The 106951-nt window shown below is 33.2% G+C and overlaps 5 protein-coding genes and 1 long non-coding RNA gene across 7 annotated transcripts; 1 reads left to right on the forward strand and 5 right to left on the reverse strand.

Moving 5' to 3' along the window:
- Window positions 1–23024: 23024 nt before the first annotated feature.
- On the reverse strand, window positions 23025–24624 carry LOC132739872 (uncharacterized). The gene is made up of 3 exons (XR_009627066.1): window positions 24160–24624; window positions 23743–23906; window positions 23025–23585 (listed from the first exon to the last, which is right to left on the reverse strand). It is a non-coding gene; the product is annotated as an uncharacterized LOC132739872 (long non-coding RNA).
- A 109-nt stretch (window positions 24625–24733) lies between these two features.
- On the forward strand, window positions 24734–39029 carry LOC132739871 (DNA damage-regulated autophagy modulator protein 2-like). Of its 2 annotated transcripts, none has more exons than XM_060727686.1 (7): window positions 24734–24868; window positions 26098–26242; window positions 26656–26723; window positions 27996–28141; window positions 29364–29541; window positions 32361–32437; window positions 32951–39029. In XM_060727686.1, exons 2-7 carry the CDS (start codon window positions 26118–26120, stop codon window positions 33134–33136), a joined length of 780 nt encoding a protein of 259 aa, XP_060583669.1. In that variant the 5' UTR covers window positions 24734–24868; window positions 26098–26117; the 3' UTR covers window positions 33137–39029. The 2 variants fall into 2 exon arrangements, with proteins under 2 accessions (XP_060583669.1, XP_060583668.1); XM_060727685.1 differs by lacking the exon at window positions 24734–24868 and adding an exon at window positions 25039–25262.
- A 1220-nt stretch (window positions 39030–40249) lies between these two features.
- LOC132739874 (uncharacterized) lies at window positions 40250–43860 on the reverse strand. Its single transcript, XM_060727689.1, has 2 exons — window positions 43722–43860; window positions 40250–42849 (listed from the first exon to the last, which is right to left on the reverse strand). Exon 2 carries the CDS (start codon window positions 42743–42745, stop codon window positions 40907–40909), a length of 1839 nt encoding a protein of 612 aa, XP_060583672.1. The 5' UTR covers window positions 42746–42849; window positions 43722–43860; the 3' UTR covers window positions 40250–40906.
- A 1192-nt stretch (window positions 43861–45052) lies between these two features.
- LOC132739873 (mucin-2-like) lies at window positions 45053–69516 on the reverse strand. The gene is made up of 17 exons (XM_060727688.1): window positions 69205–69516; window positions 63317–63334; window positions 61776–61790; window positions 59563–59580; window positions 58954–59007; window positions 58462–58533; window positions 56821–56925; window positions 56477–56551; window positions 55976–56242; window positions 55430–55660; window positions 55092–55301; window positions 54572–54801; window positions 53976–54072; window positions 53676–53771; window positions 51699–52550; window positions 49742–49876; window positions 45053–48803 (listed from the first exon to the last, which is right to left on the reverse strand). The coding sequence occupies exons 1-17, from the start codon at window positions 69260–69262 to the stop codon at window positions 46816–46818; spliced, it is 4521 nt and encodes a 1506-aa protein (XP_060583671.1). The 5' UTR covers window positions 69263–69516; the 3' UTR covers window positions 45053–46815.
- Window positions 69517–80041: 10525 nt separating this feature from the next.
- LOC132739875 (zinc finger CCHC domain-containing protein 17-like) lies at window positions 80042–89570 on the reverse strand. Its single transcript, XM_060727690.1, has 10 exons — window positions 89469–89570; window positions 87672–87779; window positions 86875–86932; window positions 86213–86313; window positions 84795–84880; window positions 83820–83923; window positions 82981–83105; window positions 82447–82557; window positions 81815–81892; window positions 80042–80546 (listed from the first exon to the last, which is right to left on the reverse strand). The coding sequence occupies exons 2-10, from the start codon at window positions 87768–87770 to the stop codon at window positions 80490–80492; spliced, it is 819 nt and encodes a 272-aa protein (XP_060583673.1). The 5' UTR covers window positions 87771–87779; window positions 89469–89570; the 3' UTR covers window positions 80042–80489.
- Window positions 89571–95388: 5818 nt separating this feature from the next.
- Window positions 95389–101501, reverse strand: LOC132739876 (perlucin-like protein). The gene is made up of 5 exons (XM_060727691.1): window positions 101346–101501; window positions 100779–100859; window positions 98607–98692; window positions 97166–97256; window positions 95389–96588 (listed from the first exon to the last, which is right to left on the reverse strand). The coding sequence occupies exons 2-5, from the start codon at window positions 100834–100836 to the stop codon at window positions 96368–96370; spliced, it is 456 nt and encodes a 151-aa protein (XP_060583674.1). The 5' UTR covers window positions 100837–100859; window positions 101346–101501; the 3' UTR covers window positions 95389–96367.
- Between the last annotated feature and the right edge of the window lie 5450 nt (window positions 101502–106951).

Genomic DNA, 106951 nt, shown 5'->3' on the forward strand with positions numbered 1-106951 from the left:
ATTCCACTTGGGGCCGCCTTGTATTTGGGGTTGGCCAGAGATTTAGGGCTGTGTAGGGGCCCCCTTACTTTTCCCAAAAATGCAAATTGCAAACGAACGGACCTACGGTGACCCCACAGTTGGGCCCTTGTCGCCCTTTTTTTTAGAAACTTGAGCGCAAACGTATATAAAAAAAATGAAGCGAAAAAGGCCTAATGCATTCCGACTTGGTGCCGGCCTTGTATTTGGGCTACGGCCATGAGACTTGAGGGCTGTGTAGGGCTTCCTCTAACCTTTCCAACAAAAAAGGCCTAATGCATTCCGACTTGGTGCCGGCCTTGTATTTGGGCTACGGCCATGAGACTTGAGGGCTGTGTAGGGCTTCCTCTAACCTTTCCAACAGTGCAAATTGCAAGCGAATCGGACCTACGGTGACCACACAGTGGCCATTGTCGCACCCGTTTTTTTTTAGAAACTTTGAGCGCAAACGTATATAAAAAAAATGAAGCGAAAAAGGCCTAATGCATTCCGACTTGGTGCCGGCCTTGTATTTGGGCTACGGCCATGAGACTTGAGGGCTGTGTAGGGCTTCCTCTAACCTTTCCAACAGTGCAAATTGCAAGCGAATCGGACCTACGGTGACCACACAGTGGCCATTGTCGCACCCGTTTTTTTTAGAAACTTTGAGCGCAAACGTATATATAAAAAAAAAATGAAGCGAAAAAGGCCTAATGCATTCCGACTTGGTGCCGGCCTTGTATTTGGGCTACGGCCATGAGACTTGAGGGCTGTGTAGGGCTTCCTCTAACCTTTCCAACAGTCCAAATTGCAAGCGAATCGGACCTACGGTGTCCACACAGTGGCCATTGTCGCACCCGTTTTTTTTAGAAACTTTGAGCGCAACACTTAACGTATATAAAAAAAAATGAAGCGAAAAAGGCCTAATGCATTCCGACTTGGTGCCGGCCTTGTATTTGGGCTACGGCCATGAGACTTGAGGGCTGTGTAGGGCTTCCTCTAACCTTTCCAACAGTGCAAATTGCAAGCGAATCGGACCTACGGTGACCACACAGTGGCCATTGTCGCACCCGTTTTTTTTAGAAACTTTGAGCGCAAACGTATATAAAAAAAAAATAAAGCGAAAAAGGCCTAATGCATTCCGACTTGGTGCCGGCCTTGTATTTGGGCTACGGCCATGAGACTTGGGGGCTGTGTAGGGCTTCCTCTAACCTTTACAACAGTGCAAATTGCAAGCGAATCGGACCTACGGTGACCACACAGTGGCCATTGTCGCACCCGTTTTTTTAGAAACTTTGAGCTTAAACGTATATAAAAAAAACATGAAGCGAAAAAGGCCTAATGCATTCCGACTTGGTGCCGGCCTTGTATTTGGGCTACGGCCATGAGACTTAAGGGCTGTGTAGGGCTTCCTCTAACCTTTCCAACAGTGCAAATTGCAAGCGAATCGGACCTACGGTGACCACACAGTGGCCATTGTCGCACCCGTTTTTTTAGAAACTTTGAGCGCAAACGTATATAAAAAAAATGAAGCGAAAAAGGCCTAATGCATTCCGACTTGGTGCCGGCCTTGTATTTGGGCTACGGCCATGAGACTTGAGGGCTGTGTAGGGCTTCCTCTAACCTTTCCAACAGTGCAAATTGCAAGCGAATCGGACCTACGGTGACCACACAGTGGCCATTGTCGCACCCGTTTTTTTTAGAAACTTTGAGCGCAAACGTATATAAAAAAAAATGAAGCAAAAAAGGCCTAATGCATTCCGACTTGGTGCCGGCCTTGTATTTGGGCTACGGCCATGAGACTTGAGGGCTGTGTAGGGCTTCCTCTAACCTTTCCAACAGTGCAAATTGCAAGCGAATCGGACCTACGGTGACCACACAGTGGCCATTGTCGCACCCGTTTTTTTAGAAACTTTGAGCGCAAACGTATATAAAAAAAATGAAGCGAAAAAGGCCTAATGCATTCCGACTTGGTGCCGGCCTTGTATTTGGGCTACGGCCATGAGACTTGAGGGCTGTGTAGGGCTTCCTCTAACCTTTCCAACAGTGCAAATTGCAAGCGAATCGGACATACGGTGACCACACAGGGCCATTGTCGCACCCGTTTTTTTTTTTAGAAACTTTGAGCGCAAACGTATATAAAAAAATGAAGCGAAAAAGGCCTAATGCACTTCCTCTAACCTTTCCAACAGTGCAAATTGCAAGCGAATCGGACCTTCGGTGACCACACAGTGGCATTGTCGCACCCGTTTTTTTTTTAGAAACTTTGAGCGCAAACGTATATAAAAAAAATGAAGCTAAAAAGGCCTAATGCATTCCGACTTGGTGCCGGCCTTGTATTTGGGCTATGGCCATGAGACTTGAGGGCTGTGTAGGGCTTCCTCTTACCTTTCCAACAGTGCAAATTGCAAGCGAATCGGACCTACGGTGACCACACAGTGGCCATTGTCGCACCCGTTTTGTTTTAGAAACTTTGAGCGCAAACGTATATAAAAAAAATAAAGCGAAAAAAGGCCTAATGCATTCCGACTTGGTGCCGGCCTTGTATTTGGGCTACGGCCATGAGACTTGAGGGCTGTGTAGGGCTTCCTCTAACCTTTACAACAGTGCAAATTGCAAGCGAATCGGACCTACGGTGACCACACAGTGGCCATTGTCGCACCCGTTTTTTTTTAGAAACTTTGAGCTTAAACGTATATAAAAAAACATGAAGCGAAAAAGGCCTAATGCATTCCGACTTGGTGCCGGCCTTGTATTTGGGCTACGGCCATGAGACTTAAGGGCTGTGTAGGGCTTCCTCTAACCTTTCCAACAGTGCAAATTGCAAGCGAATCGGACCTACGGTGACCACACAGTGGCCATTGTCGCACCCGTTTTTTTTTAGAAACTTTGAGCGCAAACGTATATAAAAAAAAAAAAAATGAAGCGAAAAAGGCCTAATGCATTCCGACTTGGTGCCGGCCTTGTATTTGGGCTACGGCCATGAGACTTGAGGGCTGTGTAGGGCTTCCTCTAACCTTTCCAACAGTGCAAATTGCAAGCGAATCGGACCTACGGTGACCACACAGTGGCCATTGTCGCACCCGTTTTTTTTTAGAAACTTTGAGCGCAAACGTATATAAAAAAAAATGAAGCGAAAAAAGGCCTAATGCATTCCGACTTGGTGCCGGCCTTGTATTTGGGCTACGGCCATGAGACTTGAGGGCTGTGTAGGGCTTCCTCTAACCTTTCCAACAGTGCAAATTGCAAGCGAATCGGACCTACGGTGACCACACAGTGGCCATTGTCGCACCCGGTTTTTTTTCAGAAACTTTGAGCGCAAACGTATATAAAAAAAAATGAAGCGAAAAAGGCCTAATGCATTCCGACTTGGTGCCGGCCTTGTATTTGGGCTACGGCCATGAGACTTGAGGGCTGTGTAGGACTTCCTCTAAAGTTTCCAACAGTGCAAATTGCAAGCGAATCGGACCTACGGTGGTCCACACAGTGGCCATTGTCGCACCCGTTTTTTTTTCAGAAACTTTGAGCGCAAACGTATATAAAAAAATGAAGCGAAAAAGGCCTTATGCATTCCGACTTGGTGCCGGCCTTGTATTTGGGCTACGGCCATGAGACTTGAGGGCTGTGTAGGGCTTCCTCTAACCTTTCCAACAGTGCAAATTGCAAGCGAATCGGACCTACGGTGACCACACAGTGGCCATTGTCGCACCCGTTTTTTTTTAGAAACTTTGAGCGCAAACGTATATAAAAAAAATGAAGCGAAAAAGGCCTAATGCATTCCGACTTGGTGCCGGCCTTGTATTTGGGCTACGGCCATAAGACTTGAGGGCTGTGTAGGGCTTCCTCTAACCTTTCCAACAGTGCAAATTGCAAGCGAATCAGACCTACGGTGACCACACAGTGGCCATTGTCGCACCCGTTTTTTTTTTAGAAACTTTGAGCGCAAGCGTATATAAAAGAAAATAAATGAAGCGAAAAAGGCCTAATGCATTCCGACTTGGTGCCAGCCTTGTATTTGGGCTACGGTGCAAATGAAGTATATAGAGGATATTCAAATTTTTTTATACACAATTTATTTCATTGGGGGTTTTGAAAAAAATAAATTTTATGAGTGGCTTTCCCCCACAGTGAAATATATAAATTTTTTACCCAAAAAATGAAAAAATTTTTCCTATTTTAAAAAAGACTTGAATTTTCTGTTTATTATATACATTTTTTTATATTAAAATTTGAAAGATTACTTCTTAAATTTTGTTCATTGGCTGAATTTAGAAGAAAGTAATCCGGCAAGACACAAGTAAAAATATGTAAAATATCTTTAACTGCAGTGAAAAATATATCTTTTACAGTGAAAAATACGGAAAATGAAAATACAAATTTTATTTCATATTTCATTTATCAGTATATAATAAACACCATTATTATGTGATATATCTATTTTTTATAATTATTTTAGAGTTTCAGGCGGTTACTATCTATCGCATATTTTACACATTTGAGCCGCGTCATGACAGAAACAACATAGTGGGTTTGCGACCAGCATGGATCCAGACCAGCCTGCGCATCCGCGCAGTCTGATCAGGATCCATACTGTTCGCTTACAAACCCTATAACAAGTAGAGAAACTGATAGCGAACAGCATGGATCCTGATCAGACTGCGCGGATGCGCAGGCTGGTCTGGATCCATGCTGGTCGCAAACTCATTATGTTGGTTTTGTCGTGACGCGGCTCATTTATTTGTTGATGTTGTGTTAGAATTGAAATAAGATATCCAAATCAGTGATTTTATAGCTTGATAAAATAATTGATTGTCATTTAGATGTGCTCATTATATCACTCGGGCTATGACCTTGTGATATTATCACATCCAAACTCCAAACAGTGTTGTTTAGCTATAAAATCACCGTTTGAGATATATTATTTTTAATTATTTTCTAACAATGAAATAATTGTTTTATTTCACTTTAATCCCAAAAAGGCCTAAAACATACAGATTGTTACATTATTACACAACATTTAGGTGAATTCGCGATAGCTATGCACAGAAAGTACCGGAAATGGTGTTTAGCTAGTTTTTTCAAATTATTAACCTTTGATTGAAGCTCTGAAGAATGGTAAGTCTGTCACTGTACAGTCTATAGTTTATAAAGTCGTGCGTTTTGGTTTTGCTACACATCCCCACCATTCCATGATCAGAGCTTCAATATCCAATATCCATGTCTGACCAATAACCGGAGAAAGTTTTGGTCAATGATTGGGCTTTTAAAGTTAATCATGCCAAGTAGTTAAAGAAGTTGATTGGTCAACTAGGGAAAGCCATGGCTTATGGACATCAAATGAGGTGGTCATGTTGGTAATGACTGGTAGATTTATCATTGATTAAGTTCAAGTCAAGGTAAATAGCATCATAAAGGTGTTCAGATCAATAATTCAGGAACACTTTGACCCATTAAGATTAGATGTACAAGTTTGTCATGACTAGTAGATGTCTGGTCAATAAGTGTAGAACACTGTAAAAAATAAGTAAAATAGATGAGTAAAGATAAATAAAAGTCAAAACAGTTTATTAAAGAAATAACATTAAAAACCGCATGGTCTGCACTTCCCCTTCATGGTAGAACTGGTCAAAAGTGTAGAACAGTTGTTAAAGATAAAAACACTATATAAAATTGAGCTGAAATAGAAAAAAAATAAAGTAGATAAACTGCATGGTCTGCACTTCCCCTTCATGATGGACCTGGGCAAAAAGTGTAGAACAGTTGTTAAAGATAAAAACACTATATAAAATTGAGCTGAAAAAGAAAAAAAGAATTCAAGCAGATAAACTGCATGGTCTGCACTTCCCCTCATGGTAGAACGGGCCAAAAGTGTAGAACAGTTGTAAAGATAAGTTATACAATAGAAATGTGTGTGAAACAGTCCAGAATGAAAAAGTGGAAGCCGAGCTGATTGTCAGGGCTGTCCAGGGGATATGATGGTGTTGTATATTAACGAATGTGAGTGAATAAACAGTCCAGAATGAAAAAGTGGAAGTCAAGCTGATTGTCAGGGCTGTCCAGGGGATACGTTTGTGTTGTGTTTTGATGAATATGAGTGGGAAAAAAACAGTCCAGAATGAAAAAATGGAAGTCAAGCTGATAGTCAGGGCTGTCCAGGGGATATGTTTGTGTTGTGTAATGATAAATGTGAGTGAATAAACAGTCCAGAATGAAAAAGTGGAAGTCAAGGTGATTGTCAGGGCTGTCCAGGGGATATGTTAATGTTGTGTTTTTATAAATGTGAGTGAAAAAACAGTCAAGAAAACAAAAAGTTGAAGTCAAGCTGATTGTCAGGGCTGTCCAGGGGATATCTTTGTGTTGTATATTAATGAATGTGAGTGAATAAACAGTCCAGAATAAAAATGTGGAAGTCACGCTGATTGTCAGGGCTGTCCAGAGGATATGTTTGTGTTGTGTTGTGATGAATGTAAGTGAATAAACAGTCCAGAATGAAAAAGTGGAAGTCAACCTGATTGTCAGGGCTGTCCTGGGGTATGTTTGTGTTGTATATTAATATATGTGAGAGTGAATAAACAGTCCAGAATGAAAAAGTGGAAGTCAAGCTGATTGTCAGGGCTGGCAGGAGATATGTTTGTGTTGTATTTTTATGAATGTGGGTGAATAAACAGTCCAGAATGAAAAAGTGAAAGTCAAGCTGATTGTCAGGGCTGTCCAGGGGATATGTTTGTGTTGTGTTTTGATGAATATGAGTCAAAAAAACAGTCCAGAATGAAAAAGTGGAAGTCAGGCTGATTGTCAGGGCTGTCCAGGGGATATGTTTGTGTTGTGGTTTGATGAATATGAGTGAAAAAACAGTCCAGAATGAAAAAGTGGAAGTCAGGCTGATTGTCAGGGCTGTCCAAGGGATATATTTGTGTTGTGTTTTGATGAATATGAGTGGAAAAAAACAGTCCAGAATTAAAAAGTGAAAGTCAAGTTGATTGGCAGGGCTGATTGTCAGGGATGTCCAGGGGATATGTTTGTGTTGTATATTAATAAATGTGAGTGAATAAACAGTCCAGAACAAAAAAGTGGAAGTCAGGCTGATTGTCAAGGCTGTCCAGGGGAAATGTTTGTGTTGTGTTTTGATGAATTTGAGTGAAACAAAACTAGTCCAGAATGAAAAAGTGGAAGTCAAGCTGATTGGCAGGGCTGTCCAGGAGATATGTTTGTGTTGTATATTAATGAATGTGAGTGAATAAACAGTCCAGAATGAAAAAGTGGAAGTCAAGCTGATTGTCAGGGCTGTCCAGGAGATATCTTTGTGTTGTATATTAATGAATGTGAGTGAATAAACAGTCCAGAATGAAAAAGTGGAAGTCAAGGTGATTGTCAGGGCTGTCCAGGGGATATCTTTGTGTTGCATATTAATGAATGTGAGTGAATAAACAGTCCAGAATGAAAAAGTTGAAGTCAAGCTGATTGGCAGGGCTGTCCAGGAGATATGTTTGTGTTGTATATTAATGAATGTGAGTGAATTAACAGTCCAGAATGAAAGAGTGGAAGTCAGGCTGATTGTCAGGGCTGTCCAGGGGATATGTTTGTGTTGTTTTTTGATGAATATGAGTGGAAAAAACAGTCCAGAATGAAAAAATGGAAGTCGAGTTGATTGTCAGGGCTGTCTAGGGGATGTGTATATGAGTGAATAAACAGTCCAGAATGAAGAAGTGGAAGTCAGGCTGATTGTCAGGGCTGTCCAGGGGATATGTTTGTGTTGTATATTGATGAATATGTGTGGAAAATAACAGTCCAGAATGAAAAAATGAAAGTCGAGAGCCGATTGTCAAACAAGGGCATTATTTCTGATTTATTATTATAAATTCATTATATTTATAGAGATTTACCTGGGGTTAACAAAACAACATTCCAATCTCATTTCTCAACATATATCATATGTTGAACAAAGTTTTTTTAACTAAACAAATCACATTTGTTTTGTTGGTTCTTAAGTCATTTGACGACTCTCCATCTTTATTGGCCCAAAATGGACAGACAAGGGCAGGTTAAAGGGAAGAACCACAGATATTCTAGTCTATCTAGTAATAGACTAGCTAAAAAAGATCATTCCTATCAAATTGCATACTGACTGTGTCCATCTCTCTCCATACTGATGTACAAATCTACCAGCACAGAGATGTACCAAGTAACGCTCCCACGTTTACAATTTTTTGTAAACGTTTACACGATTGCTAAGAACCGAAACGATACCGTTTAAATGGTGGTACCTCTATGTACTATATATACCATGCATTTAAGTTGCCAAATGATGACTTACTTTCTATTTTTAATACACGTACAAATAAAGCATGGTCACGATTGAGTCAGCACGCATTTTCTGCATTATATCCCCTTTTTTACTAAAAAATGTATTATGTCAGGAGCAATTTTGCACGGTAACACCCATTTTCCGTTTTTTACTTTGGAATAAACCACTAGAATTGATAAAATCCATGATAAAAGGCAATGATTAAGAAATTTTGTAGGCAATATGGTCATTTCGATTAAACGGTAAAAGTTATCGTAAACGTTTATGAATGGAAATCGATACGAATCCGTTTAAACGTGTAATCGTGGGGGCCTTAGTACCAAGCTATATTTGTTTTTTTGGTTCTCAAGTCATATGGCGACTCTCCACCTTTATTGGCAGAGAAAATATGCCCCAAAATGGACAGACAAGGGCATACTTATTTCTAAATTATTATCATAAATTCATTATATTCATAGGGATTTACCAATGAAATCAAAGAGCAAGGTTTACCGTACAATACACCGTGTCCGTCTCTCTTCACACTGAAACAACTTCCAAATGTACAAATCTACCAGCAAAGAGGTGTACCAAGCTATTCCATACCATATCCTTCTTGCGAGTATATAGGCACTGGTACTTTTGAAGAATTGATAGTCTCGACCAACTTTCACAATGCATGTCAAGTACTCCAATACTCTGTCACAGAGTGGCTTTGACCATCCACACATCCATCCATCATCACCATGTTTCATGTCATTCTTGCAAATTTGCCTCCTTGGTCTTAAGATTAACTGAAAGTTCAATGGTGTTAACAAAACAACATTCCAATCTCATTTCTCATCATATACCATATGTTGAACAAAGTCTTTTTAACTAAACAACTCACATTTGGTTTATTGGTTCTTAAGTCATTTGACGACTCTCCACCTTTATTGGCAGAAAAAAATATGCCTCAAAACGGACAGACAAGGGCAGGTAAAAAGGTAAAAGGGTAGAACCACAGATATTCTAGTCTACTAGCTAAAGTAGATCATTCCTATCAAATTGCATATTGACTGTGTCCATCTCTCTCCACACTGAAATAACTTTCAAATGTACAAATCTACCAGCACAGAGATGTACCAAGCTATATTTGTTTTGTTGGTTCTCAAGTCATATGTCGATTCCCCACCTTTATTGGCAGAGAAAATATGCTCCACTGCACCGTGTCCATCTCTCTCCACACTGAAACAACTTCCAAACGTACAAATCTACCAGCAAAGTGGTGTACCAAGCTATTCCATACCATATCCTTCTTGCGAGTATATAAGCACTGGGACTCTCGAAGAATTGATAGTCTCGATCAACTTTCACAATGCACGTCAAGTACTTCAATACTCTGTCACTGAGTGGCTTTGACCATCCACACATCCATCCATCATCACCATGTTTCATGTCATTCTTACAAATTTGCCTCCTTGGTCTTAAGATTAACTGAAAGTTCACTGGGGTTAACAAAACAACATTCCAATCTCATTTCTAAACTATACCATATGTTGAACAAAGTCTTTTTAACTAAACAAATCACATTTGTTTTGTTGTTTCTTAAGTCATTTGACGACTCTCCACCTGTATTGGCAGAAACATTCCTATCAAATTGCATACTGACCGTGTCCATCTCTCTCCACACTGAAACAACTTCCAAATGTACAAATATACCAGCACGGAAATGTACCAAGCTATTCCATACCATATCCTTCTCGTGAGTATATAGGCACTGGGACTCTCGAAGAATTGATAGTCTCGATCAACAAACACTTCACCACTGTTACACAACAATCCATTTTCTGAAAAAATATTTAATTCCATGTGAAAGTTATTTAGAGGTCGGCGGCGTACTATACAGATTTTTCCAAAAATCTTTTTATAGTAACCCAATTTTCTGAAAATGGAAAATACCTTGCCAATATTTTGTGTTTACAATATCATTCTTCCTGTGTCATTTATATGAATAATTAAATGGAAATTTGTGTTTAATTTGACGGCGTTGAAAGGCATGCTCAGGGAAATCAACAGAGTGTATATATGAAGCTACCCACAACGGCGAGAAAAGGTGTTTATATTGATCGCGAAACTGTACTGTATGGGTTAAAGAAAGTTTGTGGATAGAAAAGGAAATGGATTAATGCCATCATTTTGACAGTTTTGATTTTATATAAGTGCAAATAAATTAACCAATAAAATCCAGGAGAACGGTATATCACACTGTGCAATGGAATTTATGCAAATTAGCGAGGGGCCATTTGATTAGTTGACTTGGTGGTACATTGTTTATCTGGCATTACACAGCTGTCAAAACATAGCATTGATCAAGGTTGATCGTCAGCATTATTTTAAGATGGTTAATGTTTTTTTATGAGATTATTTTGTTTATAACTCTTGAAATAAAGATGCTATAGTAATGGAACTTGTCATGCATGATGTGAGTATTGACAAAGGAAAATTATCCTAAGTCTAGAGTAGACATCATTTATAATACAAAAAAATAATACAAGTACATGTACTTAAAAATATAACAATTTTCAAATAAATTCCAAGTTCAACAAGAGCTGTCGGAGGACAGCAATGCTCGACTTTTCGATATAGTTGTCACAAGGATGTTTCAATGAGTACAAAAAGGGGCATAAATATGTAAATATGTAAATCAGAGTTATGGGACCTGTGCCAATCATGTTATAAAATCACAGTGTTATTTACTAAATAATATTACCAATATGTTATTACCAAACAATACTGTAAATACAATTAAACAACAATGTTATGAATTTATATGGAGCTCAAAAAGGGATAAAGTCAAACGGGATGTGATAATACAGGAGTACAAAAACGGAGGTCTAAATATGATTGACATTCCTATATTTTTGAACTCAATAAAATCGAACTGGATAAAAAGAATAATAAACGATTCAAATAATGGGTTGTGGAAAGAAATAATAAAGAAAAATATTAATCATTTAGGTGGAATATCTTTATTTAAATGCAATATAAACACAAAAGATATATTGAAATTTAAAATCAAAAATAAATTTATACACGAAGTATTAGTAGCTTGGAGTGAAATCAATTTTAATGAAAACCCGAAAAATATTTCAGAACAAATTATTTGGCAAAATTCAAACATAAAAAATAACAATAGCCTTCTCTATTTCAGACAGTGGAAAAACAAAAATATATACCATGTAAAAGATATCTATGATACAAACGCAAAAAAAAAATTAAAACTTTTAATCAATTAAAAACTGAATATAACATCCCATATACTGAGTTTTTAAATTACCATAGACTTATCTCTTCAATTCCAACATGTTGGAAAAGAAAATTAGATAATATCATTCTTTCTGTAACAACTGAGGAAATAAATATTTATGAGCTTTTAGAAAAAACAGAAACACATCTCTTAAATAGAAAATTGACACATGTTCAAAAAGAAAAAGGCTAAAATACCAGAATGAAAAAATAAAATCCCAGTTAAAATGGGAGGCAGAATTTCCAGATAAAAATTTCAATTGGCAACAAATATATTTAAATGCGTTTGATATTTGTAAGGATAATATTTTGCAAAATTTTTATTTTGATTTCCTACATAGAAATATTGCAACTAACAAATTTCTCTTTAGATGTAAATTAGTGGAATCTAGCCTTTGTGATTTTTGTAATATGGAAATAGATAGCATAGAACATATATTTTGGACCTGTCAACAAACACAAATTTTCTGGAATGAATTGTTTAAATGGTTGGTAGAAATTGGTATACATGCAACCCAAGACAAATTTTTGTCCTTTTTCCATTCACAAAATAAAATTTTATCATATATTCTCTTATTTGCCAAATATTATATATATAGTTGTAAAACAAAAAAGAAATTACCAAATAATCTTGTGTTTAAAAGAAAATTGATTGATAGAATATCTTTAGAAAAATACATAGCATTTCAAAATGATTCTCTCAATGATTTCAACAGGAAATGGAATAACTTTCTAATAATGTTATAAGAACTGATTGATGATATGTCAGAAGTATATTACCAAAGCAGCCTTTCTTTCTTAATATTACCTTTTTTTTTATCTTATTGTAGTTTGTTGGAAAAATATGTTTTTGTTTACTACAGTTTTTTTTTCTCTTGCAAATTATCCTTTTATATTTTAGCAACTCCCCAAATTTTTCAGCATTTTTCAAACTGACTCAAGGAAATATTTAAAATTGATTTAACAAAACTTCATCTTGTTTAAAATATAATATCCTTTTTCTTAACTTTTTCTTAAAGAGATTCACGTTTATAAGCTCTTTGAAATTATTTTAAAATGTCTACAACAACATAATATTAGTTTGTAACGTATGTTATGTAAAATAATTAATTGAAATATGTAAAATGAACGTATTATGTAAAAAGGTAAATGTAAATAAACGGGCCTTAAACGTGGTTCCAAAAAAAAATTAAAAAAAAAAATAATAAAATCACAGTGATTGAAAATGTATGTTAAGTTTCATTCCATTCCCTTCAATAGTTAGGGAGATACCAGCTAACAAGCAAAAAAAATAACCATGAGTTTCATCGAGTAAAAAATATTTAACTGCAACCAAACTTTAATCTGAAATCTGGAAGGGGACTCCGGGGCGAGTAGGACAGCTCTCTATATACTTCGTATAGTCGAGCTAAAAATTAAAATAATTGAAGGGCCATTTCTCTGACAAATATGATTGAACCCTAAAATGTTGACGATATGCACAACTAGACTTGTAACTGATCTTTCTTGTAAAGTTTAGATGAAATTGCACCAGTAGTTTTTGAGTAGTCCGGACAGGCAGGCGGAAGTACTTGCGTGACTTTCCTTTGATCTTTTTATCCATTTTCAGTCACACAAGGCTTAAAAGAAGACACACAAGTAAAACAAAAAGAATCGAAGAAAATGTACCAATAACTATTGTTTTCCTAGTCACCCATTTGTTTTGCACGGACAGACAAACCACGGAGAAGTGATCCCTATATGACACCACTACTCTGTAGAGGCAACACAAAAAGTTACAGACCCACCAACCTACCAAAAGTTACTTTATTCATAAGTAATATAATAAAATTGTATTTTGTAAGTAAACATAGACAGGGAATGGAACCCTAGTCTCCAAAATGTCCGACAGGATACTCACCTGTATATTTATTTGGCTCAAATTGCACAGGATTTCAACCAAACTTGTATTTGATTTTATTATGATTCAGTATCTTTTTTATGATTTACTATAGCATCAAAGAACAAGGTTTACCTTATGATACGCATCTTTCTTCACACTGGAACAACTTATTGTTGTACAAATCTGCCAGCACATAGATGTACTAAGCTATTCTATACCATATCCTTCTTGCGAGTATATAGGCACTGGTACTCTCGAAGAACTGATAGTCTTATCCACTTCCGCTTCATCACTCCTCCATGGTCTGAAATATCACCAGGGTTTACAAAATAACATTCTAATCTTATAATGTTAATATTTATCATGTCTTTACAAATTACTTTTCAAGTAAGCAGGTAATTATCAATGTTTCATTGGTTTTATATTATATGAATGCCCATTCTTTATTATATGGCAGATAAAAGCCGTCAAATGAGTTTCAGGGTCGGGCAAGTTAATGCCTAGTAGAACCACTTACCTTCCAGTCAAGCTAGCTAAAAGACTATCTCCAATAGACAATTCCTATCAACTGTATACCTTATTCATAAGTAATATAATAAAATTGTATTTTGTAAGTAAACATAGACAGGGAATGGAACCCTAGTCTCCAAAATGGCCGACAGGATTTTCACCTCTATATTCATTTGGCTCAAATTGCACAGGATTTCAACCAAACTTGTATTTTGATTTTATTATGATTCATTATCTTTTTTATGATTTACTATATAGCATCAAAGAACAAGGTTTACCTTATGACACGTATCTTTCTTCACACTGGAACAACTTATTGTTGTACAAATCTGCCAGCACATAAATGTACTAAGCTATTCCATACCAAATCCTTTTTGCGAGTATATAGGCACTGGGACTCTCGAAGAACTGATAGTCTTCATCACTCCTCCATGGTCTGACATATCACCAGGGTTTACAAAATAACATTCTAATCTTATAATGTTAATATATATCATGTCTTTACAAATTACTTTTCAAGTAAGCAGGTAATTATCAATGTTTCATTGGTTTTATATTATATGAATGCCCATTCTTTATTATATGGCAGATAAAGGCCGTCAAATGAGTTTCAGGGTAGGGCAAGTTCATGCCTAGTAGAACCACTTACCTTCCAGTCTAGCTAGCTAAAAGACTATCTCCAATAGACAATTCCTATCAACTGTTTGTTGAACTAGCTGATTTTTTTATCTCTTAAATAGATGATACTATGCATACAAAAAAATCCTTAAAGTATAATATTGTAAAATACCTAATTGCTCCATCATGCCAGTTTCCAACCAATAATACACATGCAGCTATCCACATCATCACGTCTCCGCCACAATGTAGAACTAGAACACCAACATCTTCTTTCCAGGGGGTTTCCAAAAACACAAAAAATACCCACAAAACATAAGAATAGGGGGAAAAACAGTTAAAGAACATGGCAAGTAGATCTGTAAAACAAAAATATAGGTATTAGAGCAAACAAATTACATAATTAAACATATCAAACATAATCATAGTACACAAATTCTAAATACACAAGTCATAGCATAAAAAGAGTAGGTTAAACATGAAGCAAGAGGTCTAAAGGAGATAGGAAGCATAAAACAAAAATAAAAAAAAACATATGATTATTTTATTGGTGAAAAAGATACAAATACATATCAAATACAATACTCGAGTATGAGTATATCAAAAAACCGCGGGCGCATCACGTAGCCTGGCCAGAATCACATTTTATAACAACAACCATCAACAATAACTTCAACTCAACACATTACTAACTACAGGGGGTACAGGGATAACGTACATAAAGATTTTTTTTATAAATCGCGAGTATATCAACAAAACCGCGGGCGCATCACGTAGTCTGACCAAATCACATTTTATAACAAGCATAAAACAATAACTTCAACTCAACACATAACTAAGTACTTGAATAATTATATAAAGATTTTTATAAATCGTGAGTATATCAAAAAACCGCGGGCGCATCACGTAGCCTGGCCAGAATCACATTTTACAACAAGAACTTCTACTCACACATTTCTAACTAAAGGGATAATATACATAAAGGTTTTTATAAATCGTGAGTATATACAAAAAACAAACGCGGGCGCATCACGTAACTTGGCCAGAATCACATTTTATAACAACAACCATCAACAATAACTTCAACTCTACACATTACTAACTACAGGGATAACATACATAAAGATTTTTTATAAATCACGAGTATATCAACAAAACCGCGGGCACATCAAGTAGTCTGGCCAGAATCACATTTTATAACAACCACCATCAACAATAACTTTAACTCAACACATAACTAACTACAGGGGGTACAGGGATAACTTACATAAAGATTTTTTTTATAAATCGCGAGTATATCAACAAAACCGCGGGCGCATCACGTTGTCTGGCCAAATCACATTTCGTAACAACAACCATCAACAATAACTTTAACTCAATACATCACTTACTACAGGGGGTACAGGGATAACTTACATAAAAAAAATTATAAATCGCGAGTAAATCAACAAAACCGCGGGCGCATCACGTAGTCTGGCCAAATCACATTTTATTACAACAACCATCAACAATAACTTCAACTCAACACATCACTTACTACAGGGGGTACAGGGATAACTTACATAAAGATTTTTTTTATAAATCGCGAGTATATCAACAAAACCGCGGGCGCATCACGTAGTCTGGCCAAATCACATTTTATAACAACAACCATCAACAATAACTTTAACTCAATACATCACTTACTACAGGGGGTACAGGGATAACTTACATAAAAAAAAGTTATAAATCGCGAGTAAATCAACAAAACTGCGGGCGCATCACGTAGTCTGGCCAAATCACATTTTATTACAACAACCATCAACAATAACTTCAACTCTACACATTACTTACTATAGGGGGTACAGGGATAACTTACATAAAGATATTTTATAAATCGCGAGTATATCAACAAAACCGCGGGCGCATCACGTAGTCTGGCCAAATCACATTTTATAACAACAACCATCAACAATAACTTTAACTCAATACATCACTTACTACAGGGGGTACAGGGATAACTTACATAAAGATTTTTTTATAAATCGCGAGTAAATCAACAAAACCGCGGGCGCATCACGTAGTCTGGCCAAATCACATTTTATTACAACAACCATCAACAATAACTTCAACTCAACACATCACTTACTACAGGGGGTACAGGGATAACTTACATAGATTATTTTATAAATCGCGAGTAAATCAACAAAACCGCGGGCGCATCACGTAGTCTGGCCAAATCACATTTTATTACAACAACCATCAACAATAACTTCAACTCTACACATTACTTACTATAGGGGGTACAGGGATAACTTACATAAAGATATTTTATAAATCGCGAGTATATCAACAAAACCGCGGGCGCATCACGTAGTCTGGCCAAATCACATTTTATAAGAACCATCAACAATAACTTCAACTCAACTCATAACTAACTACAGGGATAACATACATATTTAAAGATATTATATAAAGCGCGAGTACATAAAAAATAGAATACATCAAGAACAATATAAACGATCAAATACAAAAGTTGTAAAATATCATCACACTTACTCTATTCACAAAGAACGTTTTCTCGGCGCGAGTTTCCCACCAAAAATGACCTGTTAGCTCAAATGATTACGTGGTCTGTAATCTGTGAAGCGGGAAAATTCGGCATATTCCGCCGTGCTTCTCAACTCTGACCTTTTCATTATTGAAATATTGTTGGGCAATATTGGCCCGAGACATTCGAATATTCAATGACCTTTTTATCGGCAATCATCGGAATCCGGCATAACGGTATCGATTCAAATATGATCGAGAATGGGAAATCTTAATTTATAAGTACACAGGGGTGGCAGGATAAAGCCATATACGAAAACGATCCAACAGGAAAAACATTTGAAAGATAATATATGGCCTGTTAGAGTAGTGGTTAAGGTCCTTGTTTCGCATGCGGAAGGTCGTAAGCTCAAATCCCACAACGGGTGAAACTTTTATTAGGCCTTTGAATTAAATTATTCTATTTTTGTTTTACTTTGTAATTTATTTATTTTTGTATATTTTTTTAATTTATTAATAATCATTATTTTATATATTTTTCCATGTATTTCATTTACGAGAATGATATAGCTTATAATGTATTGTGGCTGATTTGGAACACTTTGCGCGTTGCGTTGTCGATAGCGACAACACAACCTATATCGTTATCGCCTTTTCGTCGCACTGACGTCTTGTCGCTTGGCTTATAAGCCAATCCTTTGATTTAAGCGACATCGCGACAACACGCCACACGACAACGCGACGTGCTTCGCTAGCTACAAGACGGCGCACAGAAACGTTCCAAATCAGCCACCATAGAAATCAACTTTATTTCTCAACGGGAATGATTTGGAGTGCGGGTAACTGATGCCTGCACTCAAGTTAACTTACTGTGCATGTATATGTATACGATTTAACTGTGACACTTTTTCAAACTGGCAGATGGCGCAAGTCTTTTGTAGAACATGGTCAAAGGAAATGCACTTTATGTAATCAAAATGATATTGCCGATGAATTCCACTATATGTTAAAATGCCCTTTCTTTTGTTTTAGTAGGAGAAGCCTAATTCCAAGTAAATATTTCAATCGACCGAACACACTAAAATTCAAAGAACTGATGCAGTCAATGTGGCGCCGTTAAATGTCGCAACGCCGTTAAATGTCGCACTTGCCGCTAAATGTCGCACCAATGCCGCTAAATGTCACAACCGCCGCTAAATATCGCAAAATCATTTGCCGTTAAATGTCGCAATGTCAACGCTAAATGTCGCACGAATTTCCCTTACCGTTAAATGTCGCAACACTACCGTTAAATTTCGCAAGATTGAACTCAAGTTTTATTGTTGTATCAAATTAATTAAATCTGCCTTCTCAAGACGAATTTTGTCTGTTTGACGCGAGTGAATTTATTATATATGGAACTGCTTTTCAATTTTGGCTCATAATACTCATCTTGTTAATAATGTATATTGTTTTGCGTTGGATTTTAGCTGAACTTATGCAAGTAAATATTGATAATTATACAATTGTATACTTTTTGTATGAAACTGCAAAATTGGCATTGTTCTGTAAATAGTTTTGTATGATCATGTCTGTAAAATTGGCAGAAGAGACAGCCTAACGGTCTTGCTGCCTGAGGTGGCAGTTTGATGGCCTTGTTGACGGAGGAGGCAAATTGTCTCGCAGTCGGAAGAGGAAGCCTAAATAGCTGACGACCTGGGCCTTAGGAGTTTGCCTAACGCCCTGGAAGCTTAACGTTGGCAGCCTAGTATCATGAGGAGGCCGCCTAACATCTTAACAGCCTATCGATGTCAGCTTTGCAACCTGAAGTTGGCAATCTAACAGCCTCAAGTCGGCAGCCTAGTAGCTAAAAGTTAGTGACTTATATTATAAATATTGAAACAATTTAAAATACAGTAAAATCACTATGAAAGGTCTTGCAAAGCACATACAAATGCATGATTATGGAAAAAAACGCCTTTACCTTAAGGGCACTGAACTTTTCAGTGTAATAGCCTAAAGCTGGCAGTCTAGGAGCCTGGCCGCCTAAAATTGGTGTCATGTTATAAAAAATGGAACGATCAAAATAATAAAATGGCATGTTGGATTTTTCCTAAAATCTACTCGTACAAATGGCTTCATAATTTACACATTTATTAATCAATACAGTATACTTGATCCTGGCAAGTTATATGATTATTGCATAAATCTTTATCAAATTATTGCCATTTTCAGCAGTTTGACAATGAATATCGTCAACCTAAACCGGCAAGATGGACTTTTTTAAGTACTGGCTATACTTATGGCTTCATAATTTCCACACTTACTTATTTAGAGAAAGTTCATGATATTGCCAAGTTATATAACTCTGACATTCATTTTCCCAAGTTATATTCCTTTTTTTTCACTTTGAAAATAGGACCTTGTATGGTTAACCTAATACTTTTAATGGCCGTGTATTTTTTGTGGAGTAAGGGGTCTCTAGTGTCAAGGTCACTGGTGTGAATGTTTTTATATCATTTTCGCTCATTTAGCCTTTATTGTTAAGTTGTATCATAGTTTGGGAACCTTGCTGTTGAAAATGTGTCAGAGTTAAATCGTATACATATACATGCACAGTGCGTTAACTGGAGTGCAGGTATTAGTTACCCGTACTCCAGAGCATGCCCATTGATTGGTTCATTTTGTCCGGGGTTTACATATTGTGACGACAGAGAAAGGGATAGCGATGGAAATATCATATTCAGATGCTCGTTCATTTGTTACTTTTTGTAGGGTTTCAATATGTGGTATCAGGGAACGTGTTTTTATGTTTGACTATGATACAAAAGAGAAAGAACATCAAAAAACTCGGCAATCTGATTTATACTCGGGGGCTACGCCCCCTCGTACAATCAGATAGCCTCGTGTGTCGATGCTCTTTCTATTACTTAATGTATTTCATGTTTAATACAAACATGCCAAGGGAGGTCCTCGTCCTTTGGGTTTAGTTAGGGGTCCTGTGGGTCAAGGCCAAAGTCACCAATGCCAAAAATAGATTTTCACATTTTTACAGGTGCATTAACATTATTCTTTTGAGAGATGACTTTTATATTTGTAGGAACATAAAATTGAAGTATTCTCCTTTGAATGGAGTAAGGGTTCAGTTGGGTCAAGGTCGCCAGTTCTAAAAATAGATTTCTACACTTTTACAGCCTTTATTTATTGACAAATGTATTTCATATTTGGAAGGTAGATAACTTGCATGGTATTCTTCCTTTTGATTGAGGTAGGGATCAATGGGGCATGGTCACAAAAGTTAAAATAGATTTTAATTTGCAGAGTGAAGTTCACACAAACAGATAACGCTTTTATCAAATTTGCTTCTCGTATGCGTGTTTTTATTTCCATTTTAACGCCAGAAAGGCAGTGGTTATTCATATTATTGTTGAAATGAATTAAAAAGATGTTTTCTTTACACATCTGTCTTATGTTTTTGTTTTGAAAAATAAAGTTCTTAAAATTATCTTAAAATAGATACTCTATTGTGCATATGTTTTGTATTTATGGTCATTTGATCTTCACTATGACGTACTCGACATGCGCATTCGGACATGATAAGAAAAAAAGTTCAAATCAAACTCGTGAATAAAAATACGAGCATAAAAGTGGTTACAAATATCTAACTAATATCTTCATTACATATGTATTATTCATGTCTTGTGTTTTTCGAAAGATGTCAGATTTAATTTCATTGAAATATTTAAAATGAAGCTTACAGATAAAGATTTTCATTACAGCAAAGCAATGATATAAAAAGCCTAAATTCTTTGGCCAATACGGCTAGCTGTCTTCAGCCAAATAGCAAGGCCAATATGAGCTTAACCCATTATTTGTATTCTTATTATATGGTATTTACTGAGAATCTTTCATAGGATAAAGCGACTTGGCGAGTAAAATATCACTTGCCACAATGTCAAAGCGTAAATAGTGTTTGACAAATAGTAAAATGTACTAAATCTTGTGAACTCATTCTAACTTCTGCTTACTGTGTGTGTATTTATACTCGCCACCGTTTGCCCATATTGGCGAGTCCTCCAGAAGTGTATTAGTCATTTTAGATTTTGGAGATAGTGCAATTACAGGTACAGAAAGATGCCCCAATTCCAGAAGCTTCCCCTGGTTCTTTAACGTGCCAAGTTGTTTAAGCACCCATACATGGGACCTCGATTAAAAGTGTTATCCGAAAGACTGATTAGTAATTTTAGTTGACCAGTCCGGGAATCGAACCCACAAGGTCGAGATTACAAGTCTCGCGCTCTAACCGATTGAGCTATGCGGGCTGGCTGCTAACAAAAATTCCGGTGCATATTATGTGTTAATCGTAAAATTCGGTCACATCTAACGCCCTACTGCGGATCGAATACTAAATAATCAAGGAGTACTACATGATAATTTTTGTTTTCGATTTTCGTATTGACCGTGCATGTCTTACTTTGTTTTTCACGTATTTGGCGTTTCTGACAAAAATAAAAAAATTTGCCTTCACGTTCGAAGTGAATATTTAATATGTATTTTGGGGGGAAATATAAATAGGGAGATAATTTAGCAAAAATATCTGTCAGGATCATCTGTCCTTTAGAAATGCATTAGTACTTTTATATGAAATAAGTATTTAAGTTTAAAGTGAATATGTTTGAAATTAGCCGTAACCAAAAGGTTAATCAGAGCGAAAACATCTTAGTGAAATAAGGGGAATAACTTTGCAAACTATATATTCTCTAGAAAGTCCAAGTAAAAGTTTCAATACGACCCTTCTTAATGTAACCTCATACATATTCATAGATTTCTCAGAACGAGGCTAACAGGGCAAGCTTTAATATCTGCTCTATGTAAACGTATGACGAATATATGGCCGAAAGATTTTCCTACAGTGGCAGAGATCTTCATATTGTACCATTTACTACATACTTGTTGAGAACTTTATTTAACATTACAAAAATCTCTTCTGGAGATAAATAAATCAACAACAGGGTTTAATTTATGCTATATACAGTGAAGGATATACATGTATTCAAGACCTGAAAAGTGAATTAATGTTTATGATAATTCCAAGTAATTTCTAATATTCCGTGTCAGAATAAATATCATGTTAACTCTTTGCAACTTATACAAACATTATCTGTGTTATCAGTATTTTATTGCTAACCTAAAAACATGTTGGTCAAGAATGTATAAAGCAATTAACTGATAATAGATGTTAACAGCTGGATGCTGAATTCTGTACCATACTTCTCCTAAATTTAGCTATTGAAATAAAAAACAAGTTTTATTCACTTTGCATTTAAAAGTAAAAAAATCTGGATGACTGTTTAGTACATAACTGGTTAATTTTACAGACAGCCTTATCAAATCAAAATAATATTTTGTTTAGATATGACATCACATCCCCGTTTTATACATTTCAATGGATTTTCAGTATCTTAACACATGATGTTGTTTACAGCAATGTAAAAATACATTTTAAGCTAAGTAAAGAACGTAAAACTTATATGTTATCAACTATTTAAATTAATTACAGTATGAAATACTTAGTATATAACGAATTACAATCATTTAATTGCAAAAATCAGTCAAATCTTAAGACGAAGCTGAGGTGTCATTAGCTTATTGCACTTGTCAAGTTGGACCGACTTGATTATGTGGTCATATTGTTGGAAGCCTGTACTAGCTGGTATATAACAAATCATAAGGATACACGGCACTTCTAGAAGATTATGCCTGGACTAACCAACCCCATACATTCCATGTACTTAGGGGATTGAACATTTGCGGAAAACTTAAGCAGGACCTTGCAGTCGGAGGGTATTAGGAAAGGAAGCATCGAGTTTCAGCACTTCTTTTAACATTCCAAGACAAATTCACTCAACAGTATATAATGCAATAAGAGGACAAAATATGTAATTAACATGTTGACATATTCCCTGCAGCTGGACCATATATGCAACAAAGCACAATGTTAAAAACAAAGTAATGCGATGATTTAGAACTTTTTAATTATTTATTTTAATGTAAGACGCAAAAGACTAAACAAATGGTCCTTTAAAATATGCTAAAAAACATTTCGTCAGCTTGCAACATCCCTCTCTTTCTACCAGTCAAGCTGATTGTTTTGCTTGCTTCATTATAAACACTTTTAATGTTTTTGCTGATGTTTTATAACATTGAAAACTGTAATGAATATATATATATATATGTTGGAAATCCTGTATAACAAGGTATACAACTGTCATCATTTGAAAATTTGTTCGTATCAAACGTTCAATATCACATTGACGTTTGTATCAAATGTTCAATATCACTGTTTGTTTTCTTCCTAAGTTTTCTGTAATTCTTCTTTGAACTGTTTGATAGTTTCTTTTTCATCTGTTATGCATTTGCCATGAAGAGATATTACAACTTAAGGCGATTCAAATACCAGTTGTCAATTTGTGTTCATGACTGTTATCAAACGAATTCCTGAAAAATATATATATATATACATTTTATTTAGAAATGGAAACAAGGATTATGACATTTCTAGAATATATCAATTAATATTTTAATTGCACATACATTTTGACAATGGCTGAACTTTATTTATGTTTAAAAATAAAAATTAAGTCTTGTGTTGTACCTTTCATCTGGCAAAATCTTCTCTAGTGGACATCATACTGTTGTGTTCATAACTTCTCTAGTCAAACATCTATTATCTTCAGATTTTTTTCGAAATGGTGTCCATGATCGTTAATCTTATTGTGTGAAATGCTTCAAAACGAGCAACTGTTGTCATGTATTGATCTGAAATAGTACATAAAATAACTGTTATTGCTTTTTAGTATAAAAACGGTATTGATTTAGATTCTGAAGCAATTATGTTTTAAATGTCATAATTATAAGTGTGATATTTAAATGAAATTCATGAACAAAACATATTTTTATGTTAATAATTAAATAAAACATTAAAAATAATGAGAAATCAGATTAATTAAGATAAGTAGTAATACATCTAAAGTAGCTTGGTTTAAAAAAGAATAGAACAATGGAATTTTACCTTGAAATGTTCTCATTCATTCCTTTTTATTTTCACAATCCCTGCACTTATTAAACTCACATCCTCAGGTATTTTATAAAAAAAATAACCGTATAATCATATCCAGAATTGGAATCACATAGTGGAACACAACAACAAAAATGAGGTTTAACACGCTAGGGCTTATCAGGTCAGACATTATTTGTTTACATTCATGCCCTGTTAGCCTCTCTCTGGTGATGGAATGTAAAGCATGCATATAATTTGAGAAAGGCCAAAGTAAAGGCACATAATCTAATGATTACATATAACATGTACAAAAATTTGCAGTACATATTCTTCCATGTTTTAAAATTGTTTTAGAAGCATAATTATATAGATCTGTACATATATAAAATTTCACAACCTTAATAACAACAAACAAGATCTTTATTCTCCTAATTTAACCACCAAAACACAAAGTTATCATTTAAAACATATGCCCTGTAAAAACATCAAACAATTCTTACAAAAAAATATAATATATGAAGTAATCCAAAGGTCCTATTTAAAAAAATAGTGGTGTTTGATCCAGAAGTTTTTGTTTGTAATGGCGATTATATTTCACATCTCACCGTTTGTTGACAATCATCATGAATTTTCACAATAATTTTATTGTAGGTTAAAAACCATCATGAAGATACGTTTATATATTTCAGAATTTTTTATGTTATAAAAGCAGAGTGTTGTAGTAAGTAATGTTTTAATTGACTTCGCATATCATGGATATTATTTAGTTAAAAACACTTATACAGTAAACCGAAAGTAGAACAGTTCATTTTCAATAAATGACACATTCGGTCACCTGCAATCATGTGACTTATGTACAGTATCTCAACTCGGAAGTATATTAATAGAAACTCGGACTAGTTGCATATTATTAAAATTTTAAATTTAGCATTAATTAATGATCATGTGAGAATGACAAAATAAACAATAAGTTGAATAACTAGCTTGAACATAAAATCATAAAATGCTGAAATGGCTTTAGACAGTGTAAGACTATTTAGATGTGACTGCACAGGGTGTATAAATTTATCATTGTTTATGAGACCTTATTGAAGGAACTGATCCAATAATTCTGGGTAAGTCTAGGTTTCCCAAAAGAATGCTTTAAAAAATGGTTAGGGATGTTTTGATTTTTTGTCTTCAAAATTCTAAGGAAACTGTAATTAAGATTCATGATTATAGATTTAATTCCTACTTGGACAAAATAACACTTATTGCAAATCTGATATGTTGAATTATCGAAGTTTGACATTGACTGTCATTGTCATTTTAGTGTATGTTGTGTTATTAATAAACATATATTATTGATTCATACTTTGAGAAAACAACACATAAATGTTACTAAGAGCTGTCATATATAGAAACAATCATAGATCTATGCTATGTTGTTATTTTTCTGTCAATAGATGATTAATACAGATTTGAAAAATCAATAATTTTGTCTACATGTAATTAATAAAATGTCTAGAAATTATGAAAATTCACCTAAATTTTGTACATAAGCAGGTGCCCAGTTGTAAAGAACTGTCTTCCAATGTTTTGTTACATATTGACCATATTTCTTTACAGTGATGACAAAAAAAACGGTCGGAAATAACCATTCAGTAGGCTTAAACAAGTCACATTATACATTTTACTGTATGCATAGAAAATGCATTTTACTGAAATAATAAAAGTACCGGTAGCTATGAAAGTGAAATATAGATAAGTAATACTCAATGTATCAGTAATACATTGTATTTGTCATCCGATATTTATTTTACATCCATATGCTTTGGCCTGAATAAATGACAGCTCTACTATTGTCAAAGACTACTTTTAAGTGTTTTATTTATGAGACTCTAGTTATTTGTATGTCTTTGTAAGAATGAAATTATTTTATTTGTTTCTCTGTGTATATTTTTCATATAGCCTAACTCGAGAGTCTAACAATGTGGTGCCGTGGTATGAGTTATCTGCCCTTGTTATTGGTTGTTTTATCTGTAGCAACTTTTGTGGTGACATACATTATAGCAATTTTGAATGATGACATCTCTCCAGAATTCCCGTATATTAGGTATATCTCAAAAACTTTATGTTTTACCTTTTGTTTGTATAGTTTATATACTAACTTACGTTTTCATGTACACTGTAGCACTTTTCTATCATAGTAGCGTATGAATTTACAACTTCGTTCATAACAGAAAAAATGAGTACATTCTATGAATGGAATTCATTCATAAAAGGAGCGCGGGAATGACATTATTTAAAACACTCGGGCTGTCTTACATGGGGGTTGTAAGACAGGTTTTTCTAGCACCGATGAAACAGTAGATAATCCTGTCTGATATGCAAGAAATTTCCTTTTAACATATAAACTGAGCATCTGCACTCCATACTGTGCAATATTAAATGTTAAAGGAGGTGGGGATGCATGAGTGTGGGTTTACACATATTACTGTTTTGATGAGAGATTCTGTTAATTTTCAGTGACACAGGGACCAAGCCCCCAGAAAGTTGCATATTCAGTCAGTTTTTGAATATTTGTGCAGCGCTTTGTAAGTATAATTCTTGCATATTTCTGTTTTTATCTGGTTCTTTTCTGTTTTGTTTATTTGTTAGCTTAACTATTTATAGAATAGGGAGAACTTTTGTACTCTCCCAGGTATCAGCATCATGCTTTGGTTAAGGTTTTCATTTCTGAAAATTCTGGAAATAAGATTTGTGTATGAGGGGAGAGTGTACATTTGTATAGTCAGGTGTCCAGGTTTGTGTCAGACAGGTGGTTTCCGGACAATAACTTGAGTTAGAAATTCAAATTTGATGTAAATAGCATGCTTATATGGAGATCTTGAGCCAGCCTGCATAGCTTAATTGGTAAGAGCACAAGACTTGTAATCTCAACATTTGATTCCCGGGCTGGCCATCTAAAATTACCAATCATCCCCATATGGGCAACTGGTGGCGAGTATAAATAAATTCAGATACACTCACACAATGGAGACCTTGCTTGATATTTCTTTTGGCCATCTAGACTCAAAGTCACTGTTACAAGAAATAGTAAAATATGGTGTCTGGTCAATAACTAGAGTTAGAATTGAGATATTATGTTCAAGTTAAAAGTATAATGTAAGCTTATATGAAGATATGCTTGGGGTGGCTTTTGGGTTTCTTAGGGTTAAGGTCACTGTTACTTAAAATAGAAAAATGGTTCCCAAAGTTGATTTTCCATTTTGCCAAATTTTGCATCATAAGGATTTATTTTATATTTAAGACTCGAATAGGTAGGGAAAAGTACACATAGTACACTACATGTATTTATGTTTTCAGGTTTGTGTACTATTTTTGTTTTCTGGTTTGTGTACTATTTATATTTTCAGGTTTGTGTACTATTTATGTTTTCTGGTTTGTGTACTATTTATATTTTCAGGTTTGTGTACTATTTATGTTTTCTGGTTTGTGTACTATTTATGTTTTCAGGTTTGTGTACTATTTATGTTTTCAGGTTTGTGTACTATTTTTATTTTCAGGTTTGTGTACTATTTATGTTTTCAGGTTTGTGTACTATCTATGTTTTCAGGTTTGTGTACTATTTATGTTTTCAGGTTTGTGTACTTTTTATGCTTTCAGGGTTGTGTACTATCTATGTTTTCAGGTTTGTGTACTATTTATGTTTTCAGGTTTGTGTACTTTTTATGTTTTCAGGTTTGTGTACTTTTTATGTTTTCAGGTTTGTGTACTATCTATGTTTTCAGGTTTGTGTGCTATTTATGTTTTCAGGTTTGTGTACTTTTTATGCTTTCAGGTTTGTGTACTATCTATGTTTTCAGGTTTGTGTACTATTTATGTTCGTTACAAGCTAGTAGAAGTGCTGGGTGATACTGTGGAAGATGCAAAGTTAAGAAGATTGAATAAAGTGAGACTTTTTCTAGGGGTACTGACAGCCTTTGGTTTAAGTCTTGTTGCCAATTTTCAGGTAAATTTTGAATTTAGATATGACAATTTAAGTTAAATTAACTAGAGTTCACAACTGAAAATAACCAATTCCAAGATTGGAAATAATACACAAAAGACAGGGTTATTCTGTCTACTTTTCATGTCTGTTACATGTCTGTTACACAGTTTTTCTGCAGATTTTTTTAAATCTGACTACATGATAATTTCTCATCTTTTGAGGGACTTTACTCAGATATTTTTAAGTGGAAGAACTGGATTTTTTTTCTTTTCAAGATTTGTGTATTTGATATGATATATGGGGCAAGTAACTTGTGTAAAATTTTGCAATAATTAACTCCATTTTTCCATATTAATTTTTGTTATTTTTTCTTGCATAAAACCACCCAAAATTGAAATCAAAATTTGGCCTTGGTTGGCCTTGACATTCCCATTGGCCTCATATTTTCATTATAGAAATTAATGACCTTGTCTAGCAATTTACTTCTGGTGCATGCTCTAGGGCCATCATGACCTTCTTATTTCTTGATATAGTTTTAATGATTGATTATTTCTTAGTTTTGTCTTTCTTTACTATCCAGTATTACAAAATTGTACACTAAGTTCACATACATATTTGAATTTTAACTAAATGAAAACTGGATATATACATGTGTAATGAAAATTATAAGAAATAAGCTTCAGACAGTAATAAAAATTCTAAGAAATATGCTCAAGACAGTAATGAAAATTCTAAGAAATATGCTTCAGACAGTAATGAAAATTCTAAGAAATATGCTCTAGACAGTAATGAAAATTCTAAGAAATATGCTTCAGACAGTAATGAAAATTCTAAGAAATATGCTCTAGACAGTAATAAAAATTCTAAGAAATATGCTCTAGACAGTAATGAAAATTCTAAGAAATATGCTTCAGACAGTAATGAAAATTCTAAGAAATATGCTCTAGACAGTAATAAAAATTCTAAGAAATATGCTCTAGACAGTAATAAAAATTCTAAGAAATATGCTCTAGACAGTAATGAAAATTCTAAGAAATATGCTTCAGACAGTAATGAAAATTCTAAGAAATATGCTTCAGGCAATGGAAATTCTACACCTTTATGAGTGAAGGCATTTTACAGAATATTATATTTTGTCAACAACATCGTTTGAACAAAATGACATATACCTGTAAAAACATAGTCCTACTATAGCATTGCTTAGTATATTTAAATTGATTGTATATATGTCATATTACTACAGGAGACAAATGTTGAGCCAGTGCATTTAACTGGGGCGGCACTTGTGTTCTGTGTGGGCGTGGTCTATGCCATAATTCAGACAGCACTATCGTACCATATGGAGCCAGACTTCAATGGGAAATATATATGCCGTGTTCGCCTTACTCTGACTATTCTCTCAACATTGGTCATGGTAATTAGTATCCTTTTTTGTCTGTCCATGTCACAAAGTCAGATATTATAAATGCTTGACATATTTGTTTGTAAGTGTAGTTTTAAATGTAAAACTGTGAAGGCTAGAGCTTAGATATATGGCATGAAACTTTTTCTAGTGGACTTTTACCAAGATTGTTTAAACTATAGCCTTGTGGTCAAAATTGGGTCTTCATTTTGGGGCCATGGATTTTCATTATTCCTGTATATTTTTAGTATAAAAAAACTTCTCCATTGGAGTCAAGAAGGCTAGAGCTTAGATGTTTGGAAAAGAAACATTTTCTAATAGACATATATCTAGGTAGATCATATTTTAGCTCTAAGTAAAAAATTACCCCACCCCCCCCACACAGTTTAAATTTCATTTTATACATCTTGGAAATACTTAAAAAAATCTTCTCTGAATGCTTAGAAGTTTGTCTTGAAACAAACATTGTTTAGTGAAGCTCCTCCAAGTTTGTTCAAATCAAAGCCTTGGAGTCAAACGGTGTTCCCGTATATGCCATTTATTAAACACTTTTCTCTTATGAGCCAAAATTTTTTTGAGTTTATATTTTTGGCATGAAACATTGGCTAGCCTATTAGACCCGTTACAAAATTTGTTTAATTTAATTTTGTGTTTGAAACTGGCTTCGCCACATGGATTTACCTCAATTTGACTAAATGATCCACTAAAGAATCTCAATCACCACGGTTTTTAGCTCGACTTTGTTTTTTTGAAAAAAAAAGTAGAGGTATTTTTATAGTCGGGTCGGCGTTGCCGTTCCCGTCTCGTTCCCGTTCCCGTCTGCAAACTTGTACCTGGATCATAACTTTTTTATTTCTTGGTGTATTGTCTTCATACTTGGCCACAACAACCCTTGGGACAAGACCTTTCAGTAGACCACACTAACCTTGACCTTCATCCATAAATGACCTTGACCTTCAAGGTTAAAAGTCCAATTTTTGCTTGTTCATGCTGTTATTGGCTGTAACTTTGTTATTTTTGAATGGATTGTCTTCAAACTTGAACATAATAATCTTCAAGGATATCCCTTAAAAATAACCAGCCAGACCTTGACCTTCACTCATAAATGACCTTTACTTTGAAGGTCAAATTATTGAAATTTTCATTTTTTTGGCTATTATTGGATGTAACTTTTGTTATTTTTGAATGGATTGTCTTCAAACTTGAACATAATTATCTTCAGGGATATCCCTTAAAAATAACTAGACAGACCTTGACCTTCACTCATAAATGACCTTGACTTTGAAGGTCAAATTATTGAAATATTCATTTTTTTGGCTATTATTGGCTGTAACTTTGTTATTTTTGAATGGATTGTCTTGAAACTTGAACATAATAATCTTCAAGGATAACTCTTAAAAATATACCGAAAGACCTTGACCTTCACTCATTAATGACATTGTCTTTGAAGGTCAAATTATTGAAATTTTCATTGTTTTGGCTGTAACTGACTGTAACTTTGCTATTATTGAAGGGATCAACTTCATATTATAACAGAACATTGTTGTTTATCAAACCCAAATTTGCTTGGGCTCTTTAATGACCTTGACCTTGAAGGTTAAATTACTGAATTTTCTCAGATTTGTGCATTAAATGACCATAATTATATATTTATTGGTGTGTGTGTGTGTATATTTATATTTATACATATCTATCTATCTATCATCATCATCATCATCATCATCACAACAACAACAACAACATTGTATATTGCATGTTTCTATTTTTAGAATTGCGTGTTTCTATTTATAGATTTGCGTGTTTCTATTTATAGAATTGCATGTTACTATTTATAGAATTGCGTGTTTCTATTTTTAGGATTGCGTGTTTCTATTTTTAGAATTGCGTGATTCTATTTATAGAATTGCTTGTTTCTATTTATAGAATTGCGTGTTTCTATTTTTAGAATTGCGTGTTACTATTTTTAGAATTGCGTGTTACTATTTATAGAATTGCGTGTTACTATTTTTAGAATTGCGTGTTTCTATTTATAGAATTGCGTGTTTCTATTTTTAGAATTGTGTGTTACTATTTATAGAATTGCGTGTTTCTATTTTTAGAATTGCGTGTTACTATTTTTAGAATTGCGTGTTACTATTTATAGAATTGCGTGTTACTATTTATAGAATTGCGTGTTACTATTTTTAGAATTGCGTGTTTCTATTTATAGAATTGCGTGTTTCTATTATTAGAATTGCGTGTTCTATTTATAGAATTGCGTGTTACTATTTTTAGAATTGCGTGTTTCTATTAATAGAATTGCGTGTTGCTTTTTATAAAATTGCTTGTTACTATTTATAGAATTGCGTGTTTCTATTTATAGAATTGAGTGTTTCTATTTATAGAATTTAGTCTTTCTATTTATTGAATTGCGTGTTTCTATTGATAGAATTGCGTGTTTCTATTCATATATATATACAAAATAGATAAATAAAACTAATGTGACAAGACAGACCAACTTAATTTATAAAAAGGAAACGTTAAGATATGTTCAAACCTTTCTATGTTTGCGTTTAGAAAACGCCCGGCAGTGGCTCTTGTTACCAATGAATCTCAAGTTTGCAATTGAGTGTTGGACATCTTGAATGTATTGTGTTATAGTACTGCTGTCCTTTCATTAGAAAGATATAATAGATTTAACAACAAATATAGACATGTTCTCTTTTGTTACAAAGATGTTGTGGTTAAATTCTTATTGTATCCACTAAATATGATAGTTAGTATTAGACAGGTCAGGGATCTTTGCATTATGTAGTTTGTGTTGTTTAATTTACAATTCTAATCCTTAACTTGAGCCAGCATTTGTAAGTGCCAGCATATCCAGATACCAGAAAAATCCTGATACAGATAAACTACACTGGAAACCAGATGAACCGGTATGTTAATTTGCTAGATTTCAATCATATAATATGAACAACACTATGATCTGTTTTTCACTAAGAAAATGCCCTGAAATTTATATTTATTTGAATATATCAGAAAAAGTACATAAAGATCCTGTATGTTACAATTTAGGATGTAACCACACTTAAGTGAAGTATTATACATCCAAGGATATGTAAAATAATTATGTACTGCAAATGTTTAAAAGCATTATATGTAATCATTAAAATCAACGAATTCATTTCTTATTGAAAAATTTGGCTTAGCCATTATAGAAAATAAATTTCAAATTACCTCCCTGTATTTACATGAAATGTAAATGTTTGGTAATATCTTTACAAATGTTTTCTGGAGCTTACAATATTGTTAAATCTTCATTTGAGCATCATATTTATGATATGAAACCGTAAAAATTACAGGATCTTTAATTTGAGACTTACTAATTACATTCAGCCTATGTGATACAGGCATGAGGCCATAATTTCTCCTTTCTTCTTATATTTCAGGGATTTACTACTCATATTATTAGTACAATTGGAGAATGGATAACGGCTCTGCTTTTCTTGTTCTACTTCCTCACCTTTGTGAGGGACTTTATGAGGTTGAAGATTGAGGTCAGGCCCCAGATCTTTGTGAGACATTTAGACGAGGAGCCCACATACCCGGGAGAGTACACCAGATTGCTTGCGTGAGCCTGTTGATAAACTTGTGAAGTGATGATACATGTCTAAAGGACAGTGACTGAGTGATGTCAGAATGAACATTCCATAGGGAAAACATGCTTTTTACTTTAATTTGATCTGATGATTTCTGATAGAATGTGATGATTTTGGCACATAAATTACCAGATATGCTTTTATAATTATGGTATTTATCCAAAGCTTTTTATTTTTGATGTTTTGTTAAAGTCTCATTGGCCATATAAATTAGCCATTTTATGTTTTGCTTCTGTTGCTTGTTGGCAATAGTATGTTTATAGTGATATTGTATTTTGTATGGAAGTCAAAATATTACTTTGTTTTCATGACAAATATTTTCACATTCATCATTACTTTCTTCATGTAATAAGCATCTATCATGCTCTGAAACCATCATTTAAAGTTTATAAAACTCATGTTTACATTTTCAAAAGGAGTAAATCATTGGGAGAGGACACTCATAAGCTTTAAAGCTTTCTGTCCAATCCCAAAATGTACTTTGTAAATATTGTTCACTTGTTAAATATTTTGTTGAATAGATATGTTTAAACTAAAAGGATGGAAAGAAATATTCTGAGGAATAATGTATTTTTACAACATCTTATCAGCATAATGTCTGTAAGACTTATAGATGTGATAGCATTTTATTTATTTAATTTATAAACTGTAGGTTACAGTTTCAAAGGAACTTGTAAATAGTTTAAAATACCAAAGAGCTTTTCCATTGTATAAATATTTATTCTTCGTTCAACCCTGTGCCTATACCAAATGACATTTTGCGATCTGCGTGCGGTAGAAAACCCATACAAAAAGGTCCATATAGTATTTTCTCCCATAACTCCGTAATTTCATTAATTTTAAAGTGATTAAGTGTTGACCCGCTTATTCTAGTGAATAACCCATATTTAATTATAACCAATACTTATATTTTTACTGAAGAAAATCAGTGCTATTTTTATTAAGTGAACAAGCAGAAAGTCACCCAGTTACGATTTATGACAAAATAATTATTTCCAGGAAACATTGTATGTATTGGTTACTCACTAGAATGAATGGACACTTTATCCTATAAAGATAATGGAATTGGAAAAAAGTTTAGGATCAAAGTAAAAATTTAACAAACGCAGATCACCAATAGTTGGGTGGTATAGACATCATGGTCACGTGAATCACATGATAAAAGAAGAGCTAACATTGTTCATGCTTTCTGACCTGACGGTTGTAAACTTCACCAAAAGTTGTTCAAGTCATACTTAACATATAGAACAGGTTTAAAATAAAACATGATTTGTTTTTTACCAAATATGGAAGTAGAGATGAGAATTATATCTTTATATCTGTGTCATGTTTTTGAATTGTGAATATACAAACTGGGATAAACATGTATGTATAAAACTTTGAAGCTTTGTTCTAAACTAAGCATACACATTCTGCTTTTAATTCCATATAATTTTAGATAGGAAAATACTTTTGATGAAAAATATTTCCCTACCTACCCTACCCAAACGGGCATGGGTCAGAGGAGGGGATAATTTTTAGCCAGACACCCCGCTTTCATGGTGTCTGGAAGCGTATATTATGTTAAATTGAATGAAATATGCACAAATCAACAAGTGGCAGACACAAGAAGAATACTATTCAAATGTTGTTTCTATCTAGTGTGAAATATCTTTGTTTTAATCAAAATTGATTTACATGTGTACATTGACTGGGGTATGATACAGCTGCAATACAACCATAATAAAAGGTGCGTTGTATTTTGTAGCTTTAGTATTGACAGTTTTGTGAGATACTAGGTTTATATGTACATGTTTATATCTCATAATAAGCATTGCAATACATTGTGTGTATATTAGAATTAATATTTAAATTATATTAATTCTTTGTTCATTCCTACCTATATGATTCAAGTTTTTATTTGTATGCTTACTATAAGTGAAAATCTATGTTATATTAATACTATTTGTAATCTTAGTAACATAATGTACTTTTAATGAATCATATAATGTCAGAATATTTTAATGTCACTATATCTCAAGCTGATGTATTTACTATAAAAGCTACTTGACCACGTAGATAAAACGGAAAAAAACGGAATAGAACGGTCTAGAACAAGAAAGAATATATTTTAAATATTGTTTTCATTTTTTTTTTTGCAATGCTGACTGTTCAGTTTTGTATGCTTTGTGTCATTAATAATTGAGCATCATTTTTCTTCCATATTTTAAAGGTACTTCATTCTTTGAATCTTCACTCAGGAGATTTTTACCAAACAGCGGGAATATCAAAATTCAACATTTTTTCTTGTTTTCTTTCCTTAATATATTGCTTTCCTTTTCTATAAGACAGACATATTTAAAACATGTACATTCATAACATTATAAACCTTCACAAAAATACAAGAATCATGCCAAGGGGGCAAAAATATTTCTTCCTCCTATGGGTTCATTTAGTTCATATTAAAGTAGATTGCAAACATGTTTTAAAAATCATCTCCAAAACTACATACTGCCCAAGTAATAGATATTTGAAGTCTAGCATCACCTGATTCTTTACAAAATTATTTTGAGTCATTCCCCTTGTGTCAAAATTAGCCCGCCCGGGGGTCACTTATTTTGTATAAACTCATTTAAATCATATTGTGGAAAATTTGATATGGAGCATAACCTAGCGTTTATCATCAAAACGTGAATAATCCATGACATTGGGTTCAAAAAACGAAGCAACACTAGGGGTTACTTAATTGTAAACTTGTCTAAAAATTGTCTCCTTCTAAAATATAATAACCTTGTCCTCTACACAAGATATATAAATCATGCCCTGTCTCTGTGGGCGTTCGATTGTAAATGATTAATTCATAGACTTGCAAAGTAATAACTTGTGGTCAATTGTCGAAAAGGTAGTTACATAGAATGCCTCTGTTACTAGGTAAACAGAATAAAATGTTCAGGAACAAAATACGTACATGTAGTACGCTGTTGTTTCAAGCAGGGTATTTTTATGCTCCCCGAAAAAATTTCGGGGGAGCATATAGTCGCCGCCTTGTCCGTCCGTCTTTCCGTCCGTCCGTCCCCTTTTCTTGTCCGGGACATAACTTTGAAACAACAAGAGGTATCAACATGAAACTTTGTAGGTAGATAGATCTCATTGAGTAGGTGTGCATTGCACAAGAACCGTAACTCTGCCTTGCCTAACTTTTGAATTATTCCCCTTTGTTTATTTTACACTTTGATCTTTGTCCGGGACATAACTCTAAAAGTATAACAGGTATCAACATGAAACTTTGTAGGTAGATAGATCTCATTGAGTAGGTGTGCAGTGCACAAGAACCGTAACTCTGCCTTGCCTAATTTTTGAATTATCCCCCTTTGTTTATTTTACACTTTGAACTTTGTCCGGGACATAACTCTAAAAGTATAAGAGGTATCAACATGAAACTTTGTAGGTAGATAGATCTCATTGAGTAGGTGTGCAGTGCACAAGAACCGTAACTCTGCCTTGCCTAATTTTTGAATTACCCCCCCCCCCCTTTGTTTATTTTACATTTTGAACTTTGTCTGGGACAATAACTCTAAAAGTATAAGAGGTATCAACATGAAACTTTGTAGGTAGATAGATCTCATTGAGTAGGTGTGCAGTGCACAAGAACCGTAACTCTGCCTTGCCTAATTTGTGAATTATCCCCCTTTGTTTATTTTACACTTTGAACTTTGTCCGGGACATTACTCTAAAAGTATAAGAGGTATCACATGAAACTTTGTAGGTAGATAGATCTCATTGAGTAGGTGTGCAGTGCACAAGAACCGTAACTCTGCCTTGCCTAATTTTTGAATTATCCCCCTTTGTTTATTTTACACTTTGAACTTTGTCCTGGACATAACTCTAAAAGTATAACAGGTATCAACATGAACCTTTGTAGGTAGATAGATCTCATTGAGTAGGTGTGCAGTGCACAAGAACCGTAACTCTGCCTTGCCTGATTTTTGAATTATTCCCCTTTGTTTATTTTACACTTTGAACTTTGTCCTGGACATAACTCTAAAAGTATAAGAGGTATCAACATGAAACTTTGTAGGTAGATAGATCTCATTGAGTTAGTTTGCAGTGCACAAGAACCGTAACTCTGCCTTGTCTAATTTTTGAATTATCCCCCTTTGTTTATTTTACACTTTGAACTTTGTCCGGGACATAACTCTAAAAGTATAACAGGTATCAACATGAAACTTTGTAGGTAGATAGATCTCATTGAGTAGGTGTGCAGTGAACAAGAACCTTAACTCTGCCTTGCCTCATTTTTGAATTATCCCCCTTTGTTTATTTTTACACTTTGAACTTTGTCTGGGACATAACTCTTAATGTATAAGAGATATCAACATGAAACTTTGTAGGTAGATAGATCTCATTGAGTAAGTTTGCAGTGCACAAGAACTGTAACACTGTCTTGCTTACTTTTGGAGTTATTGCCCTTTGTTCATTTTGACACTTTGAACTTTGTCTGGGACATCACTCTAAAATTATAAGAGATATCAATATGAATCTTTGTAGATAGATAGGTCTCATTGGTTGGAAGTGCAGTGCTTAAGAATCATTACTCTGCCTTGCCTTATTTTGAAGTAATTGCCCTTTGTTTATTTTTACTTTTTGACTTTTGTCCTGGACATTACTTTAAAACTATTAGAGATATCAACATGAAACTTTGTAGGTAGCTAGATATAATTGGATAGAACTGCAATGCTTAAAGAACCTAAACAAAGCCTGGTCTAATTTTGGAGTTATTGCCCTTTGTTCATTTTTACACTTTGACTTTTACCCGGGACATAACTCTGATATCATCAGGAAACTTTATAGATAGATAGATCTCATTGAATAGAAGTGCAGTGCAAAAAAACATAACTCCGCTTTACCTAATTTTGGAGTTTTTGCCCTTTGTTCATTTTTTTTATACTTTCCTGTGTCCAGAACCTTCTCGGGGAGCATCACCCGGTTCAACCTCTTCTTGTTTAAGCAGGGTAGCATTGATCTGGGGTATCCGCCATCATGGCCCTCTTGTTAATTGAGTTTTCATCTAATTTGTCAGAATGTTTCTTCTAATTTCTTAAATGTGTATGGGGCCATTAGGGAAAGGAATTAAAATTTTACATGAAAAAACTGAAACAAAGTGATCACTCGGAAGCATTAATCACAACAAAATTACATGAAAATTGCAGACTCGTTTTGATTATGTACTAGTATATGAGGGATAATGAATAAGTGCAACATCCCTCACGCCCCATAGCACCGGCTTGAACGTTGCTCAATTCTCAACACATAATAGTGCTGGTATCAATGATAAGACACCGTGTGGGCCCTTTTCAAAAGTTAAAAGGATCATGTCCGTGGGGTAAAAAATGGCCCTTTCTAATTGTCACTTGATCCACACAGATGCATTTCAGTCTTCACTGAAACTGTATATCCAAGAGCTTAAATATTTTGAATGTACTGTAGCCTATTGAATATTTGCAAATATTGAAATCGTGCCCCTTGGATGAAAAGTGGCACCACCCCTGGGTCACTTTTGTTACGTTGACTTGTTTATAGAAAAAAAAACGACTTTACTAATCTCCTCGAAAACGACTGTGAGCAGACATTTAAGCATGTAGCCTCAACCTATTGTTCTCCACAAATAGTTATGTTATAGATGACCTCATTTTCAAAATTGGCCCACCTTGTTGAACACTTGTTTTACATTTTAGTATATAATTTATAATACAGTATAAGTATACAGATTGTTGTATTGCATCTATCTTATTTTTCTCATGCATTAGATTGTTAACTAATGATTTTCATTCTTCAGTCATTTTATATGTTCTCGCTTTTATTATACATGTAATAAAGCAATATTCTATATAACTTAGTTTTGTTTTGCGACGGACGTGCCCTCAGGCGTGAGTGCAGAGCTGTGCAATGCGTACAGATGGACTTTATTTCAAAATCGACGCCCAAGCAATGAACTGACTTTATCCTATAAAGCACAGGCACACATTTTGTCGAAATTATGCTAGACGCATTCTTGTTTCAGATTGATTATCATAAATAATTACTTGTATGGACAGCAAAAAATACTTACGAGGTTTATATTAGAGTTTAATCATCATAGTAATATTGTACATTTGCTAAATATTGTTCTCTCAGAGGTACAGCCAAAAAAGTAGCCAACAAAATCTACATTATATTTGGAGTAATTTAGATCAATATTTCAAATGTAAGAAATATCAATATTAAAGCAATGAATTGAACTAAGTTTTTATGCACCCCTGTTAAACAGTTATTGAACTGTCTGTCCGTTCGAGGTTTACCAACCACAGGTTCTTTTTTACTAAAGTAAAGATGTACTAGGCATTGTACGTTATCAAATGTCTTAACTCACTTACCTATTTTTATATAAAACCAACGGTGTTGAAAGCAACACATATTTTATTTAAGAAATAAGATATCCTAAACTGTGATTTTATCGCTCAATTACATCACTGTTTGGAGCGAGGAATTATATATATCTACGCCCTCGTGATATCATGATGCGCATCCGAACGACAAACAGTGATGTTATCCAGCGATAAAATCACCGATTTCATGGATATATTATTTCGATTCTAACACGACATAAACAAATAAATGCTGCCGTACCTGCTATTATTAAGCAAAATTGCGCCTGATTTGTTTCCGTATTTATTGTCAGCGCGTCGGATTACGTCACATGTATAATGATTACATCACATGTCTTAATATAGAACGTCAAACAGTGACTCTTTTGCATAATAACACACACTTTCGTTTCGTCTATGTTCAATAGGGAAATATGCGGGTCGTGTTAGAAAGATGAATAGTATTCTCGTATGAAATAATTCATTTCATAGCAGAAGTGTAAGTTCACTTCTGTCGAATTTCTTCGGTAAGCCTCTTGAACATATTGATTTAACTTAATACGTGTCACAATGACAATTTATACATAATATACATGCAGTACAATATAAATTGTCCGGAAATACAGGGGAAATGGGCGCAAATGGCCCGTAAATTTGCTGACTTTGTGAGTCTGTCCTGTCAAGCGTTGATCAATAAATAATTATAATAAATATAAACAATTATGGACATTTCATAGTATATTTATTACAGTACACGCCAGGTAAATAAAAATAAAAAAGTTATAAAGAGTATCATACAAAAATATTATTTACACAACAATGGCATTTATACAAGTAATATTTCCGAATGTTTTTAAGATGCCAATAACATCGTTGTGTAAATATCTATGAATATACAATAAAAAGCTTCTTTTGGATCATTTTATTTTTTGTGAGTTCGATTTCAAAGATGTTAGTGAATTACAAAAGCATTTTATTTCGCCATTTGAAAAAAATATTGATCTATGAGAATTTTACATTTTAAAAAAGTTTTAAGCATTTTTTCTATAATATGCTGAGCAAAATAACTGAAAATGGATATTTTTCTCAAATATTTTAAATAAACGAATTATGTTTGTCTGTCTTATAAACTAGAAATCTTACAAACAAGTTTTAGATAATATTCGTCTTCAGCGTTCGATAAGTTATTAAAACGCACTCGTGTGTAGCAAGCACATCCTCTTATAAATGGGGTAAATGATTCAACGTGATTTTTGACTCTAGTGCTAAACCACCAATTACAGACACAATTAACTTATTACGTATAATGGTATCATATACACTTAATGAAATTTGTTTTCATTGATAAGAAATTCTTGGCATTTCATATTGGTGGTGGTGGAGGGATATCAACTTTTGTTTGAGGACCTGTGACAACTCCGAATGATGGTTCGTGTGTCTTTTCAATCACAGTTTCAATGCGGTTATATTTGGTGTTGATTGTCGATTCGACGTTTGGCTGATTACTGAAACTGTTTGCATTGTTCAGAGAAGTCTCTGCTACCTTCTCAGATTGATTGATTTGATATATGCCAACAAGTTGTACATCTTTCGTTTTAGTCTCTACTGCTACAGTTTTGTTATCATTTGTTAGATTTGTCACATCCGAATACGTTTGTTCTTTTATTGCTGTCAGATTATTTCCGTTGACAGGAGTTTTAATGGCGTTCGTTTCACCTGACACAGCTTGAGAAAACATGTCTTTAAAACCAACTTGATTCGTATTTGTAAACTCAACTTTGCTATCAATTGGGAGTTCAATGATTGGTCCAAAATCAGAAAAATTAACGCCAGGAGGTAGAGATGTAGGATCAAATATTGCCCAGTTTTCGTTATTTTGAAACGGAGCCATATCATACTGTATTGTTGGCAGGTCCTGGCCACTTGTAGTCAGAGTAGAAGTATTAAGTACTGTTGTATTAGTATGCGAATTCAAATCAAAATGAACTTGGTTAGTTGACATAGTTGTAGGGGGAAAAGGTGTGGTCACAAGTAATGGTGTAACAGTCGTTGGTGGAGTTATTTCATTTGTTTGTGCATTACCAAATGGCGGTGTAAATGTGAATGGCGTTGGTGTTAGAAATTGATCAAAAGCATTTGTTAAATCCAAAGAAGCCGTTGTTTCTGGAAAGTTAACACTGTTTATAACGGTATTCGGATTTGAATTAATTGGCGGTGGATGAATGTCAGGTTTAATTTCGTGCATGACGGGATCAAATAAAAATGACGTTGGACTTTGTATTTTACCTTCTGTTTCTTGATGATGCACTGGCATTGTTGTTATTGGATCTGTAAATGTATTAAGTCCACTTCCTGAAGCAAAGAAAGGAGACTGGGTGACTGGTAAAACGTTTTGATTACTTCTGCGTGGTACCATGTTATTTCTGTAAATTGGTGTGGATGGCGTTGTTGATATATCAAAAATACTACCACTGGCAAATGAGTCAAATATAAACGCAGACGGTGTAACAGTCTCTTGCTTTAGAGTTGTGCGCGTTGCAGATAGAGGTACATGATGTAAACCTATGTCTTTTATATTTGTACTGGCATCAGAATGAATTGGTGGAGGAGGTAAGTCAACTTTTCCTATTGAAGGCCCGCTCGTCGGACGTGCTGGAATTTCTAGATCTAGGTTTGAAGGTAGTTTAGGCTCCATATCCCAGGCCGAGGCCGGACCGGTAAAGGGCATTCTGTTTGTTCTTAAAGTTGGTAATTTAGTGAAACCTGTTGACAAAGAATTATCTGCAGGAACTGAAATGTGTTGCTGGCGTTTAGATATTTGATCAGAGACCATTGCTAGTAATGATGATTGGTCATGGAATTTAGTTCTTGCTGATGATGAAGATATTTGGCTGCCTTCCCTTAAAGGTAACTCTAAAAAAGAGCCATCTGTTTGAACGGATGCAAAGCCTGCGGTTTGGTCAATTGTATTAGGTTGGAAAGACATATCAATGTTTATTGCTCCAGCTGGTGGTAGTGAACCGGTCCTAGGATTATTTATGTTTGTAGTATTCCTCAGATTAACAAACTGCCCAGGTGCAGAGAAAAGACCTGAATCTCTTGAAGCAGAATTTATACTTGTTCTTGGATTTGTTGAAAACAACGGCCGTTCTCTATGCATTCGTTTTGCCTGTGCTGATCTTGCAGATGCTTCCTTTATCATGTTTACATCAAAAAGTTTGTTTTCAACAGCTATAGTCTTTAATACCGGTTCGCTGGATTGACCTTGGACGATCGAAACTCCTGGTAACGAGGCACGTTGTGTATCTGTAATACATTATGACACATGTTCATGGCAAAAACAGTAAAAGTTAAAGAGTTAACTTGATAGCAAATATTCATCTCTTTTAAATTTAATGATACTTTATTGCCTAACAAATTTCATCAAATTGCAAAATGCGTTGAAAATTTATGAAATTGTTAAATTCAAGCCAAATCCAACAGTAGCAGAATGTTTTGAAATTGTGTGGTTTTCTCAAGCTTGTATTGAAAAAGTAATAAACTGCAACATTACCTTGAACGTGTAAATATAGATAATCTTTTATATATTTCGGAACATTTATAAACAATCACAAAGCTATGTTTTGTTTAGTAAAAAAAGATTAGTAATATTACACGCGTATGAAGCTATTCTAATACAATTTATCATGCAAGGCAATTAATGGTTCTAACATGCCAAACCCAAAGAAGCATTTTTAGATTTATGAATGATGCAATTCGTGATTAACTTAAAAGTTGAAATTATAAATCGAAAGCTACATTAATGGTATTAATATTAATTGCTAATATTCTCGGTCGAAACTAAGATAAAACAAATGTATTTCTTAAAAGCCGTCAATAACATGCATGAAGTACTTCGACTAAAATTTCAACACTTGCAAAAACAGACTTCTTGTATATAATTAACCCAAAAAGAAATATTATTTACACATAAACACACTGATATATCACTCATGGGTTTACATTATAAAGATTTGTCAAGTAGCATTTTTATCTAAAATTCTGTTTCTAACATGTGGTGTTAAAAATGTTTTGTAAGACTTGAGCATGAAGCACATCAAAGACATTTTTCTAATAACTATACGAAACAAACTCTCTAACCGATGCCGGTTCCATACCCATTTCTTTATCATACTCACGTGGGTTCCTTAATTCAAAAGTCACTTCTTCTCAAAGAAATTGTTTGCTGCTGACATATCAACTGCACCCATCAATTCCTCCGTATAAATTTTAGTTGTATAAGGAGTTTCGTTGTTTAGAATATGTACTAGTTCAACAGACAAACCAACGTTCTCAAATTGACTTTTTGGGGATTTCTGAAGCGTCGTTATTTGTTCAGTTTTACCGTTATCTCTTTTAGTATTTCCAAGGTCATGATCAAACAAATTGTTCTTTGTTTGAATTACGGTGTTATCTGTGTTAAATATAGGTGGAGGATGGTTTGGCACCTCTTTATTAATAAGTGTATTTTTATCCTTAACACCCTTTGAACTTGACTTTACGAGCACAAAGTTGTTTTGTGTTTTAGTATCCCAATAACTTTCAGAGAAGTTTTGAGGAACTACCGAGCTAGCAATATAAGTAGTAGGCCCCTCAGTTATATTTTTAACAAAATTTTGCTTAACAAAGGGAACTGTGAAATTTTCAAAGTAATAATCATAATAATCACTGCTGTTATATGTAGAATTTTCATAAATATAGTCATAGTGAGAAAATGTCTTATCCGCATATTTGTTTTGATCACCAGATCCTAAACTCAAATCATTTCTTGATTTTAGAGATTTTGATATATTAGTTGTGCCTAAATCATTGGAATTCAAATTTACTACAATTTGCTCTTTGTTAAAATGTTCAACTCTTGACGTTGGACTTGTCTGGGCAATTTTATTGAATTCAATATCAGCTGCGAAATGAATCTCTGGCATCGATGCATCAGTATTCCTCGATGTCAAATCTGAACTCTTGGGCAGCATTGAAGGATCAATAGTGTCTAATGTAGATACAAATGTTATGTCCCCAACGTTTGGGTACTCGTTTTTTACATCAGTTATCAATGGAGCAAAGTTAGGAGGGTATGATTCGTCTCCTGGTCTTGTTGGGTAATCCAAGAAAGAACCTGATAAATCACCAGTACCTTGAAAGGAAATGAATTAGTCTCAGTTAGCAGCAATACATCTAGCTTTCATATAACTTGTGGCGTTGCAGATGCGAGCGTCTTGTCTTCGCTTGTGATCATTGCTGTCATAAGTTGTCCGCCTATGTAAGTGCTATCTTTGTCTGCGAGGCGCAGTTGACATGCACAACTTTGTAGAACAAGTCGAAGGAAAGCATGCGCATAAACCTCTTGCTGTAAAATGTTTTCAAATAATCACTTTTGCGGTTGTCAGCGCTGTTGAAAAATGCGAAGGGAAATGAAATGCACGGCATTTACTTTTTTGTACATCGATAGATAAAACGCATGGAGCTTCAGTATAGAGACAAAACAATTATTTTATTTTTATTTTATATTGCTCAATATATATTTTTACATATAAGCTCTGTTCATTACGTTACAGCACGATCTTTTGATATTAATTCTATTTTAACAAATGAAACTGCACAGTCTAGTAATTCGCTTGCTGGATTAAAACAACAGACATTGTTGAATGGATATAAAGTTGTCTTTGTTTCGTTGGTTTAAACGGCGATTTTAACACAAAGCTCCATTGTCATGTTTAACAAGAGGATAATTACTACTCTCGCCTGACTATAAAGGTTCGAAATGACAGGAACAGAAAATACTAATAACTATAAATAAAAAGCTTCGGTTATGTCAAAATCTAGGTCATCTGTTATCAAAGTTCATATCTAAACATCTGAATTTGGGTATATTTAAAAACGTCAATGTTGAAAGGAAATGGTTGCTATGAAAGTCACTTGGTTTTAAGGAAAGTCAATTGTTGCTTTAGGAAGTAAATATTGCTAAGGAAAGTCAATAATTTCTACGGAAAGTTAATGATTATAAAACAAAGTCAGTGATTGTTATGGAAGTCTCTGATAGCTTTAGACAGTCATCTGTCAAAGCTTTAAGCAGTACACGATTTTCTGCATTCTTAAATTCTGGTTTCAGCTTCTGTTCTCCAGATAAGCAATGAACCATTAAACAAATTGGAAAAGCTTCATGACAGGAACATTTCTAACAAATTTTATTAAATATATTTTTATGGTTTTTAAGGAGATGTCATTTGAATAAATTGTGGATGACGGAAGACGGACAGCCAATGATCCATAAAGTCCACGCTATCAATGCGTGACAAGTGAGCTAAAAGACTTGTTTGCAAGAAATAAATATTTTGCTTCTTTATGTTATATACGAGAGAAACATACTAACAAAATATATCCGAATATCTGTTGATTGATTATTATTTTGATATCAATCAAGCAAGAATTGATGTAATGAATAAATACTACCGAATTGATGTATTTATACATAACACATGAAAGGAACGCGTAACCTATGAGCAGATAAATGAACGCTGGTACATTCGAAAGTGTTTTATATAAATGGATAAACTGCAAAAAAAAAGTCAGCACATTATGCCTCCCAAACGAATGAATTGATCCTTCTACAGAAAATGATTTTTTAGAAAGGGCAAACATGAGTTGAAAAACGTTTAAAATGGTTTAAGAACATATTATATGCTTATCATCTAAAGAGAGTAGAGCTGAATGTGAAAATATCCGACATAAAAATATCAAAATGTAAGCAACGTAGTAATTTGACTTCCATACAAAATACTTAAGCACTCTAACTGTGCTATTTACCAAATAAGCAAGGGAAACAAAAGATGGATCAGGTGATTGGTCAATATATAACTAAAAAAACTATTACATGACATCAATAATAAATATGCTTCTGCGAAATAAAAAAAATAATTTCTTTGGCATAATGGACCTTTCCAATCAATATAATATTTACAACGAAATGTAATGACCATTAATGCTTTTCCTTATATGTTTAGTTATACATCAAGCAGATACGCGATTGATAATAAAATCAAGGCTTGCTTTAAGTATTTTTTGAACTTATTATCTATGCCATATGTATGAATTAGAAAAATCTAAACGACTGTGAAATCTTAGGTTACGCGTTCTTAAATGTGTTAACAAATCAAGTTTATAGCTTAATTTGATTATTGTTTTTAACAAAGTTGAAATTATGGCACATGGTTTCTTTTAAACAATATCATTGTTCTAAACCGGTTCTCCTTCAGCTTCAGCCTCCGCCTCAGCTTCTGCCTCAGCCTCTGCCTCCGCTTCAGCAAGTAATTCAGCTTCTGCTTCAGCCATTTCAGCCATTTCCGCTGCTATGTCCGGGTCCATTGTCGTTACAATATTTGTTGTCATTTCATACGCCGTCGCGTTTGCAGTCGTATTTGCATAATAATCCATAGCAGATGCATTAGCATAATCGTAATAAGCAGTTTCATTTGCCGCCAGATACGCCGTTGAAGTTGCATTCAAAGGTTCATTTACGGCAGTTGAATTAGCATAACTAGGTATTACTGTTGCATTGTTATCGTAAACAAATGCATGCGCAGGGCTTGCTACTGCAGTATAAGCTGGGGCAACATTATTTGCCGCAGTGACATATTCGTGAACTGGAGCTACAGTCGGGTATAAGTTCATTATTCCATTTGGAGAAAGCTGGCTTGCTGAACCCAATGTGGATTGACCATTTAATGTCTGCGGATAAGTTTCTGCAATTTGTGGTGTGTTTATGTTGCTAGAACTCGCAATAGGTAGATTTTGTATCGTTTCAGCCAGGCCTGTTGCATTTATGTAATTAACAGATGGCTTATGTGTCAAATCGTGTGGTGCATGTGTATGCACATGATTTAATTTCAATCTTTGAATTAGCTTGGCAATAACATCGTCTCTTAATAAATAATTCAAAACAGACAAAGTCGTTGTTGGTGCTGGTGTTGTTGTGGTTGTCGTGACAGTAGTAGTTTCAACATGGGGATGGTGATGTAAGAGATTATGAAACTTGAAGAAATCCATTTCAGTTGCATTCACGCCAACCAGTTTTGACAGCAGTCTAGCCAAAATGTTTGCTTTTGGAGGAGCTATATTAACGTTAGCATTAGGTAAAACCTCCTTTTGTTTGTAATTGTTTAACGGTGGTTTTGGTTCAACTAAACTGACAATGTCAATTTTATTTGAATCAGCAGATGGCAAGCTAGATTGTAAGTAATATTCTTGATAAGCTTTACCTGGGTTACTTGTAATGTTGATTGTTTTTGACGCCGTGGCTGTTGTTTCTGCAACTCGACTTGTAACTGTCTCAATATTTGCTGTTTCTTTAGGAATGTATTGGGTAGCTGGCTGGACACTTGTCGGAGGCTCAGTCGCAGTATAGTTGTTCACATTTATTATTTGTTGAGTGTTGCTATATTGTCCAGACTGGTTTGGAATTTCAGGTGAAATTATATTTTGAAGTGAATTTACATCAACGTATTCGGCAGCACCTTGTGTAGCAACCTTTTCTGTCACCGTTGACCAGTCTCCAACCAGTTTAGATGTGATTTTATTAGGAGCAGCTGGTACTGTTGTTAAATATCCCGGTGTTGCTGTTGCTGGATAAGTTGGTTGAGAAGTAGTTTCTGGCATTGTTATCGGATACTGGTGCGTAATGGATGTGTTGTCCTTTTTTATTTGCACAGTCTGTGCTGTCTGGTTGTTTTCATTTTGACTAACTTTCTTATTCACATTTTGTGTTGTTTGACTATTGACATTATTAACTTCCGACTTTGTTACATATTGAAATGTTTCACTGATACCGGTATTGGCTCCTAAGCTATCAATAGGCTTAGCTGTTTCACTATTGATATAAGCTCCTGAAGTAGGCAGGTACTTTTCTGTTTGAGTATAAGCATTCTGTGCCTGAGAGTTATTTCCGTTATTGTTTGTTTCATTGGTATAAGGAACTGTGATGTTCACAAGCAGCGTTTTCTGAACACTTTCATACTGAATTTCTGACTTATTCATAAGCGGAGACATGTTTGTGTTTTCGTACATAACTGTTTGTTTAGTCTGAGAACTAGGTGTCTGAGTATTTTGATACTGGCTCGGTGTAACGGTTTCCTGATAGGAAGTTTTCTGATTTCCTATCGTATAAGCAGGTGCAGGAGTAACAGGGTTGGAAGTCGTCCCTTTGTCAGCGGGAACCATAGGGTATCCTTCAAAATACATATTAAAATATGATAGTATTAACCAATCTGATTTAAACATTTTTCCAATACTTTGTATAAATATATATGAGAAAAATTTAATATAAGCTTTCCCATAAATGCAAGCTTTATATCAAACATTGATGTTTTTACTTTTGAAAATGTTTACAGAATAAATGCTTTGCATCAATGAAACTATAGAATGAATATTATTTATTTGCCATAGATAAAACAAAATAAAATTACAAATTATTAACTATGTCATTATGATAATATTACATGAGTTAATTAAATCTAAGCGAAAATGATACAATAAACTAACACAGTAGAAATTATTCCCTCTTTTCGTTTTAAGAAAACAAAAAGCATGTGAATAATATCGTAAGCATACCAGCAAAATACCAACAAACGGAAACGACACGATATGGTCCGATCCTATATATGGGCTATGATTGTACAAAAAAGACCTTACAACATAAAGCCATAATAAAATAAAACAAGAAACACACGTGTCTACAGTAGTACTTTTGTCAAATGTTATTATTTTTTAATGGGCAGTGTGTTTATTTGAGTTGTTGAAGTCTGCTACCTTAATCACTCGGCCAACACGGAGGCCCAAGAAATCAATGTTTAGATATGTTTGTTCATCACAGAACATTTTAACGCCTGGCTTTGACAAAGTATTAATGTCTAGCGTTTAATTTTGCGACTAATTTCTGTGTGATAAAAACCTAAGCATATTTGACAACATTATATTTACTTTATTGATTATTTTTTTATTAGATTTGTTATGGCATATGTGTGTTTTCGATATTCATATTTTTATTTCAAATTCAACTTAATCCTGTCTAACTAATTATGTTGGCTGGTTTTGTGTCCGTTTCATTGTCTGGTCTTTAGGTACTTAAAAGTAACATGAATGAATTCAGAAGTAAAGTGTCTTATACCTTGAGAAAGCATCACTGCCTTTGTGAGTTCACTAATATCTGGCATAGTTCCGTAAGTGTTGTTGCCGAATGTCTTTGTTAGCACACCTTTAATTACATCTTCAACGACTAATCGTATTGCCGCCGGGTTATGTCCTAAATACATATTGATATAATAGACATTCACAATTAAATTAAGCTGTTAGAATGTAAAATTCTGTATAACGTTTGTATCATACGTTTAAAAGAATGAAACCTTATAATCATTTCCTCGGATTTAAAAAGTGTGCATACAATACTACCAATCATAAACGTACTTTTTTCAGTGGGGAAACATCTTAAATGTGCATTAATTTCCTAATCCATACACATGCACAAAGCATGTTTTTGCAGGCAATACTGTATCCCACTCTTCGTTTACACCAAATAAAGAACAGGCTTTGAGGCATTTGTCGTTCACATAAATAGATAATGACAAAACATTGACCGGAACAATAAACCAACTAATTTTTGTAATACTCAATGCCCAATATAGACACTTAATCCAAGGTTCATTTTCGTTATTTACATCTCGTTGCAAATAAAATAAATGTAAAATTTGGTAATTTGGGATCGTTTATTTTAGGGGCAATGAATATTATGCATTGATATTGACAACACCATGGACCGTAAATAATGAGTTACTGATCCGAAATAAAGTTAAATCTCACGTGCACATTCAAATTTGTAAACGGTTCGAAGATATTTTCCGTTGACCTAGGAAGTAACACATAATGAAATATTTCGATACTTTCTTTCTTAGTTGAGGCACAACAATTATAATTGTTGCGAGAATAACTACTTTTATACACTGACAATGGTGTATTGTTGAAAATCTTACCATCTTCAGGACAAGCACAGGAACATTCAGCCCTATTGGATGATTTTATTCGTGAAAATAACCATTCAGTAAACTGAGAACTCTGAGATTGTAAACACCTTTCGAGAATTTCTATTTGTTAGAAAGAAGATAAATTTTAATTTGAAATGCGCCGCCGCGATGTTTGTTCCATGGGTGCTTTGAAACATCAAGCCATACGTTTATTGTTTGATGGTAGCCGATGTAATGCGCAATCTACATTGTATAAAAATTTGATGAGCCCGGTATGTCAGGGTCCCAATGATGCAAAACAGTATTATTTCTTATGTCAATAACTGTACAATTGTGTTTATGTTATGTTAAAGTATTGTATTGTTTTATCCCAACAAACCCTTAGAGACTTTTAGTGATTGCTTGGCAGATTCATTACGCCACGTAACTGCAACATGAAGATGAAAACTATCCCAGGTACCAATGATATATCTGAGTAAAATGCATGATGTATGTTCAAATCAAGAAAAAAACAGACTGTACGAAAGATTCATCAAAACCTGAAGACTAGAGAATAATTGAAAAACAAACACAATATCTTAAATACAAAATACAGTATAGAACGATCATGAACGGTCATGATTTGGTATGTTTATTTTCAGTTGGCTCTCTTGATTTTAATTTGCACATTATTTTACAATCAAGATTTACGTTTTTGAAATCCTCATTGCGAGGAATATATTTCAAACATTGAAATAAGGTTATAAATAAATCACTTTTTCCTGATATTGAAGCAGTATCATACATTTACCAGAGGTGAAAGGATATGATCATATTAGTATGAGCATTTTAATTTTATATCGTTTAGCAGCAACTTGTACACCAGAAAGCAATGCAATGCAAACTAAGCAGCTATATAATGTATACAAGATTGTTAATATACTTCATATTAAGTTATTTAACAAATATTATAAAATTGACTATAATAATATTATATTTATATGACAACACAATTCAATAAATATCAACTTATGCAAATTTAAAAAACACTATAATAAACCAACAGTTTTAAAAACAGATTTATACGAAAGACGGATGTCAAAGTAAATATATAATTCATGTACTTACGAATTGTTGAAGGTACATTAGGTGTCAGTCTTCCAGGTGTTGAATGACTTACACTATCTGGTGACATTCCCATTGCTGTTCTACTGTCAACGCCGAATGGAGCGACATCATTTGAACGTACACCGTTAGTAACACTAAATCGTTGAACATCATTTCCTACGAATCCTCCGGTGTTTGAACTGGCCATTGTTCCATCATTTAATGATGCAAAATTTGTTGTCTGAATAGGGTCATTAGTTAATCCTCCAGAGGTTGAAGGAAACTGAGCTGTATCCAACCTTCCTTCACTGCTTGTTCCCACAAAACTCGTTCCGAATGAGTCAAAATTGTTGCTGGCTAATGGAATTTGGCTGTTTGGAGTCCCGAAAGCAGTATTTGTATTTGTTTCAGTCATAGATGCCTTTGACAGTCCTGTAGGGGAACCAAGTCCCCAGTCGACATTAGCAGACTGACCAGCTTCTGTCAATGAGTTTGTCAATGTGTTTGCAATGTTATTATTATGCATACTATTATGCTGCATTTGGAAGTTTGTAGGTTCATTATTAAATCCAATATTTGAAACTATTGGTCCGTTTATACCGGGTCCGAGTTCAGCATTTGTAATGATGCCAGTGCTTGTGGATGCGGAAGCCATTTCATTGAAAGCATTGAGATTAGAACTTGCTGGAAATGAAGATAATGACGAAGATGGTGAGTTAAAATTTGATTCTAACGAGCCAGATAAAACGTCGTTGTTCACGTTCACAACTGTCTGGATACTATTGGTTTCCCCTGTACCAGTGGATATCCCATTCATATTTCCATCTAATGTTGAAGTTGCATCACGAAAACCAAGGTTGGTATCAAAAATATCTGAAAGTAACGGGATAAAATTGTCATCATTACTAATTATCTAACTTTTTATGATTATATTTGTTTGTCTTGTTTTATATTCCGATTTAACATCGTTTTAGTCGTATCTCTGTGATTGAGATTTGTTTCCATTTTTCCTGGATAACAAACCAGTAATTCCTCCGCAAGTGAACGACTACTAATCCCAGATGACCTCTAAATCAGCGGTGAAAGACAAAAACTGACAATTAAACTAAATATCCGGGAGGAATTTTGCATCGCCCGAGGATCAAACCAGCGATCTCAGAATTAAATTATGAGACACACTCTTAAAAACTTAGCAAAACTATATATGTTATATGACAATAAAATTGTATTAATTTTAACTAGAGCAGTCGAATATCATATTATCTCAATAAGACAGGATATTATGCGGGTCCATTATCATTACATTTGATATTAGTTTGAAAAAAATAGTTTAAGGGGTATAGAAAGTTAAGAGTGGACGCGAACTTGTTTATTGACGTTCAAGAATGACCTTGTACATGAACATTGCTTTGTTGATGTTAACATTTAAAACAAATTTAAAGATAATCCTTCTAGGGATACAGGATTAACAGATCGGACGCGAAATTTTATGAAAGTTAACCTTCAACAATGACCTTGAGTTTTACACATCGCCTTGCTGAAGTAAATATTTGAGCCCAGTTTAGAGAAAATCATTCGAGGAGTATAGGATTTATAGAGCGGACATGAAATTATCTGTTATTTGACCTCCAAGTATTTCCTCGATCTCTAGTCAGAAATTCGGCAACATGGGTTCCGCATATTCCCCTGTAAAGGTGAATAATGATCAAAGTCTGAAGAAAGAGTTTCAGAGGTGATAAGATTTATACAACGGACACAAAATTGTATTGCATTTGACCTTCAAAAGTGACATTGACCTTGAACAGGCACTGACGCAGCATTGGGTCTGAATATCTTCTAGTTGGGGTGAAGAATGGGCTAAGTTTATAGAAAAGGAGTATAGAATTTATAGTACGGACACGATTGAGACGGACGAACCGACAAACCAGCGGACGGGACAAAGTAATTCCATTATAGCCCCTCCACAAACTGTTGTGGGTATAAAACAATTATACTTACTCGCTCTACCCATATTCTGATTGTTTCCAATTTGAGATGGTGGTGCAATATCAAAAGCCCCTGCTGCAGTAAACTCTGATGGTGCACCCAATACATCTAAAATAATGACGGTATTATCATTATAAATATATTTCTTAAGATGGAGTCATTCACAATCCTCCTTTTGTAAATTGAAAAGAGTGTCGGGTTGATTAGTAATTTTAAAAATATACACAAGGTACCCTTGAACACAGAAATTATCAAATATCAAATATTTTGAATTTTGTGAACACATGTCTTAAAAGAGAAATGTTAAATTACCCGATCTTGAAAATGGAACTACGCTATCAACTTGTATGCTGGATGAACCAATATTTCCCGCCATGCTTCCAGATAACGATTGGGCCTGATTCAAAACCTGTACAAAAATTATGGTATATCTAAATATGACAATTTTTACTAGTTTTATCAGTCCAAATTATTATCATGTGTTACACATTGTTTGATGATACAGGTTAATGTAACAATAATTGTTATAACCTAGGTTATTTACTATTTTTTATATGTTGTCACAAAATTACGTTTTCGCCTGTATCTTTTAAGTGTTCTAGAGATGTTGTTAATAGCATTCTTCTACCTAGCTAGCTATTTTTTGTTTCAATGAATCTTTCTAGATTTCTAGAGTATATATATTAGTCTTTAATACAACGTTTCTTGATGCGCATAAGCGATATTGATGTATCATATAACTTTATGTCTATTAAATTAGTGTTATTTTTTAAATTTTGGTACACCATCAACTTGTTCAGAAGGATTTGTATGAACTTTTACATATCAATTCTAAGTCTCCAACCATCATAACTCCTATATTGAAAAAAAAAGTTGTAGGGAAATTCAAGAAATTCAAACAAATCTACCTGAAACGTTGGTCCTTCGTTGAGTGGAGCAAATCCTGCACCTGTAGATGTAACAAAGTCTGTCTGTGGTATCTGTTGGTTCATAGACTGAATGCCAGTTTGGAACTCAAGTCCTGACTGAATATTCATATCACGTACTGGATTACTTGCTGTAGGTAGCACTCCAGCATTAGGCTGCGAGAACGGAACATTGGGGAACGTTGCAGCCGTTGGTGCCATAGTAAAGATTTCTTAAAAGGAAATGATTGAAATTTGTTAGCAATTTTAGAACTATGACATTTGAATTTATTTCAGTATTTTTCTGCTAAACGTTCGTTCGGAAGGTCATGGATAATTGCTTTTATCAAACGATACTGGTGTTCAGAACTACACTAAACTAAAACTATCCTGATATGGCAACCGTTTAAAAGTGTTTGGAGATAAAAAAAAAATCAGGATATATACTTAGCCATTGGGTTTACCTATTTGAATGCTACTTATCCTGACAAAAAATCCAAAATGAGATAAATAATATATTTACCTGCCGGCTGTGTTAAAGGCCTGACATCAACAATCGCTGGTTGTTGCTCAGTAATGACTGTAGGGGATGGAGGAATGACAGGAACAACCTTTACACCCGGCTGTGCAATAATGGTATCTGTTCCCGCAGCAACAACGGGGACTGCTGGTATTCCAGTTTCCTCAATAAGCGTCACTGCTCCAGGCAGACGTTCGTCACTCCTTTGCATATCTATTAAATAGAAAGCTCCTTATTTAGTCCATATTACTGATAAACCCGTTATAGTGATTCTACATATTCATTTTATTAGACATAACAATCAGAAAACGAAGGCAAAATAAAATATTATTTAAACTTACTGTTTGATGATGATGAAGATGAAGATGCTGATTTAGCAGAAGAAGCTGACGCAGATCTGTCATTTTGATGAACACCTGGTCTTTCATTTATGAAAGACGAATTGTTATTTGAAGAGGATGCAGAGCTGGACGAAAACGAAGTCGAACCAGACTTACTGACAGAGCTAGATGCTGAAACAGGTTGTATGTCATTGGTTGGAACAGCTGTATTGACACCTGATGGTTCGTTTGCTAGAAAAAAATATATTTTTGATGTTAATGTTTCTTGAAGCAACTAAAAAGCAGACAGAACACTTCAAGAATATATTGTTCTCGTTACAATTTCCACAACAAAATGGAATGAACTAGATATTTGATTTTTATTTTCATTTCAGTTGACCGATGACTTATTTTTTCTATTTTTTATTTTTTTTTTCTATTTTTTTTAAGTAACAACTTACTTGCTACGCATTCACACATTTACATGATTGTATAATTACAAACTACAAGAAAGGAACACTAAAATGAATACATCTATTAAGAAGAAAGGTTAAATTGTCTTCCTACCGATATTTCCCCGTCCTCTCGCAGCATTTATGCGTCTACGTATTGTTGCAATTAGTTCTTCCCTGGTCCTTGGCCTTGTACTTATATTAGTAGCATTTCTGGACTGTGACGATGATGATGATGATGCAGACGACGAGGAAGAAGACGAAGAAGATGACGATGAACTAGCTCTTCCTCTTATTCCATTTGAAGTTCCTACTCTTGAGGAACCTCGAGATTGTATGGCCTGTCGTATTTGTTGTAATACTTCAGGAGTTAAACCGGCCGCTTAACAAAAAACAGAAAATGATACCTATTATATTTTGAATATGCTTTCTGAAAAAGTTTATAGATATACAATGTATACCTAAAATTAAAACCATAGTAAATAAAAGTTTGAAAATATGACAAATAAGGGTCTTAAGAATGACTTTTTGATGGATGGCAGATATTACTGCTTATCATTGAAGCATTATTTAGAATAATATATTGTCTTTCTTGTTTAGATTTCAATATACATACCACTAGCACTTCTCGAAGGAGGACGAACAAGCATCACGTTCGCTTGTCTTCTTGCTTCTCCATTAGTTGCTGCCCCTATTGTGTAGAAATCATAAATATATATAATAGTGTACACGTGCATTTTTACACCAATCTTGATACATCATAATTTCCTATACCGTCTTATTCTATATGAAAACCATGTACACATGTAGAGGCGCAAATTTCAAAAATATTAACTTCCAAAACTACACACACAGGTATGTTTTAAAATATCATTAAATTCAGTAAATATATTTAATTATATCCAAGTAAATATATTTAATTACATGTATATCTAAATTGATTTTATTCAAACATGTTACCATTCTGTGTTCCTGGATTGACTCTTCTAACAGCATCAACCACAGATCGAGGATTGAATGGAACTGAACGTAATGAGCTTCTAGCTGCCGAAGGCAAACCCTCAACTAAAATGTATAACAATCTTTTTAAAATGTGTTGCTGTTAAATACATGTAAGTATCATTTTGCATATGCAAATCTGCACGGTGTATTTATACTCGTAATAAACAGTAAAAATAAACTTAACAGTTAAAAATGATTTGTGAAGAAATCTCAATATTTGTAAAAAAAAAAATATTAATTAGCCAACATTTATGGGGTAAAAGTGGAAAAAAGTGTATGTATAACGTACTTATTTAGCTGTATGAATTGTAATTGTGGAGACTTTAATTTCTACTAAATGGGTTTATTTTCAATCTTTGCAATCATGAAATATGTAAACGGTCAGAGTTTGAAAATAAATGAGTAACATTCGTTTAAAAGTTGTTCTCCACACATAGCAAAACAAGTAATCTTTTAATTTTTTACCAATACGGTATAGGTCATATGACGACTGTCCAGCTTTACTGGTAGAGAAAGACACGTTTGCACAAATGGGCACCTGAGTAAAACCACCGGCGTTCCCCAAGCCGAAGACTGATTCATAAAGTTATTGTTCAGGACAAAATTTACAAACTGGGAGATTATGAAAATAATGGCTTCGCATGTATAATTCTTGATAAATGCGCTCCTTGTAGTTGCCATCTATTCATATTTCAATTTTCAAGTCCATCTTTTACGAGGTTTGCTTTGGACAAAGATTGGTTTTGAAAATTTAAAAGGGAGGTCATTTAAAAAAGAGGAAAATACTTTGTTTTTCTTTTGCCTGTGCATTTCTCAATGTTTCTGATTATTTCAAGTTTTAAGTTTCAAGTCGCTTGAATATTCATAAGCTTGCGCTGCAGAAAAAAACTAAAGGTACCTAAAAAGGACTAATTAGAATAACGGTTCTAAATCCGTGCATATCTCCTAGTTGTCATATATTTATATTTTTAGGTTTCGAGTCAATCTCATGTACAGTTTACAGTTTTGAAGTTATGCTCAATACATAAAAGATAAAACTAAAAACGGGAAAACAATAACGGGAGATGATTCAAAGATGGACCCGGAAAGAGTTATTGGTCACTGCACTTTTCCTAGATGTTATCCGCTTAACCAGTTGCATAGCAATATACTGATGCTTTGTACAAAAATTAAAGGGAGCTTTTTTATGAATCTGGATTACATAAAGTTATAGTTCTTTATAATTGCACATATCATTGTTGCCAACTATTTATGTTTCAAGTTTCAAGTCCATATCTTAGACAGTGTTTAGCTTAAGGTCTTCAATGTACCCATTTTTATTATGTGACAGGAATGCGGCATCAGACCAAAGAAAGAACTGTTTAAACAGCAGTTTATAAAGTTTTGGAAGCCAGAAATAGACAGTGTTATAAATGATTGGAACAAAACTTTGGGAGAGAGCGAATTACGGAGATAATACCTTATTTCTGATCGCTTTTCCGGGTGGGGGATATTGCTTACATAAAAACTGTTTCATTTTACCCTATCACGCAGTATGTAAATTTAAACATTTTTCGGCAAAGTATAGCAAATTACAAAATGTTTATGCCAGCATATTACCTCCTATTTCCCGCAACCTAGAAAGAGGCGCTGCCGCAATGCGCCGACCTTGTCCAAGAAAACGCTGCGCACCTGTTGGAGAAATAATCTAGCATTAGCGATATCTAAAATTACATTTTAACATGTATATGATAATATGCAAGCATTAGTATTAAACATCACGCGTGCATTTAGATACAATGCAAGTTTGTAAACATGATACATTTGTCTTCATTCTGTCTATATTTCGTGTTTGTTTGTTTGTTTGTTTGTTTGTTTGTTGTTTTGTTGATGTTGTTGTTTTCGCAGCAGCAATGTTAATATTGTATGACGCACACACGAGGAAAGTACTTCCATCAACACTTATTCGCCATAATCTAGATAAAAGATTAACATAATTTTGTTATCTGACGAGTTTGATTTTTAAAACAAACGATTTATCTTTTTCATACAGCAAAACTGTATAAAATGCATGACTCTTGTTTTTGTGTCATAATAGCTGGGTATTTTTACCTGGTATTAGTTGTAGCCGTGGTCGAGCACCTTTTTCTCCCGGAATTATAAAACCTAAAATATGATAATAGTAAAGTATATTAAAAAGTTGACCATTTTTGCAAAGGAACAAATAAATTGCTATTTCCATCATTCAAACTGAATATCAAACCTATGTTGTTTCTTATGGGTTTTTTTGTGTTTTTTTTTTTTCAAATGATAAATGCTCTTTAGCTCAGTTATAATAATATAAAAAAGAAAAAAAGAAATAAGCTTACTTCATTTCATATTGTGCGAGAATGCTTTATATGTGCTTGAAGTATCAACATTGAATCGTCATTTATGTAAATATAAGACAACGGTGGTGGCCTTTGGTCGCTAACCTTAGAATCATTGTCAAAGAATGTCATACAATTTCTTCAGTACAGTAGAATATAGCTTATTGTTGACAAAAATTGCACACATGCACAATTATGATGTTCGTCTAACTGACTGGAATTGTGTATAAAGATGTCTTTCTCTAACAAAAGCTTTACATAAAATGTAATTTTCATAAATTTACTTGTAAATTGAAACTTAAGAAGTATAGTCACATTAAAAGAGAGAGAGAATCGTGCAAAATAAACTTACCAAGTAATCTTGGGGGACCTAAAAGATGAAAATGTCAAAACACATAAAATATAACTGCGCAATATTATATGAACTATATACATGTATAAGTATTATTCAAGTATTTACCTTTTTCTTACTGTGTCGAGTTTTTACATGAAATTTTAACAAAAAAACTAAACACGTGTATAGGTATGTATCTTTTACATAATTACTGTGACAAAACCAAAAATTACGTTTAAACAAAAACTAATCACGTTCAACGCTTAAAATTTACAATAAAATAATGAAACCATGATAAAATAAATCATAAATTTTAATGGAAAAAATAATAAAAAGACACTAAATATATGCTGTACCTCAAATATCTGCTGCTGAAAATCAGAAGTAATTAATGTAAACTATATCCGGCGCAAAAAGCATACTTACGTGTTTGTGAAGCAGACAAGCAAAATAAAGCCTCTATGAATTGTCGCTATATTTACAGGTTAAAAAAAATATGTGAACAGTTTTTCAGTGCGTATATTATTATGTACTATCTTATTATGTAATAACGTATAGCAAAAGAAATCTAACTTTGCTTTAACGATGAATGTTCCATGTTTAAACTTTATTATGTGTTTAAATGAAGAAAAAAGAGTAAGTTTTCCGCAGAGATATAGGTATCCTGGAAACATTTAAAAGGCGGTGATAGAGTAAAAAATTGCTCTACATAATATTCTCACATGTTCCTCTTAAAAGTTAAAGGTTTATTCATTTGTCTGCATACTTATGAGTTTTTTCAATGCAATTTATTTATTGTATTTTTGTTATGCATTTTTGATGATTTCTGCTAATGCACTAAATACGTAGCCGGAAATCAGAAGCTAAACTCTTTTTAAAGAGTTTATACATGTATTGTATTGTATTGTATTGTATCACATTGCATTGCTTTGTATTGAGTATTGTATTGTATTGTATTGCGTTGAGTTGATTTGCCTTGTGTGGTGTTGCGCTCCATTGTATTGTATTGTGTATTGTATATTTTATCTTATTGTATTGGAATGCATTGCATTGCAGTGTGTTGTATCGTGTATTGTATTGTATCGTATCGTATCGTATCGTATCGTATCGTATCCTATCGTATTCTAAGTAAAATCATATAAATCCGTCCTACTAGTATATAGTTTAAAAAAGATATGTAAGTATGTGAAGAATACTTAAACAACCCAGGGAAAGCGTTTACTTTCTTACTTGTGTATATTCGTTGAAATTGATTATGTGGAAAAAACCACCTCTAATAGCCTTTAACATTAACTGGTTAAAAAAAGCACGTAAGAATGACATGTATGTGAATGTATGTGAATGTTACACCTAACAAGTGCGTGCAGTGTTTTGATTCAAACAACCGCTAATCAGATTTTCATTACGTCAATAAACTTGTCATATTCATACAATGGACTGTCAACTTTGACGTAGGCCGTCTGATTCATGTATTTTAACGAATATTATAATGCCCCCGGGCCGCTAATTACTGATTAATATAAATATAACTTATCATCGCAACATGTATAAATATGTTTCTAGTGTTATTTGGTGGTAGGAAACTGTTTCACTTAGCCTAAATATTTATTGATAAATAAGGTACGCAAATATCGAATATGGAATAAACAACTTACAACGATTAACTTTCTTTTGCATCAATATAAACGCGAATTATTTTGTATGAGACATTTTAAGTTCTGTATTAATTGAATCATTTTGGTGTTGTTTTTTTCTTTATATACATGCATATTGATTTTATTACACTATTTTATTTAAAAAAAACTATGTAGAAAACCGCTAGATGCAAAACAATGCGTATAAAATGGCAACGTAATCTGAATAACATGTTTAAGTATATATACATGTAAGCTCTTTGATAGAAGCTCTTAAAAGCATCACAGTGTCACGTGACTGTGTCACGTGACTGTGTACAGTGCTCGAACACGTACACATAAAGCAGATATATAAAACAAGTGCATATAAATGTAAAGTGCCTGAAAAATAACACGTGACAGGGTTTGTTGGGATCCTAACTGAATCTTGAAATATGCGTATATTGATTTATCTTCAATATCAAATTGAAATTCCACGAGGACGTTTTACAATCAATTCCTTCCCAAACTAAATATAGGTTTTTCAGTTGAAAATAATTAATTTCATAATTGTTGGCAAAAGTAGATGAAATATTTTTCACCAGTAATTGTACATACCCGTCTCGTTGATATCTGTAAAATGAATAATATTAAAACGATATTAGACAGTAACAAATTAAAATTTACAGCGTTTAGTTATACGTATATATTTTATATGAATATTTATCATCGGGTGTTTCTATAACCCTAAATTCATAATTTCTTAAATGAATACATCCCAAAGTCACTTGAAATGGAAAACAATTGATTTTTTTAAATATTAAAATGAATTTTATCAGTTGATCTATCTGCAAAATTTATTCAAGATAAAATTTTGAATTATTAGAAAAATATTCTGTATCAAACATGCAATTTGTGTAAAAATGCTTATGGCCATCCGTAGACATGCTGCGGACTTGTGGCCTAGCATGAATGTCATGTGATTCGGAAATAGATTATACTGCTTATCAATTAAATACAAATGGTAGAAACATTTTAAATACACGATAATAATGATAAAGAAACTTAAGAAATTTCGTTATAAGCATTATATTTATCGATTTGCAATGTATAAAAATAAATATAAAATAAATGAGTATATTAAATAATAATAGAGATAAAAAAAAACAGCACAGAGCTCGGGCTAAGTGGTTTTAAAAATGCGGTTTTTTTTTTCAATAAGGAGAGACAAAAAAATTACCACGACAGACAATCTGCATTGTTTTGAGAGACTAAAAATGCAAATACCTCAATCTTTTTTTCTATTTTTATTTGAAGAAAAGCGTCTTAACGCATTGATAACATTCGTATCTTATAAGGCCTGTGTGCAAAATTGTCATATCTTTACTATGATTACATATAGTAATTCCAATTTTCGTAATAGTATTTTAGTATATTTAATATGCATGAAGTACGTATTTTCGGGAAATAGCTAAATAGTGAGAGTGAATATGATACCTTATATATATTTAATAATTGTTTCCTTCTTTATACGGTTTTTTATTATTTGAAGTAATTGCATTGCAAATATACTACATACATACCACGACTTATTTATCGAGATTGATCGGACATTGACAAACACTTTGTAATGTATTTGCTGGAAGCTAGTGTATTTGGATGATTGTCTCTTTGGATTATAAGTCAGACCAATATTGGTAAGGTCATACGCATGACAGACTTCCCAGCTTTACTGATAGAGGAAAACCTTATTTGTCCGTTGGTGAATTAATTAAGACACAGGCGGCACCTAAGTAGAGCCACCGACTCCCCGTAAGCTAGCTGACTATAGCTTTTTTCACATGAAATAAACCAAAGTCCCCTGTGCGATTCGAACCCACAGCGGTGAGTGACAAGTGATTTGAAGGATACCTAAACCACTCGGCCACGGTATCTAAATAATAATATAAACTACTACTAGTGATGTACAACTTGTGAGTGATTTCATGCTGATGTTGACCGCTACAAACAATTTGTGACAACCATGGTTGTAAATGTTTACAAACCAAATAACAGGATTGAGAGCGATTTTTTTTCAAGCGTAGTTCATTTTATATCTGTAAATTATTTATTCATTATAAAAAAATAGAAAGAAAAAAAGTAAAGTGGAGTATACTCACGATTCGACGAAACCGAAACTGAAAAGACAAAAAAAAATAGTACATTAATGAATCTCATAAAACATATAGTGATAAATGGGGGAAAAAAAGACTTTTATGCGAAATGGGAGAAGGGGCGTAAATGGTTAACATACAAAACTAACAAAAAAGTATTACAATAATGTGTTTTTCACGTTGTAATGTAAAATACATCATGTTCCGAGGTTAAAACATAGTTTTGAAAATTAATATTACTAATCATCACACAATGATTAATTGTTACTAAGATTTAACAGTCATGCTTATGTTTGCTTAATTTCTCAACAACAAAAAACCGTAAATACAGAAATGTTCACATAGGTTATTTTTCAAAATTAACTATTCTTAACAAATGGTTAATCATTTATGTTACATCAAATTTTTTACTAAGTTGTTGAATAATGATAAAATGTATTCTTTCGTTATTGCCTTTTTGCCCAACGCAGAAAGCGCATGCGCGAAATGCTACTTCCGTTTCTATGAAAATATCGTATTGTAAAAAGGTCTATAAGTTTCTGATTTGATACTTTTTCTTGAAAATAAAATAACAAGATTTAGGGAGTATTCATAAGAACTCTACTTTTATGTATATTTATGTTTAGAACACGAATAGTATTAAAATAAATTTCAAAAGCATGGATGTGTCCCCAAACTATATCATTAATTAACTTTTTTTCAAAATCGGAAATGCTGTGTGTCATATACGGTACTGCTATTGGTTGGATTTTAAATTAAACAATATCAATTTCCCTTCATAATTGAATCAGTACGTTCGAAGATCAAAAAGATCATGTGACAAGCTTGTCAATCTGTGACATTTAAAAAAGGCATTTCAATATTATAATTTATGTTTTCATCGTGACATAACGGTTTACTTTCCATATCTGCATGTATTGACCTGATCTATAATTCAATCATGTTCTTGCTTGGATAAATCATTTAATTGTTTCAAGGAAGCAGACGACAATAAAAGATAACAATGAATCGTTTGTAGTAACAATAAACGGTTGTGCTGTCAATACTCTTCATACGTATAAGGTGTGGCTGCCATTTTTTCGTATGTGCCATTTTCTGTTTACGTATGTATAAGGTGTAGCTCATATCTATACGGAATGACTTTTTGTGTTCTTCGTGGGGCAGAAAACACGAGTGTGTTATACAGTAGAATGAGAAGGTTCCATTCTTTATTCGATTAAAATAAGGATTTTTTTAAAAGTAAAAAGTTTTTTTTATTGTTTTTTATTATTTTTGTACCATGCAGATAATAAAATGTCACGTGGTTAGTCGGATGGTTTCGTTTTAGTATAAGGTGGTTCGTATGAAGTTGGGCTACTATTTGTTAAAGTATTCATCAGGTGTGGCTGCCACTTTTTCGTATAAAATGGGGCTCAACTCCATTCTTTTTGTTAACAGTACGGCTACGTGAGGTGGTGCTGCCATTTAACAATCGGAACATCTCGGCTATTATCAATAATAACCTCGGACTTAAACTGATTGAAAGTAGTTCTACCACGTGGTTTAAGATGTAAACAAAACAAACAGTGTGATCTTTGATTATGTCTAACAAGTGTATATTTTTGAAATCCAAAAGAAAATGAAGTTTATTTGGTAAAATTATGATTGAAAATATGTCCGATAATCATAATCAATTTTAAAATGCCCATTGATATACAGATTCAAACAAATCTCAATAAATGTCAACAGGTGGACATTTTGCACTTTCGGTTTACTCCCAGCATACATTGCTATTTGTTTACATGTTTAGTTTCTTAGCCTAGGTTAGACCGAAATACCGCATCCGTTCTGTGTATTCTTACTATTGTGTCCGATGTTTGGCGGAAAGGGCCGAGAAGATGCGATTGGCCATTTCCTATAGCATCATTTTAAACTGTCAGTTACTTTATTAGTATACAGTGGAACTGCCATTTCTCTTATCAAGCAGAGGGTCGTAATTAGTTTCAATATAAGATGGGACCACCAATGATAAAATGATTTTTTAAGCTAGCTGCTTATCAGCAACGTGTCAGACCCAAAATATTTCCAAAGGACAAAGGGATAAAGATGTTAAATTTTCTAGCCTTCTTGTCATGCTTCACAGTTGCGCTAGTCATTTTTAAAGTCTCCATCAAATAACTGAGTTTGTGTTCGGCCGGTTTACATTTCGGCTTATGTCCTCTAAGTGTAACTTGAACCAGTGTAGTACACACATACTCTTATTAAGCATTCCATTTCATTTCAATATAGCAAGTTGATACAAGATGTCTGTCAAATATCCGAGTTATCGTTCGTAGCAATGTTTGATATTGAACATCTAATTGTGACCTTGACCCTTTGAGCTTAATACATAGTTCTTGTCTTTAACAAACTGGTTCAACGTTCATAACTTTTGCCAAATTATTATAAAGTACCCTATTCAAATGATTAAGTGATTATCCGTTCAAAGCAAGACATTGACAATTTAAAATTTAGTGTGGCCTTTTATTAAGCATTACATTTGTGTAAGTTAATATTTCAAAATTTCCAGTCAAAAGGAGAGTTATGCACACGGTTTGGACCAATAGCTTGTGATACCCATATTTAAATGTAACCTTAAAATGTAGCCTTGACCTTTATGCCATGATCTGCTTGTTAAGCCGAACAAAATGCCAATGTGAACTTTGACCTCTGACTATGTTCTTTCGTTTCACTGATGTTGACGTCTAATAATTTCTCAATCCATGTCGGAGTTACAGCCGTTACAAGAAAAGTGCTCGAGGTGTGTTCGATGTCCTTATCCAAAGACTGACGGAAATGGTTAAAAAGTTGTGATTGGTCTAGACAATAACTTCATAACAATCGTATCTTCTCGGCTCTTTCCGTCAAACTTTGAACACAATAGAAAGAATACACAGTACGGACGCGATATATTTCGGTTTAAAATACGCTAAAACTGAGTTTAACATGCACAAAAAGTGTTAATTAAATGCTAGGGGTTGTTGACTTAATTTATTCCAATATATCGAGTAAAAAGTTTGGTAAATTTACAGATATAAAGGTTAGCAATACATTAAATATAAAATTAATATTATCATTATGGCTGTAGAAACCGAAAGTACAAATTGTCTAAGTGTTGATATTAATTCGGATTTGGTTAAAATTATTGTACATATGTGGGCATTTTTAAATTAATTATGATTGTCAGGCATATTTAAATCATAATTTTACACACAAAAAAAGACTTTATGTATACATTCGTTATAAGTTAACAAAGATTACATCCTCTGTTTTTGTTTACATCTAAAACAACTTCCAATCCGTATAAAGTTTGAGGTTAGTATGTATAATAGCCGAGGTGTTCCAATCTAACGCGAATACGCACATATAAGTTAAAGTAAGTGGAATTAGGCTCGACAAAAATCAAAAACGCATGGAATAGTCAAATGTGTTATATGTGTACTAAAGATAAAAAAAATCATACTGAGAAAAATATATAAAGCTGTATTATTAGCTGCATGTTTGTGCATTTTTGCTTCCAAAAGCGCGTCAATTAATTTTATTACTTACGACCATTTTAGCGCCAGTTTGACCGACAAACTGGTCCATCTTCGGTATTCGTAACAATCGAATATGTAACATACATAACAAATCAAAAGAAAAAAAAACGTTTTCTTTTCGAAATCAATAAGCTTAATTAAATTAAGGTTTGGTGAAATAATTTTGATAGCCTAGCAATTTAAGTTAAATGAAGTAGTTCATTTCTTTATGATTATATATTATGACAATAAAACATTTTTTATTCCCGATTTCTAACTTTAATTTCGAAACAAAAAAGATGCAACATTGTTTTTCTTTTCTTTTCTTTTTTTCCTGTTAGTGATATTTATCAAATTCGTTGATGCTGAACTATTTGCTGTTGGATTATTATAATAATCAAAGTACTGGAGTACAGATGAGCTGGCTGCCTGTTACTTTATGTTTCACTCATATTTAATGTATTATTAGTATATCTTTATTAAAACCAGACTGCGCTGCTTTCAGGAAATGAAAGGGATTATATCATTTTTTTAAAAATCATAAGTTCTGTGGTTTATTAGAACAGCTGAAATTTGCTAATAGGTCATGGTAAAAAACTTTTTTTTATAATAGTGCGAGTTGATATCAAATTTCAGAGGGATTCAACCCATTTAATAATCGATGTTCACGAATCAATCAATTAAACTGGTAACAGTTAGAGGACAAAAGAAGAACATCAGATAACTAATATCACATCGATAATAGAGTGTTTATATTCAAATACATTCATACTTAATCAATAAAATAAGTATATTTTTGTCATTATGACAAATTATTGTTGTTGCTTTCTTTATAGTTACATGACAATTTGAAAAAAAAAATGATGGATTCTTTCTTGAGTTCGTAATGACTTAACAACACAAAATAATGTGAAATGTGTATGTCAAGAAAAACTTCTTGAATTAAGGATTTTTTATTAAAAATAAAACTTATTATTAAGTTGATCTCATTTGATTAACAACAATAACGTTTAAACAACATTGAGGTAGAAAAAAGTAACATACAGTTAATGATAAAAATGTTTAAACAGAGCGTGTTATTCAGTGAGTGATAGGCAATGAGTGTTATACAAATATGCAGTGATATACAGTGAATGCTTAAAGATGAGTAATGTACAGTAAGTGCTTAAAATGAGTGACATACAGTAATTGTTTAAAACAGGGTGATATACAGTAAGTGCTTAACAGTAAGTTCCTAACAGTGAGTGCTTAAAGAGACTCCACTGAGGTTTAAAAGCCTAAACACATAACATTTGAATTTCTTACATAAATGAGCCGGGGCACTTAAAACATAAATATGTGCAAAATAGTTAATAAATATACTTTGAAATAAATTGAAAATCGTATTTTTATGCTTTTCTTAGCCCGATTTGAGTGAAAAGTGTTTAAACGCTTTTCATTTTGGGTCATTTTTTTACAATTTGAACAATTATTCTGGAAAAACGAAGTGCGGGAATGATCTGAAATTTTGCACAAATATTAGTGGTCTAAACCTACATCAAATGGTACATTTATCTGGAAAAAATATTTTCAGTCCCATCATGTTAAAAAATCTCAGTGGAGTCCCTTTAACCGTGAATGACATACAGTGAGTGATATATTAACAGTATGTGCTATATAGTTAGAAAATACTGTGAGTGATATACTGTATCACAGATTGAGAGCGATATACTGTATATACAGTGTGTAATATTGTACATTATACAGTGAGTGGTCTGTATTCAGAAATACAAACTGTATAAACTATACAATTTGAAATATTGTGCATTATTAGTTTTCATGGCAGTAAGACACATTGATTTAACCAGAGCACAGTTCAGCCACGCATCGTTCCTGGGCAGGCTGTCAAGCAGTTAACCAGTACTATTTGCCTTTGAACTGATTACTTCTGTACATGCAAGAGCAGAGGTACAGTGCAAATGACCGTAGAAAAGATTGCATGATCAATCACAACGAAAGTGATCTGCGCCGTCCGAGAATCGAACCCGGGTCACCCGATTCACAGTCCTACCTATAGAGCTAACCAGGCGGCAGATTGGATGATACATTTTGAATGGTATATATTAAGTGATATACGCAGAATATGATTATTAGCATTACATAACTTTCTTATATTTTCATTGTTGATTTTTAAAATAAAATGACAATTCGTATCAATATTATTAACATTTTGATAGAAAAAAAAATCAAGACAATTTCCAGGGATAATATTTTGATAATTATTACATTTTCAATATAAAATCACGTGACTTTCTTATGAGGTATAAAACTTATAAAGTTTTAAATAATTATAACATGAAATAATAAGATTATACTTACAAATTAGAGATATAAATATCCCAAAGAGAAGACTAACTTGACCAAAACGAGTGCCCATGTTTGGTGTAATATTTCTTGCGAGGATTTCTTGACGTCTGGAAAACTGAAGTTTCGTCTGCTGTATGTATAGAACTCACAATATATTAAAGGAAAAATTCTGTGTCAAGAAATGTTTTACGTACTTGATTTTAAGAAATTAAATCGCGTTTTTTAATTGATTAAACTCCAAGAAAAAAATGAACCTGTTCCGCAGCGCACAAGAAATTGTTTCTTTTGAACGAAGACGAAGTCTGCGGTATATTGACGTCACACAATTGATTTGGTTCCCAAAAAGCGCTGACAAATCATAACATATATCATAACGGGAACCAGATAATTATAAAATGACGGGATCGATCATAAATGTCATTTGACATGAATGTTAAGACAAAGTACACGTCAATTTTATCATAATATAATTGTCACCTGTATTTATCATAATTATAAGATATAAAATTAGGAAAAGTCTAGCTAATGTCTCAGATCAATTCACCTTTGACCCGAGAAAACTATCAAACATTAGAAATTTCGTTTTTGGAAGGCATAAAATGACAATTTTGATATTAATGAATAGGAAAAATAATCATGAGTGCAAATTTTAGCCCCTAGATTTTATTAATCGACATTAATTAAGTTGATACGGCTTCCGGACTAAATTAAGAAATTTAATTCACAAATCTGCATAATTCAAACAAAGCCTGTTTTATTCATTGATTGAAATTAAAATCAATACCAATCATGTCACGTGACTCTAGTCACATCCACACAAGTTTTAATTAGTCTTTAGATTTATAAAAGAAAAAGAAACTATCAAAACTTTTGATTAAATATAAAATATATTCAGAATAACGTTTTTCATATTTACAATTTTGCCAAATTTCTACCCCCGTTAGTAACGAAGTCAAATGCCATTTCATTTTTAACTGGATACGTTTTGCTGCTTCATAAAACACTGTCATAGATACAAATGTAGGCAAAAGAAATAAAAATGTCAACCAAACATTTTCTTTGAAAGGGAATCTCGGTATTGCAAGAATATCTAACATGTTAAAACCTAATCAAATATACAGTTTCATCTGCAGAATTACTTCAAATAACGAGAAAAGTTGGGGCATCGATTTAGCGACAATCAAAACACGTTTTGCTAAAAACCTGACACATTTTGCAATAAAAGGTAACACATATAACGTGATAGGAAAGCTGTAACTATTAAAATTCTAAAACCTAAATTACAATGTAATTGTATTCATAATCTCTAATTAAGACATTTGCATTCTTTTTGTCGGAAACTGCGAATTCAGTTCAAAATAAGAACAATATATCGCTTGTAGGAAAAAATAAAATACCAATGGTAAAAATAAATACATACATTATAGCATTGAGTAACCTAGCTAGGGAATGGTCAAGCGGTACATTGGACACATTATTTTCTTAGCTTTTGATTGGCTATTTTATCTGCATACGTACTTAAGTACAGTAACCTAACTGGTCTGTTTAAGCTAAGGACATTTGTTGTAAGTAATACCACACAGAAACCAACAATTACATATACATGTATAATCTATTTTGCTTGCTCATAAAGCAAAACAATAACCTTTGACCAGAGAAATACATTACGTGTGTACTCATATGTGTACATTACGTTTATCTGGACTCAAAATGTCAAGCATGAGTTCGGACAATGTATCTTTGCTGCATTTTATGTCTTCTTACAGATTAAAACCCGCACGATTATTAATTGGAGCACCAGAATCAAGTACTACAGGTGTATAAATCTCATAAAACCATCATCCGCAAGTCCATGCTAGGGGGACTGTATATAAAACGCGCAACCGCCGTCCATTATTATTATAATGTCGTACAATAATTACGTAAAATCACGAACCAGGAAACTGCAAAAACAATGCAATACAATAATAGTACGGTGAAGACACGATAATTTGCAATCACACATTCTTTATTTAATTACCCCAAAGACGGTGTCAATCAAAGAAATGATTGTCAAAATGGTGGAAACATTTAAGTAAGCATTGTGCGAGATCATATAATAATTTGCATGATGATACAATGAAATATAATCTAACTGCGCAAAACTGCATCAAAATAATTAATTTGACATTTATGTAACTAGATAACGACCTGTGCTTATTCACATAATAGTGGGGATATTTTGTATGAAATATAAAGCTACTGAAAAAGAATATTGCAAAAGGGTGCTCGTGCTAATGGTCAGTAAGTATCTATATATGTACCTTTAAATGTAAAGTGCCCTGAAAAAATGAGCAACGAAAGTATCCGTAATTATAAACATTTAAAACCTAATTACAGTATCAAGCAAAATGTATGACGCAAAATTGTCATCAATGTTTAAAATATTACGTATATCGCACAATGCGTGCCTATATACAACCTTAGAAAACTTTTATATTGCCACTTTCTTTGCGTAAATAATTATACGTGTTATTTTAAAGTTCGGAATTGTATTTCTTAACAAGGAAAATGTTATTTATCTAATCTAAATCTAATCAGGCCATAGAGGTATATTAAAATGTATTATAAGTATCTGGTAAGGCTGGTCCAAAAGACCTTTTTACTGTAGAAACGGAATGCGAATGCGCGTACTGCATAGTGCAAAAACGATGTCGGTGTAATTACAGGAATGGTACTTTTTAGGATTTTAAACGATTTTATATTTCTTGTAGACATTCTAATTTTTTCCAAACCATAAACTAACAGTTTAAAAGCTATTATTTTGCAAAATTACCGATGCAAATTGAATTTTTCTGAAAACACTAGCAGGCATTAAAGCTTTAAACAGAGCTACATTGTATATATAGAGAATATTGAGTAAGTGTAGGTTCAATACTGAATTTATTGAACGAGTTTAATAAAATCATATTATGCGAGCCTAAACTCATATTATGCGAGCCTTTGGCGAGCATAATACTATCTAATTTAACGAGTTCAATAAATTAAGTAAAGAACCTGTAGGAATATAATTTATATTCTATTATCACATATCCAAAATATAAAAAAATGTTTACATTAAATAGAAATATATGCACGGCAGTGCAATACCGTTTTAATTGAGTCGCAAAAGGGCACGTGTATGTGATAAACTTTTCACTTCACCTCGGTAAGTGCACGTCGTGGAGAATGCATTGGCGGAAGATTCGAAGAACTTTGAACGGCGTAAAAGAAAACCAAAACTTGTATCCTGCTGTCCAGCTGCCGATATCCTGACTAAAACAGAGGGTAGTTGCCCTACAGAGTAGACAGACACGAAGAAGGTGTCATGCACGCTAGCAACAAGTGGAGGCTTAAATGCAGGAACTTTGCTTGGCACCAACAGCTCTTTTCATGGGCGATTTATGTATACTAGCCCTCCTCCAACACTTAAAGGCTATGTTTTTGTATTTCGTAACTCAGGTACTGGGTTTTCCTAAATACAATGTCAAATGTCCAGGTACAAACCTCGGCCTGTTATACAGTATTTTTATTAATCGGAGAAGGCATTATGGATTCTTTTCAGCGAGTTGCAGAAGTTCTCAAATAGCAGACCACACACAGCTAGGGGCTATTGCTATTACTTATACAATCATCACAATTTCAGATTTGACAGAATTCTTCGTACACATAAAACTGACATTTTTGCATGGTGAACATTTATGTAAGTGCGTTTTGTAAAATGCATTTTGTCAGCTATGGAACGTCTAAGCAGAGACATAGATATCTACATCTCTGGTCTAAGTCTTCAACAAGCTTGCGACGAGGCAAATATTTCCAGTGCGCATGAAGTGTATCTAACGTAATGATAGATTCTAGTCACGAATGCCCTCTTCCATATAATGACCAGGATTTGTGACGGCGATAAAAGAATTCCTGAATTAAGTTTTTTCCTCATTATCAGTTGGATAGTGTTCTGTACAAATTGGGACATATTTGGCAGCTTGCCATATATCGTTTCTCAACCTGTGTTCAAATATATTCCCGAATTTTGTTAAATAATCTTAAAATATTTCGTTTCATGTAATGGCTGGTCTAGTTTTGCCTGCAATGTCCATTATTAACACCAAAAGCGACACACAAGTACATGTGTACTTGACGGACGTGTATCAAAATCCCACTTTTAAGTTGTATGAATATTGAATAATTGTTCAGTACAACATCGTGAGATATTAGAATGAAACTGTCATATTGTCATATTTTCTTGCGTTAAATTACAGCATAGAAGTTAAATTAATTTCTTCATTTGGAAAAGTCGTTGACAATCTGCAGTATCTGATATATTCTTTCTTATACAGAAGTCTTTTCTTGTGTTAATCTGAAATGAGATATGTCCGCAAGGTTTTTGTGGCGGTTTGCATAGTTGTATGCATGCCAATATTAAATATGTCACTTGGTAAAATCATATGTATACCTCTCCCGTCTCATTTCAGTCACAATTAAATATTGGGCCCTCCTAATGTGCAAAAATGGTTTCCTGAGATCTGAAACCCGTATCATTGGAATACGGTAGCAGAGCCCCGGAAACCACAGTTTTGCACATTCTGAAGGACAAAACAAATTCAGTGTCTTCAACGCTTTGCAAATGTATTTCCGTTATATTTTTTATTTGGAATGGGAATATACCATATCCATATCAAAAATACATATATTCAGGGAATATATACGAGGACAGTTGCAAATGTTGTCAAAACTTGTTATGCAATCTTTTCCCCTTTGTTATAATGGACGTTATGTGTATTACCGATAATATTTCACATAGCTAAGGTGGCATATTGGTGTTTGATAGCTCTAGATTTAGTAACAGTGATCTTGACCCTCTCAAAAGTTAAGGTTTTGATAGCTCTAAATTTTATAACATTGACCTTGACCCACCCAAAAGCAAACCCTTGGGAGGTCTTACATAAGCTTGCTATATGCTAAGTTTGATTACAATATCTCTTTCCTAATCTTAATTATCATCCAGGAACCATTCTTTCTATTTTTGGTAACAGTCAGTACTTGACCCTTGGGAGCCCAAAAGCAATCCCAAGCAAGGACCCCACGTAAACTTTCTTAAAATAATAATACACAAAGTTTGATTTCTAACTCAAATTATTGTCTAAAAACCAAAAGATCGCCCAACCCACAAGCTCACTCCTACATCATTTGGGCCAGTACACTACTTAGCTCTACATAAGCATAACAAGAGCAATCAGTAATCACATGTGTCGCCTCATGATGGCCAATTTCATGTTGGGACAAATTTTGTGACAGAAGGACAGACAGACGGACAGTGCACAACTAGACTTGGTACTGATCATTCCTGTAAAGTTTGGATAAAATTGCACCAGTAGTTTATGAGGAGTAGTCCGGACAAGCTTTTGCGTATCTGGCAACACACAGAAAAAAACACCTTTTTATCAAAGGGCCATAACTCGGCCAAAAATCATTCAACCAGAAAACCCGTGCAATATGCGCAAGGACTTGAGCTACAGATCAATCCTGTAAAGTTTCATTAAAATTGCATTAGTGGTATAAGAGAAGTAGTCCGGACAAACTTTAAAAATAAAAATTATTTAAGGGCCATAACTCTGACAAAAATCATTGAACCGGAAAATGCTGACAATATGCACAACTAGCTTTGGTACTGATCATTCCTGTAAAATTTGGATGAAATTGCACCAGTAGTTTATGAGGAGTAGTCCGGACAAGCTTTTGTGTATCTGGCAACACACAGAAAAAAACACCTTTTTATCAAAGGGCCATACCTCGGCCAAAAATCATTCAACCGGAAAACCCGTGCAATATGCGCAAGGACTAGAGCTACAGATCAATCCTGTAAAGTTTCATTGAAATGGCATTACTGGTATAAGAGAAGTAGTCCGGACAAACTTTAACAAGAGCTGTCACAGGAGACAGCCAAGCTCGACTAATAAAATACTGGACGTAGTAAGGAGGACAAAACTATGAAAGAAAAATCAATTATGTATAATTATGTATTAAGTTATAGTAAAAAAATAACATTTGTTAAAATAAATTCCAAGATCAAGGGAAATAATTCTAGAAAAAGTCACGCTAGAGTTATGAACCTTGTCACACAACATGTATGTAATGATAAGAAGTATATATTTGAAGTTTGAAGTAGATACCTTAAAAAGTAACAAAGTTATAATATTTCTTAAAGAAAATCCTAAGTTCAAAAGAGAGATAATCGGTGTAAAAATTACCATACATATATAGTTTAACATTGTCACATAAAATATAAATATGATTATAAGGAATATATAATATTTGAAGTTTGAGGTTAGAATATCTGTAAAGTGAAAGTAGAAGAAAATTAAAATTTTTTCTACGGTAAATGAAAACTGCTAGTTGTATGGGGGAGATAATTCTTGCACATTTGGGTGCGCTAGAGTTATGAAAACCTGTCCACATTAAGATGTGGATAGATGATATAGTGTACATTTCTATGTGTGAGAAAGTATGGGAAGTTGATCGCTTTAAGATCATCACAGTTCAGTAAAAATAATATTTTTTTAAAAGACCATTCTAGAGTAGAGTGTCAAGGGGAGATAGAATCTGAAATATTGATATAGCTAAAGGTGTGATGAACCGTTTCGTCACATAAGATGGGGATGATGATAAGGTACATATATTTGAAGTATGAAGGTTGATCCCTTATGAAATAAAGAAGTAACAGTAAAAAATAGTATTTTTTAAGGAAAATTCTAAGTTCAAGGGGAGATAAATCTGAAAATATTGGAGCTAGAGTTATGAACATTGTCACATAAGATGGGGATGATGATAAGGTACATATATTTGAAGTATGAGGTTGATCCCTTAAGAAATAAAGAAGTAACAGTAAAAAATAGTATTTTTTAAGGAAAATTCTAAGTTCAAGGGGAGATAAATCTGAAAATATTGGAGCTAGAGTTATGAACATTGTCACATAAGATGGGGATGATGATAAGGTACAAATATTTGAAGTATGAGGTTGATTCCCTTAAGAAATAAAGAAGTAACAGTAAAAAATAGTATTTTTTAAGGAAAATTCTATAGATATTCAAGGGAGAGAATAAATTCGTAAAATATCTTTGGTGCTAGAGTTATGAAGCCATTGTCACATAAGATGTGGTTGATGATAAGGAACATCATGATTCTGAGAGTTTGCACAGTTGGATACTTAAGCAATTAGTATGACAAAAGGTTATAGTGGAAAAGTAGTTATTACTGTCACTCATATAAACTTTAAACTAGGCGGACAGCTGGACGCCGGGGCGAAGTGAGGACGAGACATCTCTCATATTAGTAACTTCGTATAGTCGAGCGTAGACAAAATAAATCAGAGTCCTACACGCTACAGCGCTCGAGGGCAACGCTATCACGAACTCTTTCTAAGACTTTTTTTCTAACGGGCACTCAACACTAGAAATGTTTGATACAGATATCTAGACGTTTGGTTCCTTTTTATAAATTAAGTTGGTCTGTCTTGTCACATTAGTTTTATTTATCTATTTTGTATATACATGTATATATATATATGAATAGAAACACGCAATTCTATGAATAGTAACACGCAATTCTATAAATAGAACACGCAATTCTAATAATAGAAACACGCAATTCTATAAATAGAAACACGCAATTCTAAAAATAGAAACACGCAATTTTAAAAATAGTAACATGCAATTCTATAAATAGTAACATGCCATTCTATAAATAGTACCACGCAATTCTAAAAATAGTAACACGCAATTCTAAAAATAGAAACATGCAATTCTATAAACAGTAACACACAATTCTAAAAATAGAAACAAGCAATTCTAAAAATAGAAACAAGCAATTCTAAAAATAGTAACACGCAATTTCTATAAATAGTAACACGCAATTCTAAAAATAGTAACACGCAATTCTAAAAATAGAAACACGCAATTCTATAAATAGTAACACGCAATTCTAAAAATAGAAACACGCAATTCTAAAAATAGAAACACGCAATTCTATAAATAGTAACACGCAATTCTATAAATAGTAACACGCAATTCTAAAAATAGAAACACGCAATTCTATAAATAGAAACACGCAATTCTATAAATAGAAACACGCAATTCTAAAAATAGAAACACGCAATTCTATAAATAGAAACACGCAATTCTATAAATAGAAACACGCAATTCTAAAAATAGAAACACGCAATTCTAAAAATAGAAACACGCAATTCTAAAAATAGTAACACGCAATTCTATAAATAGTAACACGCAATTCTAAAAATAGTAACACGCAATTCTAAAAATAGAAACACGCAATTCTAAAAATAGAAACACGCAATTTCTATAAATAGTAACATGCAATTTCTAAAAATAGAAATACGCAATTCTAAAAATAGAAACACACAATTCTATAAATAGAAACAGGCAATTCTATAAATAGAATCAAGCAATTCTAAAAATAGAAACACGCAATTCTAAAAATAGAAACACACAATTCTATAAATAGTAACATGCAATTCTATAAATAAAAACACGCAAATCTATAAATAGAAACACGCAATTCTAAAAATAGAAACATGCAATATACGTTGTTGTTGTTGTTGTTGATGATGATGATGATGATGATGATAGATATGTATAAATATAAATATACACACACACACCAATAAATATATAATTATGGTCATTTAATGCACAAATCTGAGAAAATTCAGTAATTTAACCTTCAAGGTCAAAGTCATTAAAGAGCCTTTTCGGTTTGATAAACAACAATGTTCTGTTATAATATGAAGTTGATCCCTTCAATAATAGCAAAGTTACAGTCAGTTACAGCCAAAACAATGAAAATTTCAATAATTTGACCTTCAAAGACAATGTCATTAATGCGTGAAGGTCAAGGTCTTTCGTTATATTTTTAAGAGTTATCCTTGAAGATTATTATGTTCAAGTTTCAAGACAATCCATTCAAAAATAACAAAGTTACAGCCAATAATAGCCAAATAAATGAATATTTCAATAATTTGACCTTCAAAGTCAAGGTCATTTATGAGTGAAGGTCTGTCTAGTTATTTTTAGGGGATATCCCTGAAGATAATTATGTTCAAGTTTGAAGACAATCCATTCAAAAATAACAAGGTTACAGCCAATAATAGCCAAAAAAATGAAAATTTCAATAATTTGACCTTCAAAGTCAAGGTCATTTATGAGTGAAGGTCAAGGTCTGGCTGATTATTTTTAAGGGATATCCTTGAAGATTATTATGTTCAAGTTTGAAGACAATCCATTCAAAAATAACAAAGTTACAGCCAATAACAGCATGAACAAGCAAAAATTGGACTTTTAACCTTGAAGGTCAAGGTCATTTATGGATGAAGGTCAAGGTTAGTGTGGTCTACTGAAAGGTCTTGTCCCAGGGGTTTTTGTGGCCAAGTATGAAGACAATACACCAAGAAATAAAAAAGTTATGATCCAGGTACAAGTTTGCGGACGGGAACGGGAACAGAAACGGCAACGGCAACGCCGACCCGACTATAACAATACCTCTACTTTTTTTTTCAAAAAAAAAAAAGTCAAGCTAAAAATTATTAAAGGGCCATAACTCTGACAATCAAAGCACAAAAGGCGCTGAATTTGTTTTGGTCTCAGAATGTCAGAAAGGTGAAGGTTGTGAGATTATAAACCAATTTGTTTTTGTAAAGTGCCACCAATGCTTTCCAGTGTTTTAACTGTAGTAAATTGGCTATTAGACTAATTGCAACACTGATAGTCAGTCAATTCAATGTTTATTTGACTTAAATTTTTTTTTAAAAAATGAGTTGCCTCAACTGGGATTTGAACTCCAGACCTCTCGATTTATAAGCGAGCGTGCAAACCCCTCCGCCACGGTGAAGATATACATGTATGTTATCGGCCTGAAGAAAACCATATTATTCTAAATAAGGGTTTGTAACTCTTATTATTTTGACGCTAAACCTGTTGTTTAACACAGATGTAAATAATCATGGAGCTTACTGTAAGCATGAATATCTATAAAGAATGAAACAATATTAGAAATCTTCGACCATTCGGGAACTACTTTGCTTGAAAATTAATGCGCCTGTCATTTGACAATCATTATGCATTGATCTCCCCTGAATTTTTCGGCGTTAGTGTACATATAAAGGGAAGTAACCGCTTCAAAAAAGTGGACTACTTTAGGCATTTGCAATGAACAGCATTAGACTCTGAAATTTCGCTACCATTATTTGTTTGGTCTGACGACCCAAACAAATAAAAATCATTGAACCGGAAAATGCTGACAATATGCACAACTAGACTTGGTACTGATCATTCCTGTAAAGTTTGGATGAAATTGCACCAGTAGTTTATGAGGAGTAGTCCGGACAAGTTTTGTGACGGACGGACGGACAAACAGACGACGGAGAAGTGATCCCTTTATGTCGCCACTACTCCGTAGAGGCGACACAAAATGGAGAAAAAAAATTGTTATCTTTTAAGTATTTCACGTGTTCAGTAGTGAAACATGCATAAGAGTACTTCCTTTCCCTGTATAATATGTCACTATGAAAAATTAGTGATGACCAAACGAATAAATATAATATGATATAGAAAATAATCACATTTTTTTCAGTTAAAACATTTTAATACATTCATTGGTAGTGAAACATAACAATGACATTCAATCATCTCATAATTGTAAGAATAATATATATGTATAATTCAAGTGTAGAAGATAAAAGGACAAAATCTACCATCTCACAGTAAATAAACAAAAATCACTATATAATGTCTTGCAAGCCTATAAAATTCAATGTGTCCCATGTCTTTAGCGAACACAAGCACCTGCTACTTCTACTTCCAATCACTGTATCTTTCTTGGGAGCCTATTTATTTTATCTTGTTCATTTCTTGTGCAAATAGGAAATAAGATGATTTATCACTGTGGATTTATCACTGTGGATCAACCATATACATGACTTTGCATATAAATTTAGTTTCTGTCAACATAATGTCCACAGAAACTAAGGGGACATAAATCAAATGAAGCTTACATAAAATATAGGTTTTAAAACTCCAGATGAGGAGAATGATTCATATATTCTTAAAGTAAGTTTTAGAAAGTGTGCTTGTCCCCTACAGCTTAACATTAAGGTTTTAGTTAACAATGACCTTGACCTATTTCTGTAAAGCATCCAAGAGGTGTGAAGGTCACTGTCACCACATATATATGTGAGGAATTCTATATTATTTATACATGTATGTATGCTACTATCTACTGTCTGTACTACTTGATCTGGACTTTTTATGATGACTTTTCTTCTTACTCTGCAAATAAAAAAACTCATTACTGTAAAGTCAAAATAAAAAGTCTACATATCTATGATAACTATACATTATGTACTACACAACAATTTTGTTAACACAAATTAAAATTAATCATAATGTAAAGAAATTAACTATAATTAGGATATGACCCTATATCGCTCCACTGACTAAAGAGGTTCTAAATGACAAGGGGTATTTATTTGGCTCAACAAACAGTACATATAATGTCATGGTAGGAACCAGGTTTCTGCACAGAACTAAATTTTTTTCAACATTTTTGAAAGAAGATCACCCAATGAACATTCCTATGAAGTTTTAATGATAACTGACCAAGTGGTCTTAGAAAAGATGTCTCTAAAGTAAGTTAATAGGTAAGTAAGTAAGTAACACCTATATAACCAGGCTTACACATTTGGTTTCCCAATTGCCAATTTGTGCCTCGATAGACATATAAAGGAGAGCAAGTGATCACAACATGTCACATTGATCAATTTACGATCTGATTAATAACAAGCAATAAATGTATAAATGCAATGCCACAAATCTAAATAAATTGACCGCACAGTGACATTTATGCCATTTTAGTTGAAATTTATCAACAGCTATAATTACTTATAATTGAGAAATCAAATAGTAAATTTAATCATGGCAAAAAAAGCTGACGGTCAGTAATAAAGACTTGTTTTATAATCTGGGACCTAATATAACGGGACAAGCAACTACTGGCTGTATCATTGGTCTCATTCTGTAGACCCACTGACTGCCAATCAATCAATAAACATAGTGTATAAAGACTTGAAGAAAGAGTGATTCCTTGTAAGCATTACTCAAAACAAAATTACATCAAAATTGCAGACTTGGTTTGAATGAGTCTGCATATGAGGGATAATGAGAAAGTGTGACTTCCCTCTGACACCTTAGCACCTGCTAGAGCGTTACTCAATATTAGTCATATATTGATGCTGTTATATTAAAAAGTACATTAATAAATTTTCATAATATCATGATTAAACCATTTAAATACAAAATAACAGTTAAGTTCTAATGTCAGTTGCATGATAATTCACTTATTTAAACTGTTTACTACAGACAAAATATATCCTTTCTAAACAATCACAAAACGTTGTGGTGCATGCGACTGAATGACCAAAATGGCACTCATCTCCAATTGCTTGTCCCATTATATAACGTCCAAGATATAATATACATGTATTTCATCTGCTTTACAAGTTGCTATTACAATATTATTAAAGAGAACAATAATTTACCTTATGTTTTCTAGTATGATTATCACTATCAGAGCTCTCTGATGATGATCTATACTTCTTCTTCAACTTCTTTTTTTCCTATCATATAAGGTGACAAAATGAAACATCAAAATAACAATACTGTATTCTTTCAAGTAAATCCGATGCTTGTCTGCTGAAATTTCTAAATCAAAGAGGCATAACTCCAAAAATATTCCATTCAGAATTATGCCCCTTGTCTAACAACTGTATATTGTCATGATAAGCAAGTATACCGAGTTTCATGTTGATATCTTTTTTAAAAAACTTAAAAAATAGGCTACATTAATGTTTTTGCTCGACAACAACGACAACGCTATGTTCAAAATAGCTCGACATTTTTCTTCAAAACAGACAAACTAGTAATTGATTAGATGAGATATGTAATTGTGCAAGAAGCTGCAGACAAAACTTTAGTTAACCAATGTTACACAAATGCTGATGAAGGAAACGCCCTCTGTTCTTCATAGTTAAGCTAAAAAGGTCAAAGCAATTCCTTGGCGGATTACATAATAAATTTTATAAGAGCTGTAATAAAAAAACAATGACAGATGTGAACTCTTTATCACTATTCAGAGAAGTGTTCATAAAATGGAATCAAGATAGTAATCTACCTGTCTACGATTACTGCTAGAATCATCTGAGTCTGTGCTACTGTGTTTTCTTTCCTTCTTTCTTTTCTTTTTTTCTTTCTTCTTTTTCTTCTCTTTATGTTTTTTCTTTTCCTGAAATAATCGTAACAATAGTAATAGCACAAAGCAATTTTGTTCAAAAGGTTAACCCCAGCAGTACAATATTAATCACGTCCTGTGTTCACAAAGGACAAGGGCTTGAAATTTATGAAATTTAAGAATAAATTTAATGATATGGGAATCCTACAGTGGATGCAAATATTGATTTTGATCCTTCAGCTTCCCATACATAGATCACTCATTCTTGTATTCAAGTTAGACATATTCAGTAAGAATAGATTTCATAGATTTCAATAAATTTCTGTGATTAACATATTTTACTCAAGATTGAGAATAATGTATCTTTAATCAAGAACAATATGATATTTATTAACTATAAATTAGACCATGTCAATAGAAAGGGGAGTAATATTTTTACAAAATAAAACTGGCACATGTTTTGATTGTGCTACAAACCTTAGACTTTTTTGTTTCTGTAGATTTAGTTTGTTCAGTACCCACTGATTGCATGTAGTCATCTAAATCTGGTATCAAATCATAGCTGCCTTCACCAGTTTTAAAACAATCCTGTGCTAGATGACCTGGAAACAGTAAATAAAAAGTGTTTTTTATCAACTTAACTACCACATATGCAAAAAGTTATATCAACTTAACTACTTTGTAAACAAATAGTTTTACTAACTACAGTTTAAGACAAACCTATATAGATTTTGCATGTTGTCTATTAGGAAAATAAGTTCTACAACAACATTCATAAGTATCTTAAAATTTACAATCAATGAAGTAAACCAATAACTTAAATTAAAATACACGTAGTTTACTCACATAAAACATATTATTTGATCAGATATTTTTTCATCTAAATGAATATCATAATTATACAAAATATTATACATACACATGTATATATGTACCTTTTTGCATCAGAGAATTCTAACAATAATATAAAAATATCATTCAACTTTACTAATTAAACATTTTTTTTTTTTTAAGAAACAAAATATAAATTCCCATACATTATAAGATTCATTGTAAATAACAGAATTTTTCTTCTTCTTTAGCTGGTGACGTTTAATGTCTTTTTTCCTCGGTGAACTGAAATTCTTTAAAAAAACATCATGCAGCTTTCTCCTAAAATTCAATTTTCATTAGAGTTTTTTCTTCCCTTTTGCAAAAATACAGTATTATTTTTGCCAACATTTAAAGGAAGTGAAAAAACAGCCCAGGAAACACTGTAACTGTATAATAATGTCTTAGAAAACTACTGATATTTTTTCGTAATGATACTGTTTTACCTTTACCGCCACACTTTTTACAGGTTGTATCCAGTACAGCTTCTAGAATAATCTTCTGCCTTTGTGATCTATCACCAAACTGTCTTCTCTTCTTTTCATCCTGACTACAAACAAAACATTCATGCACATTTTACTGGTATACTTTACTTTAATTACCTCTTTAGCTAAATAAAACAACTGATTGTGTGTTTTATTCTGGTATTTATGTCAATTTTAAGTTTTTAACACATGTATTTGGTCATATCTTGGACATCAATCACCTGACCGGCTTTCCTGGATAACTAACCAGTTATTACCAATTTCTCAGCAAGTGACTGGCTTCTTATCCCACATTAATCAGCAATGATTTAGCCTCTCTTTTTTTCATTTTGCTAGTCAAAAAATTCCATATCAAATCAACATTGTACTCCATCTAGTCTCATTTTAATTTTCTTTGTTAAAAAAATTACAGATCAAAACATGATTTACTCTGCCTAGCCTCGTTTTCATAGACAAAAGACAATTAGACTAAATATCTCAGATCAAATGTCACAGAGAACTAATGCTTCTTCTCAGGATTACACCAGTGACATCTGGATTACTTAAAATAACCATGCCCATCCAAGAGTAAATGGACAGTGACCAGGTAAAAATACATATTTGAATTAAAAAAATAAAAACTTTTTGAGAAATAAAAATAAAAGCATTTCTGAGGCATAATGAGCCTTTAAGGTCCTTATCTAATATTTAACATATTGATATTATTGTATTATCTTTTGCACAGATTTATTAACCCCTTTGCCTTTTTTAATATCATGTATCATAAATGTACATCACAAAAACTAGTAGAATGCCTGGGGTGTGTCAACCAACATCTTCTGATGCCCCACAAAGGTCACTAAAGAATTGATGACTGGCAACCAAGATGACCATGCTAGACACAAACATGCTTCTACCTGTAAAATAATTGAATGGCATTGAAATACAATGTAATACCTTAACTCTATATTATTCGGATCCTGATCTTGCCCTGTGGTTTGATTTACTGTTTTCATTGCCAAGCCTATTTTTTCTCCATCTTCCTAAATAGAAATATATTTCTCTTTTTTTCACAATAGCACAATCAAATTTTTTTACAAAAATAAATATATTCGGTAAATTACGGTATAAGTGGTTTAGTTAGCACCGCGGAAATATTGGCAATTTTCACAAATTGACAAAAATCGCTAAAATTTTGTCTACCGGAGCTAGATATTCCCATCTGTGACAACAGCCAGTGGTGTTTTTTTTCTTGCATATTAAATATTGATCATATTTCGGAAAGAAATTACAAAAAATGATATTTTCATGTAGCACATTTTTCTTATAGTAGCATTTGAATTTACAACTTCATTCGTAACAGCAAAATGATGTCATACTAAGAACGCAGTTCATTCATATAAAGCGTGCAAGAATGACATTTTTTAAAACATGCAACTAGTCTTACACAGGGGAGTGTAAGATGGGTTTTTCTAGCCCCATAGTAAACAGAATATAATCCTGTCTAATATGCAAGAATTTGTGTTCTCTTGCCTAATGTTATTAGTTTGTATTAATTCAAAATAAAAATATTCTTCCACATCAGTATCAAAAGTATTTAACATAAGTACAATAATGTCAGAAACCAAGAGCTGAAACAAACTTTTGCCTCACCTTGTGTGAAATCTTGATAACCTTCTGAGGGACTAAACGTACAATTTCTTCAATGCATTATAAACGAAAACAACAACTGTAATATGTGAAGTTGATCTAAACACAGTTTGTGTTAAAAATAATTGTATGTATCTCTTCAAAAAGGTCCTGCTGCTTAGCTCAATAGGTAGAGTATCAGTTGTTGTCCCAGGTCACTGGACCAATCATTGTGTGAGGCAAAATTTCACTTTGACAATTGATTTCGGACATTGCATTTAAAGGTCATTTGTATCGCAATGCTAATTCAAAAATCATGTGGGATTTAAAGTCGGCCACTTGCAAAGAAATACATGATTACTGGTTAATTATCCAGAAAAAACTAGTAAGGTGGACCAACATCAAAGAAAGACTATTAAATGTGTTAGTTTTCTTTGTTTGGTTTTACCAACATTTAAATCATATGGCGCAAAAACAGGTAACATGATTTTGGTTAACCTCGGGTGTTACAAACTTAAAGCAACACCAGGGATAGACTCCAGTAATTCATACCCATTCAGTTGCCTCTTATGATCACGCATGGATGAACGTTGGCTGCAATTCTGATGCTTTAAAGGCAACCCCACAGTTACGAGGGTAAATAAATGTTTTAAAATCAGTGTAAAGCACCAAACAAAAGCAACCAAATCTTTACAATATTACCAGTCCTATTAATCTCATGTTATTTATATCATTTTGTTACTTACTTGAATAGATATCACTTTACAATACACCACTTCTCCCTTAGCAAACATCTCTGAAGGGTCATCTACACGAGATTGGGAAATCTGTGACTTGTGCACCAACCCTTTAACAAACAGTACATTTATCATTATGTATACACAGTACCTTTATCATTGTGAATACACAGTACATTTATTATTATGTATACACACTAGATTTATCATAATTTGGGTAGGTTTTGTTCATACAGACAATGTTTAGGTATAGGTATATATGTTGTGAAGAAAGACTCTTATTATCACTATGAAATAATCAATCAAAAGCATAACTCAAACTTTAATACATAACATAGCTTAAGATAGTGAAAATGAGCACCTGAGTAGAACCACTGACATTCCGTAAGCTAGCTGGATAGCTTCCTCACATAAAAGAACCCAAAGTCCCTTTCAGGATCTGAAAAAGCAGTGGTGATCTGCAGGCTTAGAGTTAAAGTACAGATATTTACCATAAACTTAGTTAAACATCATACCTTGCTTCCAGATTCCAGTTATTAAATTAACGAAAGAAACATGCCTTAAAATCCAAAGGTAGGTCTTGTTCATTATCAAAGAGCATACTTGCCCCTGTCTTGAGGATTCTTAGATATGTTTTATTTCCAAACCTTGTTCTAAAGTTTAAATCTTACCTTGCCTAGAGTTTCCTGGTATTTTTACAAACACCCCGTACTCTTTCACAGATGCTATCTAAAATTTAACAAATTAGTACATTCAAGAGAAGCTAGTATCATATACAATGTAATTGCAACAAATTTTGTCTATTTTTAAATTCTTTTTTTCAATTCAATAAAAAGAAATAAATGGAAAACAGCATTAAACAAATATCTGCTCCATTATGGTACAAGTTGTTAAAGTCTAACACACATCTGATCATGAGAAAAGTTTTCATTTTAAAGTTCAAATAAAGTTTTAATCTCATCAATCTGCATGGTGGAATGATGAATGTTCCAGCCTTAAGCAACAACTATACAAAATAAAATAACATCATGCTCATTTTTTCAAGGACAAGTTGAGACACAACCATCAATATGCTATTTTAAGTATAACTTTCATGTTTCTACATGTAGCTGTATTTGCCGACCTGGTGTTTTCCTGGTGACGGGAATCATACAATCAATTATGCCTAGCAATTTCAAATTCATGAATGGCATAATTAATGAGCGGCACAACTATTAATGAACTATCATATCATGACTTTTGCCATTACAGTGTGACCTTGACTTTTAGGCTGCTGAACTCTTGTTTGATACATGTCATCTTAACAAGTTCAATTTAGTTGAATATCTATGAATTATTTCAAAATCCATCCATGAATAACAAAGTTATGAGCCAAACATGAGCATCCATTCACAAATCAGCATGTATAGTACTGTACTGGTGTGTCAACTATCGCTATTCTAAAATAAGATGTTAATTATGCACTGACTTCTCCCTGAAATACTGTGTACATTTCTGGAGGGGGTCCTTCATTTCTCCTTCTTTTGTTGTCCTGTCTCTCTTCATTTGAGTGGTATCTTTTTGACATTGCAGAATTCTGAAAGTAACATGGCATCATCATCAATTAGGATAATAGATTTTATCAGGAACTTGGCAAAATAAAGGTTTTTCCCTGTCTAATTCCGGGGTAAAAACAAACGTTTACTGTCATAGCTTCACGATGTACCAGTAGCGCTATCCTTCAAAACAGGGTGATCAACCCGATGAGTTCATACATGTGATATCCCGGCGGGATTAAAAAAATCCTGATATTTCAACACTGATCCTGATTCCCGATATTACAGCTTGAATTCCCGATATTTAAAAAAAAATCAACATAAAAAAAATCAAACCTAAAATGTAAACCGTGCCTCCAGGCATTGATTGTTATCTGTCCATATCCTAAATTATAGCAGATTAAATGTTGTGTCACTAATTTACAGCAAGGTGATGTAATAAACAGTTCCATCCCAAAGTAATTCTCACATGTTTAACTTAACACGTGTAGTGTGTCAGTCAGTTGACCACTTTTATAATTTGGCAGTAGTTATTACACGCTACGTCATCAAAACGACCCTGTAAATTTATATGTATGAATTTGGCTCAACCTTTGATTTTCTATGATTAGATAAAGATTAAAGGTGAGCAGAATCATTTAAAGTGGATCATTCAAAAACCTGTTTGAGATGCGGCAAAACCATGTCTAATTAACCTAATTTTAGTGAGTGGGTAATTTTTTTGTTTTGTTTAGGAATTTATAACACAATCATCGAGGCAAAAATGTGGATTTAATTAACAGAACGATTCTTGCATTCGAGTCTTCTCAATGTTGTGTTATTTAACTGTCAGAGTCTTATGTTCATGAATAGTTGTTGCAAGTTTTCAAATAGTTTGTGTTTTAAATTATTAGCCAATTATTGTATGACTGAAAAGACAGATAGAATTACTCAAACTGAAAATAATGAAATGTGAAAATGTGACTGTTTTAGAAATAGCCTGTATGACTACACTTATTTATTTATCTATTTATTTATTTTTTGGTGAAATAAATTAAATTAATACTGATCAACAAAAAATAATAAAAAGTATCATTTAATGATTTTGAGGGTAATATAGATTCTTTGAAACAAATGTGCCAAACACACATTGAGATTCGAGTCAATAAAAAAATCCAGTTTTGAGCCTCAAAATCCAGCTGAAAATCCAGATTTGGCCCATTTCATTTGTCACATGTATGTGAGCTAATTATCAATATATGTACTCACTGAGTTATAACTGTTAAAGTTTGGTTGTATCCTGGGATAAGACGAGAAAAACCAACATTTGCCAAGATCTGGAGTATCTCTTTTTAGTGCCCAAAGTTTATCAAAGCTGACCATTATTATATACAGGTCTACATATGTAAAAGCGAAGTTTTTGACCCAAATTGAATCTGTCGCATTAAAATGAAGAACAACACTTTTACATTTTTTACTCATTTCTGGAAAAAAATACCTAAATTCATCATTTGCATTCAAAAACTTTGTCATCTGTTATAAATAGGTTATGCAAATTACATGTATCTCATCTAAAGACATTAATTCAAACAAAATCCTGTTAATTGAATAACATACATACATGTATCTGTACCCAGCAATAATTAACTTATCAAACTAGTTAACTCCGTATCATTGTTAAAGTGTAGGTCCCCGGTTTAAAATGGAAAATAAATAGATAAAGATCTGTTGCTATGTCAATCTATACCTACCTTTCAAAGTCGAGAACGACACTGTTTATAAAATAATGGCGTGGTATAAACAAAGGGGAATAACTACTATACAGTACTGTACTGTATAGCCTGGAAAAAAAACACTTTTAATGAGTCCAATACTGCGTAAAGTAAATGGGACATTTCTTTCATTTATAATGTTCTTACGCGATATCTAAATTGTATCTTCCGTGGCGATAGCTTTAATTAACATGACCACGCAATAGGTATTACGTCTGTGTGCGCACGTTTAAACATATCGCGATGTACACGCGCACGCGCGATTGTATCACATTGTACGTGAGCACGTGAAAGTTTATCGTGGTTACGATAAACCCATCAAATTGCCACGTGTTATGTTTAACGTGCGCATACGTACGAAATACATAGCGGGTAGCCAGTAAAGGCTAGGTATAGCTTGCGCTCGTAATAACTATCGCGTGGTCACGTAAAATAGCTGTCACGTGCGCAAGATATAGATATCGCGTGCGCGCGTAGTAAATAACAGATTCACTTAAACCCCTTTATTGCCACCGTACGAGCCGTACAGTAGAGAGGCACAGTAAGAATTAATAGAATGCTTCTACTATGACTGTTGTATGTGAATTAGGAAGAACTACTGTCCAATGACTGATTGTGCTAGGCTAATGGCAATGAGTTTTTCAAGAAGCTATTATCGTTCTGTTATCAGATGGTATTTGTAAACTTTCTGGATAACAAGTTGCATGTTGGAAGAGGAGATCGGGGTTTGATCAGCCACTGTTGTTTGTCGTCGGTTTTAGACAAGTTACAAACAGTTAATCAATTAGAAAAAAAAAGTTAAAATCGTTTTTGTATTTTCCTATAGCAAGTCTTACAAATAGAATAAAATAACTAAACATGACACTTTAAATTGTCATTAATGCATTTTTTCATTTGCTCTACCAACCTTGTGTCTGGGTGTCTGGGTTGGTTGAGCTACTCCTTCGGGTTGATTGAGCCACTTCTTTTGAATCCGTAATTATATAGAGGATATTTGTTTTGCATGTAAGATTGAAATATAGAGATCTAATTTCACTGAGTGAACACCTGGATGCAATATTTTCACGAGTGGCGTAGCCACGAGTGAAAATATAATAGCTGGTGTTCACGAATGAAATATATTTCAATCTTATGTGTAAAACAAATAAATTTTCTTTTTATTTCATACTTTTTAAGTGATTTTAAGTATTTTTTACTGATTTTGCCGCGTAATGTCGCGCATTCTCCTTTGTGACGTCACATAATCAATTTTGAAATATAGTTCTGTTAAATTTCTGTTATTTTGTTACATTTTTAACATGATGTATGGTGACGTCGACTTTCTTTTCCTAAAGAAGCAAAATTTACGCATGACGGCATTTATTTCTGCCTGTTATTCCATTTAGTTATGATTTTCTATTCATCCGCTTTCAGATATAGTTCGGCTACAGTGAAAATTATATTTTAAAAATTTCACTAGTGGTTTATCAGAATAGAATCATCTGATATATTACAATAAAACACTGGAAAGCATGAAATAATTTTTTTTCATATGAATACCTGATATGTCGGAATCCTGTTATTTAGAATAAACTTATCCTTTAATATTTAACGCTATTTGGCGCATCCCAGACTCGGGTTTAATGTTTAGTTACATGTATAGCTTTACAAGTGTGTGTGTGTGTGTGTGTGTGTGTGTGCGTGCGTGCGTGCGTGCGTGCGTGCGTGCATGCGTTTTCTTCGCTTCGCTTTCTACATTTGTTCTTTTATTTGTATGTGCATGCTTTTAAACAAGAAATTTAATATAATACAAATATGCAAATGCCTGTCTGTATCTTGTTGTTATTTATCTTAAACCCTTAAACCACATGTTCGTTTTACATTTAAAATATTTCTCCGATTTCTTTGGACCAATTTTCCGAAGAAAGTAAAATGTCGGAGTTGGAATGGAAATATCTACACAATATTTCAAACAATTATACTATTGTGTTGTTTATATAAGTCTATACAAATTAAGTGATGTGTGCATTTGAATTCCTTGAATAAGTTTATGCAAAGTTTATGCACAGTTTATGCAAAGTAGTTGCCATCAAGCGAGTCTAAATATCACCCCATGGGACGTGCTTTAAGCAACATTTGAACAGGGCCACATGGAAACACTGACGTCACATATCTTAGCCCTTCATGTTTCTGTACAAAAGACTTGCAAAGTTTGTTTATGTATGAGAATGCACGCTATGTATCCCTCGTGTTTGCCATCTTTTAACCAAAGATGCAGGATTTATATAACTCTTATAGAGACCAATTAGGCATTGCTTTACGCAATCTATCTAAGCTCTGAGCATTGTATTTTTCTTACGATAAGAATTAAATGTGTTTTCCTATACAAGTCTCCCCCACAGCGGGAGGGGCTTGATTAATGTAACTTTTGTAGAGAGTGTCACATAGTTTTTTTTTTACGTACCAAATTTATATCAAGTTCTATTTATTGATGTTTTTGAGAATAAGATTTTTTTGAAGTTTATTTTCGTTACCAGTCTATTGAAAAAAGTGATTTCTAAAGAGAAGCCATTTTTGACCCAGGGGCATAATCTATATATAAATGCTGCACAGATTATCTAGGCAATGTTCACTGCAAAATAGCCAACCTTTGGACACATTATTTTGAACAGTGATTTTCCCATTAAAGTCTTCGCAAACTAAGTGCACAATGGCGGACCAGTTTTGAATAGAACTATATAATGCTTGCTACTTACCATATGGAGAAATTTTGGGCATTGTAGTTTCTGTGGAGAAGATTATAAGTCTGTTATAGCTTTTAAAAATATATCTAAATGAAATATACAGAGTGTCAAAAAAGGATCATTCCTCTGAAATTTGGTCGAAATTTGCCAGAAAATATTTTTTATCAATTGTCGACAATGACGGACGTCGGAATAAACATTATGCTTTTCTGTACTAAGGAGAACTGAACATCATAAAATATTTGCTCCCGTATCATCAAGCAGATATGGCACTATATAACTGTTTTACACTGTTTTCGTATGAAATGGAGGTTTTGCTTAAACTTGATAATTGGGAAATACATATACTCGTTCAATGTAAGCAAGCTAGCATAATAATAATTATTCCATAATTAAAACATTGTAAAGACAAGGAACAAAATCATAATGTGACGTGTTTTATTATTTATAAAATACGTAAAGATATATATTTACTTTCATGTCAATCTATGAACTTTGTAAACTACGTTTAAAAATTCTAACAAAAAATAAAACGAACGGGTTAATCTATACGAACATTAACATTATAATAATAAATCAACACAATTATAAACTTCTAACACAACAAATGTGTAAATTGAACTTAATTTTCATGTTCCGTGTAATCTGAACTTTTGGCCGATTCGATCGTTTTGGTCTAGAAAAAAGTAAATGATAAGTTTGCAAAATTGAAAGCGATTTTCTCAACATTACGAACATGGTAAGTACAGTATCGCTTCACTGACGCACAAATGTTTACTAAATGCAGCAGTCTGATATAAACAATAGAAAAGATATAGAGCTTTATCATGAAGTTTTTTTTAAAGTTAAGTAACCTTTGTCTTTGTTGCTCTTCAACTATCAGCCATTTTCTTGGATTTTATACGTATACTAGTATTCTAAATGTAAATAGACAATACCAAACTTGTGTCTGATATTGCAAAATATCAGGCAAGGCTAAGAGAAACATGAGGGCCACGATGGCCCTGAATCACTCACCAGAAACAACTGTCTTTCATTGTTAGTAATAATTTTTCAAGAAAGCTTGCCGATAGGCAAGTCCTGCTCAACATCAACTTGCCGCTCTAATTTTATAGTTTCACGACACTGATTGTTAGGGTTTTTCATCATAATAAAAAGGAACCTTTCATAAATAGCCCAAGTTCATTGTTACTGTACATCTTGCAGGTACAGCATGTCAACTCACGCTTTCTTTTTTCCTTTTCATATTGGAGCCTTTTTATACAAGACTACCTAAGAATGCTACATATAAAGTTTGCTGATTATCCCTCAATAAGTTAAGTAGAAGGTCTTTAAAGGTTTTTCTATTTTAGCTTTAGTGGCCCCTAAATGTGCCAATCAAATTAATATAAGCAAAGTTGATAAAAGACTACCTAAGAATGCTACATACAAAGTTTGGTGACCATCCATCAATTAGTTCAGTAGAAGATGTTTAAAGGTTTTCTTTCTATTTTTAGCTCTAAATGCCCCTTAAAGAGACCAATCAAATAAATATGAGCAAATTTGATGAAAGACTACCTAAGAATGCTACAGACAAAGTTTGGTGATCATCTATCAACGATGCATATGACCTTCGTTGTCAATTCCTACGCATCAAAACTACAAACCGGTGTAAAAAAAGCCGACAAACAACGCCCAGACTGATACAAGTTTTACATATATACTGTTTCTTGTAACGAATATCAGAAGTTTTTAGTTACAACATGGTGGCACAGCGTCGAACAGCGCTACGTGCTGGTTGTACAAAAGTCCGATGATAAATTCATGTCACGGGGCAGCCGCTCAAAGCTACAGACCTAAATTCTTTTGATATACGAGTGCGTTGGTGTGAGCGTGCGCGCGCGCGTGTGTGCGTGTGTGTGTGTATGTGTGTGTGTGTCTGAATTGTAACAAACATACTTATTATATGCTTTTCAGTGGATTACTGATTTATCCGTGAAAATTATATTTGATAATTTCACAGTAGAAATTATCAAAATATAATTTCACACTTTTCAATGACGAAACTACTTTTTTAAGATTTTCCCCATGTGGTACCTCAATTTTATTTTTGCTGACAATTCTGACAATGTCAGGCTGTTTAAAGAAAAGCAAAACTGAAATTGATAAATACCTTAATGCCAAAAGTAATAAAAAGAAGAAAACTTACTTCTATTCTTTCAAATTCCAATCACCAAATTTCGTCTCTAAATTTTTTGGTTTCAATTTTTACAGTCTGAAAAAAACATTCCTTCCACATGCAAAACTGCTCTTGATGACATTTGGGCATATTAAAGTATCCTACGAGCAATAACTGTCGTATGCTTTATGAAAAATTGGAAAGCAAAGGCAGCTATCTGCTCGTAGAATAAGTAAACTACCCAGCGTTCCTGAGCCAGCTTCTATGTTTTCCATTTTCCTATCTGCATTTTTGAATGTTTTCACATCTGTCAACACTTATTTTTTATCTGTTACAATCCTCAAATAAGTTTTCTTTCTTTTAAAAAGGTGTATGACTAACAAATCCAAATGATATCCCTCTGAATCAAACACAATTATTTTCCTCACGTGAAATACACAACTTTAAAAAATGGCTGCCGCTTCCATTTAACAAAGCCAGGTCTAATATAAATTCGCAGTAAGTAACAGAAATTTGGATGGATGGTTGGACTTTTTCTCCTACAAGAATTGTTTGTTTTTATTATTAAAACAAGCGAACATTCATATTTTTTTAATAAAATGAATAATATCACCGTCATTTAATGTTGATAGCCGAACTTATTTTTCAGCTCAAGACTTCTTGTATTTAATGAGAAATTCCGTTTAAATGGGGCTCTCAATGGGGAAAACAGATTTTAATATTAACGTTAATATTATGGAAATTTCGTTTTAATTTGTTTTTAAGCATAAAATAAAAAGAAAATTTGTTTGTTTGTTGTGTAAGATGTAATTTTATTTCATCTCGTGAGAATACTGTTTTTAAAGCCCACTCGATGAAATAAAATTTCAATTTACACACAAACAAACAATATCCTCTATATATTCTTTTGTGCAACAAAGTATGCATACATGAGTGTATCAACCTTTCGTTTAGATGGACTATTGGTCCATCGTTTTCTTGATAGAATAAGACATTTTACAAACATGGTAAACGACGAATTTTTATGCAAGTATTTTATTATAGATTAATTTATATATCTTAACATTGTAATATGATACAAACAATACAATAAAAGCTGCAGAGTGGCATAATTGTGACTGTAAATATTCTAAAACGAGAGCAATAATTAAAAAACAAATAGTTGAAAATTGCAAATTCGGTTTTATTGAGTGAGGAATAATGTCAAATGTAACATTCCATACGCTCCCAGCACCTACTTAAATGGTATCCAACACTTACCGTATCAAAATCACATAAAACCAGAAAAAAATAACAACACTGTTATCATTGATATTAAGTGCCGACTTAATTAATATAGGAACAACATAGATACTGCTAACAATATACTCTTAGCCAGTAATCTACTCTTCTAACTGTTTAAAAGTTGTAAAACTTCTTTTGCAAATTGGTTGAAACTAATTTTAGAATACTATTTCTTATGGACTTATTATAATAATCAGTAGTTTTGGTGGAAATTTACAGTGATTTAACTTTTGTGTTGCAGATAATGCATCAGAAATATCAAGAACTAAAACATTAGTTGTGACATTCTCATAAAAGACGAGTAGGTTTGAAATATCTTTTTAATTCATTTTAAAATAAAACGTTGACCTATACAGATTTCAAAGAATATGATTAAGAGCCAAGAGGGTTTCTCTTGGTAAGATCGGGTTGCCCGAAACGCAGGAATGTTTATGCCCTCAAACACTTAAGAAGTTGCTGTAAGAATTAGGAAAAATAAAGACAAGGTTTTCTTACAATGTTTAAAAACATATTAAAAATGCTTGTAACTTCCCAGACAAGTAATGATTAAGAAGTATAAATAATTAAGCGTATTTGGAAAAGATTTATGTCATGTCAAAACCATCATTATAGCTTAATCAATCATTAAAATGTAAAACACTTTTTCCATAAAACTTTGAACTAAAACAAAGGTGATACTGAAAGGGAAAACAATGTATTCGACAGATTCAGATTTAGCTCAAGTCATATTCACACAATGGAATGAATTTGTAGCTGCAGCGTACGTCATTCCACTTGAATTTCATATAACTATTTAAGTGCACGCAGTCTTCGTTTCCGGCGTTGTCGGGTTGACCGTATGCCCAGTCAGAGAATTGAATATGTTTTCCAGTATCCATCCATTGCCACTTCCCTTCGCTATCCATGTCAGTCAAACCAATCCATGGCGTTCTTGCTAAAAAGATGCAAATAAAACTCTCTCAGATTTTTTAGTTTCGACACAAAACTAGGTAAGAATCATCGCTGTGCAATTTTTATGAAAATGACTAATTATTACAAAAAGAGATTAAATGTTAACATTTCGAGTAATTGCATGATTTCAATTATGTTAATTATGTTAATTAATTAACTTATTAATCATTTTTACAATTCTGTAACTATATCAACCACGTTTTTTTTCTGTGAAAACAACACTGACGTGTATATTCTCCATATTTTTCTCTGTCAAAATCCACACCACGTTTCATCAGCCTAGCTTTTATACTTTAGTTATGATTTGTCGGACGCAATGACGGACAAAAGGAAGACTAAATTTAACTAACAAATTTGTCCTGCTTTGAATTTGGAAAAGTCTATTCAAATTCTAAGGGAATTCATTATCTTCAGATACAATCTGAACTACAAAACTGTATTTATATCATCTGATTATTAAAGTATTTTACTGTATAAACTTATGTTTTGAATTATGACATTTAATAAATGTCATTTTGAACAATTGCGTCCAATGCAATTGTAATTTACACGAAATTTACCTCCAGTTTTCTTCAAATATTCTTTCACGAATAAGTATTCGCCAGGTGTCTCAAGCCGCACAAGGTAGGCGCCCCGAGTGTTACAGTACGCCTGATATATAAATTAATATGTTACCATAGCTATGTTTGTATGGATATATATCAAAAGAGAAACTTAAATGCTTCTTTTGTTGTTGTTGTTCTTGTTTTTGTCTGGGGATGGGTGAAACTATATACATACAAATTATTGCAGTTGTATATAAACAGCAGACACGTTTGTTATGCTTGTATATAAAACATTCCTAAAAATAATTTGAGCATTTTATAAACTTTCTTTATGAAAGAAATGAGAACACTGTACGCTATTTTTATCCAGCTATGCTGCGTAGTTGCTTTTTTATCAGTTTCAAATTTGTTATTATTTCTTAACAAATCAATGTCCAAACTTATGGCCGTTTTTAAAATCATGCAAATTACCGGCGTTTGGCCATAATGAGGCTTGGAAATAAATTGGAATCTTAAAGTGTTTTAAATAGACAGTTTATTGCGAATATTGTTAATTGTACATAGATGACATGTGATGAAATGAAATACATGTAAATATTATATATATCAAAATACATTATTAAATAATTATCAAATAAGTGGGATTTTGATGTGAGGACATTTTATCAGCGTAAGTACATTTCAAAATGAAGCAATTTTTGTGCTGCTCGTAAAATTATTGACACTTGCTTATTTTCATATGTCGAAACTAATGCTTTGCTGGTTTCAGTACTTACAGTACTTTGATTATATTGTCATGTGTAAATGTCAATGATTTTGTTACATGATTTTTACCAATGAAAATACGGAAAATATGTGTCACTGCAATGAAAAATATTGTTTACAGTGAAAATAAATACAGACAATGAAAATACGCATTTCATTTTATTAATATTATACAATAATTTCATGGGTGTTTGTGAAACAGTTAAAACTGTTGCCCTGAGGTACAGTTTACTGTTCCACAAACACCCATGAAATAACTGTTTTATTACCTATTACATGTACAATGCAATCAAACTACAAGGTATATTGTAACAAAATACTAATAATATTTTACAACTGTTTAAATTGTTAACAGCTGAATCTTACAGACAAACCACTACCGTACATTGAGCTGAGCGACGTTTGATAACGCGGCGGTAACGGAAATACCCGGTGACGTCGATAGGAGTGTAAGATTTAAAAATGTTGACCGGTCAATAGTTCATTTCATCATTGCGCATGCACAGGATTTTAGCGATTTATTTAAACAGTTGTGAATAAGGAATTAGTATTTGTAGAAGGCATTTGGTAATAATTCTCAATATTTCATTTATAAGTATATAATAAATATATGTACATGTATCAACTCCCAACAAACAGCTAAATATACATATGCATGTATACATATCTTATTTCTATAAAAAGTACATACCCACGCGGAAGTGAATGTCAAAAGGGTTTCATAACCGATGTAGTAGCAATGTCCCTCATATGATAGCCAGCCATTTTTACAGCAATCTGTAGAAAGATATTTCAAATAAATGCGAATGCCACTACAAATATTACATGAAATATTTTATGTTTAATGAAAAGTAACCTCGTGTTCGCCAATTTAATTGTTGGATTATTGTAATGGAATTGTCCTTCTTCAATTTTAGTTTTTTTTATGGATTTCATATTAAATTAAATACAAATAAAATACAAGAACACGTGATCTGCCCGCAGTATACTGATACATCTTACACGCTCTCCCAACTCGCCCCGAAGCACCGGCTTAAATGGTATTCAATTCTCAACACTAAAAGTATTGGAATCAGAAATCTAGAAAGATCGGCAAAATATCAAACTCCTCTCAGCAGTTACTTCCCTTGATCAGTACAGTAACTATGAGTGAAGAGGAGATCATTGCGTTGAGATTTGTGAAATATAATATCACTGAGATGAGTTTTGGGGCAACGGTTAATTATGGTGGCTAATTTGGTACACGTTGTGCGTTGCGTTGTCGATAGCGACAACAGAATCTATATCGTTATCGCCTTTTCGTCTTGTCGCTAGCGAAACGCGACAAACGGTGCGTAGTCGTGCGCCGATTGTCACGATGTCGCTTGGCTAATAGCCTATTCTTCGATTTGAGCGTAACATCGCAATAACACGCTGCAAGACAATGCGCAGTCTGGAGTGCATCGTTAGCGACAAGACAACAAAACGAAAGTTCGGTAACGCGCCGTCTGGCGCTTTGTCGTGCTGTCGCTAGTGTTCCATATCAACCATCATAGTGTATAGCTAACATAAGGCACTTATCACCCAATGTTTAGAAATTCTGAAAATGGGACATCCCATGAGCACTATAACATAACAAGAAAAATATTACATACATTCGTATGTAATATAGGTACGATTGCATACTACTTTTTGTGAAGACTTTATGTTTGCTGAATTAAAGGTGTAATGTAAAATGAACAAACATGTCATGAGATATTTTATATCTTTAAACATTTTCATGGAATGTAATTAATGTATCACCATATTAAAGTTGCATGCTTTCAGATGAGAAAAATGATTTCAAGGAAATCAAAATATGAAAAGAAAATTCACGGTCAATTGACTGCTTTGAAGCATAATCACAAAATAAAATTACAGGAAATTAAAAACCTTTTTAATACACTTAAGGTAGAATTTCATTGTAAATCATAGTCAAAGATTTGAGATATGATTATTTATTCATATTAACCTCATTATTGGTTATATATTGATAAAAAAAAACCGAAAGACACAGTTTGTAAATATTTATTACAATAAAATATGAAAAAGGTATACGCGCCGAGGTTAGCTATAATTAAAATTCCCGCGCTAAGTCGCGGTGGTGCTTGGGATAATCACTTGATACTGTAAATGGCAGCCATTTTACGATACGAATCCTCGAAAAGTTTATTCTGCCGAAAAGATATGAAAAAATACTTGCAATTCAAAGTTTGCTGGCTACATAAAGATTATCGATTTACTCTTTGCACACTTTTTCTCTGCCTGAGTAAAATAATATTGACGTGTTTTCATTGGCTTAAACCATCACGTTACCAATACACATGTAGGTGTGAACTAATTTCGTGTTCATTAAAATTATTCCGTTAATAGACATATAACAATCTTATTTACAAATGAATTGATAAAACAACAATCCCAGAAGCATTTAAGATAATAACAATCATTGAAAAAAAAATAAATGCATATAAATTGTAAATTTGTGTATGACAACTCAACCCCCTAAACAAAACATAATAGACTCAACCAAAACAAGCGCCTGCTTCTTCACCTAACTATGTAGTTGCATGACCATGATTAGCAATTTAGCGAACCAAATCTAAGAGATAAACCTATTGTAAAAATAATACTATGACCACAGCAGATTTCGTACAGAAAAGCATATATTTCAAAATAGCAGAGAGTCATTTTTTTCATGAATGGATGCTTCACTAGTATAAGATTTTGATCAGTTAAAAATGTTGGGCTTTTTTGTTAATAAAATTATCATCAATTATCAATAATCATTTCGCTTTCTTTGATATCTGCAAGTAAGGTTGTTTCACGTAAATTGAAATTACTTTACCTGCCTTGGCTCCCAGAACGAGGCTAGAAAACCCGACTAAAAATGCTACAATCTTCATACCGCAAGGCTGTCACAACGTCCCTAAAAATTAAGTATTTTTTATTATAAATAGCGGTACTAGTTCATTGTTTGATCTTTGGAAACGCTTTAATTATTATTTTGATGAAAAGATAAATGTATTAAAATTAAAGTGGAATAAAAATATTACCATTACATTACACTACACCAGTATTGACACCAGTTTTCTAAATTGTCCTGTCAAATGTAAATCAAAATTTAGTTTATTTTATTTAGTTCTTTTTTTTTTATTTCAAATGTTCAATACATGTTATGCTACATGAATGATACAAAAAACAAATGTTAACATAACTAAGACAAATTGGTAAGGTTACCGATTACAAGAACACTGGCACAAGTCCTCCTCACAAATAAATGAATAAATAAATAAATAAATAAATAAATAAATAAATAAATAAATAAATAAATAAATAAATAAATAAATAAATAAACAAAAATGTTCTTCATATAGATTAAGATGAATATAAAACTTAAAATAAGCATACTTACAATTAACGCACTGAATATAACAATGTTCTTATAATGGGTAAAATACTGAAATAATCTCTTGGTTTTTGTTTTGTCTTTGCCAACAAATATGTCTAGACTGATACTTATAGATATACACGCAGGAAGTTTTGGAGGTTTATTTCTATTTTCAAGTGCAACATCTTTATAATGTCACGTGACCGAGTTATTTTTAAAGTTTATAACGTCATACCATTTTTGAAGAAAAAAATCTGCGCTATGACTTCTCTAGTTGAAATTTGACGAAGTAGCTGTGTCATATATGATAAAATACGCTGTAGAACGCAAGTTCGTCTTAACTGCAAAATAAAAGTTAAATTCAATTTTGACGTTAGTTTAGTATATATGATCAAATTCCAAGTTAAGTATTTAAGATCTACATCACATGTGTATATATAGTTGTCATTGTGAAACTATGATTAGAATCTAAAGATGTAGATACTAGTATTGTGACACACAAAATAAAATAAAATTAAAAGAAAACAAGAACCGGTTGAACCGGGTGATGCTCCCCGAGAAGGATCTGGACACAGGAAAGTATAAAATATGAACAAAGGGCAAAAACTCCAAAATTAGGCAAGGCAGAGTGTGGTTTTTTCACTGCACTTCTATTCAATGAGATCTATCTATCTATAAAGTTTCCTGATGATATCAGAGTTATGTCCCGGGTAAAATTCAAAGTGTAAAAATGAACCAAGGGCAATAACTCCAAAATTAGACCAGGCTTTGTTTAGGTTCTTTAAGCATTGCAGTTCTATCCAATGATATCTAGCTACCTACAAAGTTTCATGTTGATATCTCTAATAGTTTTAAAGTTATGTCCCGTACAAAAGTCAAAAAGTAAAAATAAACAAAGGGCAATAACTTCAAAATAAGGCAAGGCAGAGTAATGATTCTTAAGCACTGCACTTCTACCCAATGAGACCTATCTATCTACAAAGTTTCATGTTGATATCTCTTATAATTTTAGAGTAATGTCCCGGAAAACGTTCAAAGTGTCAAAATGAACATAGGGCAATAAATCCAAAAGTGGGCAAGACAGTGTTACAGTTCTTGTGCACTGCAAACCTACTTAATGAGATCTATCTACCTACAAAGTTTCATGTTGATACCTCTTATAGTTTTAGAGTTATGTCCTGGACAAAGTTAAAAGTGTGAAAATAAACAAAGGGGGATAATTAAAAAAATTAGGCAAGGCAGAGTTACGGTTCTTGTGCACTGCAAACCTACTTAATGAGATCTATCTACCTACAAAGTTTCATCTCGATACCTCTTATAGTTTCAAAGTTATGTCCCGGACAAGAAAAGGGGACGGACGTTCCAACATTTTGGGTTTAGGGGCTATTTTCTTTGTTTTCTTAAGGGCTACTAGCCCATAAAACCTTTGATCACGGAATGAACCTATTGTTCTCTTTTGTTCTCTTTACTGTTATATAGCCCCTAAACCCAAAATGTTTGCTCGGAAAGACGGACGGATGGACGGACGGACAAGGCGGCGACTATATGCTCCCCCGAAATTTTTCGGGGAGCATAAAAAACGACAAAAAAAGTTTCTCGCGAAATTTGATATTTTTATAGAAAAAGGAATTTAGAATACGCCTGAAAATCTGTTTTTAACAGTGGTAATAAGTGAATTCGTACCATTTCATAAATACTCCGCTTAAAAGAGTGATTTGATGATGATGATGAAATTTACAAATATATTTACAAAACATCAAATAAGGAAACCTCGACAAAACGGCAACCATCAACTATTACTCGAATACTGTCCTAAACATAAATTCATGTTTACAAAATCATTACAAACAATCTATGAAATATTACTTCCAGATGCAAACAACAATATTACATGCACCTGGGCATGTAAAACATAATTTCTGCGTCACATTGGAATGTGTTATAGTTGGTTAAAACAATATAAGTATCCTTTGATACATTTATACGAAATGAAACCATTATAAAACAAAGCATTAGGAAACATTATTGTGTTTTTTTTTCTGATAAATGTCTACCAATTAAAAAACCTAAGATTGAGTACGTTTAAGTACTACGCAAGTGTACATGGTCACTTATTCATCAGTATATAATCATTTTTGAATATTTTAAATATTTCATAAAAGTTTTTATTGCAATGTTTCGTTGCTGTTATTTTTTTAATGGAACGAGGAAGGTATGCGTGTGGTGTGTGAGAGAGAGGGGAGGGTGAAAGATATGAAACGAATGGAAAGACTCAAGTCATATTTTACGTCAACAAATTCCTTCTTGATCATTTTCGACAGATAACCACTTTGTTTACACTTGTAGATTTGTAAAATTTTATAACATTTGACATTTTCCTTGATCATTTTGAAAAGATAAACAAAGTCGGACAAGAAAAAAACACAACACTGATTGAGAATTGAAACTGGGTTTTATTATAACAGAAAACGTTCAAAAGTAGGTCACATTTTTTGTGTTTAAACCTGTTTATTGCTTTACACACGCTAGTTTTAAGGATGCAAAAATGTACTTCCTAGTTCAAATTCAACATTTGTAGATATTAAGCGAAACTAACTTGTCATGCTAGTGTCACATGGAGAAACTCTTCCCAATTTGATTTATTAGACCTCAGATTGGAGAGTTTAGTGTGATTTTAGTGGCAAAAATAGTTTAATCAACTCACCAGGTGCAATATAGATGCATCTAGGAACTCGTGGACATGTTCGTGCAAGAATTTGCCGTCACCTCCGCTAGGGATGTCAGAAACTTCATATGGAGCATGATGTTACACATACACACACCACCACCATCATTATTGTACTGAAAAAATAACACAATCAAAAATACAATCATGTTTCATTGTATCAGAGCATGGAATAATTCTTCCCTAGTCAGAACTCTCTATTCGTGAATATATATCAGAAAATTATATATTCGAAATTTGGGGAATATGCGGGATGTTCCACGGTGTCAATTCCTAACAATCTCAACGTTGTCTTGGTGTCAACAGAGGAGTGGGGAGATGCATTGTCATGATGTACTACGAAATTGCCATCAAGTTGTGGCCTCTTCTTCTTCTTCTTCACAGCACGCACCAGATCACGCTTGATAACCTGAAATGAAGATAGGATTTATCATACCAAATGCTTTTATAAATGCGATAAATATAAAATGAAACATTTTAAATGATTTTTGATGTTATTTTTTTTCAAAGCAAATACACTTATTTTTGAATAATATTGTGCTGTGATCGTCCTCCCTGTCAGTACCGTATGTTTCAGAATCACGCCTCTGGCATCGAAGAAAACGATGAACCTGAGCGGTTCACCAAGGCCTTTACTGGTGATGAAGGGTCTGGATGTTTCAACTCGTACGAATCTTGCTTATTTTTAGGGTCATAAACACTAATACATGTTTCATCTGCTGTAAAAATCGAGTTCATGAAACGGTTGCCATGGGACTGTATGAGAAATGGCTTGGCGTCCAAATCTTTGGCGGTCGACAACATCACCTGTAGAATCGTTTTTTAAATATGTTGTACTACTCATATATGCTTGATTTCTTCATAGAGGTTTCGCCGTAGGTAATGTAATCATAAAGATCGTTTTTGATATTGTTTTTCCCCATTAACATACAAAACCGCTGCTTAAGCGCCAGAATTGCAATATCAGTAGAGGGATGTGTTCAACATCTGTTTTTTTTTACGGAAATGGCGTCATATAACAGCCAATGGCGTAACGTTTGTCAAGATATAAAAGTCCGCAAAACGAAAAGTGCAATTGGTCAACATTTAAGGTCGGAAATACAATCTTTGATCTCTTTAGAATCAGTAAATAAGTGATCGTTTATGATCGTTTACCCAATTTAACGAAGTTGTCCTGCTCGACGTCGCATGATGTTGCCATAGTGACTATAGATAACACATAATTATAAATATTTTACTTCTTTCACCCGGACCATAAACATAATTCCCGAAAGAATCAGTGTTGAAAATTTCATTACAATTAGTGCACAAATAAATTTTTTTTTAACCTTTCCGTATACTTTTCTAACAGCCCTCGTACTCGCTAAAATATAGACGATATTTAAGCGAGTACGAGGGCTGTTTATCAAATATATATATATTTGATAAACTACAGACGAAGTAAATCTTTAATTTACATTTTAGTCAGGTTCTCTTGACTTTATCACAGTCCGAAAGATCAAACACACCTTTTGATTTTGTCTCTAAAAACCATGAATACGTCATGCAGACAATCATAAAATAATTTAGTCTTTTTAGTTTCATCATGTAAGAATCCTCATTTTTTCTTCACATTTGGCAATTTTGACAATTGATTAAATAACTGTCATCAAATTTAAATTGCTAAATGGGAAAAATATTGCCATTGCTGCTTATTGCTCAAGAAAAAGATCAAAAGCTCCTTAGCCAATGACAAATATGAGAACATTTTTCCTTTACAAGCGACATTCTTTTCACAAAAGTAAGTCTATTGAGTGAAACCGAAGCTCTTATTGGCTTATGTTATTTTATATCCACGTATAGTACGATACCTTGATCTCTAATAAAAAAATACAGCAAATCTTTGATCTAGTTTATTGTTGCTACGCAACGCATTTGTACTTGTTAGAGCATATATGATTGCATGAAATATTTAGCATTTGTGGTGAAATTTCCTTGTTATATTTTCTGAGATTTTTTTATTGGGGTGGGGGGGGGGGGGCAGAGCTGCAGGGATATATAAATGCAGTATCATGATCAAAAGCTGCGTAAAAATCTTTTCTATTTTGAAAAATAGCTTTTTCCCGCTTTAATCATTTTCATCTTAAAACCTATGAACATTCAGTTATTTTTGTTCAGTTTAGTTAGATACTGGAAGAAGAATCATATATACAACTTGGACTTTGAGCTTATGTTGTTATTTCCTAAATTTTTGTATAATTCATGTAACCTTGCATATATTTATGTATTGAATAGGTTGCAGTGAAATATTATTTTATCAAATTATTAAATCGCAATAAAAGTAATTCGTCTTCTTTTCAAAATAAATTTATCGTCCTGTTTATGTAAACTTATTAGAATTAGCTGTAAATCCTCTTTTAAACTGTTGTCATAGATTACTTTTTTAAATATCTAATTATGTATAAATATTTGTATTTATTACATCAAGCGCTGTATAAAACCGGTCGTACTTTTTTCATCAGTACAGAGTATTTCACCGAGAACCATTTTTGTTTCTATTTCATTTTTATTTTTTTTTTATTTATTTATTGAAGTTTCACTAGTGTACCACCAATATTTCTAAATCCACTGGTCGTTAATAGTTCAATCCTGCCAGACTAGAAGAGTTTAAACCTCAAACTTGTCATCAACTGAACGGTACCAGGATGTATCAGCACCGCCAATTTTATTTAAAGCGACACTACACATATATTGATATTGATATAGATTCTTTTTGTGTTGCTATATGTAAACTAGAATTAATAAAGTGTTCTGAATATACTACCACTGTGACTTCATATACAAGTATCTAGTATTGTAGGATATTTTAGGACTCAGATCGTTATTGTAGGCGCAAAAGCTGAGTTGATAGTTTTTGTTCAGTAAA

Source organism: Ruditapes philippinarum, unplaced genomic scaffold, assembly GCF_026571515.1.
Source record: "Ruditapes philippinarum isolate M1 unplaced genomic scaffold, ASM2657151v2 ctg706_1_1_1_1, whole genome shotgun sequence".
Classification (NCBI taxonomy): domain Eukaryota; kingdom Metazoa; phylum Mollusca; class Bivalvia; order Venerida; family Veneridae; genus Ruditapes; species Ruditapes philippinarum.

What these genes read in the sequence shown, in the direction of transcription:
- LOC132739874 (XM_060727689.1), bottom strand. Translation starts at nt 42,745, where the DNA reads ATGATAAAGGAAGCATCTGCAAGATCAGCACAGGCAAAACGAATGCAT.
- LOC132739873 (XM_060727688.1), bottom strand. Translation starts at nt 69,262, where the DNA reads ATGGGCACTCGTTTTGGTCAAGTTAGTCTTCTCTTTGGGATATTTATA. An exon ending in ACGGCTACAACTAATACCAG is followed by an intron (nt 58,534 to 58,953) that starts GTAAAAATACCC and finishes TTTCTCCAACAG; the next exon opens with GTGCGCAGCGTTTTCTTGGA. An exon ending in ACGAAGGACCAACGTTTCAG is followed by an intron (nt 54,073 to 54,571) that starts GTAGATTTGTTT and finishes ATTTTTGTACAG; the next exon opens with GTTTTGAATCAGGCCCAATC.
- LOC132739875 (XM_060727690.1), bottom strand. Translation starts at nt 87,770, where the DNA reads ATGTCAAAAAGATACCACTCAAATGAAGAGAGACAGGACAACAAAAGA. An exon ending in CAGAAACAAAAAAGTCTAAG is followed by an intron (nt 82,558 to 82,980) that starts GTTTGTAGCACA and finishes CGATTATTTCAG; the next exon opens with GAAAAGAAAAAACATAAAGA. An exon ending in ATCATACTAGAAAACATAAG is followed by an intron (nt 80,547 to 81,814) that starts GTAAATTATTGT and finishes TTTTATTTGCAG; the next exon opens with AGTAAGAAGAAAAGTCATCA.
- LOC132739876 (XM_060727691.1), bottom strand. Translation starts at nt 100,836, where the DNA reads ATGAAGATTGTAGCATTTTTAGTCGGGTTTTCTAGCCTCGTTCTGGGA. An exon ending in CGTTCTGGGAGCCAAGGCAG is followed by an intron (nt 98,693 to 100,778) that starts GTAAAGTAATTT and finishes ATCTTTCTACAG; the next exon opens with ATTGCTGTAAAAATGGCTGG. An exon ending in TGACATTCACTTCCGCGTGG is followed by an intron (nt 97,257 to 98,606) that starts GTATGTACTTTT and finishes TTTATATATCAG; the next exon opens with GCGTACTGTAACACTCGGGG.
- LOC132739871 (XM_060727686.1), top strand. Translation starts at nt 26,118, where the DNA reads ATGTGGTGCCGTGGTATGAGTTATCTGCCCTTGTTATTGGTTGTTTTA. An exon ending in CCAGAATTCCCGTATATTAG is followed by an intron (nt 26,243 to 26,655) that starts GTATATCTCAAA and finishes GTTAATTTTCAG; the next exon opens with TGACACAGGGACCAAGCCCC. An exon ending in ACTGGAAACCAGATGAACCG is followed by an intron (nt 32,438 to 32,950) that starts GTATGTTAATTT and finishes CTTATATTTCAG; the next exon opens with GGATTTACTACTCATATTAT.